The 127,123-nt window shown below is 42.4% G+C and overlaps 4 protein-coding genes across 9 annotated transcripts; 3 read left to right on the forward strand and 1 right to left on the reverse strand.

Moving 5' to 3' along the window:
- The first annotated feature begins 8,346 nt into the window (after positions 1–8,346).
- ftsj1 (FtsJ RNA 2'-O-methyltransferase 1) lies at positions 8,347–15,545 on the forward strand. Its single transcript, XM_028973184.1, has 10 exons — positions 8,347–8,556; positions 8,630–8,699; positions 9,735–9,837; positions 10,073–10,151; positions 10,583–10,635; positions 12,353–12,406; positions 13,632–13,734; positions 14,194–14,277; positions 14,362–14,465; positions 15,211–15,545. Exons 1-10 carry the CDS (start codon positions 8,436–8,438, stop codon positions 15,412–15,414), a joined length of 975 nt encoding a protein of 324 aa, XP_028829017.1. The 5' UTR covers positions 8,347–8,435; the 3' UTR covers positions 15,415–15,545.
- Positions 15,546–24,400: 8,855 nt separating this feature from the next.
- On the forward strand, positions 24,401–88,992 carry ank1b (ankyrin 1, erythrocytic b). Of its 6 annotated transcripts, XM_028973167.1 has the most exons (44): positions 24,401–24,846; positions 55,878–55,976; positions 59,577–59,678; positions 61,624–61,722; positions 62,778–62,876; positions 63,335–63,433; positions 63,601–63,786; positions 63,967–64,065; positions 64,152–64,250; positions 64,348–64,446; positions 64,689–64,886; positions 65,500–65,598; positions 65,826–65,924; positions 66,465–66,563; positions 66,737–66,934; positions 67,019–67,117; positions 67,306–67,404; positions 67,478–67,675; positions 69,067–69,165; positions 69,527–69,625; positions 69,850–69,948; positions 70,840–70,932; positions 71,051–71,123; positions 71,621–71,641; positions 73,247–73,370; positions 73,538–73,601; positions 73,797–73,909; positions 74,296–74,520; positions 74,605–74,759; positions 74,864–75,075; positions 75,743–75,947; positions 76,186–76,282; positions 77,097–77,325; positions 77,824–77,952; positions 78,784–78,903; positions 79,119–79,203; positions 80,130–80,204; positions 80,568–80,699; positions 80,800–80,958; positions 85,606–86,287; positions 86,421–86,637; positions 88,002–88,070; positions 88,238–88,329; positions 88,568–88,992. In XM_028973167.1, exons 1-43 carry the CDS (start codon positions 24,721–24,723, stop codon positions 88,304–88,306), a joined length of 5,841 nt encoding a protein of 1,946 aa, XP_028829000.1. In that variant the 5' UTR covers positions 24,401–24,720; the 3' UTR covers positions 88,307–88,329; positions 88,568–88,992. The 6 variants fall into 6 exon arrangements, with proteins under 6 accessions (XP_028829000.1, XP_028828998.1, XP_028829002.1 ...); XM_028973165.1 differs by lacking the exon at positions 88,238–88,329; XM_028973169.1 differs by lacking the exon at positions 88,238–88,329 and having other exon boundaries at positions 86,218–86,287.
- Positions 88,993–93,299: 4,307 nt separating this feature from the next.
- Positions 93,300–96,514, forward strand: eif4ebp1 (eukaryotic translation initiation factor 4E binding protein 1). Its single transcript, XM_028973203.1, has 3 exons — positions 93,300–93,678; positions 95,703–95,888; positions 95,967–96,514. Exons 1-3 carry the CDS (start codon positions 93,543–93,545, stop codon positions 95,996–95,998), a joined length of 354 nt encoding a protein of 117 aa, XP_028829036.1. The 5' UTR covers positions 93,300–93,542; the 3' UTR covers positions 95,999–96,514.
- Positions 96,515–98,497: 1,983 nt separating this feature from the next.
- On the reverse strand, positions 98,498–103,885 carry ndr1 (nodal-related 1). The gene is made up of 5 exons (XM_028971061.1): positions 103,873–103,885; positions 103,469–103,489; positions 100,128–100,256; positions 98,745–99,496; positions 98,498–98,650 (listed from the first exon to the last, which is right to left on the reverse strand). The coding sequence occupies exons 1-5, from the start codon at positions 103,883–103,885 to the stop codon at positions 98,498–98,500; spliced, it is 1,068 nt and encodes a 355-aa protein (XP_028826894.1).
- Positions 103,886–127,123: the final 23,238 nt, after the last annotated feature.

A 127,123-nucleotide genomic window follows, 5' to 3' on the forward strand; every position in this document is an offset into this window, starting at 1 on the left:
TGGCCTCCTCAAATCATCTCCAGTCATTCATGCAGGTCAGCCAAGAGTACCAGTGCTTTATTGGTGCAAAATTTTCTGGCACTCAGCAAGGTCACTGACTCACGCCACAGACAATAAGAGAGACATTTTTAATTTATGAAGGACACAGGACCCTCTGCGTGCATATACATTCATCTTTAATTCAACATACAAGGACAAGAAGGAGTGGAGAAAATGTACTTAATGCCAGTGACACATCAGGTAAAAGTTCCAGTTTCCCCTAAAATCTAAATACATAGTGGAACTCTAGACACTGGGTGTGTGCATTATTATCCAGAAAAAAAGATCCAGTTGGTCAGATTTGTTTTTGATCCAGCTTTACATTTATAGCAGTTGGCAGACATTTTTATCCAGAGTACCGAAGACGTCTGTCATTGAAATCCCTCATTTGGTTCACTATGACCAGATCTGCAAATACCATTCGCTTAATAACTCAGTAATCAACTCCACCCTGCCCATCTTTCATTTGAAGGTCATATGTTCGAACATCTATAGGAAATTCATTCCACCACCTAGAGACAAGACAGAGAAGTGTCTAGATGATTGGTTTCCTAGTACCTTGAGAGGTGTGGTACCAGCGGAGCAGTACTGGAGGACCGGCGAGATTGCGGTTCAGAGCGAGGAGTGATGAGAGATCTGAAGTAGGAGGGTGCTGCTGACCCTTCCTTGGTTTTCCAGGAGAGCATCAGTATTTTAGATCTGACGCGGGAGGCCAGTGGAGGAGACGTAGCAGTGGAGTGGTGTGGGAGAATTTTGAGAGGTTCTGGATCAGCTGGAGAGGTTGAGTAGCACCAAGAGCCTATTTTGGAGATGATTAGAGATTGGATGATTATCTGCATACCCTGACTGGAGAAAAATACACAAAATCCTTCTAATGTTGTAGAGAAGGAATTGATATGCCCGGGAAAAATTAGCAAAGTTGGACAAGTAAGAAAGTATGTTAAAAATAATAATAGTTCATATTTAATATCCTGATTAAAATAGTACAGGGTACAGCTGACAGGGTTGCCGGCTCATTAAATATTCTTAAATTGTAATATACGAAGAAGCACTTCTAGGTGTGATTGTGAACCAATTTACATTTACATTTATGGCATGTTTTCATGGTACCATCAATGAAGTGATCAGTTCTCTTTCACTAGGACTCAAACCATGAATTCAACGATTTTGTTCACTCTGTTGTAGTTTGTCCTTGCAAAGGTCAGACTGTAAGAAAATTACAAGTTAGTCTAAGTATTCTCTAAAGAGGAAGGTCTTTAGCTGCCGTTTGAAAATACTAAGTGACTGTGCTGTTTTGACCTTGACTCCCCCCCAGGGGACCCCCCAAAACCTAGGGGCCAAGATGGAGGAGAGTCTAGATGAGTGTCTTCCTCATACCTTCAGCAGTGGAGGGACCAGGCAAGCAGTACTGGAGGGTTAAAGAGTAAGGGCTCTGAGGTAGGATGGTGCATCAATATTTAAAATCTGATGCCGAGGGGCAGCTACTGGGAGCCAGTGGAGGGAGTGCAGCAGTGGGGTGGTGTGGGAGAATTTGGGAAGGTTGACCAGTCGTGCTTCTGCATTTTGTATTAGCTGTAGAGGCCCGATGGCATTCAGAGGGACTGAACAAGTATCTGGGTGGCCTGTGTTGATAGATAAGGGCGGATCCGTCTGATACTGTTGGGAAGGGATCTACATGAGCGGGAAAGATTCATGATGTGAGTCGAGAAGGAGAGATGGTTGTCTATACAATGGAGGAAATAATTATTTGACCCCTTGCTGATTTTGTAAGTTTGTCCAATGACAAGAAATGAAAAGTCTCAGAACAGTATCATTTTAAGGGTAGGTTTATTTTAAGTGACAGATAGCACATAAAAAGGAAAATTGAAAAAATAACTTTAAATAGAGATAGAGTCTGATTTGCATTTACAGCATTTATCAGACGCCCTTATCCAGAGCGACTTACAATCAGTAGTTACAGGGACAGTCCCCCTGGAGCAACTCAGGGTTAAGTGTCTTGCTCAGGGACACAATGGTAGTAGGTGGGATTTGAACCTGGGTCTTCTGGTTCATAGACAAGTGTGTTACCCACTAGGCTACTACCACCCCATTTCATTGAGTGAAATAAGTATTTGAACCCCTACCAACCATTAAGAGTTCTGGCTCCCACAGAGTGGTTAGACACTCCTACTCAATTAGTCACCCTCATTAATGACACCTGTCTTAACTAGTCACCTGTATAAAAGACACCTGCCCACAGAATCAATCAATCAGGCAGACTCCAAACTCTCCAACATGGGAAAGACCAAAGAGCTGTCCAAGGATGTCAGAGACAAAATTGTAGACCTGCACACCGATTCAGAGAGTGACTGGGAGAAGGTGCTGTGGTCAGATGAGACCAAAATTGAGCTCTTTGACATTAACTCAACTTGCCGTGTTTGGAGGAAGAAAAATGCTGCCTATGACCCCCAAAACACCGTCCCCACCGTCCCCACATTTTGCTTTGGGGGTGTTTTTCTGGGGACAGTACAACTTCACCGCATCAATGGGAAAATGGACTGAGCCATGTATCGTAAAATCCTGAGCGACAACCTCCATCCCTCTGCCAGGAAATTGAAAATGGGTCATGGATGGGTGTTCCACCACTCTTCTTGAGTGGCTCAAGAAGAAGCACATATAAGGTCATGGAGTGGCCTAGTCAGTCTCCTGACCTTAATCCAATAGAAAATCTATGGAGGGAACTGAAGCTCAAAGTTGCACAGAAACAGCCTCAAAACCTTAGTGATTTAGAGATGATCTGCAAAGAGTAGTGGACCAAAATTCCTCCTAAAATGTGTGCAAACTTGGTCATCAAGTACAAGAAATGTTTGACCTCTGTGCTTGCAAACAAGGGTTTTGCCACTGTTTTTTGTTAGAGGGTTCAAATACTTATTTCACTCAATGAAATGCAAATCAGTCTCTATCTTTTATTTAAAGCAATTTTTTCAATTTTCCTTTTGATGAGCAATCTGTCACTGTTAAAATAAACCTACCATTAAAATGATACTGTTCTGAGACTTTTCATTTCTTTGTCATTGGACAAACTTAGAAAATCAGCGAGGGGTCAAATGATTATTTCCTCCACTGCTCCAAGGTAGCTTGCAGTTGTAGAAGGAGAGATCTGAGAGTAGTGATGAGGTGAAGAATGTGCTGGGATGAATATTATTTCTGTTTTGGTGGGATTGAATTTGAAATGATGGGCTGCCGTCCAAGATGGAATGTCGGTTAGACATGCAGAGATTTTGGAAGCGGTATGTACATCAGAGGGAGGAAAAGAAAAGATGAGTTGTATGTCATCAGCACAGCAATTTAGATCCTTCAGAGGCTGGGAGAGCCTCCTTCTTAGCATTCGGAGGACAGATTACAAAGCTTTGGGGATACACAGTGTGCCAAAGGACATTTAAGGTAACACACAACACAAAAACATGACAAACTTGTGCTTTGACCCATAATATAGTGCAGGTCAAGACAGATGGCTAATGGATTGGTCTCAGTGCTGAAAAGCTAAAAGGAAAGAGCACATGCAGTATTACGAGTCTACGTGACACAATTTAATTCAATTGAAGTACAATACAAATCAGCATTTATAAATAATAAATAATACCAGTTGACAAAGATTTTTGAGCTCATGCTTGACTCAGAAGATTGAATCTGTTGGACTCTTTATATCTTTAAAACATTTTTCTTCAAACAAACTTTAAACTCGTCATGAGGTTTTATGAGGATAAAATTTATGATGAAACATCTTCGCCAGAAAATCTTTTTGAAGTGATGAAGACGAGATGAGATGTAAGTGAAAGTGAAGTGATTGTCATTGTGAAACACTGCAGCACAGCACACAGTGACACAATGAATTGTGTCCCCTGCTTTTAACCATCACCCTTGGTGAGGAGTGGGCAGCCATGACTGCTATGTGACAATAACTATAATGAAATATATCATGTAATACTGTTGACGAATAAAAAATAATAATAACATGGTTTACAAGATAAAAATTAGACTAAAAGGTCTAATCGTTTCAGTTGATGAGATGTTATTTCCTCTCGTTTAATCAATGTTATATTCTATTTCCTGTATCTCTCATCCGGTCACACAGATGACATCACTTCCACAATATGCAATCGCAGAATTAATTAGATTTCAGGATACTTTTGATGGCTGGTACAAAATGATGAATTGATCTTTGGATGCAATTTCTTTACAATAAAGAGAAAAGGAAACAGAATATGAGTTGAAAAACATGGAACAAATCTTCCATGTCTGGAATGGATGTTGAGTATTTTTTAATCTATAAGGCAACAATAATATTATAATAAGAGAACCTTGTTTTAATTATGAAATGGGTTTGGCTAAAAAAACATGTTTTTGTCTGTTCTACTAGGTACTTGTACTTTACTGACGAGGTTAAATAGAATTGCATTGCTAAAAAAAAAGACTGAAAAAAGAGCCTAGTGGGTAAGACACTCACCTGTGAACCAGAAGACCCAGGTTCAAACCCCACTTACTACCATTGTTTGAGTGTGTCCAGGGGGACTGTCCCTGGAAGTACTGATTGTAAGGATCTCTGGATAAGGACGTCTGCTAAATGCTGTAAAATACAATTTTTGTTGATTAAAATATTAATGGATAATTCGAACTAAAATAAGTGAAAGTGAAATGATTGTCATTGTGAGACACTGCAGCACAGCACACGGTGAAACAACAAAATTTGTCCACAGCTTTTAACCCATCACCTTTTGTGAGCAGTGGGCAGCCATGACAGGCGCCCAGGGAGCAGTGTGTGGGGACGGTCTTTGCTCAGTGGCACCTTGGCAGGCAGATTCGAACCGGCAACCTTCTTATTACAGGGATGCTTCCTTAACCGCTAGGCTACCACAAAAAGACTAAAATGCTCAAACTTTTATTTGACTGAAACTTGACAAGACTAAAATTAGTAAAGACATGACAAAGACTAATATAGGCTAAAGTGACAACTTGATGCGAAGACTAGACTAAAACTCAAATTAATACAGGCTGCCAAAAACAACTAAAGTTGCTCATGCACTTGAATTTAACAAAAAAAAAAATCTGTGTGGAAAAGTTCCCGTCTCTGCATCTGCCTGTCATTCATGCCTCAGTTATACGGTGGCCCACTTCTTTTTTTCTTCACCAACCTGCCAATCGTTTGGGGCATTAGTCTCCGAGGGGCCTGAGGTCTTCTGCGGATGCAAATGCTTCCCTTGCCTGCTGCAGTTTCCCCTCATGAAATTTTAAAGAGTCTAAGCAGAGCCATTAAGGATCTCCATAGTCAGGCTTTTTCCCCTGCCTCAGTCTGGTCAGAACCAGAACTCGGGAGCTGCATACTCCCTGCCTGTTAGTCGCTGTAAGGAATGAAACGAGCTGTTTGCATGGGGGCTTCTGATGCTCGCTCCCGTGAGAATTGATCTGTGTAGGTGAGGCCGTGTAGAGATCAGTGTCCACCTCAGTGTTTACACAGACACACTGTTGGTGCACGTGCCTCAGTGAGGAAGGACACCCTATAGTAGTATACACAGCCATCAGTCTCTCTCTCTCCCTGTTACTTTTTAGCTCTCTTCTCCAATGCAACACAAAATAATGCATCCTATAATTTTCTAATTGTTTAAATCCATTTTTTTAGAAGGTCTGATGCAAATGAGGCCCTAAACAATCCATTAATGGCCCTCACCTAAGCAATTTGGCTCTCTCGAGCAACACAGCACAATGCAATCCACAGTAGAGAGCACTATATATAGTTGGGGTTCATCAAGCTGTTCCTCCAGGACGTCCCACTAGGATCCGGTTGGATCCTACTGTAAATACATTTTCGTCCATTTTTCAGAAATAACCATATAAGTAATTTAATAAACTCTCTCAATGTGCAATGTCCTTATTTTAGTGAACTCCTGTGGGTTTACCACTGATTTCCAGTCACTGACTCTTTTCACAACCCACACACTTCTCAGTTACAGTCCATTCTCTCCCTCCCCTCCTCGATTTCCTGCTCGTTTGCAGCCAACGCCCTGTTTCTGCAGCGCTGCAGTCTCCCCCCCTCCTCTTCCTCTCCTCTCTGACTCTCTGCAGTGTTGCTGGGGGACGGGGGGACGGGGCTGGATGGTGCTGCTGTGCTACACCCTAGTCATGCAGTCATGCATTCAACTCACCCTTTCACGCAAAATCAAATTCTGATGCAGCTCTCTTGAGTGCCTCACCTCTCCGTCCTCACAGGGCCATTACTTAGTGGGCCGCCCTAATGCAATCACACATAAAACGTGTCTGCGGGAGCAGAGTAATTGAAATCTGGTGAGAAGCCAGCAATAAATTGCATCAGCCAGAAGGACGGAGCCATCAGGGGTGGAAAAATATGTCGAAGGTATTTCGGGAATGGTGATTAGAACTGATGGGGCGATCCGTCAGGGCTCTCCGGCAAGGACTCGTCCATTACAAGTCATTCAATTAGCACGTCCCAGGTAGCGCACCGGTGTCCCATTGGTGCATAGTGACCGTCGGCTCTCAGATTCTGCAATTGCTTCGAGCAATTAAAAAAAAAGTTTTATGTCCTAATCAGCCAGTTTCGGACAGACTTCTTGGAGGCGCGAGGCTTGGGAATCGATGTGCGGCGGTTGCCGCACACCTGCACTTTGCGCAGCAGACATATTTGCTGTAATGTAATGCCTGCAGAAGAGATGCCCGGCATGCATTGATCAGGTGCGGCGCTAACATTGTCCTGAAGTGCGCCGGGGTTGTTCTCCCCGGGGGCTTCTGTAATTTAACCTTCAGCTTCAGCAAGTTTCCAGGCAGGGGCATCGGAGAAGCGCCTTGGATAATGCAGAATGCACCAAAGCACATGCCTGCTGACCAGGGCGCGGCACAGGACTTAATAAAGCACAGGAAAACGCTGAAATGTCAAAACTTGCTCTTATGGGTTACTATATTTAGCTTACTACTCAAATTTGCTTCGGTTAGAAGAAGTAGTTCATGTTTTACATGGCGCCTGGCGCATCCAGGCAGGCAGAGAGCTCTCATCAGCGAGTCGGGGTCGGCGGGGGCGAGTTTTCGTTGTCAGGAAACTGCAATATCGAGTCTTCGACTTCGACTCTGTGGAAAATACTGACTGCTTTTTTTTTTTTGGCCCCATGAGATTTAATACTCACAGAACAGCTATTCTGTTTGCATCTCTGATCAATGTGTGCTAATGGATAGAAGAAGAACGTCACAACAAGCAGACAGGTGCAGATAGAACAGGTTTTATGGTGGAGCTCAAAATTTTACCATGTGACCTAAATTGTTCATTTTATCTCACTGGGTTCAGAATGTTTTAGGAACCAATCAAAGTTTTTTTTTCCTGGTACAAAAATTATTTGGTTATCTGAAGCAAAACAATTATACTATACACCTAGCTTAGTTGTTGAGGCAGTGGTGGCCTAGCAGGCGAGGAAGCAGAACCGCAGGTTCGAATCTTGAATCCCTAAGCAAACCGCACAATGCTCCCCGGGCGCCTGTAATGGCTGCCCGCTGCTCACCAAGGGTGATGGTTAAAAGCAGAGGACACATTTCGCTGTGTCACCGTGTGCTGTGCTGCAGTGTTTGTGACAATGACTGTCACTTCACTTTCAAGTTGTATAGCTATTTCTAAACAAGCCCATTAAGACATACTGCATGGGACGTTGGGCTAAATAAGAGATAAATGTTGTTGCAGTTTTGCCTCTTTCGGTTATATATATATATATATACACACACACACACACACACACACACACACACACATTTTGTACAGGCATAATCCTAGATAGCCCGAAAAGATTATGGGTCCTTCAGTCAGAAAGACAAAGAACATTAAAATAGAACGACAGACGACTCCTCTTAATGTGCCTGCTTCAGTCACGTGGTAGAAGTGCAACTTGCCATTGGTAAAAGCCATACGTGAATTAAAAAACGTACAATGCCAGCGGCGAAAATATATGAGGTCACATAATTGTTGTTTAAAGCGATGTCTGGAATGTAGACGCTAATTGTGGAAAGCATGCAATACATATGATGAAACTTTCATTGATGTGAAAGCCCCCACGCAACAATGAAATGCGTTTACGATGAAATAGGTGAAAGTAAGTCACGCGTGATGCTGAATTATATCATTAATTAATAAACCGATAACATATATACTTTTAGACCAGAGTCTTGTCAGATTTCTTCCTGCTATTTAGAGTGTTCGCAGCTCTCAGCGCTTCCCCTGTCAACGGGAGTGAATGTAGAGTCGTCGGGCTTGAATGTTGTCGAATGTTGCGTCACACGGCAAAGGGAACCGCTGGCTGACTGGACTAGCTGGTCTAGCGCTTCTCTTGCAGCCACTCGTCATTTTTATTCGTAACCAGAACAAAGCGATGGGTCGATCATCTAAAGACAAACGCGACATCTACTACCGGCTGGCCAAGGAGGAGGGCTGGAGAGCCAGGAGCGCCTTTAAACTCTTACACCTGGACGAGGAGTTCGACCTCTTCACAGGCAAGGCCGTGGCTGCCCCGTTTTATCGATTATATTGATGTGCGGACGGTTAACGTGACGTCTCGCTGCGCAGGGGTGAGCCGCGTGGTGGATCTGTGTGCAGCTCCGGGCAGCTGGAGTCAGGTGCTGAGCCGCAAACTCAGGTGAGGGTCGCCGGCACCAGAACCAAATGGATCGCACGTAGTCAAGAGTTACAGCGTGGGGTGGGGGTGCGTAGACTCCTCCCTCTGGCGCCACCTTCTATCTCGGAGCTCAGCCTATTTGTGCAACTTTTAGTTGCATTTGTGTGCAAATCAGAGACGCAGTGACAAACGTCACGTGACATCAGAAGGCTGGCTCCCCATGGCGCTTCCTGCTTGTGGCTGTCCGATTTGGTCTGCGCATGCGCAAGATTTGGCTTTTGGAGTAGGCATGCGCAGTCTAAACCGGGCTACCGGTCCGCATCGGGCAGTGACAGTGCAGATCTATTTATGTGCGGATTTCTAAACATTTGTACTTTTAGTAAAGTCAGCAGTGAGTTCCATATTCGATCGGCATTCACATATCTTTTCTCTCAGTCGTTAAACAAAACACCCCAGAAAACTTTCACAAAGTAATGTATGTCTGTGAACTTCCACACACACAAGTTGGCTTTTCAATTGCTGCAGCCGATAAATTTTGAAAATTAGAAATAAGGCAGCTGCTCGTCCAATTTAAGGCGCTCGCTGTGCTTTTTGCGGTATGAGACGTTTCAAAATAAAAGTTACTAATGGAAAGATGGGGAATGATTTAATATACTTTAATATAGTTCCTTTCAGCTGGGGTTTAACAATATGTGTAAGTCCATGCACTTTTACACTTGTGAAAGCCTTAGATTATTGGGTAAGGGTTAGGTTTGTCATTAGGGTTGGGGTTTTATTTTGAAACATTGCATACCTTTAAAAGCATAGCGAATGGAAGAGCGGCTGTATTATTTAGATTCTTCACAATTTATCGGCTTCAGCAATTGAAAAAGCAACGTGTGTAAGTTCAATGACAAACATGACTTGTGAAAGTGGCGATTCCTAGTTTAACGAGTAAGAGAAAATCCGGAAAAATGTTTCATTGTTTTAATCTATGTAGTCCATTATAGAACATTCTAGGACAAGAGTTTATGAAATTGTATCTTTCTTGTGGAAATGTTTGTGGCTCTTACGCAGAGGTGCAGATAAGACTGAGGCCGATGTGAAGATTGTTGCAGTGGACCTCCAGGCCATGGCCCCCCTGCCAGGGGTCACACAGATTCAGGGGGACATCACCAAGGTGCAGAATGTGGTACCACGCTTGTAGATTTGCATGAGAAGCCTAAGGCTGGAAGAACAACAGAAATAAAAAAATGCATGTTTGCAGAGATGTGGTTTTGGATTATTTGCGTATGTATATGCAGTTGTCTTGTTTATGGCCTTAGTGCCTTTGGCCTGTGAAACGATGATATGCAGTACGATGTCTTGTGTGTGGAAGCGTAACAACACCCTTCTTTGTGTCTAATTTTTGGCAGATATCGACGGCGCAGGAGATCATCCGGCATTTTGAGGGCCAGTCGGCTGACCTGGTTGTATGTGATGGAGCTCCAGATGGTACGATCTGTAAACCTGCAACCTCCATGTGGGTTTTTTGCATTTTAGTGTGTTTCAATGATCCTGGCATCAAATTATAAAGGTTTTTATTTTTTAGGGAGAAATGCTGTCAGCAGAATGCTGGCGACTTGTTGTCATGCAGTCTGTATTTGGTTTATGGAAAAATGCGGACGGAATCGCGTAATCCAACAAATTGTGTATAATTAGCATTATTGTGTATAATTAGCACTTTTATTTTACAAAAGGAATTGTGATTTGTCATATTCCCCACCCACTCCTCCATCAAATAGTTTTAATGTGAATACATATGTTTATAATGGAAAACATTTAATTCAGAAGAACTTAAATGGAAAAAAACGGAATTTAGATAAGCATAAAATGGATTTCATAGGGCCGTAATTGTGTATTCTCTCTCTCTTTTCGACCTTCAGTGACCGGACTCCATGATGTTGATGAGTACATCCAGGCTCAGCTCCTGCTGGCTGTGAGTACCTGGCTGTGCTGCTTATTTCTTAAGTCCAAAACTAAAATATTTAAAACCTATACAGAGATAAGTATCGTAAAGAAAAGTGAAAGTGAACCCTTGGTGAGCAGTGGGCAGCCATGACAGGCAACCGGGTTTGGACATATGGACTGTGCTTTGCTCAGTTGCATATTGGAGGTTTAGGATTTGAACTGGCAACCTTTCTTCACGCTAGGCTGAGGTGATAGTATTGTGCTCACACAAACTCTCTGAAGGCACTTCCTGTTCACTTCCAGACTGAACTGTGGGTCTAGTGCGCTGAACTTTTCAAACACAGCCAATCAGATCCATTTGTGCAATTTTCCCGAATGATTGCTTAATGCAGGTCGAGCTGGCTTTGCAATTGTGGGCAGGAAACAATGATTGGTTGCCACTCACATGCTCCCTGCATGGCAGACACGCCCACCACTGCTTGTTTACTTAATTCTCTTTTTGATGTTTGCAAGAGTATACACTGATGAAAACAAACAAACAGACAATCTCTATGCAATCATACACGTATTTTGTGTAACTGTTTGGGGGTGGCGACAGTACAGGTGTCCCACGGTTCAACGGTTTTTGGCAACAGTTCTGGTTTGTTTTCAGTACATTTTTTGTGCTTAAAGTGAAGAAAGTGCGGGTTATTTTTATTTTTTTTGTATTTACATGAAGTGCCCTGGTAGGCTATAAAAGCATTTTCGATAAACTACTGCTGTTGTTTGTAACAGATGTGAATCGCACCCTGCATCTGTTTTTCGTCACTTTTTGCCGCCTCCTCTCTGTGCTCCCCCAAAAATAATTCAACCTGAACCACGGACCCGAACTGTTGAAGGTTACTTTTCACGAGTTTCTCGACTGTGCATCTTCAAACCTTTCAGCTTTTCCGCTAGTGCTTCCCATCACACCATGGGCGAAGGCACAACAGCGAATGGACAATAACTAACGGGGAGGGCTTTCGCCAGTAGATCGGTATTTTACCAAATACCATAACATCCCTAGTTGCTCTACACCATAATATACATAATTTACAATAATAAAAGTGCAAAGAAAATAGACAGACATTTTATGAATATATAGTTGAAGTAGTGTGAGGAATAATTAAGTGTTTTAAAAGTGCAGCAGCAAAAATAGTCAGATTTTTTTAGTGTGGATGTTTGTAGAGTAAATATTCATGTAAGCAGAAGTTGTGCATGTGAAATATTCATTTATTTTGTCATCTACAGCCTCTCTGGGTATTACGGTGGCAGCGCCACTCTGGGAAAAGTTCATTAAGTTCATTAATGACTCTGCGCTTTTTAGCTCCTTACTGCTCTTTCTTTTATGGCTCTTTCTCTCTTTCTTTAAACATTGTAAAAAAAACTGTAACTCATTTGCACACCTTCACCCTACCAGTTACACATATTTTATGTTAAAGACATAAAAGTGTAATACTTGGTTATGTTTGCAATATTTGCATATTGGTTCATTGTTTACTTGCAACATTTGCAATACTGTGGTCTGTAGCAGTTGCAGAAAGCATTTCACTGCACATCATACCGTGTATGACTGTGTATGTGACAAATAAAATTTGAATTTGAATTAATGCTCTGCTGGGTGTTTTTGTTAAAACCACAAAATAATTTAGTGCATTAATGTGACAGACAACTTTACACAGACTCCGATCTACTCTTAATTTGAGTTACTCTTGTTTATTTTGCAGGCTCTAAATATTACAACACATGTTCTTAAGCGAGGTGGAACTTTTGTTGCAAAGGTAAGTTGCTTCTATCAGGACCAACGTGACCTTCTCAGTTCCAATACCAAGACATGGAGTTTGGGTATCGGGCAATCTGGAGTACTGATCCCATACCAGTAGTTAATGAATAAACTGACTTATTGTGGGGAGGAGACTGTTATGTTTTAGGACTTAAATATTAACTTAAATGCTTTTTTCTGTACTTTAAGAACATTATTACAAGTACACAAACCTATGTACAGGATGGGCCATTTATATGGATACACCTTAATAAAATGGGAATGGTTGGTGAAATTAATGTCCTGTTTGTGGCACATTAGTATATGTGACGTGGCAAAATTTTCAAGATGGGTGGTAACCATAGTGGCCATTTTGAAGTCGGTCATCTTGGATCCAACTTTTGTTTTTTCAATAGGAAGATGGTGATGTGACATCAAATTTATTGGTAAATTCACAAGAAAAACAATGGTGTGCTTGGTGTTAACGTAGTTTTATTCTTTCATGAGTTATTTACAAGTTTCTGACCACTTGTAAAATGTGTTCAATGTCACCAACCGTTCCCATTTTAAAGTTAAAGTGAAGTGATTGTCGTTGTGATACACAGCAGCACAGCACACGGTGCACACAGTGAAATTTGTCCTCTGCATTTAACCCATCACCCTGAGTGAGCAGTGGGCAGCCATGACAGGCGCCCGGGGAGCAGTGTGTGGGGATGGTGCTTTGCTCAGTGGCACCTTCGCGGATTGGGATTCGAACCGACAACCTTCTGATTACGGGGCCGCTTCCTTAACCGCTAGGCCACCACTGCCCCTTTTATTAAGATGTATCCATATAAATGGCCCATCCTTTATATGCTTAATAAATTATACACAATATTAAAATAACAAATATTTGTGCATCATCTTTTTTGGTTACAACATGTCCAAAATTAACAGGACTTTTAATTTGCATAATAGGAAAGTGCCACAAATGTCAGGAATTCAAAACAATTTCAGAGTGCAGTGCAGCACTTACTGTATCCGGTCTGCAATCGTCTTTGATCTGGCACGCAGACAAATGTAACATTTAGTAACCTTCAATTTTACTGCATAAATTGGTTTCTTAGATTGACACACTGTTACCGATACCAATTTTTATCTGATTGATATTTGATACATGTATCAGATCAGTTCATCCCTAATAATGTTTTCTGTAGGTAGTGTTCCTTTGTTTATCTGTGTCATGATTAACCTGCCTGTCTCAGATATTTCGAGGGAAGGACGTGACCCTCCTTTACTCGCAGCTGAAGATCTTCTTCAGCAGGGTGACGTGTGCCAAACCCCGCAGCAGCCGGAACTCCAGCATTGGTGAGTCTGGTCACACACACACACACACACACATAAATGTTCTCTGATCATGTGTATAAAATAACAGGTTCAAATTCAAGATGAGATATAGGACCTTGGTTCATATGTGCTCAGTTGGTGCATGCACGTAGTTGTTTAATATTGGGGCGCAGTCTTTTGTGGTTGTATTGTGGCCTGACGTTCGTATATGCAATTATGACACTTTTTATTTAAATAGATGCCTTGTCTCGTTGGCTCTAAATAACTGTGCTGGTCTGTGGTGGCAAGGCTTGCATATAAGAGGTTTGGGTTTATAGTTACATTGAGTTGTAACGTCTGTGAAGTCACCTGTGTTTTTGCGTGTCTGTGGTTCACAACATTGGTGTTGAATGAGACTTTCGAAGCCAAATGTTTAAAAGTCTTCAGATCATTAGAAAGCATTGTGTAAACTGGTGGCCTCTTCTCTCTTCTCATCCTCAGAGGCTTTTGTTGTCTGCCAGAACTATTCCCCACCAGAAGGGTACGTGCCCAACATGTCCAACCCTCTCCTGGATCATTCTTATGGTAAGACATGGCATTTGTTCAGATGAATGCACATTCAGGAAGGTCAGAGGTGATTAAAACATTTGGATCATGTCTTTTCTGCAGATGTGGACTTCAATCAGCTTGAGGGACCAAACCGCATAATCGTTCCTTTCCTTGCCTGTGGAGACCTGAGCGCATTTGACTCGGACCGGACCTACCCTCTGCAGGTAGTTATATTTAGGGGCAAAATCTTTTCAAGGCAGGTGCATTTATGCATTTTTTTTTTTTCTCCAACAGAAACGGTCTGGTTTATTGCGTGATCAGCAGCTACGTTGTCATGATTGGTTGCCGCTTGTGTATAGCATAGTGTGTTGATGCAACATGTATGAGTGAGTGTACAATAAGAATACAACTGCTTTAATGCCATTAATTTGGTTTAATCATATTAATATTTCAAATGAATCATAGTGTTCAAAGACACTTATTGTAGGTATAATAAAACATTTTTATTAAGACTGCCGATTTTGAGTTTGCAGGCGCATTTGACCCAAATGTATTAGTGTTTATAAACAGTAGTATGTAATATACATTTTAAAGATCCCATTTGAATGGGATCATCTTCCTTGTATTTTTCCTTTTATAGTTTTTAAAGTTTTTGATTTGAAAAGGGATTATGAAGGATTGTTAGAATTGTAAATATGTTGTGTATTTTATGTTCTTTCTTTCATTAGTCAATTTTTAAAAATAACCTGTTCCTAATCCTTCATTTTCATTCTAAGATTAAACATTGCTACAGTCATTGCATGTTGCTGTGGTACTTGTTTTTGCTAACTGTTACATAAAGTGTAGCAGCTAGTGTTGATATCAACTCATAATTCCTGTTCTGACGTGAAGTAAATGGAACACAGCACAAGTTTCCGTCTTGATAATGTCAAACGACTCTGATTGCCAATTTTTCCTTTCTCTCTCCAGCTGGACTCCGGGAAAGACTACACCTACACTCCTCCCACTCAGCCTCCAATCCGACCACCCTATGAGCAGGCCTGTCACCTACGCAAGAACAACCTGTTAGCCAATGAGGACACCCCATCTGCTGCCATGTTAGATGCCCCCCTCTCTGCCCTGAATCTTTCAGCCAGTCAACAGAAGAGCAAAGAGACCTCCACTTCAGACTGAACCGTGGACCTTTTATTTTTACCTATTTTTATTACTGATATTCAGTGCAACCACAAACATTCAAATGTCATTTTGAAGATTTTAATTTGTTTCTTTTAAGTCTTAAATAAAATTCCAAAAATTCAACCCATTGCTAATAAAAGAGGCTTGAGTACATTTTGTCCCTCCAATGTCCTATTGAGGTTGAGCAACTCATCACTGCAGCAACTACTCATTTGCAAACAAATAGGAACCCCATCTCTGTCTTTTCAGTTACTGACAATCTTTAGAGACGCCCGCTGTCATGCTGAGTTTGGCTGTTGAGCACCGAGAAGTGACATGCTTTACTGCCTTACTGAACACCATGGATATTTATAGAGACCGGATGCTCAAAAAGCATCTGTACCTACACCTTGTTTATGTGATTGATATTTTTAGATGTGATCCGACAACCGCCTGTTGTTCACTTCACTACATCCTGATCCATGTGCAAAAAACTACTAATCACATCTTTCTTTAGGGATGCCAAATGGCTGCAACCAAATTCTTTGTGTGTGTGTTTGTTAATGTACTTGGCCAGTATTCACAATATGTCTCACAATTTGATTGTGTGATCTGTGTAAGGTGGAACATTAATTTCCAACCTGTTGCAGTGCATTAGTTAAAATGAAGAACAAAAAAGATAAATGTATGGTAGACTGTTCATAACCATTGACAACTCAAAAAAAACATCTGCAGCCAGGAAATGACAGATGTACAATTATATTCACGGAACTCACACGGAACTTAAACTTGTTTTTTTCTGTGGGTCTAACTTTGTGTATGCGTGAAGGAGATAAATAAGATATTTGTTGGAGACATTTTGAACACTTATTTGTACACTGAAGTTATTGACCTGTGTTATGAATTGATAATTGTTGTATGCCTAAGCACACACACACACACACACACACACACACACACATAGAAGAGACAAGACCTGTTCTTGAGGCACTCAGAGTGGTGCTGCCCTTAGCTGACCTCACACAGATCCATGGAGTGAACATAACACATGAGCATCTAACACATTTTAATTAACAATACACAGATGAAACAGGAAGTTTGGGATTCAAACTGGCAACCTTCCGATTACGGGTCGGTTTCTTTACCAGCTATGCCTGCTAGGCCACCACCGCCAGTTATGACCAAAGATAAGAAGAATGAATGAGAATGAAAGTTAAAATATTTTTTGTTATGTTTTTTTTTGTTATCTGTATTAAAGGAAATTTTAAAATAATTTCACTGAAGGTCCAGGTATCAGCAGTAAACACGCTTGACCAACTGACTAACAACCTTTAATTCATTACACAGATAGTGTAACGTGCTCTCACTGAAAAATGCTGCTATATGAGTGATGCATAAGCAAGACACACACCAGTGTGGTTTTAGAATATCTTAATATTCCAAAAATATCTACATGTACTTGTATTTAAAAATACATTATTACTTTTGCTAATGTTGTAGCAACAATATTTATTTCTTATATAGCCTATAACCACATGTCTGTCATAATGGGCTTTGACAGGCCCTACAGTTAACAGCCCCTCACTTGACCCTTCTGCACACAACTTTTTCTCCACTAAAAAATACTCTAGGAGAGAGAAAAAATGAAAGGAAGAAACCTTGGGAAGGAATTATACAGAGAGGGACCCATTCCAGGGTAGAGTGAGCCTGCAATTGGTGTCAGTGCAGGGTTTGGCATGTTTTGTCTTCAGAAAAAAAAAAAAAAAAAAGTCATTTGTAGAGGTAGAAAAGTCCAAAGTGTAGTATAGAGCCTCTGTCAATGTTTAGAGGTACTGGACAGTGCAGAGTAAGTTTTAGTCCAGCGTCATGGTGTTCATTGCATGTCCATTATATTGCTACCGGTATATTTCAAGAATCCCTGAAGCTTTAGTTGTTAAGGAGGTGGTGGCTGTGGTGACCCTCTGATACGTTTCACGCTGAGCCGTCTCATCAGCATTTCATTGCTTGGGACTAGGATCCCTCGGGTTGACTCTTCATCGGACTCTTGAAGTGGTCTGTGCGCTTCAGTGCCTCAAAAGCAGCGGCTGAGGGCGGCATTGTACAACTGATACTGAAATATGTGGCTATAGTGGTATATTTGTGCAACAGTGGCCCAGTACCCTAACTAGGACAGCCTGACTAAGGTGAATTGAACACTGTCTATGCTTGACAGGGTGACTGTGATAAAGTGGACTTAATAATTGACGCTGTGTCTGGGACTTCAACAGAAGGCCAGAGAAAACAGGCGTGGTTTCAGTTTAGATTTAAACACTGAGTCTGAGTCCCGAACACTGAACGGCAAGAGAAGGATCTGCTCACAGCTGTTACCTTCTGTTCTTTGGGGACCAGTAGTGACCCCACACGCGTTGATCGCAGGGGACGTGACGGATTGTGGCAAGTTCACTCAGGTAAGGTGGAGCGAGACCATTAAGAGCTTTATAGGTCAAAAGCAGGATTTTGTAGTCAATCCTAATTTTGATGGGTAGCCAGTGCAGTGGGTGTAAGACTGGGGTGATGTGGTCGAATTTTCTGGTGTTAGTTAGAGCTGCAACATTCTGAACAAGCTGGAGTTTACTATTTTACCTACTAGAACATCCAGACCCTAATGCGTTGCAGTATTCTAACCTTGATGCAATAAGGGTGTGGACCAACTTTTTTGCACAGTGCATTGAGATCATATTTCTTATCTTTCATCTTTGCAATATTTCTAAGGTGAAAGAATGCTATCCCAGTGATTTTATCTACATGTGAATCAAATGAGAGACCTGCATTAATAAGGACACCTAGATCCTTTACTAGAAAGTGATAGAAAGGCTATCCAAAGTTATGATAATGTCCTTCAGACAGTTCTCTATTCTGCTCAGCTGCTTCCTTTTGTCTGGTTTTGCTGATAAATACAACTGTGTGTTGTCGACATAGCAGTGACAATTAATACTGTGTTAATGAATGACGTTCAAACCGGCAACCTTCTAATTACGGGGCCACTTTCTTAAACGTTAAGCAACCATTGCCCCATGTTAAAAAATAGCAACAGACCTTAGATGGAATCTTGTGGAACATCAAACTCCACTTTACTATATCAAGACGAATCACCATTAACGTCCACAAACTGATACCGATCAGTGAAATAAGTGAACCATGAGAGGGCTATTCCATTAATCCCAACAACATTATCTAACTTGTTAAGGAGAATAACGTGATCAATATTGTCAAACACTGCACTACGATCAAGCAGGACAAGCAGCGAGATGTGGCCCTGATCAGAGGCCAACAGCAGGTCATTAACCACTTTAACCAGCGCTGTCTCATTGCTTTGATGAGGTCTAAATCCCGGCTGTTATACTTCATGAATGTTGTTGCTGTGTAGGTATGTGCACAGCTGAGCGGCTACAACTTTTCTACAAAAAGTCTAGAATTCAAAAGTTGACTGTGATCAGATCAGGTTTTTTTAATCTAATGACTGCTACCTTGAGAAAACTTGATACATGGCTTGTGCTGAGCGACAAATTAACAAATTTAAGGATACATTTATTTACACTTGTTTAAGGAAACTTGTAGGAAGCGAATCTAAAATGCAAGTACATTGATTTGATTTCAGGCTCTATAAAGAGGTTGAAGCTTTCTAATTGGTGGTCTGCTATTGGAAGGCTATTTTCCATTATTTTCTATTATATAGACAGAGCGGTTTGTTATGCTTTTAATTTTATCTCTATTCGTAAGAATTAAATAAGTTAATAAAAATCATTATGATAGTAATACTATCCATGTTGGTCTTATTCCTGCATAGTTTTGAATCTGGGAATCTGGGATTATTAATGTTCTTCTCTATTAAAGAGGAGAGATACGTCTATAGTTAAGGAGGCTCACTTTCCATGCTATTTGGAATACGATCAATTTACCTCTATGCCATTTACGTTCTAATTTCCAGGCAGTCTGCATTAGCAAGCACCTATAATCTTAAATATATTAAATTAAATATGTCTCAATATGTCAGTACGAGATCGAGCATGTGACCACCTTCATAAGTAGGTTCCATTATATTCTGCTTTACTCTGACTGACTCTAGTATAGACAGGAATGCCATTGTTAGTGAGTCTTCTAAATTATCACAGTGGATGGTAAAGTCGCCGACTATTAAGGCTTTATCAACAAATACAACCAGGTTGGAAAAAAAGTCTGTAAATTCACAAAATGAGGGAAATATGTGCAAATATTCTCACATTGAGGGAAATATGTGCATCTCACCAATGCTTTAATCATCATGTCTGTTCTGAAAATAGTCATTTAGAAGAAGGGTGTATTTGCATACTTCCTGTTCAACATGCATCACACCCAAAGTATAAAGCTTGAAGAAATTCTCTCACACCCTTGCCCTTAAAGTTTTCACCATGGTGAGCTCTGCACACTGTTGTATTTTAGGTAAGCCTGTTGTTTACTGATTTAAGAATCAATTTATAGCTGTATTATTTAAAAAGAATTGCTCCATGTGAATGAATGCTTTCAAATGCTGTGCTGTAGCTGCTGTGTGGATGGCTGCAGTGTCAGCAACAGGTAGGCAAAACTTTTCAGTTTGGTGCAAAAACCTTTTACATCCTGGATGTTGATTATATGAAATGACGTAAATCAGTAGTTAGGTGGTATTTTTGCCTTTTTATCATACTGCTGTTAAAGTGCAGTTGTTGGGGAAGATAAAGATATCTATGCAAAGTTCAGAAATTCAGTGTGACTGTTACTCTGCCCTAGGAAACGCTGACAAAATACAAGTGAACTGCACAGAATTCTGGACAGGAAACATCATTTGCCATTATGAACTCAACATAAATGGCAATTAGGTGCAAATAAATCTAGGTAATATTACACTGCGCCGAGCTAAATAAGAGTCTGTAAAGCATATTTTATTGCTATTAAGGTTATATTCTCTATTCATCTCTTCAGGACGATCTCCTTTCATTCTGCTCTGTGTTGCGGGTGTTGTGATTCTGCTCATCTTGTGCATCTCAATGTTTTCCTGTTGTGCAATTCTTCAAGGTGGGACACACCAACCGATACCATGTATAGGTGTGTTTTCTTTTGAAAACAATCTCATATTCACTATATATTTATATAATGGATTGTACTTATAGGGAACAGACACCACAGATCCTCCAGAAGGTAAATATTGTTCATAATTAATCTGTTGTTAATTTTCTAAATGTGATGAATGCTGAAGTTTTTTTTTTCCCTTTAATAGCAATGACCTGTCCAATCAGGACATAATGGATCAGGCTGACTGTGAGTGTGACATGTCTGTATTCACCCCAGGTTAATGGCATTTTTCAGTGATAAGAATGAAAAGAGTTCTCATATGTATGTGGACAGATCAGCACACCACTTGTGAGGCTGAAGGAGGAAACCCAATAATACAGGCTAGTGAAATTAATTCATCAATACAGGGAGAACTGTGTCCTAAACAGACATAATTGTTAAAAAACAATTCCACTATTTTAACAGCAGGTGGCAGAAGAAGAAGCAAGCTACGCAGCAGTGAGCCTCCTGAAAAGCTCCCCAAATGTGATCAGGTTCAAGCAGAAATCTGAGTATGCATCTGTGGTCATCACATAGCCACTGTGATGACCCAGGGAGCCACGATTGTGTTGTACTTTTATTTCAGTTAGCCATACAGACCTTAAGCTTGACCTGTACTCCAAGCAGCTGTTTTTATATACTTGGTATCGTTTGGTGTGTCCCTCCTTAAAGAATTGCACATATGCATGTGCATATTTCTAAAATCAAGCTGTAGCAGCATGATCACATAACTTAAAAGGCATGTTGACTCTGTATTCACTTTTTAATTTGTTTAGTGTCGAGCATTAGTTTTTTGTTCAAATTAAACAAATCATTGGTACAGTTAATTTTTTTTTCATATTCACAGAAGATCAGAAGGCCACAATGTTACAACTGGAATGATTCAAACAGACACAGATGATCTTAAAAAAAGTAATGGATATGGAGAAGCAACTTTAGTAAATTAGGAGATCAAATGAAACTATATAAAAAAAGTCAGGTATTTAATCAACTCTGATTAAATACCTGATTAAATACCTCAAATTTTTTATTTTTTCCTAAAGGTCAATGTTATTTCACATGTAGCCAGACCTCATTTTCAAAAATGCTGAATGCTCACAAGGTCATTTCTTATTTTGAGGAAGTGGTGAGAAAATGAAGCACACACCACCAGGAACTTGGCAGACAGAGCAAAACTAGTTTAAAAAAAAAAAAACAACAGCTGGTCAAAAGAGAGGGAATCTAAGTCTAATCTGAAGCTCTAAACAAAGACATTGATTGTCTAATAGCAGAAATTAACATAACTAGTAAAGTGAAGACATTGTCACTGTGATACAGAGCAAGCACAGAACATGTGTCCTCTGCATTTAACCCTTCACCCTTAGTAAGCATTGGGGAGCCATGAAAGGTGACCTTGCTTGCTCTCCCTGTTCCACGTGTTTTGCTCACATCGTACAGAGAATGGCCGCACTTGAGTCAGCTGTCATGAAACAGCTTGCATGAGATGGACAATGTCCTCTGCTCATCATTGGGGCACGGAGGGAAGTGGAAATGTCCCTCTGCACCTGCTGTCAACCGGCGGATGACACTGGCAAGTGAATTATTTTGTTGGTCAATCAATCAACCATTGTCTGGCTATATTTACTTTTCATTCATTCTCCAACCACCAGGTTTAGTGGAACAAAGTGTCTTTTATTAAAACTGACTGAGGCGGTGAAGATTGGTAAACTGTCCAGGAATAAATTAATTTGCATTCTCTCATAATCACTTTCACTGTTCCTCACTTCACTTCACTTTCATTTGAGTTTGCATTCGCCGATCATTATGCAGTAGATCTACATCTGCATATTTAGAGCCAAGTTTAAAGCAAACGTCTATAAGCTGATTCATGCCGTCATGTGGACAAGAGAAGGCAATAACCTTTGCAGCAAAATGTTGCAACAGTGACTAATGTGCCTTTCCTTTCATTATTTGAGAGTACATTTTTGTCACCACCACTAGATGGAAGTGTTGGAATTTCTCTTCATTTCTGGTCTTCACACTCTACATCTGTTACACCAGTGTATCTTGTAATCCTGCTCCTGGAATACAACATGCCAGCAAGTTCAGTCTAAGTTCTGAACTTAATTAACCTTAGGTTTGTCTAACTAATAATCAAAGTGGCAGGCTATGAGCACTGTATGTTTGAATGAAGATCCACGGACCGATGGTCTGTTCTGCAACCCATCATTCTGTCAAATTCCCCTTTTGCCAGGGTATCAGTCCATCCCCCTCAATGCTGGGTAGATGAGCTGCAATGTGCATCACATGTTTGGATCACTTCTCTTTGTAGAGGCAGACATGAACACTAGAACTCCCAGGTTTTTCCGACCCCCTCAGCCCTACCAGAGGTAGGCCAAATCGCCCCTTGATTTGAAACTAAGAGCTCCATCACCGACAATTGGCTCCCATTCGTTTTTAAATGGGTGGCCAATTGGAATGGCATCTACAGGAAATGGATTTTCACAAAATCTGCCCTTGCCTGTTTACAGCTCAAAACAATGTTTCACTGCACATAATGAATAATTCTATATTTTAACCTGAGACACAGTTGATTTCAATACAGGGTTCTGTAGTCCCGGGATTCCTGGGACACAGCCACCTATGAACCAGAAGACCCAGGTTCAAATCCCACTTGCTACCATTGTGTATCTGAGCAAGACACTTAACCCTGAGTGTCTCCAGGGGGGGGACTGTCCATGTAACTACTGAATGTATGTCACTCTGGTTAAGGGCATCTGATAAATACTGTAAATGTGAAATGAAGCATGTAAACTGTCTGGATTGGAACTCCTGACCTTGGGGATGTGAGGCAATGATGCCAACCACTGTGCCACCGTACAGCCCCAATGGCCAAAACACAGACATAGAGATTAATCAAACTGAATAAAAGCAGAATCCTTGATTGTTTAAGGACATTCGCACAACCCCAAGACACTGGAAAACAGAATTCTGATTGATGATGGAGTGATGCAGGGTCACATGACCGTACAGAGCAGGATGCGGTCCTCCAGGTGCATCAATGCGATATTTCTTTGTTACCATGGATCCATTAGCAGCAGCTGTGCTGTTTCAGTTTCACTGCATGACACAACACACACACACACACACCCTAAAAATAAGTCCACTATGAGTTATCTTGGTGTCAGGTGAGTGAGAACACACAGCAGAGGGCGACAGAGCCACAAATTGAGAAACGCAGCAGGGGGGAGGCAGCGCAAGAATTAAAATGAGAAGGGAGATCCATAGCATAGCCAGTTAACAGGTAAAATGGTTCTTTCTTGAACACACACACACACACACACACACACACACTCTTTCTCATGAGTCGCTCACCAATTCTCTCCCTGCCTCTCTCTCTTTTTTTTCTCTCAGCTTGAGTCAATCAGTCTAATGGTTTGAAGTGCCAGTGCAGGGAGGAGGGAGGTAGGAAGAGAGATGGTAAGGTTTTTAGACATGCACTCCTCCGCCCCATTCTGGGGGCTGAGCGTACAGAAACCACCCCAAAAAACGAGGAGTGGTGGTGCCACTCTCATCTGCCATGTCCCTCCAATCGCAGAATTCCGATGGCAGGAGACTAACAGTCACATGGGGGAATGGCAGCGTGCGGCAACAAAAGGATGCAGGAATTTTACATTTGAGAAGCATTTTTTCTGCTCTGTGATCACGCATGTGATCACGCATGCAAGGTTTACTAACCAGGAATAGGAATATCAATAAAAGAACGGAGGGAGAGCTGCTGCAGTCTCCCCACAGTACTGAGGCCAGGGCTGCGTGACTGGTCTCTGCTGAAAGAGAGAGAGAGAGAGAGAGAGAGAGAGAGAGTCAGACGAGGAGAGAAGGAGAGAGAGAGAGAGAGGGGGAGAGAGACAGAGGAGGAAAGGAAACAAAGATAGAGAGACAGAGGACGAGAGAGAGAGAAAAAGAGAGACAGAGGAGCAGAGAAGGAGAGAGAGGAGGAGTGAGAGACAGAGGAGGAGAGAAGGAGAGAGAGGGGGAGGGGATGCTCCTGTGTGGATGAGTAGCAGCATCCCTCTTTTCTCTCGTGTGCACGGTTTGAGCAGGTCGGACTCCGCGGCTCACGCACACACAAACACCAACGCAGGAGCGCATTAGCGCCTCTGTCACACACACGCCGCTGTCGAGTGCCACGGGGACGGGCAGAGACGGTGGCACGGGGACGGGCTCTCCGCTGAGGGCACCATGGCGCAAGCCGCCAAGCAGCTCCGCAAGACCAAGGACCTAGCGGAGGCCGCTGCTCAGGAGCAGAGGGAGAAGGAGGAGGAGAAGCTCAAAAAGAGGAACCGATCGAGGGACCGCAAGCGCAAGGTACCAAGCCGGTGGAGGGGATGAAAGGAGGCGGGTGCCGCTGCTGATTCTCCCCTCCTCCTCCTCCTCCTCTCTTTTGTCTCTTTCCCCTTGCTTTTCACCCATTCTCTTCTTCTGTCTATTTGCTGGTGTGTTAGGGAATGAAGGAATATTAATCACACACACACACACACCATATTGTGCAGTCCACTGATGGTGCACCCAGCTCATGCTTGCTCACAGCCACAGTCTCCATGAAAAGCAGAAGATGGGGTGTGTATTCTTGGGTATGGATTTTAAAGGAACCATCACAGCCCCAGACGGGGTGCAAGGTGGGGTTGCCACCTGCCAGGGGGAGCGGGAGTCATGTGGACCCCGCAGCGGCACGCGAGGGTCCTGACGGAGTAGACGGGCAGCCTGCCTGTACCTTTCCTACTGCGGGTATCAGGTCTTCATCCAAAAAAGCAAAGCAAACATGCACACTAGAAATTGGGCTTCATCGATGGATGCGGGGTGGATCTGTGTTGGTGTGTGTGTGCAAAAGTGTCCCTTTCTCTCCTCCTCCTTGCCATTTTCAGCGCATCGTGAGTTGTATGTGGAGACTCCTGCGCAGGGCTGGGAAGCAGGAATAGGCTGCAGGTAAAACGCCTGCTCCACCTGTTTATTCCCCGCCTCTCGTTCCCGCCATCCGCGCAGTAGCCTTAAGGAGCAGCAGCCATTATCTGCACAGCCAGAATCTTGTTCCATTCCGAGCACGTTCGCCCCGAATGCGCGCTTCCCAGATTGACTTCCCCCTAACAATAACCGATAAATATAGACTGGAACGTGTCAGACTGATGCCAGATCAGTGTTCGCGGACACAGCGGATTTACGGCAAAATGTCGAGCTGCCATTGGATGGGGTGCTCTCCTCTTTCTTGTTTTGGGGATGAAGGGGGTTTAAAGGGAAAGCCTCCATGTTGTGTGCAGCCAGAGACGGGGAGAGGAAGGAAAGGGAAAGACAGACCTCCGATCCATGTGACTGTGTTATCCCTGCTCAGCACCGGTGGAGCGAGTCGACTGCTTCGCTGTCAGGCACGTCAGGAAATCTGGGAGCCGACGGCCAGCCAACACAGGCACACACGGAGCTGCAATCAAGAGCCGGGGAACACGGGCATGGTGTGCATGTGCACACACATTCAGACAATCGCATCTGTTTCATGCTGACATGAAGGACATACATTCTGCATCATTAGGATGAAAAAACCCCCTCAATTATCCAAAACAAAAAAACATTTCCAAGCTTCCAGATTGTACTGCTGATACTCTCATTTGTGCTTTGGTCGCCTCTAGATTAGACTGTTGCAGTGCCCTTCTTTTTTAGTTTATCTGCAATGTCCAAAATTCTCCTGCTTGAGTCCCATAGAGACGTGAAGCCTTGGGAACACATTAGTCCTCATCTCCATGAATTACACTGACTCCATATTCAAAACTGCTCTTTTACTAATCTCTACACGACCTAGCTCCCTCCTATCTGTCTATCTTCCTGACCCTTCATCAGCCAACTGTATCCTCCACAGATGCCAGCCTCCTGTCCATCCCCTCTGCTCCTCTTCACTCTATGGAACACAGAGCTTTCAATGTGGCTGGCCCCAAACTTTGGAATTTCCTTTATTTTAAATTGTCTGCACTATCCCGTGCAAGTCATTGGTGTCTCAAACCAAAGTATGCAGAGAGTTTGCGATTTTCTCTTATGTGTTTTGCTTCTGTGAAGTGAAGGTGAAGTGATTGTCCTTGTGAAACACTGCAGCAGAACACACGGTGCACAACGAAATGTGTCCTGTGCATTTAATGCTTCACCCTTGGTCAGCAGTGGGCAGCAATGACAGTGGGGATGGTGGGGACGGTGCTTTGCTCAGCGGCACCTTGCAGGTTCAGGATTTGAACTGGCAACCTTCCAGTTTCCACGTCCGTTTCCTTACCCTCTTGGAAGTCCACTGCCCCACACCACACATCCACTGCCCCATGACCATCCACTCCTCAGTTTTTTTTACTTTATTCATTTTATTATTGTTTTAATGATTGTGTAACACAGTGGTTTTATTGTGCAGTGTCCTTGGGTACCTTGAAAGGCACTTTAAAAAAAAAAGTGTTGTTATTTTATATAATAAACATTATTAGGCTAATCAGATCAGTTTAATTAATATCTTTGTGCAATTTTGTGTGCAATTTTTCTATAAATATTTAACCACAACTTACCATTGAACCACAGAAAGTTTGCTTCAAGCAATATTAGGTCATTAATAGCAATCTTATGTCTGAGAGTTTGTGTTTAAAAAGGTATGTGGTTAAAACTGTGTGACCCCAGGAAACCAAATACCTTTTTAATGTATTTTGCACAATGTCAAGGCACTTAAGCAGGGCTGTTTCGTGTGCCAGTAAGAAGTCTTATGTGCATATGTGACCATCAATCAATAATGAGTTTTTTGCATTGTCAATTTAGATGCTGAAGAGAACATTACCAAGGTTTCGGCCATCAAAAACATACGCTCCAAAAACAGTGGTGCTTCTTAATTAGTATTACAGTCTTATAAGCTTTAACCTCAGTTGTTATAGGAGATGTACATTTCACATTTGCTAGTGCTGCTACTGACAGCTAGTTAGCATGTCAGATACATCCCATACAAATGAATACAGGTAGCATTAATCCATTGTTGCATGGATTGTAATTATGATTTGCCAATCGTCCCGAATTGTCCGGGACATCCCAAAATATGGGTGATATTTATTTGTCCCTTCAAGGCAAGCTCCAGTCCCAACTTCCATTCACAGCCTCATCTGCCAATAATCAGGGATCTGAAGTTCCAAGCATTGAGCGTGAGACAGACGCATTTCAACAAGTTCACATGCTCACACACCACACATGGTATTTCTCACGATTAGAAATGACTAACGTTTATCACACAGAAATTCCTACAGAAATGTTGTGCTCCAGAACCCGTTTTGTAGGTAAAAGTTGCATTATACACTATAATTTGCACAGTTGACGCAGATTTTCTTCTCAAAATAAAATAATTTTAAATGTAAAATAAGAGGTTGGAAATTTGTCAACATACGTTTTTGCTCTTTTTCTTTTGGCCTGTGAAGGCTGTAATGGCATCTGTAGAGTCATCACTCAAATACCTGCTGGCCAATGAGTCGAAGCCCCGCCCACAGGATTGCGCTAATTGTGCCAGAAGTCCAACCGAATTCTCAGGCAGCATAAACGTAAAACAGGGTGGAGCGACTGAAAAAGCCAGCAGTTAAACTGTAAATGTAAGCGAAAACACATGTTGTCAAAATTCCAGCCTCTTATTGTACATTTCAACTGTGTATTTTTGTTTGATATTAGGAAAAGTTTGTTTTTTTTCAATATTTTTTCACAAATCTGATTTCACAAGATCTGGCAACAGCAACCGTGGACAGTAGCGCCTCACTATGAAACAAGTGTGTGGGTCCTTCAGCCTGTCCCTTAAACCCACCCCCCCCCAAAAATAGCAATATTGTATTTGGGTAAAATGTAACACAACCACCAATGAAAAGGCATTCTTCTACTTGTAACAAAAACTATAATGAAAATTTAATTGACCCCTTAAGTTTTACAACCTGTTAACTGACAACACCTGTTCGAAAAAAGTAGTCGCGATCATATTTCGTTATCACAGGATGACTGGCATATTTTCACATAATAATCATCTCTCTCCAAATATGCTTAATAATTTAATTGTCTGTGCCATATATCAGATCTTTTCTGAGCAATTAATACGAACAACACTAAAAATAAAATTGTTAATGAAACACCCCAATTCTTGTGGCTCATTCAAGCCCTTTGACCTCCTGACCTTGGACAGGATTGGGCAGGATGGGGGCAGGGTGGTGGTGCGGCCGTTTAGTGGAGCGTCACTCTTACCTGTCTTCAAAACTTGAGATCTCTCCGTCTAATTAGTGTCCAGCAAGATCAAGTTGATATATTTAGATATTTATTTTGAGTGAATCTACATTAGCAATGGAATTTATTGTGATGCAAGGCAAGGGGGCACCACATAAAATCTTACCTAAGGCTCCAAGTTTGTTTGGGCAGGCTTATAATGAAAGTTGTAATGAAAGGTTAATACTTAAATTACACAAATGTCTGTTTTGTGTACTACTGAGAACTGTGTACTACTGAGAACTGGAATAATTTAGTGACAGCTTTTAGACCTAAAACTTTTACAGGGTCTGTTGCATATATGGATCTAGTGCTATTTCAAGAAAAGGAGCAAGAACAATGAAATGTGCAGATTTGTAGTATGAAACCTTGTGATTTCCATTATTGTTGGTCAGCTGCACTGCACGCACACGCAAGAACGTTTCCCTCATTTGGGGTTGAGAAAGTTGGCATCCCTAATTGTAATATTCCATTGTAGCTAGATAGCGAACACAGCTAGCTATAATTATTCAGCATGAATAGCCATTTAATTAACCTTAGGCTAATGCTAAAATGTCAAAATATTGGCTGGCCTGAGGTGAGTCGGAACATTTTTGTAACCATGTTTATAGGTTTGACGATGATAGAGTCATAGATTAAATGACCAGCACAAAACCACAAATGTGTCAAAGCTGGCCAGTATGACGAGAGTGAAACCATACCTTAAACTCTCCAAAGTAGCTGCTTCAAGTCTTAGCATGCAGAATCATAAAAAAGTACATAGTAACATAACAAATATTTCCAAATGAATTTTAAAAGCACAATCAGTGACTTTAATGACATTTTTCTGGTGTACGAGTTTAAAGAAATTGAATGTACATTCAATGGAATGTATATTCCATTAAAGGGGCAGTGGTGGCCTAGCGGTTAAGGAAGCGGCCCCGTAACCAGAAGGTTGCCGGTTAGAATCCCGATCCGCCAAGTTGCCACTGAGTTGCCACTGTGCAAAGCACCGCCCCCGCACAATGCTCCCCGGGCGCCTGTCATGGCTGCACACTGCTCACTCAGGGTGATGGGATAAATGCAGAGGACAAATCACTGTGTGCACCGTGTGCTGTGCTGCTGTGTATCACATGTGACAATCACTTCACTTTCTTCTTACATTCGACATGTACATGTCGACATGTACATTCGACATGTACATGTCGACATGTACATTCGAGATGTGAACTAGATACATACCACTGGAGTCAGTGGAGATTTTTATAATTCTTAAGGGGCATGATCACACAAGATTTTCTCCAAGGTAGGCGTATATCTGAATAGCCCTTTTCACAATTCATAAAGCTATTTAAAATACAGGTAAACACAAAATTGCAATTTTAGATTAAACTTTATTGTCATTACACATGTACAAGTACAGGGCAACGAAATGTAGTTTGCAATAGTTAAAGGGCATTATTAACAATGCTTAGTTTGCTAAAACAGTACATGCACCATGAAAGGCCTGCGCATTGTAAGATACTGGTTATGACCCTGTGTTTTAAAGTATGCACAGACAATGCATTACATCCAACCTTTCATTTGTTCTCACATTCTGCTACATCTCCTGCAAAGCCCTGACAGGAGTGTGGCCTAGATTCTTAAAGATCTCTGGGTGTGTGTGTGTATCTCAGAGGAGAAGGCAAGAGGAATAGGGGAGGTCATGCTGATCTGTAAGTACCTGCTCTATATTTACTCATAGCCTTGGACTGCTGCCTTAGTGCAAACACACATTAAACCAAACTGAAACACACTGAAGGAATGTTAAGCCACGAGTTTTGTAGTGTCAGCTCTCAGACTTGGTGTAACAGAGGGAGTCTGCAGTTGGATTTCCCGACATGCAGAAGGCACAGCAGTTTATGTGCACAGGTTGATATAGTCTTAAATGGTGGTATAACAATAAGTATTGAATGATGGCAGATGTTGCCGTTAGCACCACTTGTTGTGCTGTTTAAATGGTTTCCATGACTACAGACAAACTCTGCTACATCACTGTTTCCAGTAATTGTACGTGGGGTCTATGAACATGCACAGTTATTGTACAGGTGGATTATAAAATTCACCAAATGTATTAGTAAATGCTGTGGTTGCATTTATTTTGTGCAAAGCATTCTGTGTTCAGCTGAACTATTCTGTTACTTGGAAGGCAAGAACATCAATGTCTTCAGTGGCACAGGAGGTGGGTTATAAATATAGCATCAGTTGTACCACACGTAACATACTGTTGTCCGTAAATGTTTCAAAAGTTTATATGGTTTAATGTTCAAACCTATTATTCAGCAAACCCACAGGAAAACTACAGTACTGGTGATTGCAGAACTGTTATAATAAATAGATTTTCTTATGAATGCTAATCATTCATATTGAAGGAGAAAAATTGCTTCTGGTGTCGTAAACACAAAAGGCAGGTTGTGCCTAATTAAAGATGTAAATTTGCAGTGTCTGCGTTGTGCTTCGTATGGTGTTGTTTCCATTAATTATGGTATAGTGAGTGTGTTTTTTATGGCTCACCAAGCTATTTGGTTTAGTCTGCAGTTTTGCGTGCCACCAATACGAGGCATTTTTTCTGTGCCCCACTTTCTGAGCAGTGCCGAATGAAAAATCTTATCACATTTACATTCTCACTTAAAAAAAAAAAAAATGCATTTTTAATGCGTCCATTCACACCTTCTGTTCTATCTTCAGTTTTTTTTTTATGTTGGAAGTGCTCATGAAGACCCTGCCACTCCGTCATGCTAAATGAATGAATGATGGGCCCAAGATACCGGTCTAATTAGCCTGGCCACCTCCAACTGGCAGTTCGCTAATAAACAGTGTGCCATCAACAGTAGAGTCCTCTTCTGCTCAAATTCATTAACATATGATTGTGCAATTTCAAACGTTGAATTGAAGCTTCCTGTTTTACTTTAATTGTTTTATTGGTTACAGACAGTGTGTATCTTGCATCATGGGAAAACAAGGTGCCAGAATCCGCAATGCTAGAGACACACATCATGTAATTAGGTCATTTGTTTTAAAAAGTTTACCGAGCTCACCATGAATGTGCTACAATGTGGCCCAAAAACTGCAGCTCAGTTGTGCAATGACATTTATAATGGACAGTTTATATACTCTAATAGAATTAACAGCCGTCATCTTATTCATTATTGTTTGTGGCTGATTTATACAACTTTGCAACAACTGATGTAGCTGAAATACCTCAGAGGTTTGGGTAAATGTGACTAGAAACTGATCTTTTTCCCAGTGTCACCTGATGTCTCCGAGGGCATCATTTTATCTGAAATGAGTCTCTTCTTGAGATTCTGAAGTGTTTCCATCAGCGCTCTCCTTGCTCTTTATATCAGTAGACAACACAACCTTTTTTATTACGTGTGAAGCTGCAGGTAGCCTTTGGCTCCGTCTTCATCTGGATAAACAGCTGGCTCCTCCACAGGGTTTCCACCACGTGTGAATGTCTGTATGTGTACATCTGCATGCCATTTCTGAGCTCAAGGTACAGACTGTGCATGACCTTGTGGGTGTGTAAAGGAGCCGGAAACCTGCTCTAATGCTGGTTGGACATCTTTCATTTTGCCATTTACCTAGTCATAAAATACTTTATTTTACATTTAGGCTGGCGTGGTGTTGTTTTGTCAAGGTTTCCTGTCTTTATGACTTGCATTTATTGCCCGGGTTTGATGATAAATGTGCAGCTAAACTTTGTTTGGACCTCAGGGTCAAGTTGAGCGACTTTCCATGGTGATAATGTGATGACAGACCACCACGAGAACTGAAGTGTTACTGGAGGGGTGTGGAGTTGGTGCATGTGCATATGACATTTATCAGAGATTTAAGAGAAGGGCTATAAATCCGGATGGGAATTGGACCAGACTCATGTTTTTCATCTTGTGTTACAGATTTTAAACATTCTACAGAAGAGAAAAGAACATGCCATTGGACATGCAAAGACACGTAAACATATTAAAAATGTAAAAGTCTATAAACAATTGATCATTCTGAGTTAAAGTTGAAGATGGCAGTCTGGCTTTTTAAGTGCATTACTGATGTAGCCTAAGCAAAAGCACGTTTGTCCTTTAATGTTAGGCTCCATCGGGGTTCTATCACAATTAGCTGATTTGACTATCTATAGAACCTTGAGGGCACATAGGGGTTGGGGAGATTTGTGAGCTTGACCAAGGACACCAAGGACTATGGTTGTGATGCGTTCCTGCCTTTATTAATGCAAGGATGCCTTAAGTATTTTACAACAATGGAATAGTTTTACCTCTTGTATGGAATTGTGTTCCAATGCGTTTTTCAGACAAGGCAATACATTTTTCAGACAAGGCACTCTCTGAGGCCAGTGACTGGTTTGTTTTTTCTGGAATATGAGAGAAAATGTAATAAGTGACTCATAAACTGAATGATGGTGAACAAATTACATCCCAAACAGAAACATGGCAGCATTTTTATTAATTGCAGGTGAAGTTAAACATTGTGATTAAAATCTCAACATTTAGATTCATTAACAAAGAGGCTAGCCATGAGAAATGACCAGTTGAAGAGAACATTCTCAAGTTGAAGAAATATTGGTATTCAATTGCGAAACATAAGTGAAAAATCGAAGATGGTCTTCCACAACACCCCCTTTATATATGCAACAATTTTACTATATGCAGTTCTACTATATATAAATATATATATCGTAGAACTGAGGAGAATAGAGTAAAAAATTCTCTCTCTCTACACACAAAACCTGATGTTACCTGGAAGAAAGAGGCATGGCACAATAGAGGTTAACAGTTTCTAATTTATTGACAGCAGTAAATTATTATTGCAGTTACATGTAAATATTGTACGTAAAAAGGTAGAAATGTTACAGAGAAAACCAAAATTAAGAGAAAGGAGGAAAGATAGACAAAGAGAGAGAAAATGCTAGGAAGACAGAGAAAGAAGGCAAAGACTCAGGAGCTGGCAGGCCCAGTTCCCGATGGAAAAAGAAAATGGAAGTCCCCAAAAACCACAAGTGAACATTCTTTATACATTTGACTCACAGGAAGTTGCTACAGACCAATCAGAATTTGTTGTTTCTGTCGTCACGCCCTCAGAGTCTCCCGTCTGGGGCAGACAAAGAGAGCAGGCGATCTCAAAAACATGGCTGGCGCGTCACACAAGAACAGGAGACCGACCCCCACGGACCATCACCACCAAATGGCCAAAAGTTTGCCTCTCCTCAAGGCAAAGTTGCAGAAGTATCGTGGTCCTGCAGAATGCCCCATCTTACAATATATATTAAGAGGCCTGTGCTGGGACTGATCTAGCGATGGTGGTCATTTTGTTTAAGTATCTCCCAGGGTGTCCATCCATGAGCCAGCTGTCCCCATGAATTACTTGGGAGAAACCCCCGCCATGCAGCCCGAGAAGATGCCTGGCCCTCCATTAGACCTAAGAGAACTTTGGTTTTATGAGCAGAAATCCATCTTCCGCTGGCATTATGTAAGCCGATTAAGTATCCTCAAGGTCTACCGGCCTCTGCTGTCCATTACTCTGCTCCCCTCCTGTCATACATCCGCAATGTGCATCACGCTGCTTCTCTGGCAAATGAGGTGGGGTCTTGCGAGTTGGGGTGCATTCGCATTTGAACGAGGGAAAGACGGATCATTAAACCCAGATGAACTGCTAAACACCCTGCATGGTAAATAGTTACAGGATTAAACTTGCTGTTGTACTTGTGCATTGTTGCGAGCGCTTGTTAGCCTTTGACTAACCTTTAAGGACCACGAAGCCCCCATGGAAAGTGTGACGTAGGAATGTAAAAGGGCTGACCTCAAACTGGTACAATAGTGATTATCCTTTCTGGCCATTCACAACTTGGCTAATGGTAAAAAATTCTCTGCATGCTAACACATGGCACAGTCCATTATCTCTGTGGGTCTGTATTGTGTGTGTGTGTGTGTGTGTGTGTGTGAGAGAGAGAGAGAGAGAGAGAGAGAGAAGGGACCACTAATGGTGTGGAAGGAAGGTTGGAGGGTTGGAGTCATGGCACGTCTCTTCTCTTGTTTTTTTTTTGATCCCCCTCCTTTCATCCACAGTTTAAAATTGAATTAGGAATGCAGTATTTATATGAATGCAACATAGGCTTTCCAGGTCGATGCCTTGGTAGAAGAGGGCGTGCTGAAGCACACAAGACGGGAAGAATGAGAGTGTGGGTACAACAGACAAACTGACACATGTTTCTTCCTTGACTGCTCATCTGCGCTCTGAAAGTCTGGAAAAATGGACAGTGGGAGCCTCTGCAGAAATGGTAGAGTGGTAGTAGCCTAGTGAGTAACACACTATGAACTAGAAGACCCAGGTTCAAACCCCACTGTGTCCCTGAGCAAGACACTTAACCCTGAGTGTCTCCAGGGTGACTGTCCCTGTAACTACTGATTGTAAGTCTCTCTGGATAAGGGCGTCTGATAAATGCTGTTAATGTAAATGTAAATGTAAGTCTATGAAGTGTGCGCACTATAGGTCATGTTTAGGGTGATATGGGCCGTAATATGATAACTTATAACTCAATTAATACTTCATGAATGAGAGGCATCGGATGCAGATCATCACTCAGCAGTTTTGTGGGTTTGTGGGCATCAGAATTTATTGGCACTCTATAAATTTCTCATTTATAAGTATGACCGCGCGCACGTGTGTGTTTTATGTGTTTGTGAGACTGCAGAAATAAGCCCTCCCTGTAACCTTCCATTCCTGGGAAGCTGATTGCTGCGAGTTGCCCTTATTGACTTGTCTCTTCAGGCCTTCGTGCTGTGCATCATGTGTGCTGAGTAAAAAAAAACGCACCGCCAGAGGCATTTCTCAGAAGGGCCACCATAAATCTCCGCACCAGAGCAGCAGCCGCGGTGACGCTGTGAAATAAACTGGTAATTTACAGTCGGTGGCTCCGCCTGTTCAAGCAGTAGAGTTTGGGGTGAAAAATGATGTTCAGCATGCGGGGCCCTGACAGCTGACCTGACCGGTATGACAGAGATGCAATTACATGCTGAGCAGCCGGTGGAATGTGATTGGTCTCCATAAATTCTGCATAGTAAATTCCACTGTCTGCGTGATCTGTGAGTGGGGGAACTGGTGAAAACTGTGATCCCTATTTATGGCGGCGGCCCTAGTTGTTCCACTCGCTCGTATTTACCGTGGTTCATAGAGTGGGTTGGAACATCCCTCTGTTAAACGACAAGAAAGCAAGTCAATAATTGCAGAGGAGAGGAGATAATATGAGTAAATCACATCATCAAAGGCCCTTTTGAAAGTGAGGAGATGGAGGCGATAGGCGATGGAGCTGCAGCACCATCACTGTGGCCTAACACTTCAATGGTGCAGCCAAGATGGCAGCTTGCACTCCATATTTTGTTGCCAGTGGAAAAATACCAGGAACTGGCGCAGGGTAGAGTCTTGGGATGTGACAGTGGGACAGGGCTGATTCTGTATGCTGGTACCGTTATTCCGGAGAGGGCCTTGGTCGGCAATTCATCTCACAAGGTCAGCGTTTCCTCTGCTTCCAAATGACCTTTGGATCCTCTCTGTCTCTCTCTCTCTCTTTCACACACACACACACTGTTACTCACTTGTCTTCACTGTAAGTCCCCTGGATTATATGGAAATATAAGGAGAGAAGCTCATGGCATGGCAAATTCACAAATAGTGCAGTGCAAAAAAAATCTGCACTGATGTATGCGCAGACGCATCACGATGGCTTGCATTTGTCTATTAAAAATGGTCTTAATAATCAATAAACAAGACTGACGGTATTGTCCCTTAACCTTTAATTGTTATTTCCATGTATCATCTCTATCCTATTATGATTCTTGCTAATGTATTTGCTACTACCTTGCATTCGTGGCGAATAACTTTTCTGCATTGCAAAATATTTGAGATGATAAAACATGAAACTGGAAATTATGACCAGGTGCCAAGGTTTTATGTCCAGGAAGATAGTGACTTTTACTAAAGCCCAAAGAAATGTATGCATATCTCTTCTAGTGACTTTTCTTGGTACCACATAATTACGTTGGCCACTGTCTATTTGTGTCTGCAGCGACAGCTAACCAGTCACGAATGGAACACCATGCGAGGTTTAACAAGTCTGTGTAGGATATGCACAATATGTCATTGTCTCCATATTGTATCTTGTGTGAATCTTGTTACAGCTCATATATTGTAATATTAAACACATCTTAGATAATTAAATATGTCTGATGGTTGAAACAGCATGCTTTCATTTTGCTCTGTAGATGGAATGAAAGGCCCTGGCCTTATGACTTGTTGCGCTCTGACCAAGCTGTCCAATTTGCCTCCTGCGGCAGATGCTGATACTGATTGTTTCGCTCTTTGGAGCAGCCGGCATAGCAGCACACGCAGATAATCTTTGATATGGTTCTTCTTGGTCTCAATGTCATTTCACTTCCACTGTCTCTTCTGTCACTGTCAGTAATTCCTCTCTGATACTCGCAAGGAGACACACACACACACACACAGCTGAATCACTATGTCTGTGTAAGCTGTTTTTGTGTTGGCGTGACAGCAGTGCAGCTGCAGGTGGCGTTGGCCCTTGAGGCAAAGGAAGGTGAAAGTCACAAAGTCACAGGCCTCACAAACACACGCACACAGTAATACGTCACAAATAAATATGCATGCGTGCAAAAAAAGCCACTGGGTGGCACAGTGTGGTGAGTGATGCTTTTTCAAAGTGAAAAGATCTCGACTGCAGCACCCTGTTGTAACAAAGGTGCCCTTTGAGCCCAGTGCTTAGTTTTAACACTCCGCTGGTAAATAGTTTAGCCAGATAAAGGACCGTACATGTTAAACTTTATTCTCTGTTTCAATGCCATTGACACTCCCATAATGTGAGTTTGAGCAGTGCCTGTAAGGTGCATGCCACGTCCCATATTTCCGCAGCATCCTTTCCTATACTAGGTGGTAGTAGCCTAGTGGGTAAGACACTCGCCTATGAACCAGAAGACCTGGGTTCAAATCCCACTTACTACCATTGTGTCCCTGAGCAAGACACTTAACCTTAAGTTGCTCCAGGGGGGGACTGTCCCTGTAAATACTGATTGTAAGTCTCTCTGTATACTTCTTGTATGAAAAAGGCTCTGCTATGATAAGCATCCTTTATTTGGTAACCCTACACCTAAATTGTCGATGCAGAGTATAAGTATAGAGTAGAGTATAATTTGGATGTTACTGAACAATCCTCCCAATGATAACAGAAAAGTAAATAAATAAAATACACTGTAACAAATTATTAGGCACAACAGAGTTTTAACATATTTTATAGGTTGGTAAGAACTGAAAATTGTCATTAGTTGATTTTGCATCATTAGGAGGTCATATTTACTAAAACAAAAAGAATTGAGATCAGGGGAGGATGGGGCCATGCCATGAGTTTCTCTCCTTTTATTACTACCATTGTGTCCCTGAGCAGGGCACCCCAAGTCAACCAACCATCCACCACTCCATCCATCTGGACCATCCAGGGTTACACGGCACGCATCCGTGAACAAGACTGTTTGAAAATGACTCTTCATGTATTTCTGGACCCAGGGCATTTCTGCTTGTCTGGACTGGTAAGGGGTGGCTGAATAGAAGGTGCATTTATGCATAGATCCTCCGGAGGATCTACACCTTGACGTTTGCATGACTCAGAAGGCAGCAGCTTCAAATACCTGTTTGCTGCTTTGTAATAATGATGTATTAGTTCGACAGAAACCTTACTCATTGTGCCTTTTATTGCTCTGTACCAATAATGCCCAGCATCAACTGAGCACGATTGCTGGTCTTGGGGCACTGAGTGCAGGCCCCGCCCCTTTCTGATTCTCTGCACCTGGTTTCCCTCCCTAAAGGATCACCAGTGTTCCAGGTCTGGTATTGCAAACTGTCCGTTACCATGTGTCAGCACATGGAGTATGTGGTGTTGTTGAGTGTGTACTGTGTACTTGGTCCTGCCAGCCCACTGCCCAGGGTCACCCACAGTGACAGTGACTTTGACAAGACTTCGCCCACGAGTCTTGTAAGGCGTCAGTGTGACTCCGTTGTCAGGTATGTGTTGGTGAAATGTGGTTGTGTGCGAGTTCACGCTGTGTGTGTGTTCCCCCGGTATGAGTGTAACGTTTTCTTTTCCCATTTCCAATTGCATTTGCCCCAAGTAGACTGTTTTCTGTTCAAGCACCTGTGCCTGGGTCCTCCCTTCTATGGTGTCATGACAAGCATGAACCCGTGCCACAATCTATTTTCAAACTTTGTCAAAGGCATTCAACCATTTCACACTTTTTGGTTGCAGAGTTCCTTTTTCTTTACCAATTTGTTAATAATGCTTAATAATGTGGAACGTACCTCAGAAGTATTTTCCTTTAATTGGGCTCACCTTAATCGTAAGAATAAAATATCAGATAATTTATTTAATAATAATTGGAACGTGCCAGGACAGTTGTAAATTCATCTAAAAGTGGCTGCTGTCCAATGGGGAATGGTAAAAAGGTAACATATACTTCATACTTCACAAATGTGTAATATAATGGAAACATTGGTTGGGACAACTTGTCTGGACTGCTCGAGACCCAGGGAGATCAGAGAGCAGAGAGTTCCATTTAAACAGATGCTGTAGAGAAGCACTGCTGTGTTGTGACCTTACCGCTTTTAGACTCAGTGACAGGACACTGTGCTGTAGATTCATGGCAGCCTTGTTTGCTGTAGTATATGAGGTGTGCTGCTGTAGACAGCTGATTGACGTTTTGGTGGCACCAGATGCTTCGTCTTATAGATGGCTCGGTATGTTTTATTTCAGTGTTATCCTGGGTTGGTTAAGTCCGGCCTTGTGGGTCAGGACCATTTGAGACAATGTCTATGTGAATGCATCAGAGACTGGCATATCAATAATGTATCCATAGAGAAAGCATCACAATATATTTCCGTGTTGATTTATTGTCCCACCTTACTTAAATAAAGCATGTTTAAAATATAATAAAACAGTTCATTTCTGAATATGACTGTGATAAAAGGTTTCTTTTAGACTGATAGACTGATAAGCTTATTGAGTGCTAATAATGGAACAATCCTATTCCTGATGAGACCACAGTTACATTTCATAGTTCAAGCAAACTGTTAAATTAAAACGACATAATTATAATACTTCAGCAGTGAAACAGGATGAAAAAGGAGTAGTACATCCACATTAGTGGAGAGATTGAGTTGCCCAACACGTAGAAAAAGATTTTTGAAATGGTTTTATTCTAGAGCGGTATGTTAATATGTAGATAGTAGAATAAATTATTCATTTAGCCAACCTTTTTGGGAGCCTCTTGTGACTGTTTTCATGCATCGGAACAGGTGTTACATGGCCTGAGGTGATGGCTGACATTAGAGTGTTTTGGCTACAGTTTGTGTGCAGGAACTTGGCTGGCATTGATGAAAAATGCTGATGTTAATGTGTATTCTGTTTCAGTATTATACTATAAGGGATCATCATGTTTGGGTGGCTCCTGCGTGGACATGCAGCATCAGCGCATACATTTGATTTTGAGAAATACAATGCCAGGGCATACCCTTTCAGGATACCAACTTTACAGATGCATCGTATTTGGGGGTCACCCAAATGTCTGGATCTAATTTTTGGCCAAGTGGCAATTGGGAATTAGGCAGACACACCATTTTTCTGTATCTCAGTGGGCACAGTGGGCACATGAAGGTTGGAGACCTCGTGATGTTCTCCGTCTTACCTCGTCCTCGCCTCTTCTTACCTGCTGTGCATCCGCTCCTCCCGTCAGCCAGTCTGACACACACAAACACACACCCCTGTGCAGTGTAAGGAGACACCCACTGAGGCATTAGTAATGACCTGCTGTCAGCGGCATAGACAGGCTGTGTTTTCTGCTAATCTCTCTCTCTCTCTCTCTGCAGTACTGCAGTCCAGATGCACACGTACTGTATACACACACAAACACTTATACAAATCTCCACTGTAGCAACACCCTCATAGTCCATAAAACTGAATTATGTATTGGTCATTCAATTACTCAGTTTTATTTCATGTTTTGTGAAGCTTATAAATGTGTAATTAATGTATTTTGAATTCACACATAAATTGTCAAATCACATACAGGGTAAAAATGGAATTTACTCTTGGAGTGCAATGTCACAACTAACAATACTAATACTAAGATTTATGATTAAAGCTTTGCAAATGTTTTTGTACATATTGGCCGTGGTGGCCTTGTAAGGTAAGAAAGTGGAATCCTGAACTGCCAAGGTACCATTGAGGTGGCAATGAAGAATGCACACTGCTCATTAAGGGTGATGGTTAAATGCAGAGGACACATTTCATTGTATCACCATGTGCTGTGATGCAGCTATTTGTTTTCACTTAATATAAGCTCATTTATGGCTTGCAAATGTTTTATTCTGAATGCATTATTTCATCCACTCCCATCTGGTGAGAAGTTGTTAAAAGCATTCTGCACCTCCATTTTTGTCAGATTCAAGTTGAGCTTTATTGTAATTTTAGCTACATGAATATTAGACAGTACATAGTGAAACGAAACAACGTTTCTCTGAAAACAGGCGCTACATGACAAAGTTGTACATTGACATAAAGTGTGCATGTGAATATAAACAAACCGGGCTACATAAAGTGCAAACATGGGACACAGGCAGTGCAACCAAACACGTACAAGGCAGGCAGCACTAAATCAGTGAAATCAGTGTAATGTAAGGTGAAAAGAAAAAATAATACAAGATACTGCATAAAAATAAAATAAAATAATGTTAACGCAAAAGAGGTAGTGTGTGTCTCAGGCCATGAGTGTTCAGTTGTATGATGGCCTGTGGAAAGAAGCTGTTGCATGTGAGGGGTTGTGTAGGGTCTTTTATAATGCTGGTGACTCTCCAGATGTTGCAACTGCTGTACCCTGCTCTATGGTCTTGCATTTACAGCATTTATGGGGTCCAATGTAGTGCAGTTCCCAAACCCAACAGTGATGCAGCTGGTCAGAATGCTCTCAATGGTCCGTCTATAGAAGGTGGTGAGGATGGTGGGTGGGAGATGGGCTTTCCTCAGCAAGATGCCGCAGGGCTTTCTTGGTTATCGAGTTGGTGTTGAGAGCCCAGGAGAGCTTCTCCTCTAGATGAACACCATGGAACTTGATAGAAAACAACTGTAATGTGGAATATCCCTCTGCTTCCCATTGGAGTCTGTGACGCTTCAGAGGAAAAGTGTAGGCACACCGCAGTGCCGAATCTAGCCTCTCCGGTTCTCACATGCAAATAAGTGGGCGAGTGTGTGTGAATTGACGACAGCCACCAACGAATTGTTTCTCTAATTTCTGAGTCCTGCCGGGAGATGTGGGCCCTGAAACGGACCCCTGCTGGGACCCCAGGACATCACAGAGTTGAGCAGCAGCAGAGCGAATGGCGGCGGTGTGGTGCCAAAGAGATCTGACGTAGACAAACATGTCAGCATGACAATGTTCTAAAAAAGCTGTGCACACAGAGCCAAACCAAAACCAATCAATGTGTGTGGAGTCTTTGCAGGCTGCATTTTATGCTATAAATTTGGAAACACTTTATCAACTGCATGTGTGTCATGAATGTGTATCATCTCCACAGCCTTCAGCTTTTGCTAATATTGGCTTTTGTTAAAAGGCTGGTGCTCATCGTCTTTCTGATGTATGTGTATGTTTATGTGTGTGCACACTGTCCATGCTTGTCCTTGTGATTTCATGGCCTGACTCTGGACAGGAGTTTCGTGTGTCAAAGTCATCATTCCAAGATTCCCGATTGTTTGCAGCTGAGTTGTGGTTATAAATGGTTGCCTGTTGTTTCTTATCCTTGTCGGATCATTGATTGTCTACATGTCCTTGAAAGCCATGTCATGTATTAAATGCATTTACATCCATCCTTCCTCCTGCCTTGTTCCACTATGCCATTGTGACAGTAATATATGTTGTAGTATCTGCACAACAAGTATTTATGTATTATAACATTGCTGAGAAATTATCAGATTGGTGATCAGATAGATCAATTGTGTGACAATGTGACACTTCTAAAGTGCAATGTGCGTGTTTGCAACCCAATATTTCTGTAATTGTGTCTCATCTCTGCAGAATCCATCCGATTGGACTTCTGACAGTGTATGTTTGCTTATCAGTCACTCACTGTCACTGTAGAGCAGAATGCTGTCCGTAGCCATCCCTGTTTGTGTCCCTAGAAGTTACCAAGCCATGCCTAATAGAAAAAGAAATTCTTTTTTTTCAATTGTGCTTTGATTTAGTTGCTTAGATTCAGCAAAATATGCTCCAATGTATTCAATGTACATTAGAGCTGTTTTATCTATTAAAGCTTTTTTTCTTGGTGTAATTTACATTTACATTTACTGCATTTATCAGCATTTATATATGATTTGGGGATGTATTTGCATGTATTTTAGTATGTTACTGCAGCATTTGCAGAACCCAGTCAAACAGGACCTCGGGCCACCCTGCTTGATACAACGAAGTTGTGGTGAAACTGTCACTCTGTCAGTAGCAACACTCTTTAACCTTTAAATGATCTCAACGTTGCCCAGCCAAGGCCCCTGCGTGATGACATTTGCTGTATAATGCAATCATGTCACCAGAGCAGGGGATGAACCAAGACTGTCTGGACCGGCAGAGTTAAATGGGTACCTTCGGGCTGTTAGTTTACACGTGCTCAGTTGCAAATCTTTGCATCTCCGCATCTGGAAAATAGTCTGGTGTTGTTTTTTTTTGATCACCCAAAAGCTTGCTTGTATATGTGAGTGGCTGCATCAGTGGTTCTTTACATAACATTATACATACCTTCACAATGGGGAGTTGAGGTTCAGTCCCTCACTCAGAGATAAGACACATAGTTGTTGTAAGGTGGGTATGAACCAGCCACCTTGAGGTCATCAGGTTCATATTCAAATTTGCTAATCACTAAGCTGTTACCACCACATATGCCTATTCTGACCAGATAAAGTCTGAAAGAAATGATGATATTCAGCGACTGGATTATTGGAGTATTTTTCTGAATGCTGGTGACAAATGCATCATATTCAAAAGCCTAGTTTGCATGGATAAACATCTGGTTTGTGTAGGCCTCTGGTAAAGGTAAACTTTGCTGAGCAACATGAAACTCATTGATTTTTCTCTGAATTCTGTGCTGGAAAAAGATAAACAGAACAACACAAAGACACTTTCTGATGTCAAATACAGAAACTGAAGAACAGACCAAATGCTTTAACGTTCATATTAAAACTCCTTAGAAATGTTGTGTGATGTGTGACATGAAAGGTTTTCCTTGCGACCTCATGTAAGAGATAAAGGTCTTTAGCACACTGATGACTCAATAGCATATTCATAGCAACATGTTCATTTCACAGGTCCAAAACACTGCAGGACAGAGAAATGCATTTGTCCCTTTGATCCCTTTTCCCAATTTTCCAAAATGTTTTTGATCAAGTGATGCAATGCCCCAGAATTCAGAACACAGATGGTGAATTTTTCATAATTTCCTTTTTTAAAAACGTCCCTCTCAAAAAAAAAAGCAGCTTCATTTTTGGCCATGCCTGGAGAGGTGTGTGCAAATAGACCGAGACCACATGTATTTTATTATTTATTCATTTGTTTTACCTTGTGATGTGCATTATCAAAAAGGTATTGAAACACTCATCTCAATATCTTTTTGGAGTCATATTTGGGGGAATGTGTCACGTCCATGCGGGCATGACGAGGCAGGTGAACGGAGAGCAGGACGAAAAGTGACGAGGAATGAAGGACGCTATCACCTGACATCACGAAACAGGGGTTTAATGGTGAAATCACAGGACAGGGGAGACATCCGAGACGTTGACACTGGTGAACACGGAACATAACATTAAAGACCTGACGGCGAACAGAAACTAACAGGGCAGCTTTATACAATCAACACAGGTGAGAACGATTAGGGAACATTACACATGAAACTCCGGTCCAGATCCCGGACCGAAGTAACCCCATTTCGGACCGGATCGTGACAGAATGTTTACGGAATAGCTTTAACAGAGAAAAGACATGTAGATGCAGAAAATTGCTGTAGTTTGGGGTCACAAAGCTGTTGCATTTTTTTTTCTGAAAACTGAGTGGTCTCTAAGAATTTCCTCTCCTTCAAATATAAATATATTCTTAGCTTTTATTCTCTTCCCAGCTACCTGACTTCCGCATGCCCTTGAACTAGATTGTGTTGATGGACGATCACAGAGCGCTGTGTACACCAGAAGCTTCTCCAGCTGCCCTGATGCCACACCCCTTTTAGAACCATGAATAGGGAGAGGTCATCCAGAGTTCAGGGTGCACGCGAAGGTCATTTTCCAATTAAGGGTGGCTGTAGAACCTCCTGAAAGAATGGGATCCTGCCAAACGATTTTGCTCATATCCATATTTACACAATGGCAAATGACAAGCCAGAATGTGAAATCTGTCCATGTCTGACTGTAACCTTGCTTCATAATGAGGTGTGTACTGATCAATGTTACTGGCACTCTCCTGTTGCCTACTACTTGTATGAAATCTCTAGGGCAAGTATAATTATGAATTATAATTACTAGGTTAGAATTCATTCATGCATTAATAAAAATATTCACTACTCGAAAATGGATGTAACATTCTCAGTTTTGCAGGAAGTGTATATCTGTCTGTGCTGCCGTGCTGAGAGTGACAGATCGTGCTCAGAATTTGTAAAAGTGGGACTATCGGACACGAATGTCAGCACTATGGAGTGATGATGTAATTATGGCCTCATGGGGGCCGCTACCCAGCATGCTTAGCTGTGTTGCCTTCTGCAGTCCTCATGAATATTGAAGAGCGAGGAAAAAGAAAAGGCAGAGAGGGAGGCGAGCACTGCAATGTGATGTGACTGCTGCTGTAGTGAGGACAAGAGAGAGCATGGAAGTGTGGAGACCAGTAATGGAGATCTTCAAAAAGGGCAGCAGAAGATGAGACAGTGGCGAGGAGGGGAGGGCTGTGGAATGCTGGGAAATGAGGAAATGATCATATTTCATTTGAGGGGGAGAGAGGGGAGAGGAGACGACAGGCCTGAAGATGAAAAAGAGGTAGATGGGAGCTCTGATTTCACAGAAGGGAAGGGCAGGGCAGTCTTCATGCAGAACCTCCATGGTTATAATTACACTTAGACAAAACTTCCTGAGCCACGGATTAACGAATCAGTGAGAGGGCTGTGTCCATGGTCGCTCCTTGGGATCCTGGCGTGCTCCTAGCCCACTTCCTGACTTAAGGAAAGAGTAAGAAAGAGAGAGAGGCTGCTTTTGTTTCTAATGGATGGTAGAGGCAGTGGCCTGACACAAGCCATCAATATTTCAGAGTTTCTGTTTTAGTATTGGATGGAGGCTGGGGGGTTTGAAGTTGGAAGTAGGAAGCAACTTATATTTGTGTCATAATTCATTAATGAAAATATATATCAGGTTTAGGACCTGGTTTTGGTCCTACCGTTGCCGTAGCTTAATGTTCAGCTTAATGCATGTAACGGTGCAGAGCTACATTCACGCCTGGCCAGTGCTGAAGTCCAGTCGCCCTGTGCCACAGCAGCTATGGCTGCAGGGGTCCTGCTCAGGACGAATGTCCTGTTTCATCTCCACTGTTCCTCACGCATCAAGCTGAACCTGCAGTCCACATGCTTGTAATTCCATACTTGTGCAGACAGGGAGCTGTGCCACACGCCTACTTTGATGCTCTTTTTGCCATCAATAATTGATCAGCCGCTCAAGGTCACCTCCCAGTCTGCCTGCCGATTACGCCTCCTTCAGGTCAAGATCCTGCTTTTTATTCAGGCTTGTGCTGTTTTATTGAAAATGAATATCTTTTAACAACAGAGATTGCTGTCTTGTTATGTCGTAATTCAACCCAAGGACTGATGTGATTAAGAATAGACGCTTGAAGCGCCGCACGCAGCCTATCTTCTCACTTACGAATAGCCTTGAGCAGATGAGTCTAATGGAGCCCATCAACCTCTGGGCAGCTCAGATTTTAGTTCACTGTGTGCAGTAATACGAGAAGAACAGCGGAAAGTGCTATTAAAGACTCCATGTTTTTCTCCAAATCCATTCAACAGGAGCAGGAATTTGCATTCTATAATTCACTTACTACATTTTATTGATGCAGTAATTATAAGAAACCAATATCATGTATATGCAATGTATGCCTTCTTATATTTACATCATTTATCAGATGCCCTTGTCCAGAGCGACCTACAACCAGGTAGTTACAGGGACAGTACCCCTGGCAAGGTTCCTACGGTCATTAAAAACCTAAGAAAAGTCATGGAAAAATGACTTAAAAAAATTTGGAATATGAAATAAACATACCAATTCTATTAATAAAGACCTATTAAAACAACAATGAGTCTGACCAAAGTGCTGTACAATAGAAGCAGACATAAACCATGATGATACACAGGCCAATGGATTATATATGTGTGTGTGTGTGTGTGTGTGTGTGTAAAGAAAAAATAAAATAATATCAAAGAGTATAAAATTATTAATAGAATAAAATTAATACAATAAAACACATATACAAACAGACTAAGACAAGTACAAAAACCACATATGTCACCACCTGGTTTTACTCCCTGGTCAAAAGCCAGGGAGTAACCTTTTTTTTTTATGAGATTTGAACTTTGTGAGTGAAGGGGTTTGCCTAACATGGCTTGGCAGGTCGTTCCATAGTTGTGGAGTTGCGACCGCTAAAGCCCCATCACTTCTTAGTTTGTAATGGAATTGACACGTGAATGTATAAAATTAAGCACATAGTTCCCACAAGACATTTTTTCTACTGTTACAACTACAAAGATTAAAAAAAAAAAATGGTGCTGCATGCATTGCTTCTGTATTCCAGCACCTCTGCAGCCTTGTGTCTTCTTTTAAAAGTCATGTAAATTACAGCTGATGATCTATGCCGGGCTCCAGCTGCATGAACTTGGAGGAAGTTAAGTTAAGTTAAGCTTTTTAGTTGAACAATTTTCTGGTGAATTTGCCATTTTAAATTTTTTCACATTTGCACAGAAGTTTCAGAGAACATATGGTCATGAAAATTTGCCTTTTTCATTAAAAAGTCATGGAAATTGTGTAAGAAAAATGTGTAAGAATGCTGCCGTGGAGACACTCATGGTTAAGTGGCTTGCTCGGGACACAATGGTAGCAAGAGTGGATTGAATCTGTGACTGTAGTCTTCTGGTTCATAGGCGAGTGTCTAATCCACTAGGTTACTACTACCCATTAATAAGTTAATAGGTTGCATGGTAAAATTTAAATATTAAATTTTTAATTATTCACTCTAATCAATAAATGATAAAAACAATAATATTGCATCAATTATAGTTAAATCCAAATTAGATTTTAGATTAATGTTATTACTGTTAATAACAGTGACTACAGTTATTTTTGTAATGAGGTGGAAGATACTGCTGCAGACCTGTCGCACACTGGTTATTTGTGAGGTGATATTTTTCAATGTCAAGGTAGGGGGGTTGAGCTGAAGCTATGCGGAGATCAATAAGACGTTCTAAACTGGGATTAAAACATGCTCGGAAAAGACCAATGGGCCAAGTGCGTGATAGAGCGACAGGAAACTACAGAATTTTGAATTCTTCTGGCTTCTCTATACCAGGAGTGGCCTTTGTGTTATCACAAAAAAAAAAAGGAAAACGCTAAATGGACAGTTTTCTGTTGTAGTAAAGAGGGTGACAAGAATAGAAGGCATAATTATAGATCTTTATTTATAGATCTATGGCACACTGTGACCTTCTCACCAGTGTTTCAGCAGGCTTTGTGTTTCCTTCTCCATCCTGCTTATTCAGTCCTGCTGGCCTCGGGGCTGAGTGTTTTATATTATCCACTCATGAGGACACACACACACATCTTCCCAAGATGTCTCTCTCTCACACTCAGTCTCCCTGTGTGTGTGTGTGTGTGTGTGTGTGTGTGTGTCTGTGTATGCTGTGTTTGTTAGGGTACCATACACCCCTAACTGTTTAGGTTCTTCGCTCAGTTGCGAACTGGGTCTGAGAGAAGACCCAGGAGGGTTCATTACTGAGATCCATCACAAGTGGCCCTACTTGTGCCTCTCCCCCGCTGACGTCTGCACTGCTATTCTTAGGAGAGTGTGTGGTGTGGTGTGTGTATCTCTCTTTTCCTGCATATTAGGGAGAAACAGAGATTTTCTTTCTCCGGATCCATATTTGATATTGATCATGTTACAGGAACTGACTTGAAAAAGGAACAGGTCCTGATTATCAATAGCAAATAATCTGTCAAATCGCTTCTATAAATCGATGTTTGATTGATCGCCTGCCTCAGACTTTGTCGGCTTGGTGATTGGCAGCGCCTCAGCTCGATGATGTCACCAGATAGAGATGAGGTGCCGCCGGCGGCAGACACATTTCCCCCCTGTTCCCATCGGATTTCTAGCTCAGTATAATTAACCAGCTTCACGCTCTGCAGGGGCCGGGGTCCAATCAGAACGCCTGATTGTGTTAATTTTCCCCGGTTTGGGGCTCTCGTGTTGTTACAATCTTTAAACGAGGGCTCCACTGCTCTGTAATCACACCAAAGTGCTGACTCGGCACACACCTCCTTAACCGATGAGGAGTTTTGTCATTTGTTGAACGCAAACGGTTTGAGCTCGTGCGTTTCTGTTTGCATAATAGAGTACAAATAAGACTGAACTTGCAGAATTAGAGGCTGCTATTGTTCAAATAGCTCCCAGTGGAGGATCGGGTGACAACATATTGCCACTTTGTGTGATCCCATTGTTCAAACTGTCCTGGCTATTCCCAGGGGAGGAGTGATGGATCCCTGAAGCAAGCTGCTGGGACCGGGCCTGAAGGACAGGGGTCATGAACACAGAGGCAGCTGAGACCCTCTGCTGAGTCCTGGAAAATAATGGCTGGTTTCTTTATTTAGAGTCTCTCATGGTATAGCAAGGCATCAAACATGTCATTGTGATTATACCACAGTCTACCCTTCGTACTTTAAAAGCCTTCAGAGAAACCTCCAAATGCCATTCAGGGAGCAGAAGGTCACATGATGTTGGGACAGTAGACAATGTAATAATGGATCAGAGTGCCATTATCATGACATTTTGTCACTCCCAGGACTACTCACAGTCGTTGAGGTACAGTTTGGTATTAGTCAACTTATAGTCTGAAATGGGAGGATGGATGGGCCTAAAATGAATGTAAATGAAGCTCACTGCAGTGTGCCTGGTCTACCATAAAAGTGACATTTTGCCTTGAGGGGCACTAGAGGGAGGGGATGTGGTGCTGTAGACCTGATGCTGGGATTTGGGATTCATCATTACAAAAGACAGGGACAAATTACCAAGCTCATCACCTTGCAAAGGTTATTTATTTCTTTGCTGGAAGACAAATGAATTTCATTAGACCTCTGGCTCAATGAAATCATTACTAAGTTTTAATGGCATTTCAGAGATAAATTTTTTTTATGGTATTTTAGCCGGTTCTGCGGGCCTTTCGTCCCCTGAATAGGATTGCTGCATCACATTTGTGATCAAAACTAAACAGCTGTGATCAATAATCACAGTCTGTAGGGAGAGCATCAGGGATAAGGAATATAAATAAAAAAATAATGTCAAATTTACTCTGTTCCTATGCTCCCATGCACACTGTCTCAGTCAGTCGCCCATTTTTCTGTTCCCAAAAAATCACCTTCAAGGACAAAATGTTCACTTGATGTTCACCCACTGCTAGGGGCCGTGGTAACGAGATAATCAATGTGATTCACTTTTTCTGTCATAACGTTATGGCTGATCAGTCTGTGTCACGTAATCTGTCTCCATCATTCAGGCGAAGGGGGTTTTCACAGCGGTGCAGTCTTTTCTGTAAACACAGCCTCGGTTCATAATTTGAGAGCTGTGTGTTATTGCACCATGATTCATTATTTATTCTCAGTTTATTTATTGCTTATTTATTGCATCTACCTAAACATCACATGCATTCATGTAGCATTTTCAGTGTTCTCATATTACATTTACATTTACATTTACATTTACATTTACATTTACGGCATTTGGCAGACGCCCTTATCCAAAGCGGCTTTCAACGTGCTTAAGTTACCATCGATGAAGAGATCAATTCCAGTTCACTAGGACCCCAACTACGAATACATCTATTTTATTCACTCTGTTGTAGATTCTGTACACAAGTTCGACAACAAGAAAATTACAATTTAATCTAAATATTCTTTAAAGAGGAAGGTCTTGAGCTGTCGTTTATCAGACGCCCTTATCCAGAGCGACTTACAGTCAGTAGTTACAGGGACAGTCTCCCTGGAGCAATTTAGGATTAAGCGTCTTGCTCAGGGACACAATTGTAGTAAGTGGGATTCAAACCTGGGTTTTCTGGTTCATAGGCGAGTGTGTTACCCACTAGGCTATTAGTGTTTCAGATGCTTGTTGTCATTCACAGGAACGACCTGCAGTGTTGGGAAGGATACTTTTAAAATGTATTCCGTTACAGATTACAGAATACATGCCCCAAAATGTTAACCGTTTTTTTATTTATAAAGCGGAAAAGTGGAAGAGTATTAGACAAACATAAAATATGCCATTGAAAATTGGTTACTGTTATGGTCACCAACATATTCCATCACTTAGTTAAAATAAAAAGTAACCTTGCACAAGGAAAAAACAGCATTTTCAATTACCCTCTTCCTGATTAGGACAAAAAGAACTTACTTCCAGATGTTTCTTTAGGTTGGATGTGGAGTCTTTTGACGCTGACAGCAGCTTGGTTGCTCTGCCACCACATCTACTTTAAATGTGAATTGGTGTCCGAATTTCCAAGTAAGAAATGCAACTGCTGGATCTGTTGTGCTGGCTCCGGGTCCACCAACATTAACAGGATGCTTACATTAGAGCCTCTTATTCCGTGTTTTGTTTGGGTTTCCGGTGTTCTGACGATTTATGCTGCTTTGTTGGTGCTACCGTATACGGTTCCATTTCAACATGTGCATTTGCGATAACGGTACAAATCACTTTAAATGGCACCAATACTCAGTTCATGTGCACTGTAAGAGTATAAAGATCATGGTGTAAAAGTGAATTAAATCATATTTATTTACAATTTCAGGGGTAGCATGAATTTATGGGCGCTGAAACAGAGTGCAAACTTGAGGGACTGCGCATGCACAGATTCCGCTTGGTAGCACAACTCGATAGGCAGCATGTTATGCGTGGTCCACGCAGCGCGGAATTACCAAAATTAGAGAGGGGATAGCCTAACATATGAAACAGGAAAAACCCGCCGTGTAATCCATTTATTTCAACAAAGTACCTGTATTCTGATTATCACTCATTTAAATGGTAACTGTAACAAAAATACACTTACTCATATTTTGTATTCTAAATATGTAACGCCGGTACATGTATTCCGTTACTCCCCAACACTGACGACCCGTAACAGCGAAACTGGTGGAAATTGGTGGAAAGAATTGCTACTTACAGACATCATCATACGAACATGATGATCATTTCTACTACAGCAATTTCTCTACCGAGATAAAGTAAAGATGCAGAATGAGTCACAAAGCCAGGCCATTTATAACAACTTGTTTGAGCATTCAGGACTCTGTTTGCCCAGAGACAAGCTATTTAGTGCCATTTGGGCTTATGTTCATTTAATAACAGAGTACATTATACATGTATTAACAAATGGGAATATTGTTAGACCAAATTCACACATGAAATGTGACTGTTGCTTTTTTAGCAATGCCGCCACAGAACGCTGTGTAATATAAAAGGTCACAGTTACACGCCTGTCAGATGGGCTCTGGAAGACTCCCACGGCTCTTCAAATGATGGATGAGTTTTGTTGGGCCTTACCCTTTTACTTTTATTTAAGGCCTTTTAATACCTTAAGGAAAAGGATCTCCAGCTCTCGCCTGAGTCACATTTCTCAGGCGCTGTTAATTCTTTTATTCCAGTCGATATTGAAACCACCGTGAAGGCTTTAGCCTTGACAAAACTTCAAACGGTGTGTATTGGTATTGTCATGCTCTACTTTGTGCAGGTTAAACAGCATTTTACAATATGGTGTTTCATTTTGCTCATTTGGTGTCATGTTGCTCATTTCACCTTGATTACACTTAAAGGATGAAATGAACATACTTTGGCAAGAACACAGATTCATAAAGCCATCTTATTACATTTACATTCATGGCATTTATCCGCTGCCATAATCTGGAGCGATTTACAATCAGTAGTTACAGTGTCTTGTCCAGGGACACAATGTAGTAGGTGGGATTTGAACCTATAACTTTGCGGTCATCCAGTTCACTAGGCTACTACCACCCTGTACTGTTAAAAAGAAAGAAAGTTGGGAAAACGCAACATTTTAAGGCAACTGGCTTACCTAAATATCATGACTTACCCATATGGGCATGAAGTGAGGGAACTTAAAAATGCTTTGCAGCTGGTTACCTTTTCCCAACATTTTTTTTTACAGTCTGATATAAACATCTCAAAATACCTACTTCATTACTCACAGATAGTGCCAACAAAGAACAGGCAAAACTCAAGACAAGAAACTGTACAAAAACAAAGAATAAGCAAAACAAAGAATAAACAAAACTTTCTACACTGAAAAAAGTGAACACAAGCTTAATATTGTAGCATTGACATAATCTAAATATACCAATCAAACCTGCTGTAACCTGGTTTATTTACATTTGGTCAATGCTAAAATATTATCTTTTTTTTAAGTTTAGCCAGGGTTCACTTTTTACAGTGTACACTTCAGAAGTGGAGACAGAGAGCTAAAAGGGGGACAAGTTCTTCTTCACACGTACACATACAGGACAGGTCTAAAGTTTGGACACACCTTCTCATTCAATGTGTTTTCTTTATTTTCATGACCATTTACGTTGGTAGATTCTCACTCAAGGCATCAAAACTATGAATGAACACATGTGGAGTTATGTACTTAACAAAAAAAGGTGAAATAACTGAAAACATGTTTTATATTCTAGTTTCTTCAAAATAGCCGCCCTTTGCCCTGATTACTGCTTTGCACACTCTTGGCATTCTCTCGATGAGCTTCGAGAGGTCGTCACCTGAAATTGTTTTCCAACAGTATTGAAGGAGTTCCCAAAGGTATTTAGCACTTGTTGGTCCAGCTCACCCCAAACCATCTTGATTGGGTTCTGGTTCAGGTTCAGGTGACTGTGGAGGCCAGGTCTCCACTTTTTGTTAAGTACATAACTCCACATGTGTTCATTCATAGTTTTGATGCCTTCAGTAAGAATGTAACAATGTAAATGGTCATGAAAATAAAGAAAACACATTGAATGAGAAGGTGTGTCCAAATTTTTGGCCTGTACTGTATGTTTTTATATCCATTTGTAGAAGGTTGCATGTAAAACATGCAGATTGAATTAAAGTTAATCAAAATCTTCAACTACTGTCTGTATTTAAAGGATCTTTAATACATCTTTACTAGTGTGGTTTGACTGATTGTTAAACATGTGATCTGTTCAAGTTGCTATGTTCCTCCTTCCTGAATAGCTTGAGTGGGGAACCAGAACATGGCATCAGATAGTGGTGCACTTGGTTCCAACATTGGGTTTGAAAATTCTGTTTATGGAGGTAAAAATGGTAAAAAGTCGGTATATTGTGCTGCTAAATTTGGGGGTGTGTTCTGTTCTGATTGGTTTTGTGCATCGTTGACAGCACAATGTCCTTGTTCCAGGTCTCATTTATTAGATTTATTGATGACAGTTGACTCTTTTAGCGACAGGAGACGTGTGTGCCCTTGATGCCTTTAGCTGATTTACAGGTTTAGTTTAGTTTTCTCCTTTCCACTGGCCTCTTACCATTATTTTCTTATATTTCTTTCTTGTATGATATCATCCTTGTCATCCAGTTCATAATTTCAGTGGATATTATTGTAGCGAACCAACGTTGGTGTCATGACACAGAAACACAGGGTTAAAAACCTTTGGGTGTTGAGTAAACTGGACAATCCTGCATGAAGGGATCTGCTTTGGAAAAAGGGAGATGGGACACGTTCACAACCCACTCCACCTGAAACCCAAAAACACAGACATTACTTTCACTGAGTCAGACCATGACCAAGACAACGCAAGACACCAAGACGTTGAGAAACGAGAGCGGTAGAGCGCACAACGGATCTCCCGTCGCTCAGGCTGGTTCTGGTTCAGTCACACTGGTGCATTTATTGTTCCATCCAGTGGATTAGTGTCAGGCTCCGCCATGACAGTCGTATGGAGGAAGTCAGAGTCGGAAGCCATATTGGTTTCAGACTGACCTCTTTATCTGGTAACCCAGTGGGCGGAGTACATGAGAGAACGTCACTACAACTTCACGCGTGTAGCAGCAGCGTCCGTAGCAGTAAACACCACCCGCACATTATATCACCAGCCGACCAATCTCGCTCGCACTGGTGCTGCACATGTCACGCAGGGTAAAGTCACGGACCAGACTCCGCCACCACATTATTTCTGGCAGGACACAGTTACAGCCATTATGTGAGTGGAACTAACGTGGTAAATGATTTCGGACTTTTTTTACTTACATTGCTGCTTTTGAACGTGCCAAATGGAATCATGGCGCCTATAAAGGTTTTTGGAGCTGTGGAGCACATGGACTGAACTGTCTTATTTGGACAAACCTCCATCGTTTCATTTGTCAGGGGTCTGGTGATGAGATTATTTTGTGTGCAGTTCATTACATTCTAATGAGTCTGAACATCAGTTTAAACGCACATTAGTGTCCCGTACCACTGTTTGTGTGGTGCAGTGTGTGGGATGTGGGATGCAGCATTTTTTTTTAGATTGTATGCTACACATAGTTATATGTGTGGGCTGTGCCCTCATTTGAGTATCTATTTGTGTGCGTCCTCATGTCTGTGTAGTAGCATATGTGTGCATCAGTTGAAGTTTGAGTATCAGTTCACAGTGTGTTTGTGTGTGTGTGTGTGTGTGTGTGTGTGCATTAACGGGCTTTGTTGTCTCTATGTGGTGTGTCTTCTAGGCCCATGTGGTTCAGCGCTGGCTTGTCGAGCAGGACAGTAATGTCCGGTCTGAGAGGGGCTCGGCGGATGCCCGTGGAATTTGGCACTTTGATGAAAGAGTAAATATATGCATACCCCCACCCCCCCACACACACACCCGCTGTGTTCTGTATACTGTACCCCACCCTCTCTCTCGCCTCTCTCTGTAACTAGCAGCTTCTCTGTTTCTCTGGTGGTTTGTGCCGTCGCTGCCTCATCCCCTTTCTCCACCTTCTCTACTTTCACCTCTGCTAAAACAGACTCAATTTCTTCTTCTGCTTCTTCTTTGCTCTCTTCTTTCCACCCCTCCTTGAGGCTTTCATGGCACTCCTGGTTGGAGTCGCTGTATCACTGTTGTGCTGTGGCTAACCGGTGGCGCGCGGGTTTTTGGTGGTGCTTCTTGTGACTGATCTCACTTCCTCAACTCTTGACTTCCAGAACTTTCTGTGCGTGAGTTTGTGCATCTGTGTACTAACATGAGTATCATCCGTTGTAGTGTTTTATGTTGTCTGCTGCTGTGCTGTGTGGAAAACACTCGTGTCTGTGTGTGTGTCTCTCTGTGTGTGTGGGTGAATGTGATTGGTTCTGTGGTGGACGTTGTCCCATGCCTCAATGCCACAACCATTCATTTTCTCTTTATTCTAGCCCTGCAGGTTAAAAAGTGTATATTATTGGGATCCCACAGCAAACCTAGAATAACATTATGTCACATCCTATAGAGGCACACGCACGCATAGTCAAACAAATTTGGAGGCATTGGCAAGATTTAAGGTGCCGCCCCCTTGCATTGCATTAAATTACACTGCTAGTGTAGATATGGGAAAGTGCCATTATTGTAATTACTACTACTACTTTGACAAGCAGGTACATTAATGTTGGTTGGTTCTTTTTTATATTAAGAAACATTAATAACAACTAGTTTTAAGAATAGTAGAATGTTACACTTTTACATTTTTTTCTTCCATTTGTGGCGCCCCATGGACGGATGCCTATATTGCCTATGCCATGGCCAGCCCTGCACACACACACACATACAGTTCTCATACTCTGTCTTGCCCCAGGCCCGGCATAATTGTAAAAGTGAAACACAGATTAGTGTTGAGATATTAGTTGCTGGCAGCGTGAGCTGATGAAAGGGTTTAAAAGCATTGGCCCTCATTACTCTCGCATCCCTGTCTGGGCCAGCTGGGGTACGGATCTGTCCACACAGCCAGGGAAGACTGTTACGCATAATCTCATCACCAGACACCAGGCGAAAACAGGAGTGAGAGGGTCTTAAAAATGTGGTAAGGAATGCAGGATTCAGTGAGACTGATACCATGAGAAAAACTGGAGGGTTTATATTACATTCAGATTAGCTATATATGGCATCATCATATGTCATCTAAAATAATATTACACTATAAAATATAATATAATCAATAGATCCTTTATTGTCATGGTGTTATACAATTGTTGTTCCATTGGCAGCATCTTAATAAATACATAATAATTTGATTGTCATTTCCATTAGTTTCCTGTCATATTTCAGGTTTTAAACTTAACAGTGGATCAGCCCATGAAAATGAGTAAAGTAAAATGGAATTTTGCAAGCTAATAAAACCATATCATGGGTAAAATGGAAGCGGAAGGGTGAGTGGGAGAAAAAACTATTTCAACTGCACGTTAAATTTTTGCCAAACAAAACCAGTCCATTTAGAAGACAGAAAAAAAACCTTAAGGTTGCTACCCGAGGTTGCATGTTAGACTCTGGGTGTCTGCTGATACAAAAGAGGGATGACAGAAATGGAAGAGTCACAACAAATGCGAAGCTGACATAATGAGGAGTCTTCTTAATTGCAAGAGAGGACCTCTTAGTGCCTCACGAGAAGCTCTTGGTGGTGCTTTCTCATAGATCACCTCATCATTTTCTACTTGTGAATGCTCGGCATGACCAGAGCCTAACTGAACGCTTGTCTACTGGAGTTTTCCAGTGAATAAAACATGTTGTCACTTTAAAGAACAGCAGTGACATTCATTTTCTGAAGCAGTCCCTACATATTAGACATGCTTCATTTGTTTGGGCTGGAGGAACATGCGAATGTGTGAGTGTCCCATCCTTAATGCTTTTCATGGATGAAATAAACCTTTTGGGTACAAGAAAAACACTTGGCCTAAAAGTTCAATAGTTATCTGCCCAAAACATTTAAGACTGACATTCTGTTGTGGATAAATAGTTTTTTGTTTCTGTAAGACTAGCCATGATGTAGGAACAATGAGAAAGAACAGTCACCCAGTCTGGGATTAAAAATGTCTCAGATGGCATTATACACTCTCTGGAGCTAAAGGTAGCTCTTGCTATTTTTAATGCATGGAGGCTGCACTGATTGCAGGGGCCTCCAATATAAAGCAGTGGGCTTCCTGTTGCATTGAGATGCTTTCCTCCCCACTTGGTAACAATGCTAACTTAATGGCTTGTAACCCCACTGGGAGCACATAGATACCCAACCCATAATGATTGTACTGTACTGTAATTTGCTTTGGGAAAAAATGTCACTGCCAAATGAATAGATGCAAAAACAGCACAGCCTGCAAGGCCAGCTGTGTTAAACAGTGCAGATGTGTCTGTCTTTATTCCATATTTTCATTATTAATCACAGATCCCGTGTATAGTAGAATACAAAAATGGACCAATAAGTAAATCACACTCAAAAAAATTCTTTGTTTGTTTAACTTAATTCAATTATGACACCTATTTCCACACATTTGAATTATGCTATTTGAAACTAAGGCAGGCAAATAGAAGGGTCCTAGTTGGTGCAGGAAAAGTAAAAATTGTTGTTAATTGTTCACTGAGAAAAGTGAAAAACACAGACAAACACACACACACACACAAACACACACACACACACACACACACACACACACACACACACACACACACACACACACACATATATGTATGTATATATATATATACACACACACACACACACACACACACACACATATATATATATATATATATATATATATATAAATACACATACATACATACATATACATACATGTATGTGTATTTATATATATATACATATATATATATATACATCTAATCCAATTCTTCAACTCACTTTTGTGTTGTAAGTCAACCCTCACACCAGGACTGAGAAATATCACATGCAGGCTTAAATTGCTGCACAAAAGAAAAAAAAAGACGAGATGGAAAGAGATGAAGAGGACAAAGGAGGGTGGCAAAGTCTTCTGTGTTCCACCGCAAAATGAAACAGCCATGAGATGAGAGGCAGGACGTCATGGCTACAAAACGAGGGAGGGCGGAGTAATAAATGAGAAAAGCCTTAAAACTGCAGACAGGAACAGCAGCCAGATGGACAGAGGTCAAGAACGACAAACACATTAATGTTCTTTCCAACATATCGATCAAATTCCTATAAATAGGGGGATAGAATTCCTTATCAGAAATTGCTTAGTTGTCTAAGCTGGCATCCATGTTTCACTGGAAATTAATTCATGTAGCACTGCATAAACTTCAGTATCAGTTCAAATATCAGTTTATCATATTCTACCTTTTGCAATGTGAAAGCTTTGTAGTTGTTGTTGTTGTTTTAATGTTTTTGTTTTGTAAATGCAAAATTGACTAAATTAGCATACCCTTGAAAGCCTTTTTTTGTGCATTTTAGGCGGATGCTGCAACCAGTTTCCTGCGGGCTGCTCGATCAGGTAACCTGGACAAAGCCCTGGACCACATAAAAAATGGCATAGACATTAATACAGCTAATCAGGTGAGAGATTCTTGTTCGAGTGTGTCATGTTTGTGTTGTGTGTGTGTTTTAAAACTGTAGTCTCACCTCTGCAGAATGAATTGATATAATGCACTATTGCATGGAATTTATATTTCCGTGGTGCAGAGAGTTCCATTTAGACTTTCATGAAAACTGTTTCTTGCCTATAAGTAATTTCAGTATTAGGTGCTAAATAAAGAAGCTGCTGAAAATAACATCAATACGGCAGCGCTTGAGTTCAATCGGTCATGAATCAATAAGTATGGCTTGAATGGCCAGTGTTTTCCAGAGCTCAGTGACACAAGCCCAGCACTGCAATAAAATATTGCTCGCAGTCAAGGGAAAGGTCTGAACAGACCTGCAGCTCTTTATGTGGAATGACCTGCTCAAACCATTATGGGGTTGCAAGCAGATTTTGATTCACCTTAACTACTACTGATACTCATAATTACCATTTATATTATTCAATATTTTTACAGTATACATTATCAAGTTGTCTTGATATTTTAAGCACTCTTGCAGGTCCCCTGGGGGCCTTGGGGACCGAGGCGACCACCTAGTTCATTTATGCCTTCCATGTCCATGTCAGGATGCACATCTAAATTGAGCAGCTTGAATGTGAGCATGCAAACAAGTTGTCAGGTGCATGTTTTATACCTGAAATGCACTGTGCTGCTCCCCGGGTGCCTGTCATGGTTGCCCACTGCCCACCAAGGGTGATGGGTTAAATGCAGAGGACACATTTGTTGTGCTTTGTATCACAAAGATAAAAACACATTCTTTGTTGCTGTAAATTGCATTGTTATGTGTTATGTGAGTGTGTGGTGTTGTACACATACTCATTGTTTTTATGGTCTTATACCTCTTGCAGTGTTTACTGCAATCATATACTTACTGTTTCAATCCATAATGAGGGAGGTAATGCCAGAAGCTCATTGTCTTTTCTCTTTATGCGCCGTGCACCCTGTTGCTCTGTAGGCTAAGTTGAAACGCGAAGAACAGCGAGCCGGAGGGCGGCTGAACACCCCTCTGTTCTGTTTGTAGCTGGATCACAGACAGAATGGGCGTCTTGGCAGAGAGCCCACGGTCTGGGCATCGGAGGCACGCGCCTGTTCCACACGCCAAAAGCACACACACACACACACACACAGTACTGCTGCAACTCACAAAATCATCCATTGAACACAAGCTGACCACAGTAGTCGGAAATCAATATCTCACGTGGCTGCTGAGATCCAGAGCAGCTCTACCTCTAGACTCACTGTGAGAAACTCAGCATTGCTCTTTGATCTATTCTTCCATGTGCGCTAACAATTTTTATAACTTTTACATTCATAAAAAAAAGTGCACACATCTGTTTTCTGAATTACTCTGCCTTTTCCAGAACTGGTGAGGGCAACTTACCAATCAGTACATTTAGCTAACCCATCACTTAAATAAAATGGGAATGTGTGGTGCACGTGTAACAGGCACCTCCCAGGATTATGGGATGCACAGGGACCACAAACACATGCTTCTGACCCTGGTCTGCGCATGCACTGCGGATGCAGCATGTTGATCACTATACGTGAGCAGCACTGCAATGGAGGTGCCCGCTTGGATGGTTTGTAATTCCCCCTGGTGGCCATCAGAGGAACTGCGTGTTGATCCAGGTACAAACTGCACAGGGACAACCAACTCCACAGTGGGGAGATGTCTGTCAGGCATTCATAGAGTGGTTTCTATACTCATAAAATGAGCCTGTCTAAGCATCCAGCAATAATTGAGTTTCTGAGACCTTGTCTAATGAGAGATTCCGCTCCGGAAGGCCCTTAATGTTTCACAAAGTGTCTTGCTGTTATTTTTAAGCCATTTCCTGCTCTCAGATGAATGTTTTAGTGGATCTGATGACAGCTCAGTGTATTTTGTTCGCCAATGTGATGCTGTAACGTTCTCTTACGTCCAGAATGGGCTTAATGGTTTGCACTTGGCCTCGAAAGAAGGCCATGTCAAGATGGTGCTGGAGCTGCTGCACCACGGCATTGACTTGGAAACAACCACTAAGGTACTTACACCAATCCATTTAAACACTTCACTTCCAGTACAAGCCTGGTTCAGTGCTCAGTCCTGTCCTGCTTTGTATTTTATTGCACCTATAGAAAGATTATATGTTGTAAGGAAAACATAAAACATTCATGTTCTGGAAGTAACTTACAAATTACCACTGTCCTAATTGGCCCATTTTCAGAACCCATAACCATTATCATGGGCACGCATTACTTTATCTTATTAGGACAGGTTTATTCATACATGGCTCTTGAATCTGATTCCAATAACTTGCCATTTACAGGCATAGAGAGGATGTAAGAGCAGCCGTGGCTTACGATTTTAAGATTTTAATTTGAAGAACCCTGCTGCAGGGCTATGATTTTTCATATGGAGGGCTATAATTCATGCCAAAATTAAAAAGATTAATACATCAAGAATTAAATAATAAAGTGTGTCATGAATTATTTAAAATGTGAAATTAAAACATCATTAATTAGTTCAATATGGCATGAATTATAAAAAAAAATGGCCCCATTATTAATGAAATGTTCACAATTTATTTAATTTGGGCACATTCACGCATTAAGTAATTCTATCTGTCAGTCTGCTCCATCAAAATACATGGGCTAATCTAGGCAGTGTCCATTCACGATATTGGTCAGAAAGTGCTGAAATAACTCTACAAACCTCTCTGCTTTACCTGCTACATATTCACGTTCAGTAATCCCCGCTTCGATGTAGTGAGGTGTGCCTCTTACCAGCTCTGCTGGAAAATCTCCCATAAATGGTAGTGGTCCGTTCGCACTGAACCAATAGTCTGCACAGGATCAGGATTAGTCCCGCCAACTTAGTTTGATGGGTCAGACTGACAAATAGTAATTCATGATGCACTGAATGTGGCCAAATTAAATAATTTGTGATAATTAATGACACTGATGTATTTATCTATTTAATTTTGGCACTCATAGCCCTCTGTGGTTTCACCCATTCTCTGTATTAAATAAATTAAAAAGGCACATGGCAGGTTGGTCTGAGTACAGAGTAGTTTTTATAGCCTGCTTCTCCCTGCAGAAAGGGAACACTGCCCTTCACATCGCTGCTCTGGCAGGCCAAGAGAAAGTGGTGGCAGAGCTGGTCCACTACGGCGCCAATGTCAATGCACAATCACAGGTGAGACTCAGCATGCGTGCTTGATGTGGACACCTGCTCAACACTTACATGACACTATTCCATGCCTCTATCAGCACACACATGTTTTTTGGCTAAATGTTCTTCCTAGCAGTTTTTTTTTTTTGCTAAAGATGTTGTTTAGAGATGTAGACCTGGACGTGATGCACCCACAGCATCCCTTTACATTGATTAATTTACATATAATTCAACCTTTACATATGGCCAGCTCTTCATGATCAATTTATAGTTATATGGCACACCAACCACTCATTCAAAAGTAAAGTGACTATTTAGCATTTTTATCACAGATTTTGTGGCACACTGGATATGTAGCGAATGTAGATACACAGTCTGAATGATTGACTGCAGATCCTGTGAAAACTAGACCCATGATCCAGATCCTGGTTATATGAAAACCAGAGGATTTGAACCATGCGTGATGTGTTTTCCCCTCACAGAAAGGCTTCACTCCACTTTACATGGCAGCACAGGAGAACCATTTAGAGGTAGTGAAGTTTCTACTGGAGAACGGAGCTAATCAAAGCCTCCCAACTGAGGTGAGAGAAGCTCTGTGACCGAACAGCTAGTCTTTCTCGTCATTTTGGATATTGCTGTACTGGCCTCTCTTCCGGAAATGATCCTCGAAGGTCAACTCTGAAACAGGCCCCCTTTGTCATTTGACACTAATGTTTAAATTGCTCGCTCTTTGTCTGCCGGCTCTCAGGATGGCTTCACGCCGCTGGCAGTGGCGCTTCAGCAGGGCCACGAGAACGTGGTCGCCCTCCTCATCAACTATGGCACTAAGGGTAAAGTGCGCCTGCCCGCACTGCACATCGCGGCGCGGAACGATGACACGCGCACTGCTGCAGTCCTTCTGCAGAACGACCCCAACCCAGATGTCCTGAGCAAGGTAGAGTGTGTGTGGGTGTCCTGTAGAAGGCGCGGCGATGAATCACGCCTTAGATCCGCTGACGCCGGCAGCTTGTAACACGTTCAGCATGTTTCTGAGGGCGGTTCCTCTCAACATTTCACTGAAAAAGCTATCTGGTGTCCTGCACTGACTCTCTTCTACTCTTCTCCCTCTCTCCAGACTGGGTTTACCCCTCTTCACATTGCTGCGCACTATGAGAACCTGAGCGTAGCTCAGCTGCTGCTCAACCGAGGAGCAAACGTCAACTTCACCCCCAAGGTCGGTTTAATGGGGTGAAGACGAGACACTACTTTTCAAATGGTAAAATGTTCTGATTTATTTATTTATTGTTTTCTGGCTTTCAGAATGGCATCACGCCCATACACATAGCGGCCAGAAGAGGAAACGTCATAATGGTTCGCCTGCTTCTGGACAGAGGAGCTCAGATAGATGCCAGGACCAAGGTTTAGCAGCTTTTCACGTATTGTCCCCTCTCCGTTTTGCACTCTGTCTGTCCCATAATCCCTTGACAACTCATACCTACGTTCCTCCACCTGCCAGGATGAGCTCACCCCTCTGCACTGTGCAGCCAGGAATGGGCATGTTCGAGTCATCGAGATCCTGCTGGACCAGGGAGCTCCGATCCAGGCCAAGACAAAGGTGATTCAGAGCGGAGAAACACTGAACCAGTTCTGTCACCAAAAGCCGCTTAGTGGAGTTGTTTTTCTGTTTGTCACTCTAGGACATTCCCCCTCCCCCATTTCATCATCATTGTTCTCCCCTCTGTCCTTCCTTCATGGGGCTTCAATGATATGAATTTTGTGTTTGTGAATGCCACCAAAGTGATGAAAGAAAACATTAATAACATGAAAAGCAATCATTTCTCTTGCTGTCGCTCGAAGAACGGCCTGTCGCCCATCCACATGGCAGCTCAGGGGGATCACATGGACTGTGTACGGCAGCTCCTGCAGTTCAACGCAGACATCGACGACATCACGCTGGATCACCTCACCCCGCTACATGTAGCAGCGCACTGTGGACACCACCGCATGGCCAAAGTCCTGCTGGACAAAGGAGCCAAGGCCAATGCACGGGCACTGGTCAGTACCTCCATACACACACAAACACACACACACAACCACACAACTGAGCGCAAACGCTGACTAAAGACGAATGCCCCAATTGCTGTCTGTCAATTTCTTTGCACAATCAATTTTGCCTTAGTTCAGTTCGTTTTCTGTCCTTAATTCTATTTCTCTCATCACCCTTCCTCAGTCAGACAGCCGCTGAAGCAGAAATCCCAGGTCTAATGATGTAATGACTACCCTTCAGTCAGAGGCAATGGGTCAGATCAGCGCTCATTATCTCTAGAGCTGTGTGGTTAGCCCCTACTGTTACATGTTCCAAGCTGGAGAATTATGAGCCAAATAGGGAACATATACAAAATATCAATTAGAGCTGTCTATGTTAACTAGTCATTTAGATTTCAACACAAAAGTCCTAAAAGGCAGCCCCGTATAGGACTGGCTCATATGACAGCACGTCTTTGTTCCTTATTTGCATTTCTTTTAGAAATATTCTTTCAAAGGGTGGTTCTTGGCACAGTCCTGGACTGAGCTTGCACTTAAAATAGAAAGAAAAAATTCCATCAAGGTCTAAATCCTCTGCAAGAGAACCTGCTTGTGTAACCTATATGTGGTCTCTGTGCTTCAGAATGGCTTCACTCCTCTGCATATCGCCTGTAAAAAGAACCACATGCGCTCCATGGACCTGCTGCTGAAACACTCTGCGTCTCTGGAGGCCGTAACTGAGGTCAGATGTGCACAATGCTGAGCTAATGTGACCTGACTCAGTTTAACTGCCGCAGACATTAATGCTGCAGCAGCTCAAAGAGCCTTGGCTGTCTGGGATCCAGCAGACAGGAAGGAGGCTTAATGATTACAGAGAAAAGCTGCCAGCTCATGAAATATATGATATCAGTTATTATAATGCATAAACAACAGAAAGAAACATATGCGCTTGTGCTTCATTTTTTTTAGTCTGGACTGACACCCCTACATGTAGCAGCCTTCATGGGACATCTCAACATTGTGAAGAACCTTCTGCAAAGAGGAGCATCACCCAATGCCTCAAATGTGGTGAGAACTCCAGTACCATTCATTACATTTACATTTGTGGCATTTATCAGATGCCCTTATCCAGAGCGACTTACAACCAGTAGTTACAGAGAGCACAAAGGCTATTATTACTATAGAGAAGTCAAATTGATTAATACATTGATAAAAACACAAATGTGATCAAACACAATGGAATATTGTAATGTTCCACACTTAGTAGTAGACCCCACACCAGGGATCGATATTTAAGCGTAGGACTTTCTGGACAGCTTTTATGGTTTTAATTATATACAGAGTTTTATCTGTGTCCTCCTTTCTATTACCTGTGTTCTATTGTTCTGTATTTTTTCTCTCTCTTTTCTTCTCCTTGCCCTTTTTCTTTGTGGGTACTGTCTTACACTTGGCATTATGCCTATCCACTTGATCATTTCCTAGTGCTTCTGTAAAAAATGTATATCTGGCATGTTCTTTGATTAGGCAATTTTAGGGAGAAATTTCCCCATGTTTAATTGCTTAGAAAATCTGCTGGTCTCAGTTCTGCTGATGGGTGTGTTTTTTTAGAAAGTCGAGACACCCCTGCACATGGCATCCAGGGCAGGGCACTCCGAGGTGGCCCAGTTCCTTCTGCAGAACAATGCCCAGGTGGACGCTAAAGCTAAGGTATGCACTGCATCTGGCATATATTTTCTCAAGTGCACCGACGGGGCTCTGCTATTCTGTTTTTTTTTTTAAAAAAGCCTATGAGTGGTGTGAATTTTGAATAACACAAAGACTGTGAGGCCAGATCAGAAGGGATTTCTAAAAAGCTGCCACCTATGTGATGTGTGCTGCAGGACGATCAGACTCCTCTGCACTGTGCGGCTCGCATGGGCCATAAAGAGCTGATGAAGCTTCTGCTGGAACACAATGCCAACCCTGACTCGACCACCACGGCTGGCCACACCCCCCTTCATATTGCGGCCCGTGAGGGACACGCCCAGACCACACGTATCTTGCTGGACGGCAATGCCCAGCAGACAAAGATGACCAAGGTTTTTGTCTTCCTATAAAAGTGTGTGTGTGTGTGTGTGACACATTAATAATACATTATTAATAGAATGTCCTTGTTCCAACAGAAGGGCTTCACTCCCTTGCATGTAGCATGTAAATATGGTAAAGTGGACGTTGCTGAGCTGCTGCTGGAGCGAGGAGCAAATCCAAACGCAGCAGGAAAGGTACGCTGTCCTGACACGAGTGCATGTCCACTGATAGATGCGGATCATATGTGCATTTGTCCTTGTAAAAAATGAAGTGACACCGCCAGCTGACTCTACGTTTATGTGAATATGTGCTGATGACATATCGCATCACTGCCTGAGAGAATATGATGGCGCTGGCTGAGTCTCTGAATTTTCCCTCTTAGAACGGTTTGACTCCTCTACATGTGGCCGTCCATCATAACAACCTGGATGTGGTGAAGCTGCTGGTCAGCAAGGGCGGCTCTCCACACAGCACAGCAAGAGTGAGATATAAATAAGTACAAACGCATGTCACACAATGCAACCTCCACTCACACAAACATTTCTCTCCTACAGAACGGCTACACCCCTCTGCACATAGCAGCCAAGCAGAACCAGCTGGAGGTGGCCAGCTGCCTGCTGCAGCACGGTGCTAATGCCAACTCCGAGTCCCTACAGGGCATCACCCCCCTGCACCTGGCCTCTCAGGAGGGCCGACCCGACATGGTGGCCCTGCTCATCTCCAAACAGGCCAACGTTAACCTGGGGAACAAGGTGCCACACCAAGCCAGACACCACCAGTGTGATGTGGAAAAAACACGATTTCACAATATTAGCAGTAATTCTGTTCATTATACTATGCATTGACCTGAATGTACATATGAACACTACTTTATAAAAAAATTGAAATATGAAAATCACCAGATGGAATTATATAATAACACTTTCAGTAACTGACACAGTCGCATATTATGATATTGCACCTCATACCATACTCCACCTACAATTTGTTAGATTCTTATCTTTGCGCTCAAACGTCATTTCCTAAACTCTTCTGCCATTCTGAACTGTGTCTAGGAAAATAAAATAAAATAAAGGAAGTAAGTTGTGCTGCCATGTGTTGAAGGAATACTGTGCAAAATGATGGTCATCCTTTGCCTCTCAGAACTGGACGTGTAGAGCCAGACAGAGACCTTTTTTGTAAATGTCTTTGCTGACATTGTATGCTCACCTTGTTCTTTAAAAGCAGAAAACAAAGGCTATTTGGACATTGAAATAAAGCTCCAGTTCCGCTGAATGGAGCCTCCTTTTACACAGCAGACATTTTTAGAAGGAGAAAAAAAATGAGCTGTCAAATGCATGACTTGCACAAAAGCAGAAAAATGCAGAAACGGTTGAGGCTAGCTAAGTTTGTGCATTTGCAAGTTCCCTGTGGTAGACTAGTAATGTTTGAGATCCTGAGTAACCCTGCAGTTGAGTTAGTTAATACTTTGCAAATCATTATCTTTTTCAAATTTAGCTTACCTTTCATTGAACGCATTAAATTAATGGCTATAATATTAATCAAACCTACAGCTGAGAATTATGACCTTGTCAAAAGCAACAGAATGTGACAGCAGGTGTAGACGTTCTTTCTAGGAAATGAGCGGAATATTAGATTACAGAAACATTTCTCTATTTATGGATCTGGGGTAACATTATGTTTTTTAATTGTTTAAATAAATGAATTAAAAATGGATTAATGAAGCACAGATGGGTGATCAAAGCAATGCTCATGTTCCTGTAATATTTATTGCCAAGCAGTTGGATCTCTTGTGTTTAGCAGATGTTAAAAAACCAAAGAGGAGAAAAGGATATGTAAGTTACCATCTTCATAGCATCATCTTAATTTATTCATGCATCCATGCAATACTGGGGTTACGCACTGTTATTTCCTGTTATTTTCAGGTACAGACGTGTGAAGTGCTTTGAAAACTGGCTCAGTAAAACAGAATAATTCAGTTTATCCAGCAAGTAATCACACAGTTTGAAAGAGATGCAATAGTATTCCAGAAACAGCGATTTGACATGCTTTTAACAGAACAAAACACAGGAAACACCTTGCTCTCCTCATGCCCTTCTCACTCTCCTCTTCCTCCCTGTTCCTCCCTGCACTCTTTCCGCAGAACGGTCTGACCCCTCTCCATCTGGTAGCACAGGAGGGGCACGTGGGCATTGCTGATATGTTGGTGAAGCAGGGAGCCTCAGTCTATGCGGCTTCACGGGTGAATACAATAACATACACACGTTTGTTTAAACTTATTTATGATGGCAATAACTTTGTAATACATTTATTTCATGTGTTTAATCCCTCTGGATGCTTTACGTTCTCATTGCCTTTGCATACACACACACACACACACACACACTAACAGATCTACTTCCCAGCAAAGACAAGTTGGAGTGAATAACAGCATCCACTTAACTTTTTAACCATAGACCACACCCTTTCATCTCCTGTGCTGGATTGATTTTCTTCTCAAAAAAAAAATCACTTCAGAACAGCCGTCAAATCCCATCAACCCTCCATTTGTATTATGGAAATCTGTTCTATTGCACCACTCAATTTTGCCCCCCCTCTCTCAGATGGGCTACACTCCCCTACATGTGGCGTGTCACTATGGCAACATCAAGATGGTGAAATTCCTCCTGCAGCAGCAGGCCCATGTGAACAGCAAGACCAGAGTAAGAACACAAGACCGAATTCTCCAAAATTCCTTTCCATCCCTCAGTTTCAACTGTATCTTGTACTACCCCCAAAAAGCCAAAAATAAGATTTATAAAACAGTCCTCTGAAACACAAAGCAAAGATATTTTGATCCACTCTCACCCAACCAATTTTGCCAACATTAATGCCTGCCCATCATCACATTCACCCTTGCGAATCAAAATCCCTCTGTCTCTCTCAGGTGGGCTACACTCCCCTGCACCAGGCAGCACAGCAGGGTCACACTGACATTGTCACCCTACTGCTGAAGCATGGTGCCCTGCCCAACGAGATCACGACAGTGAGTCCTCTCCACCTTCTATTTATTCATTTCATCTACCTGATCTTTCCTCCAATCTCCTTCTCTTCTTGCACCGGTTCTTCTGTCACACCGATAAATTGCTGCATTGTGACATTGAAGCCACACTTTCTGCGATGGATGCAGAAATAGCCAGTGTAGTGCAGTCAGCTGAGCTGTGTGGGGACTTTTGATTCAAATTAATTTGCTGCAGTATAGCAAGAATGCCCAACCAGACTAGAACCACACTGAAAACACATATTTTACCCGAATGCGATTCATTTCAATGTATTAATACACTTTACACCACAAATAATTATTTCTAGTTGTTTTTTGCATACAATATATTAATATTAAACATTCTGCCTTAAGATCTTATATTAATATATGAAGTGTAAAAACTGTAAAATAGAGCTACAATTAATATTCAAACTAGATTTAGGTGTGCAATACAGATAGTACTGTAGCTGAGAAAACCTGAGCTGAAATATGTCTATATAACTATAGAAGTATCTGTCTAAGATAATTTAATTTATGAGACTTGCAACAATTTATTTATTTATCTATTTATTTATCTTTTGCTTAATCTGCCCATTTTATGCCTGACTAGGGATTTAGCTCTATATTGTGTGAAACTGCTGTGTGATGTGTAGAAATACTAATATTAATGATCAGTAATTCAGTAATTCTACTGATACTAGCCTAATCCGGCAGTCGGCAGGCAAAAACACACATTAGACGTCAGTTCTGTGTATAAAGCACCTTAGTAGAATTATCCCTAAGCCCTGGATATGGTTTCTTTTGTGACTTGCCACTGAATGCATATTCTATCTAGCGCCTTATCTGTGCCAGACGTGGCCATGTCATGCCCTGCCTCTGCCTTATCTGTGCCAGAACGGGACCTCTCCCCTCGGCATTGCTAAGCGGCTAGGCTACATCTCTGTTATTGATGTGCTGAAGCTGGTGACGGAGGAGTCCGTGTCCATGGTGAGACTTTTTTTTTTGGAAGGGGGGGTATCTGCATGGCTTACAACACAGTCGGCATTTAAGCGACGCCTGTCATCACACTTTAATCCATCTCTCTCTCTCTCTCTCACCACCTCAGATCACCACAGAGAAGCATCGCATGAGTTTTCCCGAGACGGTGGATGAGATCTTGGATGTGTCAGAGGACGAGGGTAAGCTGTCAGCTGTCATCTCCCTCTTCTGCCTCAGTATGTAGCGGGAGTAGCAGAACTGTAGTAGTGCAAGCAGCGTGTTTCATGGACTAAATGTCAGGTTCTGTTTCTGAAAATAAGGAAAATGTATTCATGTCTTAATAAAACACCATCAGCTGAATATGTGTATTAATATGTGATGGAAAAAATATTTAAAAAAAAACAAAAAACAGGTAAATGGAAGTAAACTGAGTGCAATTACATAAATTTGTAAAACATCATGAAGGTTTGCCCAAAAAAAAGTATAGTTTTAATTCTGAATTAGAAAAAAAAAAAAGCTAATTAAAATTTGGCCCCAAGCTCAAGCTCATTGAACAATATATCTACACACTGTACATTAAAATGCTTATCATTCGCTTCTCATGATTAGAAATACAATGAGTGACGTGACGGTCCGGATACTCACCCTGTATACAAAAAAACATGAATAATGCCTGTCCTCTTGTTTTGCTTTGTAGGAGTCACCCAGCTTACGTTAGGTAGGACAGTCTCTTTCCCTTCGCCTTGTCCAGTCTTCAGTGGCTCGCATAACTTGTGCCTCCATTGCAAGCCTCATCCTGTCTGACTTTCTTTGTTTCTCTCTGTCTTTTTCTTTTCTCTTTGAATATCTGTGACTACGTGTCTGACAAAAAGGCATCGCCGCATTCTGCGCGTTTATCACTTTTACCGCTCAGGGGCCGGGCAGCTGCATTATCAGTCGGTGGGAGCCTGCCGCGATTCGTGCACCGTCTGTGAGTCGGCGAGAGTCGCTCTTCGAGTGATGATTGACTAATTGCAATTATTTAACAGCTGAAAGACGGGGCCGAGGAATGGGAAGCGCGCCCCCTTCCTGCACCCCTGCTATTAAGCCAATAACCAACACGTTCTTTCTCCCATACAGAAAACACGCACGATTTATCACCGTCAGAGCAGCCGTGACAGTCACACTTCAGTACTGCTTGAGCTGTTTTTTACTTTTGGTATTTTTATACAGTACAGGCCAAAAGTTTGGACACACCTTCTCATTTAATGTGTTTTCTTAATTTTCATGAACATTTACATTGATAAATTCTCACTGGAGGCATCAAATCTATGGATGAACACATGTGGAGTTATGTACTTAACAAAAAAAGGTGAAACTGAAAACATGTTTTATATTCTAGTTTCTTCAAAATAGCCGCCCTTTGCCCTGATTACTGCTTTGCACACTCTTGGCATTCTCTCAATGAGCTTCAAGAGGTCGTCACCTGAAATGGTTTTCCAACAGTCTTGAAGGAGTTCCCAGATGTATTTAGCACTTCTTGGCTAAACCCTTTGCCTTCACTCTGCGGTCCAGCTCACCCCAAACCATCTCGATTGGGTTCAGGTCTGGTGACTGTGGAGGTCAGGTCTCCACTTTTTGTTAAGTACATAACTCCACATGTGTTCATTCATAGTTTTGATGCCTTCAGTGAGAATCTACCAATGTAAATGGTCATGAAAATAAAGAAAACAGATTGAATGAGAAGGTGTGTCCAAACTTTTGGCCTGTACTGTATATAATCTTTGGAATATTTACACATTTGCACGAATAGCCACTAACACATGTAACTTAGTTGCTAATTGACAAAGGCATTTGTATTTGTTATGCTAGCAAGTTGTTGGCTGATAATTTTATCTAAATTACTTAACATTCATGCCAAACCCAGGTCCATAAGAGACTAGATGAAATTGTACATTCTCTTGTCTCCTTGCTCTGCTGAATTTAGCTCTGCTGCTAAAAGTTTGACGTGCGTGTAATAATTTGATCGTGCGGACAGTTCATGCGGTACTGAGGGTGACCCGGTGTGTCGTTCTCATGTTCCTCATTGGTTCTCTCACACATCCAGATGATTGCCATCGCTTGAGCTCTGGTCTGTAACTGCAAGTGGTCTCTGTGCATTGTGTGCATATGTGGGGAGATGTTTGTGAATGCAGGAGCATGACAGGGGCAACTAATGCTAATCTCTCGTTGAACCACTCATGACAATTTCAGCGACCCAGTCCCAGTTCTTCGCAAAGCACAAAATAACATTCACTCAATCTTATTCTCATGCCTTATAAGTGGCTTTTGATATTTATTGCAGGAGATGAGCTGCTGGGAATGGACGGGGCACGCTACTTGAAACTGGACGACCTCAAGGACCAGGATGATGACTTCCTGTCGCCTAAGAAAACTCTGAAGGACTTTGAGAGTGGACTGGGCACCACGTAAGTAATTCAGAACTGTTCTGAGGACTTCCCTTAGACATAAGGTATGCAAATAATTTCACACGTTGGCCCTTTTCATGTATTTGCTTAAACGTCTTAGTCAGTAATTGCTGTTATTCTATTTCACTATTTCTCCTTTTCTCATTGGTTCTGTGTTGCTCTTGCAGGCCATATTCACCAGCCATTCCCAGGATTCCTTGCGTATCTCCTGAAACTGTCATGCTGGACCAGGTAATACAACATTTAGCACTGATTGCTTCATTATGTGCGATTGTTAATCTCTCTGTCCATCTGCCTGCCGGCTTTATCTGTCTGTCTGTCTCTTGCCCTCAGTCAGTCCTATTCCTCTCCAGAACCTGGTCAACGTTTGCTTTGCTGACATTTTCAGTGTTGTCTGAACATTGTGTGTGTTGTGTGTGTGTACAGCACACTCCTGTCCCCTTGCCTAAGGAGTATGATGAGGACTCTCTGATCCCCAGCAGTCCTGCCACTGAGACGTCCGATAACGTCAGCCCTGTGGCCAGCCCCATACACACAGGGTCAGTGCAAATGCTCACATCTGTGGGATGTAATCACCCATGTAAACGCTTACACATAACTTCCCTTTAATTCCTTAATTGCCCCCTTGCGGAGTCTTGTGGTATTACAAGTAGTTTATTCATAGGCCCTGGCATACTTTAACCTTGAGGCTGGTTATTTATCATGTCCTGGCATTTTTCTTATTGCTCAGAAGAGGGTTTTTTCAGTGTGGAGGGTCATTTATTTTAAATGGATTAGCCATGATGGACATGTTGGCTTGTAGGCTTCATATTAATAAGTGATTTGTACAGCGTGGACTGTCTCTGCCTCACAGTCTAAAGTTACCTGGTTGTCTGGCTTGTGTACCGTGTGCTCATGGCTGCCACGACAACGTGTTGATTGACAGGTTCTTGGTGAGCTTCATGGTGGACGCTCGGGGCGGGTCGATGCGGGGTAGCAGACATAATGGCTTGAGGGTCATCATCCCTCCCCGCACCTGCGCCGCCCCCACCCGCATCACCTGCCGCCTAGTCAAACCGCAGAAGCTGACCACACCTCCCCCGCTGGTGGAGGGGGAAGGGCTCGCCAGCAGGATCATCTCGCTGGGGCCCTCCAGCATGCAGTTTCTGGGGTATGTTCATATGCATCCAGAAAGCAATGGATATTACAAGTCAAAATTCAATAATTTCCTTACTGATAAAAAACTTTATTTCAGACCTGTAATAGTGGAGATTCCTCACTTTGCATCTTTGGCACGAGGTGATCGAGAACTGGTGGTGTTACGCAGTGAAAATGGCTCTGTTTGGAAGGAACATCGCAATCGCTATGGAGATGAAGTGCTGGAGACAATTCTCAATGGCATGGACGAAGGTGAGTTACAATAGATACCCACATGCCATTGGGGAAACAATAGCATATTTTCAGAAACACACACACACACACACACACGTCCTGACAGTGGTGTCATTTGATAGACTTAGAGAGTCAAGAGGATCTGGAGAAGAAGCGCATCAGGAGGATCATCTCTACAGACTTCCCATTGTACTTTGCTGTGGTGTCACGTGTCCAACAAGAGAGCAATCTGATTGGTCCAGAGGGTGGTCAGCTGGCCAGCAAGCTAGTGCCTCAAGTGCAGGCAATCTTCCCTGAGACAGCCGTCACCAAGCGCGTCCGACTGGGTCTGCAGGTGAGATGGGAGGATGAGAAGGAGGAAGAGGAGGAAAAGACTGAGGAAGAACAATTGAAGGGCACTTACTTTTAATTGAGGACATTTATGCATTTGTTTCGTGTTTCTGTATCTGAAAAGTTGTCTATGCGTTATTGATTAGGCATCCATCCACACAAGCCATGCCATTATTCTTAATTTGACTGTGTCATTTACGGTCACATTGTGATATCTTACACTGACACTGTTTTTTTTATTTCATTTTATTTACATTTTTTTATATGTGTTCCTTATTTTTATCATTCCAATGAATAATTTTTCATTATTTCTAACTTTTTTTCCTTTTCTGTATTTTGTACATTTTTAAGTCCAATATATATTTTCTTGATTTCCTCTTTTTATCCCTTTGTCATAATTTTTTCATCAGTATGCATTGTGCTTGTTTTGTAATGTTGTTGGTTTCTTTATTTGTGTTCTCAATCCATTCTATCATGCAAGGGTGTATTTAAAATGAAACCGATTACAATTATTAAAGATGTGTGTATTTCCTGCTTGTCTGGTGTTCTTCGTATGTTATTTGATAATAATTACTCCAGCCTATTACTCCATCTCCTCTGCACCCTGCCTTAACCACCTCCTCTCCTTGGGTTGCTTGGTTCTGTTCACTGACCTTCCTATCCATTTCCAGGCTCAGCCAATCCCTGATGAGCTGCTAACTCGGCAGCTGGGTAACCAGGCGACCTTCAGCCCTGTGGTAACGGTGGAGCCACGGAGACGCAAGTTCCATCGGCCCATCGGCCTGCGCATCCCGCTGCCCCCCTCATGGCGGGAGAGTCCACGAGACGCTGGGGAGGGGGACACCACCAGCCTGCGGCTCCTCTGCAGCGTGATTGGTACACTCTGGGTTTCTGGGTTTTGATTGCATGCCATTTCTTTTTATAAGCACTGATCGGACTCACCTTACTGATACTACACTGTGCTGAAATAAAATTCAATACAGTCATAAATTCGCAAAAATCAATAGTTTAATTTAAGCAATTTCCTTCGGGATTAATAAAGTATTCTGATTCTGATTGATTCTGATAAGGGTGCCGGCTGCTATGAGGATAATTATAAAGGTTTATGTTGCAGGAGGGACAGCTCCAGCACAGTGGGAAGACATCACAGGTACCACCAAGCTCCTGTACTCTAACAACTGTGCCAGCTTCACCACCAACGTATCGGCCAGGTGAGTTAGGCACACTCACATCAGAGCAAACGTGCAATCGTGCAGGTTAATTACATGCTTGCCTGCAATAATGGCAGGATCTTAAATTATAAACCTACCCACAGAGAACGTCTCAGTATGAATTCTTTCCTTAAAAAAAAAAAGTCACAATTATGTATGATTAGACCAGATCTACAAATCAATTTATGTTGCAGTGTTGTACAGTTTACAGTTTTCATTTTCAACCTGCTTTCTTAATTTTTTAAAGGGGCCAAGCTGACAATGCAGTCTTTTTTTCGGGTGGGACAAAAAATTTGTTATGATTTCGTTATTTGTTTTCTTTATTGTTTGTAAAAAAAATTTAAAAAGTGAATGAAACTTTTACCAGACAGAAGTATTATTAATAATACACACGCTAATGTTAAACTTTAGCATTTTCTAAACAAAGTAAAATCTTTAATTTAAACACATATCATGATTGTGTCGTAGTGAACTCTATTTCAGTGCATGGAAAAATTACAGGCCTAAAGTATTGTGGTATTGTTGTCATTAGGAATCATTTTCTCACCCTTAGTGGCAAAAGAAAAGGCAATTAGTTGTCGACCTATAACAGTCAAAAGCATTATAGATTATATATTATGGGAAAAGATCTTCATAATCATTAAGAGTGTTCATGTGCCCAACATGGGAATTATGCATGCATGTTTATAACAGACTGACTGTCATGCACACACACACACACACACACACACACACACACACACACACACACATACACTCATCCCTCAGTCTCCCTTTGTAGTCACTTCCCAAAACCGATCTGTGGTGTCTGTAGGTTCTGGCTGGCAGACTGCCCTCGAACTGCGGAGGCAGTTACCTTTGCCAACCTTCTGTACCGGGAGCTGATGGCTGTGCCCTACATGGCCAAGTTTGTTGTGTTTGCCAAGATGAATGACGTACGGGAGGGCCGGCTGCGCTGCTACTGCATGACTGATGATAAGATGGACAAAACCCTGGAACTGCATGAGAACTTCTCTGAGGTTGCCCGGAGCCGCGACATAGAGGTCAGCCAGCTTTCAAGAGTCAACCATACTTATTACACTGGAGATGCAGAGAAAGTGTCTGTTAAAATTTGCATCTGGAATGGAAGTGCTTCTTAAAAAAGGAAGAGTATTTTTTTTGGGGGGGATTTTATGCTCACATCTGTTATGTTCATGGTTAATATCTCATGAAAAACAGAAATCCATTATTTGAGTATTACCTATGCTCAACATTATGGGGCGGTGGTGGCCTAGCGATTAAGGAAGCGGCCCTGTAATCAGAAGGTTGCCGGTTCGAATCCCAAGCCACCAAGGTGCCACTGAGGTGCCACTGAGCAAAAGCACCATCCACACACACTGCTCCCCGGGCGCCTGTCATGGCTGCCCACTGCTCGCCAAGGGTGATGGTTGCAAGCAGAGGACACATTTTGTTGTCACTGCGTGCTGTAAGATGCACTAATACATTTTGCCACTTACTCACTTCCTCCCCTGGTTCATCGCTTCCTCCTGTACCTCTGTCAGGTGATGGAGGGTATGCCGCTGCACCTAGAATGTTCCGGAAACCTGGTGCCTGTGAGGAAAGCCACGCAGCAGCCACGCAGCTTCAGCTTCCAGGCGTTCAGAGACAACCGGCTGCCCGTCTCAGTCAAGGTCTGCCCCTCTTCATTTTTCTGTCTGTCTGTGTGTTGATCTGTGTCTACCTATCTGTGCCAGACTCTGAGTGTGTGTGTTGGTATTTGTTTCTGTGTCGTCTTGTCTGAAGACCACCCCCCACTCTCTTAATGTACTCATTTTTTTTACTCATATCTTAAAATGTACACACAAAGCTGCCTCCCTCTCCCTCTACATGAAGACTCATATGGCTCTAGCTGTACCTCTCTGTATATCTGTCTGTCTGTGCTCATCTGTCTGTCTTTGTCACTGTGAGACAAGTTGCTTTCTGCGTGAATCCTTGTGTCTGTGGACTGACCGAGTCTCCCTCTCTCTTTGTAGTTGTAATGTATGTCAGTCGTGTTGTGCATGCATGTAAACTCTCTCACCTTTTTTCTCTCTCTCGTAGCCTTGCCTGCCTATCTTTCGGCCTGCCTGTCTGTATGTCTGTCTCACTGTCTTTCTCTCTCTCTCTCATGGTCACACTCTTAACTGTCTGATCTCACAGACGCCCAGGTAAATGTGAAGGTAAATCTCTCTCTCTTCCTGTGTCTCTCTCTCGCCTGCCTGTGGACTGCTTCCATCCCCTCCTGCCCACAGTTTCTGTTTGAGACGAATGCCAAGGCTTCGGATGTGTCTAATTCTGTTTTTGCCGTCTTCCTTTTCTTCTCCCTCGCTCTCTTTCTGTCCCTCTCTCTCGCAAATATTCTGACCCAAATTTCCTTTCTTTTTGCTCATTTTTCTTTTTTCCTATCCATGTCTTCTTGTCTTCTGTCCATTTTTTCCCCCGTTGTCTTCCCCATGCTTTTTTCCTCCTGTGGCCGCTGTTAGGTCAGAGACAGTAACAAGGAGGCCACTGGCTTTCTGTCTTTCCTGCGCAAGTCGACCAAATACGAGGACACGCAGCACGTGTTGTGCAACCTCAACATTACCATGCCACCTTGCGTCAAGGTAGGCGCTTTTTCTTCCTGGAACACAGAGGTAATCATTTTAAGACCAACAGGGACGTGTGGACACCAGGGACATCTATTTGATGTAATTGGACATAAACTGATTAAAACTGATTAAAACTGGTTAAATTTCACATTTGCAAACATTTGGACTAAGTCAAATTTAGCTTGTGGTAGCAAATAACTTAAGCATTCTTTTGTTACCTCCTGATATAGGTGGTCGGGAGTGAGGAGCGCAGGCGAACTTTGACCCCACTGGCTTTGCGTGAACGTTATAGTGCACTGAACGACCCAGGCCTGGGTAAGTTTCTGCTGCCCCCTGCAGGATGACAGGGTACAAGGGCTGTGAATGCCACAGCTCAATTTCCATCACCCCCCTCCCCCCTCCCCCATCCTACCCTGCAGCCCCTGCTGTCTATGTCCATGCATGGCAACATCTGAGCTTAGGAAGGATGCTGAGTCCCTCAAAAGCACACTGCAGAGCCAACGCTCTGCACCCAATGTTAGCCTTAACCACCCCTGCAACTGCTGACCCCTTCCAAGAATTGTGTAGGGGGGATGCATTGTGGGGGTCATGCTGGCCCTTCCTAGTAATCAGATCACAAAATGAATGTCCCGTATTAGGATGCATGGGATGCTGACTGCCCAAAAGACAAAAAAAACATTTTTAATAAAAGCAACCAAACAAAAGGAATACCCTACCAGCATGGCAAGCTCTGGAGCTGGGAATGAGCTAACGTTGCACTGGAGCCCCATCGGGGCTAATTGCTGCTGACTGCCACCGGATAACTCCTAACCGTCGGCAGGACCTGGGAGTACAGTAGGGTGCCTTAGTTACTGTACTCTTGGGGACCTAAAGCAACTGACCACGTTTAGCTAACGTCAATGCTAACTTGACAAAAAGGCTGCAAAACAATAGGCCCTGCGATTTGATCAGCCTGAAGTACCTGCTGAAGATGTGCCGATGTTTTGTGTGCACCTCAGACTTTAGTAAAGGTGTAGCCGGATTCACTGCCATCAGACCCGTCAGTGTCCAGCTTAGTAATAAAGGAGTGAACGCTGCCTCTTTTAAATGGCACCAGCATCACAGTAAGTTGTTGTTATTATTACTACTGGTCACTTTGGTTTATAGTGACCATTCGTATGATCACACTATTGCTGACAGTGTGGATTTGTTTGAAAATAGGCCCATAAATGTCTGTGAGTGACTGTTCTTTGTGCTCCCAGCCACTGTGAACGCCATGGAGAAGGCAGAGCTGAAGATATCGCTAATATCAGAGGTCCTCGGCCTCAGCTGGACAGGTGGGTGCTTTTTTTTGTAACATATAACAGTGCCACTCAGTCAGTGTGCTTGCCCGACCATTGCGTTTGGGACAGAGGCCTTTTTTGTCCTTCAATGATCAGGAAAAAAAAATCATCACTAGAGGTTTTTACTAACAGCAATTGGTAGTGTTTTTCAGACATAAATAAATACCAAACGTATTATTCCAAACCACTGATATAGAGGACCAACTGAATGTATAATGTGCTTGTCAATAATGAATATATGAATATTTTATTGTTTTCCTATTGTTCAGTAAAGGTTGTGGATATGTCCTGTAAGACCAGGTGTTGTAAGGTACTCTTTGTTAGTCTGTAAGACCTTTGTTGTTCTTGTTGTCACAGAACTGGCTCGTGAACTGCAGTTTGGAGTTGATGACATCAACAGGATCCGTGTGGAGAACCCCAACTCGCTCCTGGACCAGAGCTCAGCCTTACTCAACCTGTGGCTCGGCCGAGAGGGCAGGAGAGCCAAGAGTAAGGGGTCTTTCTTATGCCCAGTACTGACTGCCATGCTTATGGAGAAAGTAAGGAGGAAGTTAAAAATATTCCCTCTTTTCTTTTTTTTCTCTGTTAGTGGAGAACCTGTATGGGGCTCTGAAGAACATTGACCGTTCAGACATTGTGAAGGCTGTGGAGACTCATGCCTCGCAGGCAATGTCTGAAGCAGGGGAGGAAGGGGCTGGCCGCCTTGTTGAACAAGACCCCACCCACCTTTCCCCCAGTGTTATCAATGGTGAGACTGGGCCGTACAACTGCTGTATCATTCTGTTGTCAGAGAAGAACTGAGGCTCACAGGAAGGTGTCATTATGTAAATTAATATTATATTCAGTGGACCAAAAGGATAAAAAGAGTCTGCCAAGAGTCTTGAATTAAAATAAATGGCAAGACAGTGAAAATGCCTTTTGAGCTGTATGCCTCAACATGACTCAGCAGGGGAAAGTGTGAACTGCACCAACAGCTATGTTATGTAGTGTTTTTCAGTATTTGAACCCTACAGTGCTGAGGTGGTGGACTGGGGGAACGATGGCTTTGACTGGTGTAGGTGTGCTTTTCCTGGGATGGATTCCCCTGTCCAGTCTGGGCTTCCATACTTGATCCTGTGCCTCTTTTTTTCAATTTCGTCCATGTCTACCTCCCTCTATCCTTTGTTTTCCTTCTTTCTCTCTTGTTCTCTCCGTTAGAAACATGCCATTTGCAGCCCAACTGCACTTCGTTGCCTCCTTACAGCTCTCCTCTGACCTCTGACCTCACATAACGACCTCATGTTGACCTGCTCTGGGCCTCCTATCTCCTCTCATTGTCTTTTTTTTTTTTTTTTTCAACTCGCTGTGCCGGTGGAGGGGGAGAAACGTCCACCTCTCTTTCCCCCTTTTCTCTCCCCCTCCCTGCCAATGTGGTGCTGTGCCTGTGTCTGCATGCGCATGTGCACGTGTCTATCTCTCGCCACAGAAGCAGCTGGAACCGCGCCAATGTCAGATAACGCACCGTGTTCGTGCATGGCATGTGTAACACTTTCACCTCTTTCACCTGTTCAGTAGGCTTTGTTACATGTGCAATTACAATCAACAATTGAAATTAACACTGTTGGAGTGTGTTTAATTTGTGTGTGTTTGTGTATGTGTGTGCTTTTTTGTGAAATTACTTCGACACATAACAATCTAAAATGAACCAGTAATGATGCCATGCTGTAATAGGCAATTGAAACGTTATGGGGAAGTTGATAGACGTGCAAGATTACGTAATGTCTTGGGCTGCATTCAAGACACACAAGCAGTTTGGTGACACCTGGTGGTGCAGAGATGAACCATGCAATGAAGGTGACCTCTTTTAATCAGCGGGGGCCATACTGTTACAACCTAAAAAATTGTAGTAATAATGATAAAACATACAATAAAAAAGCCAAACTTACTGAATGCAGCTCTGCTTATACTGTGATTGTGTGTTTGTGAAGACAGAACAATAGTGACTGTTGTGTGGTTTCGGTGTGTGCGCCTGTGATTATTTCTGTGCCTTTTTTTGTGTCATCTACTGAATTAACCTCAATAATTACACCCTGTGGGGGTGAGTGAACTGTCCCAGCTGTCCATTTGTAGTGTGCGTACTGATTCGTTCACAGTGACCCTCCATGTTTTGCTAGTGTTTGGTGTGCTGTGTGTGTTTTGCTTCATTTTCATCTGTGTGTTTGTAGAGAGGGCTAGAGCAAAGGTTTCCACTTCCTCTTCGCTGGTTTTCTTTTTTTCCCTCTTCTTCATCTGAAACATTCCTCCTCATGTTCATCATCCTCACAATTAAACCATCCCAGGATGTCACACTACTAGATATACAGACAAAAAATCAGAACACACATGGATAGAAAAAAGGGAGAGATTGACCCTCACATGACCCTGAAATTCAACCAAAATAAAATCATCAGATTAAAGTGCTGAAGTAAGACATTTAATCTGACTATATATATATATATATATATATATATCACTGCTCAAAAAATAAAGGGAACATTTAAACAGCACAATGTAACTCCAAGTCAATTGCACTTCTGTGAAATCAAAATGTCCACTTAGGAAGCAACACTGATTCACAATCAATTTCACATGCTGTTGTGCAAATGGAAGAGACAACAGGTGGAAATTCTAGGCAAATAGCAAGACATCCCCAATAAAGGTGTTGTTCTGCAGGTGGTGACTACAGACCACTTCTCAGTTCCTATGCTTTCTGGCTGATGTTTTGGTCCCTTTGCTGGCGGTGCTTTCACTCTAGTGGTTGCATGAGACAGAGTCTAAAACCCACACAAGTGGCTCAGCTCATCCAGGATGCACAACAGCCCATTTGCCAGTCAACCCCCAACATTGGCAAATTTGCCACTGGTGCCCTGTGCTCTTCACAGATGAAAGCACATGTGACAAATGTGACAGTGGGTCAGTAATGGTTTGGCTGTGGGTCAGTAATGGTGCAGGGTGTCATTTTTTGGGGGGGCCACACAGTCCTCTATGTGCTTGCCAGACGGAGTCTGACTGCCATTAGGTACTGAGATGAGATCCTCAGACCCCTTGTAAGACCAAATGCTGGTGTGGTTGGCCCTGGGTTTCTTCCTAATGCAAGAAAAGGCTAGACTTTATGTGGCTGCAGTGTGTTCACAGATCCTGCAAGATGAAGCCATTGATGCTATGGTCTGCCTGTTCTGGGATGCCATGTCTCACTTCATCCACCAACACCACATTGCACCACAGACTTTCCAGGTGTTGCCGGATGCTTTAGTCCAGGTCTGGAAAGACATCCCTCAGGAGACCTTCCGCCACCTTATCAGGAGCATGAGCAGGCATTGTACGGAGATCATACAGGCACGTGGAGGCCACACACACTACTGAGCCTCATTTTGACTTGTTTGACGGATATCAAAGTTGGATCAGCCTGTAGTGTGTTTTTCTACTTTTTTTAGTGTGACTTCATATCCAGACCTCCATGGGTTGATAAATTGATTTCCATTGATAATTTGTGTGTGATTTTGTTGTCAGCACATCTATATAAAGAACAAAGTATTTAATAAGAATATTTCATTCATTCAGATCCAGGATGTCCTTTATTTTTTGAGCAGTACGAATGCACAGGAAATTGCAATTCAGCATTCCAATACGTATTCCATACTTCCCAAATGTAATATATAATGTGGGTTGATCAGCTATCTAAGAAAATTCAATTTTTTATTGTGGACTGCTTCAAGTTTGACTTGCTTTGGTCACCCTATTGAAGTCACTTTTGACCTTCTGCACCTTTTAATTTGACATGGTGTTGTTATTTGTTGACTAAAATTACTGATACATATATGCAAATGATTTAAGTCATTCAAAGCAAATGATTATTTCATGAAGCTAATGAAATCTCAGCAGGAAATTACAAATGTCTATGGGAATTTCCATCTTAAACGTTTGTACACAAGATTCAGGAGTAGTTAATAGCACATATTGAATACACAATTAGTATAATTTATGTTTTATTTTTTTTAGTTATCTAATCATGAGCATTTTAGGTGAAGTAGCTTCAGTTGTGGCATCATCACTCAGTACAAACTTTAATATGAAACTGAAATATAAGGATAGTGAGGCACATCTGTACAATCGGTGACCTCTGTGATGAGTGTTTAATTCACTCACCGTCTGATGAGGGACAAATGTATGTGTGCGTTTGAGCATGTGTGAGTTAGTGTGTTTCTCCTTGTGTGGGCGTGTTTTATTAAAGTCATATTTTACTTCTCAGGGTTGTACACCAGCCATTCCCTGTCTCTTGCTGATTGCAATTTTCCCCTTATACAAAACAGCTGCACTGAAATGCATGTTTTTCACTTAAGATACACGGTTAGTCAAAGGTTTTGACACACATGCACTATGGAGGCTATGGAGTTTCTGATTATTTTGATGAATCCAAATAGGGAAACATATTTCATACTTCTAAAGAATGTGAACAAAAAAGCAACCAAGAAGTTCTCGGCTCCTTTCGGATTGTTGGAAAACCACCTCCACTGTCTAATTTGACAGATTGCAAGAGTGTGAATTGTAAAGGAAAATCATAGCAAAGGTTTTCTGCTTTTAGGAAATTAAGGTTACATTTTTATTGTTTAACACATGACCTCTTGTGTGCTGTTTCACAGTTGAGTCATGCATTATGAAAAATAGTCAGAAAACATAAAGAGCCATTGATGAGTATGAGTGTCTTTTGACTGGTGGTGACACTTTTTTTTTTACACTATCATTTATGTCTGAAACAGATTGGCAGGAATTTACACAAAAAGACTGTAATACATATCATGTATCATATCAAGTGTAGTATGATGATGGCTGGTATGTGTAGTCTTGAAGCTGATGACGAACTGATGACGAACGAGATAAATGACATAATTATGAATAAATAAATAAATGACGAATTACAATCAGTAGTTTCAGGGACTGGAGACACTCAGGGTTCAATGTCTTGCTCAGGGACACAATTGTAGAAAATGAGGTTTGAACCTGGGTCTTCTGGTTCATATGCGGGTGTGTTACCCACTAGGTTACTACCACCAATGCCAGTGAAGCTAATTAGAAAACCTCAATGTACAGTTCTAAATACGTTTTGTTCCCTCAGATCTGGTGTGTGTGAAACAACGAAAACTGCCCTACTGTTGTATTAATGAAGTAAATATCTAGATAACAAAAAAAGAGGATTTTCCTTTTTAAAGACACCTCCACCAGTTCCCGCTGTACCCTGCTTTCACCTTCCTTACACCCTCCTCTTCTTTCAGTCCTTACTCACAGACACACACCTACACAACCACAGAACCAGTTGTCCACCCTGCCTCTTTGTGGTGTTAGCCTCGCCTCTCTGTTTCTGGCCCTCTGTCCTCTCCAGGTTACGGCCTGGTCCAGGAGGAGCTGCTCTCGCCGGCGTCCATGCAGTACAGCTTGCCCTCTCCGCTTGGCGCGGAGCCCTACTGGCAGGAGGTGTCTAGTCTTGAATGCGCCCCCATCGCCACCACGGAGGAGGACGCGCTGCTGGAGATGATGTCGGACGTGCAGGTGTGGCCGGCCGGCATCAGCCCGTCGCTTGTGACGGTGGAGGACTCTTCCCTGGAGGGGAGCAGCCGCGCGGACGATTCAGAGGGTAACACCCTCAGCCTGCCCTGTAGCAGCCTGGGACGCCCCAGCAGCGGTGCCAGTGGCGCATCGGGCTCCATCATGGAGCTGGAGGAAGAAGAGGAGGAAGAGGATGGAGGGGTGGACGCGGAGGACGACTTGAAGCAAGATCCACCCCTTGAACCCATCCTATCCCTGGCGGAACGCGTGGCACAGGCCAGCAGAGCAGGAGCCGTGCCCAAGGTCAACTTCAACGGGCAGGTCTTAGGTCAGAGGTCAGAGGGGAGGAGGCCGGAGATGGCAAGCGGTTCTGCAATGGTGGGAGCGAGAGGAGAAAGAGAAAGAGGAGTGGGGCTGAGCTCAGACGAAAAGCTGTCTGTCGTTGCAGGGCAGCAAGTCTATGCCCAGCTGACCGAGGTGCCAGGACTGAGCCGGGTGACTGAGCACAACGGAGATAGGTCAGTGTCGCGTGCTGATGACATCACTCTCTTCTAATTACAGAGGAACATAAAGCATACTGACCGGGGCCTGTCTGCATGTGGGTCCTTCTGTCTGTCTGTCTGTCTGTCTGTCTCTCCTTTTGCTTCACAGGATGGGCAGTGGTGCCTTTCAGCCGTACGCGATGTCATCAGGACACGACCGGAGTCAATTACGCGTGGCCCAGGAGGCCCTGCTGACGCCGGTATGTGACACGGGACACTCGGAGGTCCTGCGCGGGCGTCTGCTCGGCACACAACCCTTTGAGAAGGGCCTTGGCTTCTCCCATCAGGAGGGAGATCTACACACTTGGGACCACAGCAGAAGAAAGGTTGGGGTCCGACAATGGCTTCTGCTTATACAAATATTTTGGGTTTTATTGGTGATTTTTTTTCTCGCCCCTTTCCAGTTCCAGTGTAAATGTGACAAGGCCTGTGCTAGATACCCATTAGGCTGCAAAATGTGTCCTCTGCATTTAACCCATTACCTTAGCGAGCACACGGCTGCCATGAAAGGTGCCTGGGGAGCAGTGTGTGTGGACAGTGTTTTGGGAACACACAACCTTCTGATTATAAGTCTGCTTCTTTACCCACTTCAAATAATAATAATAATTATATATGTATATGCAAATTATATGCTTAATTATTATTTATGCAGATTGCTGTCCAGATCAGGAGAAACTTGTGTGAGAAGTGCTAGTTTTAAAATAAAAGTGAACTCCTGATACTGGACCCCAAGAAAATCATAGTAGAAAAAAGTCCCCTCCTGCTGGACATTGAAGGATGTTTAATATCGCTATCCCCAGAGGTCTGTAGCCTAGACATTCTTTTGGACTACACCCTCTTGTGTCAGCTGCATAATAAAATCTGCTTTCTTCTACCTCAAGAACATTATCTAGACTATAGTCATCAGCGGTGAAGATTTGCTGCTGACGCTTTTATTCATGCTTTCGTCAAAGCCTGCTTTGACTATTGCAATGAATTACTGTTCTCTGTTTGATGTGTTAAAGCCCTCAACAAACGTATGTCCAGTTCTTACAGAACTAAAGTTCTCACTCCCACTAAGCCTTGGTTACATATCACCCCTATGCTCATTTGCCTTCACTGACGTCCTGTCAAATTCTGGAACTAGAAAAATCCTCCTCCTACCACACAAATCCCTGTCTTGGACTCTGTGGTCTGCTGAAAAGGGGTTCCCTGTCCATGCTATTTGGAAAACACTCCTTACTGAAATCCCCAATTTTCCTTCAAAAAACTCATATATTTCACCTTTTCTCCAAGTATCTCTATGTACAGAGACTTTTGGTTTCTGGAAAGTTTGAGTCATTGTTGTTACCATTACAATGTTATGGTAGGACTAAAATGGCAGACATTCTAAAGACACCATAGAAGGACCAAATGGGAATGTTCCATCAGAATTAAGTTCACTTTTCATTCAGAAGGATGTCAATATTGTCCCTGGAGTTGATCTTATGAATGTTTTTCAGCTTTTCCATACAATTTTCAGCCATTTAAAATTTTACACGAGGAAAATTTGACAGCATATTTTCTCAAGGGTTTAGGGTAGGACTGTTTCCTTGCATGTCTTGGTGAAATGTTTGAAGATCAGTGTTCCTTGGTGTTCCTCTACCTTACCACCTGGACAAAGTTGCCCTTGATCTCTGATGGCAGGTGATTTGTAACTGTTGTCTTGCAGAGGGACGAACCAGTAGATTTCCCTGTGGAGTCACAGCTACCAGAAGGACACGGCAATGCTGTCACCAAGGCATGTAACTCTCCCTTTCCCATGGCAAACACTTACTTTGTCAATGGGAACTGGCTCACATGTGCACACACGCACACACACTTAAAGAGTAAGAGAACTGGTGCCCTTTTTTTAAGCGGTGTCCCCTCCCCTTTCCTCCTGTCCTTTCACTCTCCCTCCCCCTGAAGCTGGGTGTGGATGTGAAGAGAGAGATGCAGACAGTGAAGCACACCAGTCTGCGGAGAATAAAGCACTGAAACAAACACACACAGTCCTGAAGGTACACAATTATTCCCATACATACTCGGTTATATATGTGGATTGGCACGCAAAACAAGAAAGTCAGACATATAAGAAAAAAAAAACAAATAAAGAAGGACGTCCGTAGCCACGGTAAAACGATAATGGTGGTGGATCCAAAAGGCCCTGAACATCCGTGCCGACATTCTTAACGAACAGTACGAGCAATTAAGAGCAAATGGGATTTTTGAAGACTGACAACCGCATTTCTCCCACAGGCCCAGAAATCCACTGCCAAACCATCTACCCCCAACACGCAACCCGGAGCCAGAACCAAAAACGACGGGAGGAGGAGGACCGAGACTGCAAAGAAACCAAAATGAGTGACACCAGTGACGCACTAGCATGCAAAAAGAGCGAGTGAACAAGCAAACAACCACAAACCCATCAAGGAGCGCCACAAAGGAGTCGAAAGGAACGTTTTGTAACATTTTTACAAAGAAAGAAACTAACAAATAAAATATGAATAGCTTAGGGCATGATTTTTTTATACAAAAATGTGTGAAAAACAAAAAAAAGCAACAAAAAAGTGCTTCCTGTCGACTGTATACGCATGATCGACTGCTGGTGCATGACCTTTGACCTGTCATTATCTTAAAAAAAAAAAAAAAAAAAGAATACGGTGGATTGTGAAGTTAAGGGTCGTCTCAGGACAGGGTGTTACGGGGTTGCTGGTTGTGAACTTTCCATGGACCTTAACTCCAGAAGAAGACATTTCCGTCCAGGAAAAACATCATCGTCATGAAACAACAAAGCAAACGCGGGTTTTGTTCTGCGATCAGGTGGTCGGAAAACCAAACAAGGTAGTCAAAGCTGCGCCCAACCATGCTCCATCCCCACTGTCTCTTTATGATACTCTTCTATATGGAATATGCACTCTATGCTCTCTGTGAACGTGTGTCTTTGTGTGTGGGTGTGTGTGTGCGCGCGTATGTGTGTGTGTGTGTTTAATTGCGCATGTGTACTACTTCGCTTTGGCCTTGGCTTGGCGCTGAACTGTGGTGTTGGAATGAGAAAAAACTGCTCAGCTTTTTCAGCGTTTCAGAGTGTCTGTGAGAGTGTGTGTTTTCTGTGTTTGTCTGCACTTATCCAGGCTTTCTTTTCTTTCCTTTGGTGAGAAATTGTATCGTTATTTATTATATATGTTTTCAATTATATAATCGTTGTCCTTCCTGGTTTCCGTTGTGTTACTGGCTTGTAAAAGATCAGTCATAAAGGTCCGTCCGAGGTCTGGCTGAATTCTAGCTGACGGGTGCTGCACCCCAATGTCCCTGACTGGATGTGAAACGGTTGCTCTCTCTCCTGTCCTGCTCTGCTACCTTACCGTTCCTGTTTTCTGCCTTCCACCCATCCATCCGTCCACCCACTCTTCTGTCTTTTCTTTACGTGGGCCAGCCTTTAACGTCACCCTCATTGCGACGAATCCTCCTCCTCTAATCCATTGGCTGGGTGGGCCGGTTAGATCCAGCGATCCAGTCAACCGATTCGATTTCGGTGAAGAAAGGTCGTTCGAAATCCGAGACACAGGAGCATACCTTGTTAACTGGTTGACCAGGTCATGGTGAACACAGTATATTTCTGCAGTAGTTTTTTTTGTTTGTTTGTTTGTTTGTTTGTTTGTTTGAATGAACCCTTGCATGGTAAACAGGTCCAAGTTCCCATGTAGCAAATTCGGGAAGGACTGAAGAGAGCGCGGGCGATTTTTTGCAGGGGTTTACTTTTTCCGCGTCCCTCTCCTTCCATTAGAAGCAGTAATAGATAGACGATTAGACAGACAGACAGTTAGCACTGTGACAGTCCTCTATAATACTGACCCCTCAACTGTGAATTCACAACACTCATCCTTCAGCTTTAACTGCAGCGTCTACACACTCATACACATACAGACACTGTACATATTATGTATCAATGCACACACACACACGTTGTTCATTGCCTGTGTTCATAACACAGTTACTGGTCTAATTTTTCTTGACAAAACGCCTGTAGAGATGCCAGATGATGTACGCTCTGCCAAAGCAATAATTTCAATCCTGCAGGACAGCAAGGGTCACATTGTACTGCGTAATTTGTGTGGTTGTGTGCAAGTGTTTGCCCTGCGTTTCAGTAGCATTTTTGAGTCTCATTTTGGTGATGAGGTCAGTTTAAAACTAAAAAAACAGCATGCATAAATGACAAAAGGTGTTGTAATGATGTATGCAAATGTTTAGTGGGCAGCATTTTTAATTCCTCATATGACCACAGTTTCATATCCAAATGATGCCAGAATATAAACTTTTGAACTTTTGAATTTCTTGCAACAAAGGACTTGGAACTGTCACATGGAAACTTCCCCAGCTTTTTGAGCCACTACTGCCACCCATTGGTCGAATACAGCAAAACAAAAGGCCCTCGCGCAGAGGGACAGCAGTCACAACGCAAAACTTATGCAGGTCGCACTTAACCATGGTCACCTAATCATGTGATGCATTTCACATGCAAAGGAAAATGTGTGTCACCAATACTTGAATGTATGAGAATCAACTCCATAAATGCTTGAAAGAATGTGTAAAGGAAAGAGGGAGTGCTTGGGTGGATCCTTGGTGGATTTACACACTCACTATTGCACACACACACATGCACACTGTTTCATCGCCATCAAGCACCTGGTTTACCCTGCACACTGAGATGGGGGTTATTTTCGAGCATTCTTTCACTCAGGTTTTCTGTTGATTTAACGGTTCTTTTTAAGAAAGCAGAGGTACAGTGTTTCCATGCTACGGTCTGTGTATTGGGCTTTGGGGTGTCAGCTGCGCAGCCTTCTCTTTTTTGGGGGGAGGGCCTTGTGTGGCATAAATGCTCGTGCTGCAAGTTGCTTTCAGGTTGAGGACAACTGTCCAAACAAGTCTTTGAGGGTCTATTTGGGAGGGTCGAGATGGGGGCTGGGATTGGGAGGGGGGTTGGTGGCAAGGACAAGGCGGTCTTATGATGGGGAGGGGTCGATTGCACTGTACAAGAGAAGAGTTATGATGTATTGCAAATTTTACGAGTTTGTGTAAAATGTAAAAGTCCACCTATACTCCTTTAGAGAATGGATAAATGACATTATCAACGCAATATCATATTACTCTGTACTAAGGAATGCAACTGCGCACATGCACAGAAAAAATATGTTTTTATTAAAGAATATATGTATAAATATATGACTAAATATATTTAATTAGAATGCTATGCACCCTTGTTAGAGTTGTTATGGATGTACTTTAACCATGTTAGCTAGACTATAAGAACCTGCCCATATCATGGGGAATGTAGATGCTTTGTAGCTATTTGAAATTGTTTTCTTTTCTTTTTTATTGTCATGGTGAGAGGAAAAACTAACATGAATATGTATACAAGCCTTTTGATCAGATTCATTCTGACCGTGGAGGTATGTATAGACCATTTACCCTGCACACCAGCTCAAACCATTTACAGAAATGAATAAAGAAAGATGTGACATATCAAGTCTGCTCTGTGTGTTGCGAGAGTCATGGGTTTTTATGGTTTAAGATGAGGGAATCATGTAAAGAAAAAGTGTGACTGACAGCTGCAATAGCGGGCAAACCTCAGTATCAGCCGCCTGTTCCTACAAAAGTATGCTTGTCCTGTTTCCATCAGATCAGCACAATCATGCATTAGGAATAATATCAACCTGTTGCATTGCTAAAAAGTTGACCCAAATATATCACCACCTCAAAGATTGCTGTAGTGCATGCTAGCACTGGCAACCTTCCGTCCTTCCTGTAGCTTAGCTGTGCCTACATTTGCCCTGACATGTTACTCTACTAGTTTCTAGTAAAGTGTGAACCAACCTTTCCCCCACCAGGATTAACTAGGAATTTTGGTGGAACTGCTCAAAATGCAAGATTTTTATTCATCCTGTGCATAGTTATGCACAATTAAAGTTAATTGAAGTTCTGAAATAATAAAATTGGAACAGTAAAATGTAACTAAATGCAAGCAAATACTTCAAATAGAAAATAAGACACAGACATCACTGGGGCTGGCTATGGATATTGCCTTGACATAGGAATGACCATGACAAATTGCAGGGTAGCAGGGCATGAGGTTTCTGAGTCTTTTCCCTGATTTCAGATGTTGAAACAGGCTGTTTTTGGGGTGTGTTTTGTCCTTAATAACATTGATGGCCCTGGTCCTACATCTCCTGATGTAAATATCCTACAGAGATGGAAGAGGTGACTGCAGCCATGGTCCGCTCTCTGTAGAGCTTTGCAATCCTGGAGACAGACCTAACCATGAATTAATTTTCTATGTCAGGATGTTCTTCACAGCGCCAGTGTAGAAGGCCTTTAGGATACCTGAAGACAACTTTCTCAGCTGTCTCAGGTGGTAGAGGTCTGAACCTGCATGTGCGTGATTTTTGGTGTGAGACTGAAGAATGAAGTTGTCCGATCTGCAATACTTGTCTGATCATTGTGCAATCTCTGCTCTAAATTATAAGACACGTAAAGCGATACATGGTCACAAAAAGTGTAACTGAAAAGATATATGTTTCAGCCAACATTAATTTTAACTTCTTTGGAAGAATTTGCTTGATGGATAGCGAGTGTGTGAGTGAGTGAAAAAGTGCTCCTTCTTTGCCTAAATACAAATTAATTGACAATCAAGCACAATTCAGACTCTGTTGCAGATTAGAAGCATTATACATCCTAACTTTGTGTCAACATATGAAAATTTTGATAAAATATATTGTGGTGAAATAAATCTATTCAATTTTCAACTATGGTACTCACCATACGCCAAGAATTGTCCATTTAATGTGTAATAATCTCACAGAAAAAGCTATTTCTCCGATGTGTGAATGGTAACTGCTAACTGTTGCTGGCCTGCTATAGTTAAAAAACTACAACTCCCAACGACGTGGTTGTCCCAGGTCTCTGGCGCAGGGGGCGATGTTTCAACAGTTCCCCTTTTTTAAATAGCCCTTTCCTGGTAATGTTTTGTAGAACGCGTGGTGTGTGCGAGTGAGGGAGTGTGGAGTGTGAGGTGGGGAACGTGGTCCTCGGAACGACTTTTTATTTGAGCGACATTTTGCGCGTCGATATTTTCGCTCCCAGATCAACGTGTCGCCAGCGGTCTCGTTTGACCGATCCCCCTCAGAAGTTTGCTGCGACTCGGCTCGGTGAATTGTTGAAGCAGGCGCTTCCAGAGATGTCCGTGGGCAGTCAGAAGACCAGCAGCCAGGCCATTCCGACCACGAGGTTGGTGGCCGTCCACGACGCGGCCCACATGCCCCACGACTACTCCAGCACCCCGGGTGGCACCCTGTTCAGCACAACTCCAGGAGGTAAAGCTGCACCCACACTGTATAAACGCTGCGTGGTCATTTATTTACCCTGGAGAAAAGCCAGGCTGCAGGGCAGAACTGTGCTAAGCAGGAAAAGCAAAGTTGTCGTTGTAATTGGACGTCATCAATGGGGATTAAATGCGTTTAAAGTCGTTTGCATTGTGGTGGTGCGACGTGGTGCGACATGGTGCAACAGCTCTTGTCGACGTCGCCTTGTGCGGTATCAGCAGGCTTTGATCATGTGACTGCTTCACCTTCTCCCCCCTCCCCCGGACCTATAGACTGCTGGACATTTATCTTCTGGATTGGCCGGTTACCAGGATCTTGTCACGTCCCATCCTCGTTTCTGACCTTTTTTATTGGTGCCACATTGACTACATTGACTTGTCATCACACGGTCCTCTGGGGGGGCAGGAGGTTGTTCCACGGACTCAGACGCAGAGTCAGTCGTGTTTTATTTCCCAACTCTTGACTGCGCTGCTATTGTCCTGGAGACACCCTCGATAAATGTGGCACCCCAAAACCCCAACACCTTTTTCGCAGCAAGCGCGGTGCGACCGTTGGCTGTGATCTTCATGGAGACCCATCGCCATTTTTGACACTGTTTGCATCAGCCACGCCGTCAGAGGCTCCGGTGTCGCAGGAAGCACTTCAACATCACCGCACGACCGTGCCATGTGTGGGAACGTGGTGCCTGGGTCCAGGCAGCCTGATAAGGCTTATAGAGACCCTTTAAAACTGAGATAAGATGTTCTGTCGGCGCGTTCCATGGCGCAAGGCCACATGATTTAATGAGGATGACGCTCGGCATGTTCGGTTGAGTAGGCGTGCTGGGACATGGAGCGATTCTGCCGCGCATGGCGCGGACACTGCTGTGCAAGGTCTGGTGCGGCATTCCGACACACAATTATTTTTCTTCTAAATCGATTCATAAACAATAAGTTCAAACTGCATAGGTTTGGTGGTGTGTGGCGCCCCGCCCTTCATTAGCCCCCTCCCTGCAACCGGTGTCTGGGGCTCTGGCAGTAGGATTAAGTGGTTATGGGGTATGAGGAGTGAGTGAGAGAGCACTGGTCGTATTGCATTTATATTCATCCAGAGTGACTTACAATCAGTAGTTATAGGGACAGTCCCCCCCTTGAGACACTCAGGGTTAAGTGTCTTGCTCAGGGACATGATGGTATTAAGTGGGCTTTGAACCTGGGTCTTCTGGTTCATAGGCGAGTGTGTCGGCTGTGGATTTGGGAGAGTATTGCTGCCACACCGCCAAGCATATTTTCTCATTAAAACATAAGACTTATAAAACAAGGAAGCACTTCTCAAAGAGTGAGGCTGGGGGGCGTGTGTGAGCAAAGTTAGCAGTGAGTTCATTACATTAGTTCAAGACATTAATAAAACTTAGCTGGATTTTCTCCTCTTTCACAAAGTTATGTTTGACGTTTCAAAATAAAAGTTCCAAATGGAAAGACAGGGAATGATTTATTGTACATTGACATTTATTTTGAAACATTGCATACCGTCAAAAAGCACAGCTAGTTGGGGGGGGCAACAACGTTCACCTAGATAAGAATAGAGAAGCACTGCTTTAATACAAAATGTGTTGGCATGGTGATGACGGCATTGTCTCCTCTGTGGGAGACCAACTAATCTTGTTCCATGTTTTAACTAAATAACATTCATGTTATATCATGATAATGTTTTTTTATCTTTTTTTTTTGCAATACAATATAAGATATAAAAACATACCCCCCCCTGTGGTTTTAGAAAGTAGTTGTTTCTGAATATTTTAAATGGACAGGATTCATGTCTGCTTATTGACATACCAATCAGAAATCAATTGTAGAAATTCATGCATGTGGTTTGGTTTAAGTTCCTATTTGACTAAAATAAAACGGGTTAAAAACGCTGATTAATAATAAGGTCTAGCCGTTATTGTCACAACAGTGGGGGGTCATGCCAGTGATATGGGCTCCAGGGCTGAACAACTGTGGGGTGTGTGTGTGTGTGTTTTGTAAATGTTTCAGGCACCCGCATAATCTACGACCGGAAATTTCTCTTGGACTGCCGCAGTTCTCCTTTGGCCCGCACGCCGCCGACCTGCCTGCCCAACATTCCGGGTGTCACAAGTCCCCCTTCTTCCACTGCAAAGGACTCGGGCCTCCCCAAGAAGTCGCTCGACAACCATAATACCACTGCAGAAAAGTCTGCAGGTAAGGTCCTTCATGTTAAGTGTGTTTATTTGAACAGTAAAGTGCAGCGTTTCACCCTGTGGACTTTTTTTTTTTAAGGGGAGGACGCCCAGTTTGAGATGGACATCTAAAGTGCATAGAAAACCCAACAAGAGGGAGACGACGGCCCCCGACGGTTACCGCAGCGACGACACTCTCCACCCGAATCCCACCACTCGCACCCGACCTTGGCGGTAACGCTGTGCCCTGCTGTGGCTTCTGCCGCTTAATCCTGTTCACCAAGCCAAGTGGGCTGGATTGGATCGGCGGGTTGGGGCTAGTGTGGCACGTACTTTGCAGAGGAAACTCTGAACTCCTCCACTTACACTTGCTGTGATGTACACCACCACCAGAAGGATTTCGGCACAAAAGATGAAAACGTGTTTAAGGGTCTCCCTCGTGTCTGGGTAACGATGCCTTTTGAATTGAGGATGCCAGTGTTCCTTTTTTTTTTTTTGAGTAGTATTTTTCACCTTACGTGTCATTCTGCAGAATGTAACATGCCTTTTTTATTTTGTAAATGGGTTTAAATTCTCTATGATTTGTGAGAAATACGCTGCCCTGAAGAGCAAATTGAAGCAAATAAACAATAAATGTAGTAAAAGTGACTGCTTTGGTCACATGTGTGAATATGTTGCAATATCTTCTTTAAAGAGAGGTTTATTGTCAATACAGCAATGTACGCGGTGCCTTGAAATACAGTTTCATACATTTCATAAAAGGCAAACAAACCTATAAAAATCAGTAAACGAGGGACAACACCAGATTAGGTTTTGTGCATTGTGCAATGGGGTCCTTCAAGTGACATTCATGACATCGAGACAAAATGTGCAAAATAAATATGGGGAGATTTTTTATATGAGGTAAACAGTTGTCGTAAACTGCGAGGTTGAGGTGTAGGGCTGTGTGAGTTTAGTGAGTTGAGAGCTCTGGACTTGTGTATCGAAGCCAGGATGTGTGATTTAAAAATGGCAAACACAGACACACTGCCAAACACTCTTAGATCAACGTAATATATCAGTAAAAAAATCAAGATTTTTTTTTTTTTTCGTTCAGTCAGTCAATACTGGCAGTGTTACCCAAAAAAGCACATTGACAGTTGGTCTGGGCAAAACTATTTTTTTAAACTCATAACCTAGCCATTACTTTTATGATGCATTGGTTAATCTAATGATTCATTTTACCAAATCGGTTTGATTATTTCCACATTAATTGACTGATCTAGCAACTTATAAATTCAAATGTACATATCTGAATGGACAAACATGAATTTCTTAACATTATATTACATGTTTATTACTCTTAAACTCCAAGTTACAAAATAAAAAATTAAAGTAAGAGTGAAATAAGTGCAAATTAATGTCCGATGTAGAATTTAATAACAATTAAAACGGTCACCCAAAATACTCTCTCTGAGCAATATAATAACCGAAGCAAACTTGGGGGTTTGGAATATTTCACTGCTTTTATTAAAATGAACAGCCCACCATGGTGTCCTTCCTCAACCAACACAATGTAACAATCCTGTGGAATCAGGTTTTTCAGGAAACATGAAAAACACTTCAAAGTATTACCATACATTGCTCATGTCACAAAGGCATGCGAGTTCATTTAACAACTTAGGGTGTAGGTGGTTTTACCACAGGTAAAAGTCAAGTATGGCAATATTTTTTATGACTAATTTTGCAAGGGCACAATATATAGGCGTTACGCAGAGCACCAACAGCAGCCTGGTGGTTCTCGACAGCCCGGTGTGTCGTCAGCCTATCAGAATGGCGACACCCCTGGTTAATGCGCATGCGTCGCGTCTGTCATTCTATCATACCTCCGGAAAAAAAAAGAACTTGTGCATAATGACAGCACACACACAGCGCTTGCTCTGCCAGCAGGCTATTCTGACGAGCCCCAGACGCCCCCGCCCAGGTGATGAGAAAGTCCCCTTCCATCACCGATGACGTTGGTGCTATGGCATGATTGTGGAAAACTGAGCTATTGGATGCCCCTGTAGAAGGCACCGGAGTCTTCATTACGCTGGTGTGCGGCCTGAATACAGCTCTACTTCAGAGCCACAAAGTGCCGTGTGCGTGTGTGGTGGCACTGTCACTGTCAACGACCATGCCGACCATCACTTACATGAATTCCATTGTGCAGTACGGAAACACCTCTGTATTTTATCGACATATGCCACGAGCACAACTTTGAATATAATAAAAGTGTTTATTAGTTTTGCATTGCACATATTTACACATTTACATATAGGGAAAAAAAAGAAATGAGCATTATAAGCAGTGGAAGTCATGTGACTCGTCGATCCTAGAATCCATTGAGATGTGAAACTAGTACCTTCCAATTTTTTCTTTATAAAGTCCTTTTCATTAAATATATATTTATTCAACTCCGGTGAAGCGCTATGTAATGTAATCTTTGTCACAGAAATCAGGTGAATGAGTGCTTTTTTTTCCAGATTTTTTTACTACCAGATTCTCCTCTTCTCTGAGAGACCGAAACCCATCCGGGTCCACGTCCGGCACCACAGGGGCTGGCGGGGACGTGTGAAGTGCTGACATTTTTTCCTGGTTTCTTGGCGGAGGTCAGAGACATCCACACTCCTCCACCACCATGCCCTCGTGGTGCTTCATCAGGATCTGGCCGTTCTCGTAGTACAGCATGGACAGCGGGCTGAGGTGCGTCGGAACGCAGGAGGTGCAGGGCACCCTGTCCGGATGATGCAGCTTCAGCAAGCTCTAAGAGAAAAACGAGAGAATGAGAGAGCGGTCAGGATCACACGGTACGCATCACCGACACTGAGCTGCGCGACACGCTGAGAAGGTTCCTCACCTGCATGTAAGCATGGTTGGTCGGGGCGAAGCTCTCGTTCAGGGGGCTCGGGCAGCTCCCCTCGCAGCGGTAGGCGTTGTAGCGCTTCGGATAGACGATCCAGTCACTCCAGCCGATCTGGTCGAAGTCCACCCACATGTCCACCTTCCTGCAGAGGGGCTTCTGCGGACCGTCCGCGGGCGGGGCCAGCGGGACGTTCCCTCGCATCCTCTCTCGGGCCCGGTGGTTCCTCTTCGTCCGGCGGCCCGAAACCTGGCCCGGGGGGCTGATCCGGTCCAGAGCCACGTACTTGGAGTGTTCTGCGGTTCGGATCAGCGTGGGGGCCCTCGGGCCATCGGCCGGATGGTTCTGCTTGGAAAACACCACCATCATGACCCTGTCTGCAGTGGGGTGCGCGGTGACCTCCTGACCATCGTCTGGCGTCACCCCCTCCTCCTCCGCCGCGCCCTCCACCTCTCCTCCCTGGTGCAGCCAGTACTTCAGCATGGCGGTCATGTTGAGCACCTTCCAGGAGGAGTGGGAGACGGCCCTCCTGGGCAGGGCTTGCAGGGTGCCCAGGTGCACACGCCTCTCCGGGCAAGGCCCGCGGGCGCAGGCGACCCCTCCGGTGTGGTAGATGTCCACCCGGGCTTTTTTGGAGCTGGAGAAGCCGGGTAGGCGGACGCGCAGCTCCGAACGCTGGACGTTGTCACTGGCCAAGATGGAGGACATGTCGAAGGTCACCGACCACCTCTCGCCTGACTGAGAACAGCCTACGGGGAAGAAGAGAAGAACGTCAGAACAAGTGCCAGAACCTCACGACCACTGTCTGCAAATTCTCTGAGGGGAATAAAAAAAAAAAAAGCGGTTTGGGCAGCTCCTCGGGCCAAAGACAGCTTTCACACGTTCGGACCCGAGCCATCAATAACGCCGAACGCCCTTCATTGTCGAAGTGTGTATTGCTGCTGTCACTCGGTGCGCAGCAACGCTAATAAGCATAATAAGCCCACGAGACCAAATTCAATTAAGCGTCCGAAGTTGGAGCCGAGCTGAAAACACGCGGAGCCGGGCTGAGAGTCGCAATACACACACTCGCACACACACACAATACAGTACAGCACAATACACATCACCACCGGTGCCACGGGCGGGGCAATATTTCCTAATATTGGTGTGAGCAACTGGATCAAGCAAGTACGGCGTTGCAATAATAATAAAAATCGATTCTGTACCCATTAGTTGCCAAAAAAATCCAAAAAAATATGATTTATATATCTATATGTATGTATGTTTGCAATATTTGCAATACTGTGGTCTGTAGCAGTCGCCATTGCATTCCACTGCATATCACACCGTGTATGACTACGTACGTGACAAATAAAATTGGAATAAAAGAGAACTTACTTTTGGCCACCAGGCTCAGCACCGAGTCCGAGTCGTGCAGGCTCGGGTTGTCGTGATGCGCGCCCGCCGACGGCTGCTCGTCCGCGGCCAGCAGGCTCCGGTAGAGGTGCATCATGTACAGCGGGTACCCGCCGGGCCCGGGGTGGCCCCGCATCCCGCGGAGGAAGAGGTCCGGGGACCCCGCGGCCCCGGCCCAGCTCAGCAGGGCCGCGCAGAGAACGCAGCTGCTCAGCACCAGTCCCTCCATCCTCCCGTCCTCTCGGCCTCGGCGGAATGAGTCCGGGGCCCCCGGGCCCGCGTCCACTTAAGGGGACGCGCCTCCTTTTGATGCCCGCGTTTGATGTGGCCCCTGCGATCCCGCGTGTGCCAGGGTCGTTATGGATCGAAACCGAGCGGCCCTTTGTGCGGCCGAAGGTGCGAACGGCGTTAATGGGACTCAGCGGACTGCTGTGTATTGAGGGTCCGCTGACAGGCGCTTAAAACGATAATATCGGCAAAGTAGATTAGCCCGCCAGCGTTGATTAATTGGCAGAAAAAAAACTGCTTTATATCTTAGTTGCGGTGTATTGTTCGGGGTAAAAAAGTTATTTTGCTGATGGGCGTTTTCACCCTATTAAGAAAATGAGGGCGAAATAATGGAGTTGGGGGCGTGTGGAGATGGTCTTGTGAACTATGATTGGGTTTTAATTCCCCCCTCGGCCTTCCTGCACCGACAAAAACAAGTAACAGTCAATTTCGACCCAGAGAACCGCAGCGCAAAATCCTCCGATAATACCGACGAATACGCGCATATTCACGCAATGTTTCATATTGCATCCGTATCCCCATCATAGTTATTACCTTCGAGGTCTAATACGGACAAATACAATAAGGCTGATTTATTTTTTTTAATGCGGTCGCGGGTCGTTAATCAGTGAGTTTCATTCGGAATAATTAGGGATTTTGATGGTTTAATTCGTTTGATCCCGCGCAGCATCTGACGATCCGAAAGTACCCCGATTTCTGCGACAATCAGCGTCACTTTACGTGCGCAGTGAAAAGCACCTGCCCAGTTCTGGAACTCCCCCTTTAGCTGCGGGGGACTGAAACAACTTGATGACCTTCCTTTGCCAGGAGCCCCTCAAGATTTGATGTTTTGGACTTGCTGCCCATTGCTCACCAAGGGTGATGGTTAAAACCAGAGGAAACATTTCGTTGTGTCACCTTGTGCTCTGTTGCAGTGTTTCACAATCACTTCACTTTCATGTCTTTGTTTCATTGTGTCCCAGAGCAAGACACTTATCCCTGAGTGTCTCCAGGGGGACTAGTTCCTGTCCCTCAGCATAAGGGCGTCTGGTAAATGCCATAAATGTAAAATGAAATGCAGAGCATTGGAAGGCCGCCCTTCCTTACACTCAGTCCCAGTTCTAGACCACATAGGGACATTAAATAAAATTTGCTGGTCATCTGTGACTTTCAAACCCACTAAAGCATAAGTATGTTGAACCTTGACCCCCTGTCATGATCGGCTCATGGCCATGACAAATAAAGGTGGGAGAGACGCAGTGTGATGGTGAATTTATTAAAAATAATAACAACATAAAACAAAACCCGTGATGACTCGATTATGTGACTTTTATCAGGTTGCTCAGGAGCACAGGGCCCACTTCAAACGAGACTCCGCCCTCTAATGCCTGCAAGACAAGCAAACAAAGACACAGGCAGTCCAGGACAACCCTGCAAACCAGGGCAGTCACAACCCCCCCTTAAAAAAAAACAAATGGGGATTTTCACCTATCCCAAATACCAGACAACATTCATATCCCAGCGACAAACAAATACAAACATAGGGCTCACCAGAATTGATCACTTCATTGACTGTAACATGGAAGCAGTCGCTCTGGGTAAGGGTGTCTGCCAAATGCCTTAAATGCACGTGTAAATGTAAATATACATGACTTAATACAAAATAAGAAAATCATGCCATACCGCACCCATGGCCCTGGATCCAGGCGGCACAGGAAAAGAACACCTTTAACAAGTTACACAGGAGCGTGAGACAAGGCTGACCGACTGTTCACATTGTCAGTCCCCTTGATGTGATGAATGTGTGGACAACAGGGCTGCAGGAACAGAGACCTCCTAATTAGCCTCTGGTTTTGACATTTTAAAGAGTGCAGAAAAGTCAACGGATTATGATCAGTAAAGACCTCCATAGGACAGCTCGACCCCAAATTTACATGATTTACATCTATTACTGAATAATTCAGTTGATGCTTGTTAAATTTCCTCAAGAAGTAACACACCGGTCTATCCAATCCATGGTCACCGGTTTGCAATAATACACAGCTGGCATCCACCTGCAACTTAAATGGTTTCCTATGCTGGGGAGCGGCCAGTACAAGAACACCAGGACTTAACATTCCCTATACCTGCTGACAATCAGAGCATCACACAAACTTTACCCTGTCCTTCAAGGCGCAACAATAGGCCAAAAGTTCTAATAGTAACTGCAATAACACCCTACCAAACCCAGTAACCGCATCAGCCGGTCAAAAGATGGTCAAATGGGCTACAATCAAAAAATGGATATGGTTGAGGTGGGATGCCCAATCATCACTATAGATGACTTCATCTTCCATTTATACAACACAACCCTCCAAACCAGCCGTTGAAACGTGGCAGGAGCGTTTCGCAATGACTTTATAGGAATACTGACCTGAGGGTGTAAGCAGCCATTTCCCTTGCATGCCAATAACCCTTCAACAAATCAAACATATTTGGCAGATCCCACAAGATCAATACAATCGTCCATCCGGGGAAAGCGTTTGGTGACATTATTAACCTTGCAATAATCCAAACATGTTTTCGGGCTTTGGGACCAAGACGCACGGTGATGCCAAGCTGGAAGAAGATGGTTCAGCAATGCCATTCTCCAACATATAGGACACCTCTGCTTCTAGGACCACTCCTGTTATCGACCAGTACCCGATAGTAGCGTTGTCTAATTGGCCTTACATCCCCCCACATCAATATCATGCTCAAGCAAAAGTGTCTGTGTTGGTTTATCACTGAAAACCTGCAGGAACCTGAGGAAAACCTGCACACTCTTGGGGTACCAGATACTGGGTGGTAGTACTGGGTGGTAGTAGCCTAGTGGGTAACACACTCGCATATGAACCAGAAGACCCGGGTTCAAATCCCACTTACTACCATTGTGTCCCTGAGCAAGACACTTAACCCTAAGTTGCTCCAGGGAGACTGTCCCTGTAACTACTGATTGTAGTTACACTCTGGATAAGGGCATCTGATAAATGCTGTAAATGTAAATGTAAATGTACCAGATGGGCCAAGAGTGATATTTGGCCAAAATTCAGCGCCATCTATGTAGAATCCCACACATTTCAGTATAAAGCCAGCACCCTTATCACACCTTGCCACTGAGGTGCCACTGAGCAAAGCACCGTCCCCACACACTGCGCCTGAGCGCCTGTCATGGCTGCCCACTGCTCACCAAGGATTAAAAGCAGAGGACACATTTCGTTGTGGCACCGTCACTTCACTTTCAATTTCACTTTCAATCAGTGGTTACAGGGACAGTCTCCCTGGAGACTCTCAGGGTAAAGTGGTGCTTGAACCTGGGACTGAGTGTCTTACCCACTAGCTTACTACCACTCCCAACAACTTGACAGGAGTGATTAGAATAAAACAATCTGGTATGTCATCATATCTGTTATATAGATGTCTTTATTGACTATACAAGTACAGTGAGATAACATTTGGAGCAAGCATGCAGATGCACATTTAAACTAGGGTTTCAATCAAAGATAAATAGAATATAAGTACAAATTAAATCAATTCAAATTTCAAATTAACATTTTATTTGTCACGTACACAGTCATACATGATATGATATGCAGTGCTTGTGCGACTGCTATTGACCTCAATATTACAAATACTGCTATTATATAAACATTTTTCAAGTCTTACAAATATGCAAATATTGCAAACATGAACAAGTATTACAAATTTAGTGTTTTAAACATAAATTATATGTAATGTAACAAGAAGGTGTGCAAATGTGTAAAGTGAGGCTGTGCAAATGACTGGGGAGATAGAAGTTGTTTGAAAGTGCAGGAGTGTATTAGTGTTCTGTCCTACGAAGTGTTGAGGTTGAGAGCTCGTATAGCCTACAGGAAGAAGCTCCTCCTCATTCTCTCTGTGTTGGACTTCAGGGACTTCAAGCGCTTCCCTGATCGCAGCAAAGAGAACAGTCCATTGTTGGGGTGGCTGAGGTCCTTCACAATCTTCCTGGCACCACTTGCTGTAGGTTTATTGAAGGTCAGGGAGCCTGGTTCAGATGATGCGTTCAGCTGACCGAACCACCCTCTGTAGGCATTGCCTGTCCTGCATGGTGCTGTTCCCAAACCAGGTTGAGATGTTTCCCATCAGGATGCCCATCAGCGCCCCGTATCCAGAAGGTTGCCAGTTCGAATCCTGATCCGCCAAGGTGCCACTGAGGTGCCACTGAGCAAAAGCACCGTCCCCACACACTGTGTGCAGTGCTGCTGTGTATCACAAGTGACAATCACTTCACTTTCACTTAAAGTGCACATCATTAAATAATAATTAATGGCCATAATATTATGGCCATAATAATAATTAATTTTATTGCTATTTTATTGCTATTTGTTTTGATAATGTGAAAATGTAACAAACACTTACTCATAAAAACGACAAAATGTATCAAAATCTGGACAGAAATCATGAATAGGAACTAATAGTCTTACTGGACAGTCAGCTTCAGTAAACTGGTCCAGCGTCCCCCTTGGTCCTTTTTGTGACCAGTAGGTGGCACTCTGTGACAGTATACCAGCAATAGTCCCCAGCAGGTGCTAATTCATACAGATGCCACGTTCCTTCTCTTTATTTGCTCTAAGACCAGACTGACCTTCAAAATCCATGTAGTGATGTTGATTTTCGATTTTCTGCCCTTGTGGCGCTGCTCGTTCGGTTTTTCTTGCTCTGTTTTTCTTTTCCTGGACTCTGTGTAGGCAGCTTTACTTACAGTTCTCCCCTGTTGCATCACTAATCTTTTCTGACGTGTGCTTATGTGAGCTGGGCAGCGTGGGGGGAACTCGGGTGAGAGGGATAGCAGAGGAGCCGCACCCGTGTGATGTCAGCATGCAGTCGCGCTGATCTCACATGAAACAAAAGCACCTGCTTACAGCAATGGGACCCCTTGTCAGTCACTGTTGAGAAGTGGAGGTTGTTTCCATGCTCGCTCTGGACTGACAATACCTGCATGGTGCAGAGTGTAACTTATTTTTCACAAAGTGTGCTGGCCCCGATTTAAATGCACAGTAAGTGTATCCCTTTGAAAGTCCATATGATGGTCATTGTGATGCACAATGACATGTGTCCTTTGTATTTAACTCATCATGGATGGGGCGTTAAATGCATTGGGCAGACCTGACAGGCGCCCAGGGAGCAGTGTGTGGGGACAATATTTTTTTTATCAGTGGCACCTCAGCAGTTTGGGATTCCGAGCCACAACCTTCCGGTTACAAGACTTCTTTTCTTACCCACCACTGCCCGCACGAACTGTAATAAGAATAACATCTAGAAACCACGGGCACTTGCCAGACAGACATCAACATTTTTCACAATGTGAAGATAATTTGGAGCAGAAAATTGAAGTCATGTGCTGGATATTATAATCTACTGAAAAAAGCGAAGGCTGTGGTCACAGACATTATGAAAGTGATTGTTTTTTTTTTTGTGAAAAATGCTGTCCCGATGTCAATGTGACATTTTAAATACGAATATAACAATACGAACCAATATGTGGCATAATATGCAACAATCAGTGAAATATTATATATATTCAGCTGGTTTTGAATCTCACATTTTATGTATACTGCCTATTTGGTTTTCTCATTTTGTATTTCTTACAACGTTCAGGACCAACATTTATGCCTATTCAGGGAAACCTTTATTCCCTCTCAAAATCGCATTGTCTCTTGGTCACAAGGAGTTATTAAATAATTAACTACTCCGACTCAAATGGAGAGAATGTCTGCTGCAAAATTATAAAAAAAAATGGGACCAAGGCTCTTCCCTCCACAGCACACAGAATGACTTACAAATAATTTGGGGAGGAGGAATTTTAAGCCTTTTTCATTTAATACAGACTGACTGTAGAGGACTCGGAAACATGCCTGGAGTAAAATGACATCTGCGTGAACCCTGAAGCAAAATGTCTTCCTGTCATTCACTTATTTGCACTGTATTATTTTGAATAAGAGCATTCCCCTGTTAAGGGCGGTACCAGAACGTGGGTAAAGCCTGGCAGCCCTTATGAGTTCTCTGTGAGCTTATTATGATGATTTTTTTTACTGATTGTTGCATTTCCCTTGATAGAATTCTTTACAAATGAAAATACAGCAGTCAGTGGGGACATTTTTTATGCAACATCAGGACCATTGGAGTGTTTTGTATTCACAGAAATCAATAGATTTGACATCTTTTCCCATTTTACAGCATTGAAAAGCCAAGATGTTAAAAGGTCACTTCTGAAGCCACCCTGCTGAACTAAAATGACCTCCTGGCACTTCCGGTCAGGGGTGAGTTCTTCTTATAATAAATGTCCATACAGTTCTGCATGCACTCTTTGTTTTTGCTGTTTAACACACTCAGCCTGTTGATTATCAGCTTCACGTCCAGCTCATTCAATTAGACTGGTTAGACTGAAGTGGTTAATTAGAGGTATATATGGCTAAACTGAATTTATTAACTGGTCTTGGTTCTGACTTGTATTCATTGACACAATGTGCAGTTACTTTCATCTAATTTAATCTAATCTAATCTAATGGATGTGTGAAATATTATTTAAATAAACCACTTTTAACATTTGTATCATCATCAATTGAAATATATGGTGAAAGAATTAAAACAATGTATTGAAATAATGTTTCACACAGACCCCCCATAGTGCAATCATAAAAGAAAAAAGTATATGTATATACACACTAAACTAAACTATGCTAACAAAAAAAATAAAGCTTAAATACTGTACAGGTTATCTCTATAGGAGAAAAGTAGAACTTTACTGTACAATGAACTGGTCGAACAAGAGATAACTGGACAACATTGTGTAGGATGCTTGTGGATATGTTGGGTATTTCAAACAGGACACAAGACTAGACAAACATGTGCAAGATGTGCAGGAATGTGCTGAAAGAGCAGAGATGTGAAAAATAAGTTGAGACGTGCAAAGATCAGGTGCATAAGGATGGAAATGTAATGTTGTCAGTTTTTTGGTGATGGAAGTGCATTGAGAGCTCTGACTGCTTGTGGGAAGTGTCCTGCAGCGTCTGGCAGTTACAGTTCTGATGCTGCGGAACCCACTGCGGTAGGAGGGTGAACAGGGCATGTGAGGGGTAGTGAGAGTCCTTCATTATACTGTATTCCGAGCTCAATGGATGACGTGTTTCTTGTAGAGCTGGGAGATGGGTGGAAGTGTAACCCAGATGATGCGCTCTGCTGTTTTCACTATTCGCTGCAGGGGCTACAGCTCAGCGACAGAGCAGTTCCCGTACCAGACAGTGACGTAGCAGCAGAGAAAACCCTCAATGGTCCCTCGGTAGAACGATGTGAGGATGGGAGGAGGGAGGTTCCTGAGGAAGTGCAGACGTTGCTGGCATTTCTTGGTGGCGGAGGTGGTGTTGAGGCTCCAGGAGAGGTCGTCTGTCATGTGCACACCCAGGAACTTCACACTGCTGACCATCTCAACAGCAGATCCATCGATGTGCAGTGGGGTGGGGACAGTCGGTTTCTTCCTGAAGTTGACAACCATCTCTTTGGGCTTGATGACATTGAGAGTCAGGTTGTTGCTCCGGCACCAATCCACCAGATGTTTTATCTGTTATCAGTTACAACAAGCTATTCATATACAAATGTAAGCAAATCTTATCCACCAGTCATATTTCAGCAGTTTCTTTTTTACATGTGAACTGTAGACATTGTCCATATTGTGAGACTCACAACATCCTTTTCATGCATTTATTGCCTCATCAAAAATGGAGCCTGCATCTAAGCCGGTTCCCTGGGACGGGATGACGGGATGCCCACGGCCACATGGACTCGCCGTGACAGGCGCGTGCAGCTCGGGGCTGATTGCCTAATTAATCCGCGGCGACGCTGATTGCTGTGAATTAGTTTGCAAACAGAGCGGGCCACAGCAAAGGTCCGCTGTAAGGGAGGGAGGGCTGGAGGGAGGGAGATGGAGGGATAGAGGGCTGGAGGGAGGGAGGCGGGCTTTTGTGTGGTGCTGGGAGAAAACAAGTGTGCACTTGCGCTACAGACGGTGGCAAAACACAAAGCCTCTAAATATATGAAAGAGCTGTTGAGCTGCCTTCGCGTCATTTGAATAATTGGGATAATTACCTCCATCGGCCGCATTTCAAATGGGACCCTTTGATACCGCCTTAGATTCTGTGCGGCCTCTGCGGTTTGATTAAGATTCACAAGCCTCCGGAAAAAAATGCACCCAGATGATCAAGAGTTTTTTGTAAAGAATTTGTACAAAATATTGGCAAGTTGAAATTCTGTTGACTTGGACCGGATCAGCGCACTGTTTCCTGCCTTGACGTTACAGTAGATTTTTTTTTTCTATAACTGCAGATGTTGCATTTTCTCAAAGAGATAAAGAATTTACTGTCCACCTGTCTCAGAGGGGCCATAAACTTATTTTTATTCATCATTCTTCATTCTCCTTAAAAAGGCTTAAATTCAAATTTCCACAATTAAGGCCTTAAATATTGAGTTTAAAAGTCTTAAAAATTGAGACCCAATAAATGAAACAAAACAAGCCTTCAATCTGTCAGCAATCTGCCGGTTGCTGTGCACTTTAAAGTTTGTTAAGTGTAGTGCACATAGAAAATAACCAATAAGCATCCAAGCCTGTTTGACCCCCTTCCCCCCAAGATGGTTATCAGCAGCTCCCTCTGCTTGCTCCAGTGATAGCAGCAGGCGCACATCGCAAACGGAGGGCGCCCTTCCTCCCCGCAAATGTACAACAGAAAACTGTGCCAGCAAAAAAACAATAATAATAATTTTTTGGGTCCGATGCCCATGATGCCGCCCCATTCACAATAATGACCTGGCAATGGTGCAAGTCGCCCATATCAAAAACTGCCACTGGAAATAACTCACAAAATGAAAATATCGCAGTCGACCCCTAGTGGCTTGCAGCAGTACAGGTAATATGAGTCTGTTAACATTAACAAAGGCTAAAAATAAAATACAGTTCATATTGTATGGGAAAACTAAGCTTATCGGAGTTTTGACTTTTTTTTAAATGACAGGGGAACAGCTGGACAACCTGACGTATTTTTGGCAATAGTGACATTATGAGTAAACGATATGTCACACTGTGTCACATCTTTTGAGGATCCCTTGTACCTCCTGTGGTTTATGTGTTATTTTTAACAAATAAGTGTTAAAGTGGGGAGAGAAAGCCACAGTATTTAGAGAAAAACTAAAAACTGTAAAGAACATAGATCCATAGATACATAGACCCTGTTCTCAAGTGAATGCACTTGAATATAGGCTCTGTGAAGTAGACTACTATTTTTTTTTCAGTACCTTCAGAACCGAAATGTAACTTTTATGTTTCATTCCAAATTATCCGGGAGCCACTGATCTAGTTAGAATGATATGAACCAGGGACTTATAACATATTTTAAAATGTAGAAAGCATGGCAGAGTAGGCAGAGGGGCATATTTTTCATTCCTGTGTCAAAAATCTTTTTTTTTTTTTATGTATTACATTAGTAGGTAATTCCTCACAGTGTTTCGTTCATCAATTTAATGTCGGAAAGGTAAGAACGGCTCATTTTAGATAGACAATCCATCTTACTGCTTCTTGTAATACGTTATACATTCTGGGATGAGGACATCTGTTGGTACAAAAGCACTTTAAGGTGCAGACAAGTAAATCACTTCTGGGTTACTTTCACATTTCATTAAATTATAAATTATGTGCATCAAATAATTTTTAATTCGTGGTTTAAATTGCTAAATCGTTATATGTGCATAAATTACAGGCTCCACATCCTGCTATTCTCTATTCGGGAAAAATGTAAAAAACCTTTCAATTGTTTAGTTTTCTTCCTGTTCAATGTTCAATTCTTAGGTCCTCACAACATCAAATTCAAATTCAGATTTTATTTGTCACATATATAGTCATACACTGTATAATGTGCAGTGAAATGCTTTAGTGACTGCTATAGACCACAATATTGAAAATATTGCAATTATACAGTGAACCAGTATGCAAATATTGCAAACATAACCAAATATTACACTTTTATGTTTTTAACATAAAATATGTGTAACAGGTAGGGTGAAGGTGTGCAAATGTGTAAAGTGAAAGTAAAGTAAAATAAAGTAAATTAAAAGTAAAAAAATATATGGGTGGATAGAGTCCAGAAGTTATTGAAAGTGCAAGAGTGTATAAGTGATTGTCCTATGTAGTGGTGTTGTGGTTGAGAGCTCGTATAGCCTGCGAAGAAGCTCCTCCTCATTCTCTCTGTGTTGGCCTTCAGGGAGCAGAAGTGCTTGGTCACCAAAGTCCATCTATTATCGTTTCAATCCCACTTTGTAGACTATTGCACGGCACCGGTATCTTTGTTTTGCACTGACTGTTTTAACTGAAGCACATTTCAAAGTTTTAAGGCACAGCAATTTATTTTATACTCTATGGTAATGGTGGAAAATGAAGATATCGGGGTGCGTAAAAGCTTGCAGTACCTAAAAAAGCATCCTCACATGAACTGCACATCTCCAAGCAAACTTGTAGCTTCTACAAGGTACCGTATTATTATGATTGCTAACTGATTTGTAGATTTATAGGCTTCAAATTTGTAGGGCTGGGCATTTATACGATCTTGATTGATGATCATGAAAAAATTCAGCTCAATCTCAGTGATCAACCTTGCGCATCAGCCTTTTCAGCGATCAGCCTTTTTACAATCGATAAGTTAGCATCTTTTTACATTACTTTTAAATGGTGACATGCTATTGACAGATATCCAAAGTCGCCCGGAATTGCATAAAATGTCAAAACATCTACAGCAAGCAAACTAGGGCATGCATGCGAGACTTTATTTTGCATCACAAAATTTTGCATCACATTGCATCACAATGAAAGAGTTTTCTTGTGAGGAATAACAGCCAAATTGCTTGCTCATTTTAATAGGCCTTTCATGTTGGAAAACACACAATTGATATTGTTGTTTTAAAACGCAAAAGTATGAGTTACCCAAATACTCGAGTACTAGATGAAAAAATTTGACAGAGTACTCGAATAGCAAAACATTTGATAGTTGCAGGCCTAAAATGTACTGTCTTTCTCTGCATATGTGGTTTGCCAGCCATATCTCTCTCTTTAAGCCCTAGAGAGAATGTAACACGTGGTCATAGCGTTACTTTATTGACTGGAGGTGACGTGATTGCTGATTGATTGCTCAAGCTTAGTTTGCCAGAGGATTGTACACAATAAATTTTTTTTCAATTGAATTTCTGACCCAGAACACACTAAATAATATTAATTGAAAATTGGGTGCTTGAATCTTTTACCGTGAATTTATTTATTTACACTGAAATTATTTACATTTACATTTACATTTACAGCATTTATCAGACGCCCTTATCCAGAGCGACTTACAATCAGTATTACAGGGACAGTCCCCCTGGAGCAATTTAGGGTTAAGTGTCTTGCTCAGGGACACAATGGTAGTAAGTGGGATTCGAACCCGGGTCTTCTGGTTCATAGGCGAGTGTGTTACCCACTAGGCTACTACCACCTTATAATTTACAGCAAAATTGCAGAGGCAAGCTATTGAGAAACACTGTTTCAGTGTAGCTCACAACCTGCAGAGATCAGCCTGACAACAGGGCTCTGATCACGGCTCACTGCCACTGATGAGGCATCCGTGATTCGATCCCTGTAAAAGGTAAGATACTGCAGCAGGACAGCGCTGCTGTATTAATGTGGACACTGCATCCCTTAGCTTTTGTGTTTGCTAGTTTGAGTTTCCTTTTGTCCGTCAAGCCGCGTAATTCTGTATTTGAATAAATGATGTGGCCTCGCCAACTTATCATGACTGGAACAACAGGGAGACAAGTTGGGAGCAGATTTTTAAAGTGATAAATTAAATTCAAAGCAGCAAATTCTTCTTATACTCATGTAGAGTGCAGCAGTCCATTTGCATCCAAACACCGGATGCGTGTGTACAAAAATCCTGAGCTTTTTCTTTCTTTGCATGCAATTTAATATTACAATTTGATTTGGAGGTTTACCAAATGACTGGAAAAATTGCAAAGTGTATTCCCATCTTTAGGTGTCGCTCTTCTTCCCACCCATCTGCATCCCTTGAGCCTTTGCCTTATCTCACAATGAACTAATGAGTTCACGCCCTTTTCCAATAACATGGACCAGCTCAGTTTCACACACCCACTAGCGAAATATTTGCATTTATATTGATGGATTTGAAAAAATTATAATTGTCCCAGCAAACAGGCGATGCCATTTCATACATCCTAGGTGGATAATCTGTGTTTTGACAATCTCACGCACATTTCCGAACACTTTGAGATTGAATTTTTCCCCACATTTATAATGCAGATTACTTTTTGCAGGTATGATGGTGGGGTCCTGACCAGTTGAAGACTCGACCATCTGCTGCCTGACATCAGTGGTGATGGCCACTTTGCAATTTTAAGCCAAACCTCTTTTGTCCTTCTCTTGGCAATGCTGTTGTTTTTTATTCTTTTTGCCTTCCACAGAACAACATTTATTTCAGTTCAGACCTGATAAAAATAAAGACATTCTGATCAGCCTTCTAATAAAGGGAATACTACAGGTGTGTGAAATTTCTTCTCTGCTGTCTCAGAAATGCCACTTGATGAGTGTAGAACTTTGTATCGTTTGTAATTCACAAAATGATCTTGGATCATGAATATTGAATCTTGAGACTGACAGATGTAAAGCTGAGCTCGCTGCAGAAATGTCCTAGTTTCACACTGGAGAACATCTGTATCTAAGACTAACAGCAAAGTCCCCCGCCAAACCTGCCACAAAGGCCCCCCAAAATGTCACAGAGTTTTCTTATCTTTCCACAACTGCCAGGCAATGATACGGCTTCTGGGGTGCTTTCAGGAAGACATTTCGGTACAACAGAAGCTTCTGGATGCACATGGAGAAATTCTAAGCTGAGGTTGTCTCCGAGTGGGAATGAATGTGTGTGTGAGCACATTATCAGCACATACCTCGACTCTGTTGGGGCTTTAATCTTTGACTTGAATGTGCTTGGCTGCCCGTCTGGGTAAGTCCTCATATGAATTCCATCAGGATCCAATCACCCTGTGCTATATCGGTTGAAGTGTTTTTCCCTTGGCGTTGCAGCAAACGGCCATTAACTGAAATCCCACAACTGGCAATTGTGGGACATCTAGTCTGTTGGCGTTTGATGATGCACATTTTCCCTCTTGTGGCACCTGCACAGCACCAGGATAGTAGAGATGTCAGCATCACTTCAACCTCTAAAATATGTTTTTTTTTTTTTTTTTTTTTTTTGAGCAGATGTTGCTGAGATGTTTGCTGCTCTTTGCCCCGTAATGGGAAAACAATCAGAGTTTGTTCTGACTGGAGCATCTGAGAGCCAATCAGGTCGTGATTACAGCCAAAGCTGATTGCACTCTGGGGAGTTGTGACGTGGCACAAGAATATGATCTCCTGATGCTTGGAGTGAAGTGCCGCACAAGACCAACACTAATTTAGATCCTTCAGGCTGAGCCAAAGCACAGAGCGAGCAGGAAGTATGTTTTTTTTTGTCCTCACTGTGCATTTTCTGCATGAGCTCACCTCTGTAAAGCGTGAGGAAGATGAAAGTGCAAGAAGATGAGATTTGAGTGGCTTGCCACTTTTCTCGTTCTCAGATGAAGTTCTCTGTGACGTCCGAACACAGATGAAGATAAAATCTCTACTGGACCTCTTTTTTTCATTTACATGTAGATATAAAAAAGTGTCCTGCTTAGTCCAATGCATTTCCATCTGCCATTTTCTCGAACCAGAGACACACACATTAACATAATTTAGAAATTCCATATGCCTTCTAGGCAAAATCCTCCACATTCCATATCTTTTCTATTTAAAATGTAACCAGCTATACCATTATAAAGACTGTAGGATGCTTGATGGTGCCATGAATACTAATCATCATGTGAACCACGGTTAAAATGGGTGGTAAAACAGACACTTATATGACATTGAAAGCAGGTAAGAAATGGTTATGTTGAGATAGGGTGAGATTGGTGACTGATACGAGCTGGAACAACAAATTCCAAAAAGAAGACATCAAACTGACAAACAGACTGACAGCTGGGATGACTGCTGCAGTGCATGAGACCAAAATATCCAGACGGGGCTTCACAGCAGACTGGTAAAATAAAGCCTTCAGATTGCCAGAAGGTGCGTGAGAGGCTTTGAGATCGAGCAAAGCAGGGATGGGGGCCGGGGGGGAAAACAACAAAGCTTCCTGGCCTAAGTGCTAAGCAATGTGTTTGACAAAAGATTGAAACTGAGCCTCATCCAGGGAAACTCAAGAAGAGCAGGGTGGGTGTAGCTGGATGCTACTTTGCCATGGAACATGAACGCTTGATCAAACAGATGACGGGTTTTGATGAAAAGACGAGGACAAAAAAAGTGATCTACAGCAGTCTGACAAGAGCCCTCAGATGGAATATATGAGAAGGAAAGACCTAAAAAAGAAATTTATGAATTTATTTGTTTATATTAGGACAGTTTATTCAGTTTATATAAAGGACTTTTTTTTGTTGTGTACATTTATTATTGTTTCATTCATTTGTTTCTTATATTAATGTTAATTAATGACTATTGAATTATGTTTCAGTTTTGGCGTGTGATGTATACTTGGTTTGTGGTTAAGACACTATTGTCATTAATCCAGAAATGTGATTTATGTGATGGTTTTTCTTGAGAATGTGACAGAAATTACTATGACTCACATGGAATTTAATTTCCTTCTTAGAAATTATTGTCACAAGACATTAAAGTTTTGATGCATTTTAGACAATTGACATTTAAATTCCATGTATTTATTACAGACTGTTTCTCAGGCTTCTCTTCATACGGTCAGGCTGTACGAATCTCACAGCTGATATATCTGCACCAGGAGAAAGCTAACATCAATTACTGGACACTTTCGAACTTCATAGATGAAAGGACCTGGTTTATTTTTCAAAGTATCAAGATCAAAGAATTTTTTTAAGCTCTGTGATTTTTTTTAAACCAATCTGAAAGTTGCCATCAAAAGCCACTATGATAGTTTTATAGATGTATTATTTTTTTTTTTAAATCAATCTTTTTACATTGTCGCTCATTGTTAACGTATTCATTGCTGCCTCTGCTGGTTCAACCTTCGACGGCAGCATCCAATAAATACTCATCAGTGCTGCATTCATTGCATTTTTTATTATGTATGTGTATGTGTGTGTGTGTGTGTGTGTGTGTGTGTGTGTGTTTGAGAGCGAGAAAGATTCTGTGTCCATCAGGATACTTTCAGCTCCTGGTTTCACTCTGTTGAGCTTTAATCTAAGGTGACCATGCTTGGCAACATTTGAGCCTGACATTTCACATGTTCTTTAAATCCCTATGTGCAGAGAATGTGTTACAAGAAGTATGTTAATGTCACGCCCGAGGCAGGTTAAGGGACGAGGGACGCTGAGGGTGTAAACAGTGTTAATTGAACAGGTCACAAAACAGGCAAAGAAGCCACCAGACTGTGCATTGAAAAATACTCCTCCCTCCTGCTTGGCTCTGGAGAGCCTCTGTCAGCAGGTCCCGGTCCTACTTCTGGGTTTGTTCAGACAGTCTGCTATGTTGAATCTCATCTTGCCCGGGGAACCTCCACAGGCTACACTCGGTCCTGTGCGTAGACACACACTCAACACAGTAGCGTCACAGACCAAACTTTGCAGGAAACGGGGGAACACCTCGGGAAAAATTTAGTGCATAACGACTGTGCAGACTCCGAATCCCACTGGGTTTATGTAGGGGAGGCGGATCAGACACAGCAGGCCACAGGAGCCTAGGAGGTACACATGAGTAAGAACCCGTAACCCCGAAGTGCAAGAGGTAACATCAAGTGCACACTACGTGATTGAAACTTCTGCAGGCAACATGACACACAGATACAGACACTGACTGTAATGTTAAGGGGAGGGGGAGAGCGTTGTGGGGCTGGAGCCAGTGTGGATGCGACAGTTAATGAATTACACACATTAATTAAAAACACACACACAAAAAATATTTGAATCCCTGCTGATTTTGCAAGTTTATCCCACTAATAAAGAAATCATCAGCCTATAATTTCAGCGGTAACAGTCAGAGACAGAACAATAATGCATTTAAAAAAAGTAATACAAATTCATTAGCATTTTCACAAATACAATAAGTATTTGATCCCTGATCAATCACCAAGATGTCTGGCTCCCAGTTGTATTTTAGTCAGGTTTGTCATACACTATATGTCGGTTCATGACCTTGACCTTAAAAAGTGGGCTTTAAAGGTGGTGGTTTGTAAGGTTAAATGGAAATTGCCAGAAAACTCGCTTTGTAATAAAATATTTATTACAGAAAAAGTTTAATTTTTCATTTCCCTCTTGTGTGACATCTTCCCTATTCATTTTTTCATCTCAGCACGACATCTGAAGATGTACATTTTCCCTCTCATGTGGCACCTGCACGGCACAGGGAGTCCGGGGCAGAGGTGACATGTCAGCATCCTCAGCGACTTGAAAGTTGAGTTTTTTTTTCCCCAAGCAGATGGCAGATTTGATCATTGTGCAATCGAGTGGCATGAAGTTAATGCCGAGATGCCAGCCGCTCTTGCCTTGTAATGGGATAACAATCAGAGTTTGAGTTTGACTGGTGGCTTCGAGAGCCAACCAGGTCGTGACTATTGTGAGGGCTGATTGCACTCAGGAGAGCGGTACCATTGTGTCCTCTTAAAACAACACCAATTCCCGAGTTAAATATGATCTATTGCTGCAGTGGGAGAAGCATGACACCGGCCCCATTTTAATAATGGCACATCCGGGAACAACAAAAGCACACAAGACACACAGCTGACGTGACTGTCTAATGCTTCATTTTGCACCTAAATAGGTTCATTTAAAAGTGTCTCATCTTTTTATCGTCTCCTCGGCTCCTGCTTTGCATTGGGGGATGTCTGTCTGTAATTGTTTTGATTTGCTTATTTTCCCTCGAGAAAGTAGCTGTCACGCCGACGTGCTGACGGGGGAAGGAAAAGTGCAGAGGCAGGACATGCTGGGAAGGGGTTTAATTTCAAATAAACAATAAATACAAATAAATGACGGCGCGGTGGCCAAAAACGGGAATAAAGGGTATAAATTTAAACTTGCCCGCAGGCGTGTGGCGATTGCCAGAACTCAAAAAAACACAAAACAGAAACTGAAGTTTGTGCTCAGAATCCACGAAAATGCCGGCGCTTCCGAAGGGGCGGAAATCTCCGGCTTTTATGTGCAGTCAGGATTGGCCACAGGTGATGAGCTCAGCTGCAGTCAAACCTGACAGTAGCTGAGAAATGAGAGAGTGGGGAAAAGAAGAAGGCTCTCACACAAAGTGCAGTCGGATGGCATCTGAACTCAAAAAAATTGCTTTTTATTTGAGTCCTTGGCCAATGCCAATAGAAACACATATACTCTTTTGGGGAAAGTCTGTTCTGAAGAGAGAAGTTATTTATGTTGTAGTCTATATGGAATATAGATTAGAATGAGGACTGTAAATTTATTAAACAGCACTTCGCAAAGCTTGCTAAAATCTGTGAAACTTTTAGAGAGACAAGTGTCCAAAAGGTTATGAATGAAGTACATAAATACACTATACGATGTAACTTTTTCTAAAAATTATTAAATACTGAAAACTAAAATTGTGTGTTTATATGTTTTTTTTGTATATTTAAGTATAAAGGGCACAATGTTTACATAAAGTATACCTTTAATTGTCCTTCAAGAGTCCCTTATGTGCAACAAATGTTCAAGTAGCGGCTTTTAAAACAATGAAGGCATGTAAACAGTTCTGTCGGCAGATGAGATTGTCCATATGGACATTTTACGGCATTTATCAGCCTTACAATCAGTAGTTCAAGGGTCAGTCCACCTGAAGGTCAGTCCACACTCAGGGTTAGGTGTCGTGCTCAGGGACACAATGGTAGTAAGTGGGGGTTTGAACCTGGGTCTTATGGTTTATAGGATTTTTTTTTGTAAGTTATATTCGAACTAGACATGAAGCAATCCATCATTTAAATCTGCCAGAGGAACTGATTGTGGTAGGTACAATACTGAAATAAAAAATTACCAATTACGTTTTTTTTTCTAATGCAATAGTTTATGCATTATACTATGAGAACATAAGGTGTGTGTGTTTGTGTGTGTGTGTGTTTTTGAGTGAAATTAGACTCAAACAGCATCTCATGATGTTCTTTTCCCTTTTTTTTTTTTTTTAGCCTGGTGTCAAATGTTTGATCTGATTCTGATGTAAAGTTATTCACGCAGCAAGACATTTTGTACCCAGCCCATCACACAGTGCCAAAATGGACAATTATTGTTTGGCATGTCAATCACATTGAGCATCATCTGCTCATCAGAGCTGGAGAGCTCGGCTGGATGAAGGTGCCACAACATTAAAAATCAAATCCAACAGGGACGAGATTACGCCAGCCTTTCTAACGTCACAGATGAAAGAACTGGCTTGTTTTCAAGATGAAAGATTCTTCCTCACCATCAGAAAGTGCTTTGACTTTTCTTCATAGCTTTCTTGTTTTGGCAGCTGAGCACCAACTTATATCTTTATTTTCCTAATTTTCTCCACTCTTTTTCCTTTATCGCCATCTTATTAGTTTGTGAAGCTTGTTTGATCACATATTAGGAAAGAAATAAACCACAATGCTTAAACACTCACTGAAGATTCTTCCGATTTAGACCGATTTACATGGAGTGCAGAATTATTAGGCAAATGAATATTTTGTCCACATCATCCTCTTCATGCATGTTGTCTTACTCCAAGCTGTATAGGCTCGAAAGCCTACTACCAATTAAGCATATTAGGTGATGTGCATCTCTGTAATGAAAAGGGGTGTGGTCTAATGACATCAACACCCTATATCAGGTGTGCATAATTATTAGGCAACTTCCTTTCCTTTGGCAAAATGGGTCAAAAGAAGGACTTGACAGGCTCAGAAAAGTCAAAAATAGTGAGATATCTTGCAGAGGAATGCAGCACTCTTAAAATAGCAAAGCTTCTGAAGCGTGATGATCGAACAATCAAGCGTTTCATTCAAAATAGTCAACAAGATCGCAAGAAGCGTGTGGAAAAACCAGGGCGCAAAATAACTGCCCATGAACTGAGAAAAGTCAAGCGTGCAGCTGCCAAGATGCCACTTGCCACCAGTTTGGCCATATTTCAGAGCTGCAACATCACTGGAGTGCCCAAAAGCACAAGGTGTGCAATACTCAGAGACATGGCCAAGGTAAGAAAGGCTAACACAAGCTGAAACGTCAAGACTAGGCCAAGAAATATCTCAAGACTGATTTTTCTAAGGTTTTATGGACTGATGAAATGAGAGTGAGTCTTGATGGGCCAGATGGATGGGCCCGTGGCTGGATTGGTAAAGGGCAGAGAGCTCCAGTCCGACTCAGACGCCAGCAAGGTGGAGGTGGAGTACTGGTTTGGGCTGGTATCATCAAAGATGAGCTTGTGGGGCCTTTTCGGGTTGAGGATGGAGTCAAGCTCAACTCCCAGTCCTACTGCCAGTTTCTGGAAGACACCTTCTTCAAGCAGTGGTCTGCATCCTTCAAGAAAAACATGATTTTCATGCAGGACAATGCTCCATCACATGCGTCCAAGTACTCCACAGCGTGGCTGGCAAGAAAGGGTATAAAAGAAGAAAAACTAATGACATGGCCTCCTTGTTCACCTGATCTGAACCCCATTGAGAACCTGTGGTCCATCATCAAATGTGAGATGTACAAGGACGGAAAACAGTACACCTCTCAGAACAGTGTCTGGGAGGCTGTGGTTGCTGCTGCATGCAATGTTGATGGTGAACAGATCAAAACACTGACAGAATCCATGGATGGCAGGCTTTTGAGTGTCCTTGCAAAGAAAGGTGGCTATATTGGTCGCTGATTTGTTTTTGTTTTGTTTTTGAATGTCAGAAATGTATATTTGTGAATGTGGAGATGTTATATTGGTTTCACTGGTAAAAATAAATAATTGAAATGGGTATATATTTGTTTTTTGTTAAGTTACCTAATAATTATGCACAGTAATAGTCACCTGCACACATAAATATCCCCCTAAAATAGCTAAAAAAAAAAAAAAAAACTAAAAACTACTTCCAAAAACATTCAGCTTTGATATTAATGAGTTTTTTGGGTTCATTGAGAACATGGTTGTTGTTCAATAATAAAATTATTCCTCAAAAATACAACTTGCCTAATAATTCTGCACTCCCTGTAGACCAATTTAGATGATTTCAATTTAGAGAAGGGAGAGCTGTGCAGTCTGTCGAGTGATTGTTGCTTATTGCAATAGCAACTGGATATTTTTTAATGGTTCGTAAGTCTCCAAAGCCTCAGTGAAGATATGAATCGTGCATCCACTTTCACTGTAATCGATAATGCACTTTCAATTGAATGGCAGAATGGTAGTAGAATCAAGGAAGCAGGTCAAATGAAAGCATCGCATGCCGATTGGTGATTTTAATTCGAAATGCACAAAATTTCAAAAAGGTTATGAGAGCACATTTAACAACCACAGGAATTTTATATCATCAGTCAAGGTTTTAACTTTGTCCTCGGGAGAGTGATAAGCATTTTGAAGTTGGTTCTCGAGGTGTAGCCAGAGAAAGGATTAAAATTCTGACTTGGTGTGATACTCGGAGCCCAGTTCGTGTCTGAAAGGCAGTCAGACTCAGGGCTCAGCAGCACCTTTTTGATTAAAATATTATAATAAAGGTTCATTTACAAATCCAGCGCTGCTGGGAGCCATCACTGAGCTCAAGCAACTTTGAAAAATTTTAAGTGTTCATAGAAGTACAGTGGCAAATTTGCATGGGGAAACTCAGATCATATTCATAAATATGCAATACCCTCTATGCATGCCAAGTGTAAACCTTGGCATTAAGTTCAAATTGACACCTGCCCCGGCTGCCTGTTTTAAAACCCCATTATTAAAATCTGACATTTGAAACTTAATTTTCACTCATGGGAAATGATCATGTATTATAATATGAGAGTACATTTTGTGCCCTTTCATTCTAGAACGGCACAATTTTTCTCATGCGATGATAGTGGAGGCATAAAGTGTTCGCTTACAATTCTTTTCCCCTATATTTTCAGTGACTTTCTGGATTTTCTAAAATGTTTCTTTCCATTACAGATCAAACGCTCTATTGGCAACTGGGACGCCTGCCTTTACACACACAGGAACTTTGACAAATCAGTCTTGCTTTAATATGGAGGTGACCCCCCCTTTGCAGCAATAACAACTTCAAGTCTTCTGTGAAGGCTTTCCAGAAGAGCATTTGTGAGGTCAGACACTGGTGTTGGTTGAACGGGGGTCGGGGGGTGTTCCCATACCTTCTGCATCATAACGTATGTTATACGTATTGGTGTGTCAGAACCCTTCCCTGTGTGTGTTGTCTGTCACCTGTTGTTGGAATGCTTTTTAATTTTGGGTAGGTGGCATTGTGGGATTCATTAGGCTAGTGATAGGCCTGAGTTAAAGGGTGCGGGGTTACTGGAGTTTTGATGGTTGGACTGTGGGAAGAAGAAGATGAGACATGTTGGTGTTTTCGAGCCTTTAGCTTAGATTTGACTGATGTGAGCGGCCTGGACAGGAACAGCAACAGCCACCTGTATTTATGGGAAACCATCATTATCCCCGTTAACTTGAATGGTTATAGGAAGTAAAACTACCATTGGAAGATCATCCATTTCTTGCACGTACTCCACACATTAAGAACAGCTGCATCGAGTTCTATACTGCTATGTTGAATAGTTTCCAACTATTTCTAATTCATTTGAATTTGTAATTCAGAAATTGTGCATAGGTTTATTGTATCTTCAGTTTTTCCACATTGACCAAATCTGCTGTATATATTTGTAGTTTAGTAAAAAAAAAATTGGTATTATCTAATTAATGCATAATTCATTGAAATGAAATAATTGTAAATGTCCTTGATTTGATAATTAGATGCAGATGGAAAGGAATCTATATAAAGATCCTCCACACAGCGGTCATGAGTGGAAGCATCATTAAAACAAAGACATCCAATGCTTGAGATTTTTACCCTTTTCACAGTACAATTGTCTCCAAACTGCTTGTACCATCTAATGTCCTCAAAAGGGATTATTCAGGAAGCTCTTCAAATGTTTGTTGTCTGACGTTAAAGCCACTGCATACAGACATAGATATAAAAACAAAAAACAAAACAAAAAAAAAATCATACACTTTAAATATTTCTATATATGTTCTGATTATTGATTGGTAAGTTGTTTTATTGATATATACTTACTCACAGATACACCCATTTACTAGTGTTTCTTGTATGACACCCAATATCAAGTTAGAGGTCAGGTTTGTCGCATATTTCAATCCAAAAAAATGCTAATATGAATTGCATCTGATTATCAATGCATGAAAAAGGCACCATACTGTCAACATCGTAATAAATTATTGCCTTTGAGGCACAGGGGTCTCCAAATTTATTCATCCCCCAAAAAGGATGTACAATTGATCATTAAGTTTTCATTTATTTTATTCCTTAGTCTCCCACTAGCTGGCAGCTGACATTCCCGAAGAACTCAAGAAGCTTCAAGAGAAATGTCCAGCATTTATTGCTGAAGCTGTGGTACTTGTGTCGAGGTGGTACATTGCTGATATGAGTGTCCCTACCCTAATCAGGTTCATCATTACCGAGCAAAAATGACATCAGCCAGGGGCAGAATTATGTGACCACATCAGACATTCCGTAATGACAGCGCCTCTCTAGATTCACTCTCGTCTTCCTGATTGCAGCTGCGTGGCTTTTTCAGCCTTAATAGCAGCTCTTGCGGCCTGAAGCTCTCATCACTCCTGTCCGCCGGACATCGACCTCATGGTGAAACAGAATATTTATTCTGCCCGCTCATATTAAACTCCCACTTCTTTCATCAGAGACTGCCTTAAAAATAAAAAAATTTAAAAAATCAAGTTCTCCTAATGTGATGGAGAGCTTGTGATCTCTCCATTGTGATCAAATGTGATCACAACAGCTTTCAGTGTGTGTTCGGTGGAAGGGGGAGTTGACACCGATGTGCTCTTTTTAATGATATAATTTAGGACCATGCATTTTGAAACGTAATAGGAAATGGGCGAAAGAGGAAGAGAGGGAAAGGCTGATGGGAGGAAAGATGTTACAGAGTCCTGTAACTTAAGAACCTGCACTGGGATGCTGCTTGAACCGCGCCCATGCAATGAAGAAGAAACATCAGCACAATCAAGATCAGAGCTAATATACCAATGTGCACAGATACATGTGAAAGGAACCTGAGGGCCCTGTTGTGATGCCCAGGTGCCACGGGGCTCACCCAGCTGACACCTATTGCCCTGATTATTGGGTCCTTATCAACGCCCCTTTAGGAAAGACGCGTTGTTCATGGTGACTGTGTGCTACTGTTTTATTATTTTATTTCTTTACATTTTCTGTTTATTTATTTGTAAAAAGTGTCGAGCGTTTCAGCCTCGTCCTTTTCACCCCGTGGTATGACACATATGTCAGTTTTGATGTGAAAGACCTCCTTCACAAGGAGTAGTGGCAAAAGGAAAAGAAACCTTGTGATTTGTACTCTGACTGACAGTTTGCCGTGTACCAGATGCCTGAAAAAAAAATCAGAACTAGACACCTTAAAATCAATTCTGGACAACACAAGCAGTCCATGTAACATGGCAACTGCAGGATTTATTTCTGCCACTTCGCTGTGCTGGGCCTGGTGCAGGCTGTAATCTGTCTCTAACTCAATACTGATAGCATTACATTGTTTTGGTGTGGCTGACGGAGCTCAAACCACCGCACAGTGACAAAGGATCTTATATTCATTTGTCCAGAATTAACAATTATTTTTCCCAGAACTAATAATTATTTCTACCCTCTGCCTGGACGGCCTAGTTCATTGTTGGAAAATATTTGTAAGATGGAATCCTTTGACCTTGTATGAATTTTCAGTTTTTCTATTTGTTTGCCTTGTGATGTTGCTCAAAATGCTGATCACAATCATGGGCATGAAGGTCTTACTGACTTATATAAAATCATGTCGTTATTACAGGAATAAAAAAAAAATTCTACAAACATACACCCTATACAATTTTCGAATCCAACGTTGCCCTCGACAGGCCGATACACCACAGCTGAAATTTCCAGGCATGAAGAAAACAAAGCAATTACGGCAGGGTACGGAAAATGTTTCTGTATGACCAGCCCCCTCACTGTTTTATGCCCTGGAGAGGGTGACAACAGCCTGGGTTGATGTTGGCATTTGTTAGCATGATTAATATAACTGTTTTTGGGAGAATTCAACTTTGCTCAGTTTGAGTGTGAGAGTGTGCTTTGTATGTGTGTAAAGATTATCACAGTATCTTTGACTTGAAAACCCTTGACATGAACACAATGCTGCAATCAGTCACGTTTTTGCACATTCACAGCGTAAGTAACCGAGCTCACTGAAGCCTTATAAATTGAAATTACACCCGAGGAAAGGTGCTATAAGTCATCATTTTCTTTTTCCCTGTCTCTCAGCATGTGATGAATTATTCTCCTTCATAGACCCCATTTCAAAAGGACTGAGCTTAATAAAAGGCACCAAGCACCATAGTAATCACATTTGTCTGTTATTTATTATATTTTCAAGTTTGCAGGCAGATGACACCAAGTTATTGGCCCACTCTCAGGTAGAATTTTTGGCCAGTCTGAAGTTCGCACACAACCACAAGGAGACAACAGAAGATGCATTATTATTTTATATAATCATTTATTATTAAAGATAACGTGATTCTAATGTTGTGACTGATTGGTTGATAGAAGGTCATCATTGATGTTGCCATTCTGATCAGCTGTTTTCTTCCCTATGATGGCAAAAGCTCTTAAAGGTCCAGGATTGGGTGTGAGCCATGTTTTGGTAGACGGAATTTGTGTACCATGCTGTCTTATGACAAGTGAAGTGATTGTCATTGTGAAGCACAGCAAGCACAGCACATGGTGGACACAACAAAATGTGTCCTCTGCATTTAACCCATCTTCCTTAGTGAGCAGTAGGCAGCCATATAGGGTGCAGTGTGTGGGGACTTGCTCAAGGGGACCTCAGTGGCATCTTGGTGGTTCGGGTTTTGAACCCAAAACCTTCGGATGATGGCTACCGTACTTCTAAATTGCTCAAGGAGGACTGTCCCTGTAAATACTGATTGTAAGTCGCTCTGGATGTCTGATTAATGCTGTAACTGTAAATATTTGCTCCCATTTCACCACATAGTTCCAGCCCAGACATCACAGAAAATTACTCCTAAATCAACAGTCTATACCTCTGATGCTGACTTTTACTCTTTAAGTATATTAATTGTGTCATTACTCAGTCATTTGATGCACTAAGGGCAAAGTGAAAGTAATGACTTTCCTTCTTGTAGGGAAGTAGGACTGATTTTCCTCTTCCTAGTTTCATATTTTTGCTTTATTTTTTTTTGCCTCAATATTTATTTTACAATTTGACAGTTAGGAATGCACAACTTAAACAGACAGGGGATTCATTCCAGGGTAACAGGCACAATGACCCAACAGCAACAAGACACAACCAAGGTAGATATACACTACAACAAAGGTGAACACAATCTGGAAATCAATAACACACACAGGGTCAACAACAAACTCCGGACTGGAATACCCACAAAGTCAGGCCATGACATTGACATATACTTTGTGTAATCTGTCATCACTCAAAATAGATAGCTGATAGGGCTGTTGGAAATGTTTTCATATGTAATTATATCGAACTCATTGTGCAAACTGAAATTAAGTTTCTGCTGGAATCTTTTCTCTCTTAGACTGCAGTGACTTCAGAATGACAGAACTGATGATGTCAACATTCTATAGATACTTTTAAATACTTCTGCTTTTTACTTTCCTTCTCTGTTTCTTCATCAAGGTGTGATGCCCTTTGATGAAGCAATTCCCTCATTTGCATTGGCTAATTAATTCATTTGTGTCACCTTCCCGCTATGGATCAAACTAACTCTGCTAATGATTTTTCTCCAGATGATGCTTTCTTCCCTCAGGAACATATATTTTGCATACAACCTTCTTCACAGGGTCTAACCCTTCAGGCTGCTACTCTTTGTTTCTTATTCCTGATCGGGTCTGTTGGTAGTTGGCGGCAGGTGCCATTGATGCATCTTGCATAAGTCCATTAGAACCTCCAAGTAAGTGTGTTGAAGGGATGCTCTTTCTAACTGACAAAGTGGTTGGTTGTGGCTAAAGCAGCTTGGGATTGCAGTCTCCAGAAACAGTTCCTAATGGCTGAGACAAGCTTGACAAATAGTGCCATTTAGAATACCTTTAGTGACCGAAACGGCTACTTCAATTGACTTCTGAGTGCAAATTACTTTGAGTGAGTGAGTGAGTTGCACAATTCAGTTGAATGATTGCACGATGTGGGGAAGTGCTGTAACTGCAGCTTCTTTCTTGTTCCAGAGAAGTGTGTTTGATCACAAAGTTTGCTGCTAATCTTGAACATCTGTTTATACACAGCGGGGGGGCTGAATGATGACTTTTGCTGATGGCTTTTGATGGGGGGTGGTGCTCGAGTAGGAGGAGAGCATC

This window comes from Denticeps clupeoides, chromosome 3 (genome assembly GCF_900700375.1).
Source record: "Denticeps clupeoides chromosome 3, fDenClu1.1, whole genome shotgun sequence".
NCBI classification, from domain to species: Eukaryota; Metazoa; Chordata; class Actinopteri; order Clupeiformes; family Denticipitidae; genus Denticeps; species Denticeps clupeoides.

Coding starts and splice junctions, on each gene's coding strand:
- ank1b (XM_028973165.1), top strand. CDS start 24,721: ATGGCGCAAGCCGCCAAGCAGCTCCGCAAGACCAAGGACCTAGCGGAG. Junction 69,626..69,849: donor ATGTGAACAGCAAGACCAGA/GTAAGAACACAA, acceptor TGTCTCTCTCAG/GTGGGCTACACTCCCCTGCA. Junction 71,124..71,620: donor GGATGTGTCAGAGGACGAGG/GTAAGCTGTCAG, acceptor TTTGCTTTGTAG/GAGTCACCCAGCTTACGTTA.
- ndr1 (XM_028971061.1), bottom strand. Junction 100,257..103,468: donor TGGCGCTGAATTTTGGCCAA/ATATCACTCTTG, acceptor CCGGGCCCGGCG/GGTACCCGCTGTACATGATG. Junction 98,651..98,744: donor CCAACCATGCTTACATGCAG/GTGAGGAACCTT, acceptor TTTTTCTCTTAG/AGCTTGCTGAAGCTGCATCA.
- eif4ebp1 (XM_028973203.1), top strand. CDS start 93,543: ATGTCCGTGGGCAGTCAGAAGACCAGCAGCCAGGCCATTCCGACCACG. Junction 93,679..95,702: donor GTTCAGCACAACTCCAGGAG/GTAAAGCTGCAC, acceptor TAAATGTTTCAG/GCACCCGCATAATCTACGAC. Junction 95,889..95,966: donor CACTGCAGAAAAGTCTGCAG/GTAAGGTCCTTC, acceptor TTTTTTTTTAAG/GGGAGGACGCCCAGTTTGAG.
- ftsj1 (XM_028973184.1), top strand. CDS start 8,436: ATGGGTCGATCATCTAAAGACAAACGCGACATCTACTACCGGCTGGCC. Junction 10,152..10,582: donor ATGTGATGGAGCTCCAGATG/GTACGATCTGTA, acceptor TTCGACCTTCAG/TGACCGGACTCCATGATGTT. Junction 14,466..15,210: donor ACCGGACCTACCCTCTGCAG/GTAGTTATATTT, acceptor TTCTCTCTCCAG/CTGGACTCCGGGAAAGACTA.